This window comes from Chelonia mydas, chromosome 4, assembly GCF_015237465.2.
Source record: "Chelonia mydas isolate rCheMyd1 chromosome 4, rCheMyd1.pri.v2, whole genome shotgun sequence".
NCBI lineage: Eukaryota > Metazoa > Chordata > Testudines > Cheloniidae > Chelonia > Chelonia mydas.
Genome location: NC_057852.1, coordinates 89,104,229 through 89,226,394, shown reverse-complemented (window position 1 = coordinate 89,226,394; position 122,166 = coordinate 89,104,229). Strand labels below are relative to the sequence as shown.

Sequence of the window (122,166 nt, the reverse complement as noted above, 5' to 3'; positions counted from 1 at the left end):
GAGTGAGGGCTGTGGGGTGGGGCCGGGAATGAGGGGTTCAGGGTATAGGAGGGGACTCTGGGCTGGGGCAGGGGATTGAGGTGCAGGAGGGGGTCAGGGTTCTGGGCTGGGGTGGGATGAGGGATTTGGGGTGCAGGAAGGGGTTCCGGGTTGGGGGGGGCTCAAGGCTGGGGCAGTTGATTGCGGTGCAGGGTTGCAGCGCAGTCAGCAGTGCAGCTGGGGTGCAGAGGCAGGCTTCCCGCCTGTCCTGGCACTGCGGACTGCGTTGCGCCCTGGAAGTGGCCAGCAGCAGGTCTGGCTCCTAGGCAGAGGCGCAGAAGAAGTTCCACGCAACTCTTGCCTGCAGACACCTCCCCCACAGTTCCCATTGGCTGGGAACAGGCCAATGGGAGTGTGGAGCTGGGGCTCGAGGCGGGGGCAGCACACGAAGCCCCATGGCCCCCCTGCCTAGAAGCTGGGATGCAACGTGGTGTCAGAACAGGTAGGCACTCACCTGCCTTAGCTGGGCAGCACCGCCGACAGGACTTTTAATGTCCCGGTCGGCGGTGCTGACCAGACCCGCTAGGTTCCCTGGGTGCTGAGAAAGGCAACCCAGTGCCTTACATGCCATGACCCAGTACTGGGTCACGCCCCAAACTCTGAAAAATACTGATCTAGATCACTATAATAAGGAAACCTGGCTTAAAGGAAAGAAATTGTAAGTCTCTGAGACTCATCTTGAATCCCAACAGAAAAATGTCCAACACACCCTGGAGTGCACGAGATAAGGCAGTAATACTCCAGGTGCCAATGGACCATTCTTAGTTGCTTGCATTGAAAGTACTATGAGCTGCAGTGCATGGAATGTATGAGTAGACTCAATATAAAATTGTTTAGATTACTATAAGCAAAAATATTAATGGATTCTTGAATCTATTACTCTATAGGAAATGGCCAGTAGGAAGCTGCACAACCTGTTATGTTTTTGCTCAGTTATATAGCTGTACAATCGTACATGTGCTGAGTGTGAACTGAATGCATATATAGTCCATGAACCATCTTAGGTTTATGCTACAGACCTATATTAGTCCATATCCCTCAGTGACATATTCTCAGGGAGGCAGATTAACTAAGACGACAGGAGAGTGCTCTCCTGTCGGCTTAGAGCATCTTCATTAAAGCTCTTCAGCAACACAGCTGCATTGGTGAAGCTGCGCCAATCCAGCGTTTTAAGTGTAGACATGCCCTGAGTAGACTCTATATAGGGAAGTCTTCATTAGTGCAGTGAGACTTTTTCAGTTGAGGATATGAGGACAGCATGATGGAAGTACATTATTATGTTATATTTGAATAAATAGCCACAATAAATAATAATGCTGAATTAGGAAGTGTTTCAGCTCATTTACATCCATAACTTTAGGCTTTGTTCATCAATGCACTGCACTGCATTTACGTCCATAACTTTAGGCTTTGTTCATCAATGCACTGCACTACTCTGAAGTAAGCATCAGTTTCTCTTCAAGAAAACTTAGACTAATTGTCAGTATTAGAAACAGTTGGAGAATTATCCTTGACATTGGAGAAGATTACAAAATGCAGTTCTCATGTACTAAAAAACTGCTTTATTCAACAGATTAAGGGCTAAATCCTGCTCCTGGATGGGTGTGCTTATAATATCCTTTGGGCCAGATTCTTGATGGGAGAAATGGGGAAGAGGTTTGGCAGAGTGGAGTTCAACTACACTCAATCATTAACCAGTGACATTAGTTAGTATTACCCCTATGAATCCCAATTTGCACTGATGCCAACCAGCCCTGAATCAGAAAGCAACAGTTAGCTCCCTCTGACCCCACCTCTCCATTCCACTTGAGTGGAACTTAGATGAAGTGGAGATTCAAGGCCCTTCCACTTCAATATGAGCCATGTGTATATATTCAAGGATAGAATTTGGCCTTTAGACAGTATATTAATTATTTTCTAGAAGTTTAAACTGCAAGTATAAATATAAAACAAATCTCTGCATTTTTTCAGATTTATGAAACCAGTAATAAACATACATATGTTGACCAAACATAAAAACATCAATGCAGAGTACTAGCATTAAAAATTCCTGTGTGAGTAACATTTGGTCTCATCATTGTCCCTACTAGCACTGTTGATGTCATGAATAGAAGCACTTCTAACTGAAGACATCATCATATCCTTAATGTTTTGTTTGGGGTTTTCTTCTAAGTCAGTTTTTATTGCTCCAACTTGTGCTAACTTCCATTCAAGCTCTGTAACAACAAATAATGACAAAACAAAGAACTGAAAAAAAATCAGATACAGTAATAAAATGCATTTATACATACAATTTGCAAATTGTTAAAAGCTTTTTAACAGGTACCAAGGGACTGGATTGGTAATTGAATTTTCAAATCAGACAATCAAAAAGAGATTAGATGAATTATGACAAGTGAAACATACAGGTAACACCATGTCACAAGTAGCTATTATATGGAGTTGGGTACCTACAGGCCTTTTGAGTCTTTTTGTTTCCTCTTAAAATAGAAGCTCTACTGTGAAAAAGGCATTCTACCACTTAGGTATCCTTTTCAAATACAGTGATTATTATAACAGGATTTGTGGGCTTGATTCTTGTCCCTAAATCTTTTTGCAGATGCCTATCGCAGCCAGGGTCTTTCTCTCAACATTGGGAAAACCAAAGGTACTCTACCAGCCCTCACCTGCACAAACTACTCTTCAAACTCCACAAATCACCGTCAGCAGAGGACCCCTGGAAAACGTGGACTATTTTCCATACCTTGGCAGCCACCGCTCCCAAACAGCCAGCATTGACACAGAAATTGAATACAGGATCCGCTGTGCCAGCACATCTTTTGGAAGATTACTCAAACGAGTCTTCAATGATAGGGATCTACAAACAGGTACCAAGATCTTGGTTTACAAGGCAGTTGTCATCCCCACCCTTCTCTATGGGTGTGAGACCTGGGTAACCTACAGAGACATCTCAAGCGGCTGGAGTGGTTCCAGCAGCGCTGCCTCAGGAGGATTCTGAGGATCATCTGGGAAGACTGACACACTAACATCAGCCTTCTCTCTGCAGCCAACATCAGCAGTATAGAAGCACAGATCATGAAATACCAACTCCCCTGAGCTGGCCACTGTGTACATATGCCTGACACTCACCTCCCGAAGCAAGTACTCTTCTCTCAGTTAAGTCAGGAAAGAAGGGCTTGCAGAGGGCAGCAGAAGAGTTTCAGAGACGTACCGAAAGTACATCTTAAAAAGGGAGGCATCAACCCAACAAACTGGGAGGACTTGGCGCAGAACAGAACACAGTGGCACCACACCATACACCAAGCCACAGCTCACTTTGAGGAGAACTGATGTGCTCATGAGACAGAGAAGTGACAGAGGAGAAAAGAGAGGGCACAACACTTCAGCCAACAACTATGTCTCTTCAAGATGACACCTGTCACTTCTATGGGAAAAAAAGAATTGGTCTCCTCAGCCACTTAAAAACTCACCAATGAACCCCCTTGGCAGACATCATCCTCGCATCGAGGGATAGCCGAAGAAGATCCTTTTCAAACACAGTTACTACTGTATCAGGATTTGTGGGCTTGATTCTTGTCTTCCACCAACTTTACCAACTTTACATTTATAGTTCCATTGAATTACTCCTTGTTTAGAGCACAGAGAGAGTTGGTGTGTGTCTACATCCAACTATTAGAAGCCATGTTAAACTACGATAGAACCTTGCTGGGCTGGCAGTCTATATTAGTACAGTTGTTTAGAAAACAGCCCTTGTCCAAACTGGATTACTCCAGGACATCATTTAACCCTTCCATTCAATGGAAGATCGATCAAGGATTGGCCAAGAAACGAAATAGTTTCCTATTTTGTCATTTCTTACAAACCAACAATTCTACTGAGCGCAAATCTGAAATGTAGAGTCAGGCACAGAACCACAGAACGTCCAGTATTAAAAATGTTATTAGTGCAGCAAACAAATTGCATAGAAGATTTTAGTACTGGCAGTCCAATATAGCTTCTCAATAGCTCTATCCACATTGAGATTTATTTGAATTGTGGATAAACTGTTAATACAGATTTTTAGAAAAACTGAAATATTTCCACCGATAGTTTTTGCACAAGTACAGAGTAAAATCTTGAGAGCTACAGAGAACACACAACACAGCAGAACCACCACAATTATGCTGCACAGTGGGGCTTGGATACATAGGGGGCACATAGCATGATTTCAGAGGCTTCCACAAGCCACAAAGCCAAGCTCTACAATAGCTCATTTTCTGGAAGTGAAGGGTGTTAGCAGAATAGTAGTGGTGGGACAGGGGCATGGCCTATGGGTTCATGAACTGTGCAAAATCTCTACAAATGTGTATAAAGGGAAAACAGTAGCAGACAGCCACTACTCCAGTCTATGTGTTACAGTAGCAGGCATGCAGCAAAGTGAATATAGCTATTGTGAACAAAGAATCAGCTTTTTAGCCCCATTCATGTGTGCTTGAGTACCTGAAGTGTCCACCTTAACATACTTGTTCATACGTGACTCAAACTGACAGTGTCCTTCTAAAGAGCTGCAGTGAACATGATTGCTTGTCGCATATAAACCAAGTTATTTTCTCATAAGCATCCTTGATGGAAATACAGATGTGCATTCTTTAAAACAAGAAACCCAAATGAGCTTTGAACACATAAGGTAGAGATAGAGGCTCCTGTTGCTACCTGGACCATAAATCTTTTGATATATTTTAGTCTTCTCAAGCCCAAGATGGGACACAGACCACCGTTTCTTTTTGGAATAAGAAAATAGTGGGAGTAGAACTCCTTGCCTTGAAACTAACAAAGTACCACTACTGTGGTTCCTCGCCACAAAGAGAATCTCTTCTTTAAGCATCCTGTGAACAGGAGACATGATCTTCTACAGTGACAAATGATTCTGCATGCCTCAATTTAGGTGCCTAACATGACACTTTAAATAGGCTCAATTTTCAGCACTTTTGGAAAATCAGCCCACATAGAATGTCCCAAGTTGTGTACCCAAAAATCAAGGAACACAAAAAACACTTGTCACTTTAGAATATCATCCTAAAATTGGATGGAGAAATGGAAGTTGGTACTCAATACAAAGAGGAAGTGAATCACATTATCCAGGTTGGTTCTCTCTAAAACCCAGCGATCCATGGTAATTCCACTCCATTTTGAAAAGAAATGACTGATGTAGTCTTCCTACTGGGAAGGGAAAGGTTTAGAAAACAAGTCTGGGACTGGAGTATCAGGCATCATATCAAATCTATTGACTAGAAGATAATGAAGTTTACTCCTGGGGGAATTCTGCACCACTGCGCATGTGCAGAATTTACGTCCCCCACAGATTTCTTTGCTTCTCTGCAGAAAAACAACTTTGTGATGGGGAAGCAAAGGGAAGCCACAAGAGTAGTTATGTGACCCTCCCCAGCAACATGTTTCAGGTGCCCAAGGCAGCAGGCAGAGAGGTAAATCACTGTGGGGCAGGAGGCGGGACTGGGGAAAACCCAGCTGGTGGCTCCTATCCTGTGCCAGGCTCAGCCACTAGCCACAGCTGGGCTGAGGAGGACAGGACTTCCTCTTCCCCTGCGGGGCATCCAGGGCTGGGTTAAACCCACCCCCAGATTTCTCCCCCAGCTGCAGGAAGCTCTGAAAACTCCCGCCAACCCTGCTTCCTGCACCCATCACTCGTCAGCTGCAGGGAAAGGTTTCCCTATACACTGAGCTGCTCCCCCATCCGCCATGCATCCAGACCCCCTCATAACCAGATCCCGTGCCAAGGCTCAACTCCCTTCACTCAGAACCCCCCCGATGAGCCCCACTCCCCCTGCACCTGGACCATCCTGACAAGCCACCCACACCTGGATCCCCAACCCACTCCCCCAGCATCTGGACCCCCACTGAGCCCCCCACACCCAGACTCCCCTGCTGAGCTCTATACCCCCCACACCCACCAGACGTCACGCGCTGAGCCCAACCACCTTAACCTGGACCCCCCTGCAGAGTTCCATTAACGTTGCCATTACCATTACCAGAACCCCCCAACAAGCCCCTGTGCATCCAGATCCCGCCCACACCCCGAGCCACCCATACCCAGTTTGCCCCAAACAGAACCCTCTCAAGCCACACCTGGATCCCCCACACTAAGCCCCTCTACACTTGGATCCTGCCTTGCTGAGCCTGCCTGCCCAAATGGAGCATCAGGACCTTGGAGTATTTCTGGGGTAGGCCCAGTCCTTGCGCTGTGTTAGGGTTGGGTGCAGCCTCATGGCTGAGTTTGTGTCCCGGGGGGAGCTGCACAGTGATCTCCCACCTCTGTCGAGCCAGTGGCCTGTGCTTCCCAATGCCATGCTGGAGCCTCCACATTTATTTGACAAATAAAATTTGCAGAATTTTGCAAAATTTTTAATTTTTTGGTGCAGAATGACCTCAGGAATAGAAGTTGTAGGAGCAGAAGATGATGAGGAAGTGTTTTAAACTGCTTCCCTTTGTGCTGCTGATATTAAAGATTGTGGTGTGGAAGTTGCTGGGTGAGGAATAAGGACTTCAAGGCTCCATCCACCCCAAAAGCTTAATGTAATTTCTTCCTCTGCTGAAAAGTGGGAAGTTAGAGATGCATCCCCTCCCGGGTTCCAAAAGCCTCAACTGCTTCTTCAAAACCAAAATTAGTTTCCATGCCTTCTGGGGGGTTAAGAACTGTAACTGTCCCATTCACAGCTGTCAAAACCTCCAGGTTTCACCTGACATGTTCTACAATGGAGATCTTTGTCAGTTCAAAAATGTGCAGCAAATGGGTAGTTTAACAGTTTGGGCAGTATAAATAAAATTCAATTTAACATAAAAAAGTTAAACAAAACACTACACTGATTTAACTGCATGAGAGAGAGAATCCATGCTGCTTAATTCCAGGATCTCTGCTGCATAACTAAGGTCTAGTGTGCTTCATAGGATATGAGCCTGGGTTCAAGTAAACAGTGTTTCTCGTAAGGGTCTGTCACGGAGTCTCCGGGCCATGCTCTGGAACTGCTCCCTACAAAGCCAGTCAGGACTCTGGTGAAGTCTCCTTTCTGTGAGCAGACTGTCTGCAGGGCAAAAGCTCATACAGCTTCCACCTTCCTGGGTCTGACCTCGGAGCATTCAGCATCCTCTGTCCCTCCGTGCACTTCCCACAGCGAGTCTGCCCAGGCGGGGCTCCTGGGGAAGCCAGAGGGGCCTGCACCCCAACTTCACAGTCAGACGTGACTCTCAGCCAGCCAGTAAAACAGAGGTTTATTAGATGACAGGAACATGGTCTAAAACAGAGCTTGTAGGTACAGAGAACAGGACCCCTCAGCCAGGTCCATTTTGGGGGGCAGTGAGCCAGACAACCACGTCTGCACTTCACTCCTCGTCCCCAGCCTGCCCCAACTGAAACTCTCTCCAGCCCCTCCTCTTCTGGGCTTTGTCCCTTTCCCGGGCCAGGAGGTCACCTGATCTCTTTGTCTTCAACCCTTTAGCTTTCACCTTGCAGAGGGGAAGGGCCAGGCCATCAGTTGCCAGGAAACAGGGTGTTGGCCATTCTCTGTGTCCAGACCCCTGCACACACCTGCCCTCTAGGGCTCTGCAACGATCATACACCCTTATCCCACCACCTAGATACTTAAGAACCGCATAGGGGAAACTGAGGCACCCCCACAATATTCAGAGAAAACATTAAGAACAGTCCCACTTCGTCACAGGGTCTCAAAGAGAGGTGCTATTAGAACACCAAGAACTATATTTAAGGACGGGAACAAGAAATCAAAACAATAGGTTCAGTTTTTCCCACTGCTTTTAGGAACGTGGACTTATCCACACAAAAGTGATCCACTGCACACATAACACAACCCTTCTCTCCCACAGACTTCCTTTGTGAACCTGGGCAAGTCATTTAGTCTTTCTGTGCCTCAGTCTCCTCCCTCCAAAATGGAGATGATAGTATTTCCTTACCTCGAATGGGTGTTGTGAGGATAAATACATTAAAAAGATTGTGATTTGCTCAGATATTATGGTAATGGGGACCAAGTAAGCACCTACAATATAGAGACAGATAGAATAGTGTTGCAATAGCTGCAGAATATATATAAATGGAACTGGAACTTGGATAGTTTAGGACAAGACAAAAATGCTTGTCAAGGGATCATCAGATAGTCAATGAGATTTTCTCCCAGTAGGGGTCATGCAGCCAAGTGTGGAATGGTGGGTATATGGGAAAGGCCCCTGCACAGCCTGGTCCCATGGAACTGGGTTGAGGACTCACACTTAAGAGTGAATGTATACCCTTTTTTAGATTAAATCCTCCTCCATAGGAAAGATCAGATGTTACACAGGTGCCATCCCCACCATACCTACCTTATGTATAGCATTGCAAGCTATCAACACATACTAATATTTGTGCTACAGTAGAAATACAGAAGCTTCTATTAACAGTTAATTCCTAATTTTTCCTGTTTAAGGTACAAAAACACTATCAAAGACTGTTCTATCCCAAGAAGTGATTTTAAGAATTGATGATTATTAACTACATTAGATTACTATAAAATTATTTTGAACATATTTGTTATATTACCTTCTAGTTTAAGATTTGTCCCTCCACATTCAGTAATTCCAATGAACCTGCCTTTTATCTGACCATTTCTGTATACAAAAATTGTGGGTAAACATCTGTCATGGTAGTTTTGAATACAGCTATTCACAATGGCTTTGATAAACTTGATTTCTGGAAACTTTCTGGCTAGCAGGCTGAGATGCTGGTTAACTAGTAAGCACATTGGGATGCTAGAAAAGAATGGATAGGTTTGATGAAAGTTCTGACACAACAGTCTGAAACATGCAAGAAAATACTAGAATCCATACAAATAACCTTTCAATAATAGAGTTTTTACATGTAGTCAGTATGCTTCTACTTTGCCCTATAATGGGACTTCCACTATAGATTTCCTGTCTGGTTTCTCCTACAAGGAGTCTTATGGAAAAAGGCTGTTGAAATAAAAACTGAAAATATTTACATGAATGTCAAGATACATATACTGTTGGTTATTACTGCTATATAAGCTCCATGTGTTCTGAGTTTTGTTTTTTTTCCACCACCAACAAACCTTGGTCTGTGTCTACTTAATGCAGTTTTTGTATTTGAGGTTTTAATACACTTACGTTTACTCTTATTTGGATATTCAGTTTCATAGTTTTACATTTGATATTTTAAGTTTTTTTCCCCCCAAAGAACTCTAAATAAAGTAAAATTTTAAAAGAAAATCTCAGTATGGTGGTATGGCCACATCATGTTGGTCCATGGCCTTCATGCCTGGATTTTTGTAACACAAGAGAGGGTTACTCACCTTGTGCAGTAACTGAGGTTCTTCAAGATGTGTCCCCCCTTGGCTGCTCCACTGTAGGTTCGGCAGCACCTTTGTGTGTGGAGTCAGAGATCTTCAATAGCAGTGCCCATTGGACCACACACGCGCACATCCTCTCCCCCGTGCTGTGCACGGGTAGTATAAATAGCGTTGTGCAGTCCAACTGCCCTCAGCTCCTTCTCTGACATAGAGCCCAAACGTTAAGCTTGGAAGCAGAGGGGAGGAGGGCAGGTAGTGGAGCACCTGTGGGGACACACATCTCGAAGAACTGCATAAGATGAGTAACACAAGTTACTGCACAAGATGAGTATCCCTTTCTTCTTCGAGTGATGTCCCCATGGGTGCTCCACTGTAGGTGACTATAAAGCAGTGCCCCTAGCTGGAAAGTTGGGGCTTCAGAGTGGCTGGTATCGCCGAGGACAGGACCTTACATCTGAGAATGGTGTCCATCAAGGAATCTTGCAAGATGGCATAATGTTGGGCAAACATATCAGAGGACGCCCATGTGGCAACCCTGCATATATCTATTATGGGAACATTATTGGGGAATGCAATGGAGGTTGAGAGCGCTTGTGTGGAGTGTGTCCGGATAGAGGCAGGTGGTTGCTTATTGTGAAGTTCGTAAGACAGGCGTATGCATTGGGAAATCCATTTAGAGAACTGTTGTTTAGACATGGCGGAGCCTTAAAAGCGTTTGGCAATGGATATGAACAAGCATGGCAAGTTCCTGAACAGTTTGGTTCTATCCAAGTAGAACAACAATGCGCGTCTCACATCTAAAGTGTGGAGAGCTGCTTCTTGGTAATTGTTGTGTTGTTGGGAATGAAGGAGGAGAGGTGTACAGGCTCATTTAGATAGAAGGACATTATAACCTTTGGCAGGAATTTTGGGTGGGGACGGAGGGTCACTTTGTCCTACAAAACACTGTATATAGTGGGTATGCCATAAGGGCCGATATTTCTCCCACGCGTCATGCTGATGTAATCGCTATGAGGAAAGCTGTTTTCACTGCTAGATGAAGCAGGTTGCCATTGGCTCTAATGGACGTCTAGTCTGAGAGCGTAGGACAAGGCTGGGGTCCCAGGATTGGGTGGAGGGATGTACGTCAGAGTATAGGTTTAGAACACGCTTAAGAAAACTTTTGACAAGGGGGTGTGCAAATACTGAATATCCCTCAACAGGGCAGTGGAATGCAGTAATTGCAGCCAGGTGCACTCTAAGAGAACTAAAAGCCAATCCGTGCTGTTTGAGTTGAAGGAGGTAGTCCATTATGGGAGGTAATGGAGCGCAGGCTGCATCGACCTGTCTGTCACCACACCAAAGTTGGAAAGGTCCACTTGTGGGGAATAGGGTATGTCTGGTAGAATCGCACCTGCTATTTATCAAGATATGTTTTACTGAGTCTGAACTGGTTATTTCCGAATCCTGGAGTTACGAAGGAGCCAAGCTTTCAGGTGGAACATCTGAGGATTGGGATGGTGAATGCATCCCCAGTCCTGAGAGAGGAGCCACAATGCTGGGGGAAGGTTTATAGGCTGAAAGAGTGTCATGCGAAGCAGGTACGTGTACCAGACTTGTCGTGGCCATGTCGGTACTATTAGTATAACCAGAGCTTAATCTTCCTGTATCTTGCGTAAGACTCGGAACAGGAGGGGAAAGGGAGGGAAGGCGTAAAGAAGTGGCACATTCCAGTTCATAAGGAATGCATACCCAAGTGAATCGCGTCCCAGGCCTGGTCTGGAACAAAACTGAGGACAGCAGGTGTTCTCGTGAGTGGCAAAAAGGTCTATGGTGGGATGACCCCATCGGCAGAAGATGGGTCGGAGTGCTCTCATGTTAAGCTGCTTTTCATGCTCGTGCAAGAAGGTTCTGCTCAGTGTATCCACGGTCGTGTTCTGATGTCCAGGGAGATACGCAGCAGAGATGGAGATGTCATTGTGGATACACCAGTTCCATAGCTTGATCGCTTCTGAGCATAGGGAATGGGATCTGGCACTTCCTTACCTGTTGATGTAATACATGCAAGCGAGGTTGTCCATCATTACTCGAACAGTCTGGTTTCTGAGGAGTGGTAGGAAATGTTGGCATTGTGGACCGCCCTCAGTTCCAGAAGGCTGATGTGTAAGGTGGTTTCGGTGGGCGTCCATCTGCCCTGTATAATGTGCTTGCATAGATGCGCTCCCCAGTCAAAGCGGGAGACATCGGTGGTAAGTATGATAGTAGATGGAGATTGAAGAAAAGGGCCCCTGGCACAGACACTGTCAGCGCACGTCCATCACAGTAGTGAGTCCTTGACCTGGGCTGGCATGGACAGGAGTTTCTGAATGCTGTGTTTGTGAGGAAGATATACTGTATGGAGCCAGTCCCGAAGACACCACATGTGCAGTCTTGCGTGTCTGACCACAAACATAGCTGCAGCCATATGTCCCAGAAGTTAGAGGCATGTACGTGCTGAGATTTGGGGGCATGCTCGGGTGATTCTGTTGTCGCTGTGAACCTGTGAGGTGGCAAAAATGATCTCGCCTGCTTGGCATCGAGTACAGCACCAATGAATTCCAGTGTTTACCTTGGGGTTAGTGTGGACTTTTCAAAATTGATAAGGAGGTCCAGTTTTGTAAAGAGGGTCATTGTAGCATGGACTGCTCGGAGCGCTTTGGTCTCAGGTGGCACTTTGAGAAGGCAGTCATCTAGATATGGGAAAATGGTGGTGCCTTGTTTGCAGAGGAAGGCCACTACCACTGCGAGTACTTTGGAAAAACTTATGGGACCTGTGGATAGTCCAAAGGGTAGTACCCTGTACTGGTAGTGACCATGGCCAACGATCAATCGTAGGAAAAGTCTGTGAGCAGGGTGTGCAATATGAAAGTATGCATTCTGTAGGTCAAGGGCCAAGAACCAATCCCCCTGTTCCAGTGCTGGGATGATGGTGGATAGGTTGACCATCTTGAAACATTGTAGTTTGACAAACTTGTTGAGATTGCAAAGGTCCAGTATGGGGCGCCAACCACCAGACTTCTTTTGTACCAGGAAGTAGTGAGAGTAGAAACCGCATCCTCTGTATTGTGGAGGGACTGACTCTATGGCTCCCAGTTGAAGAAGATGTCTCACCTCCCGCCACAGGATGGGCTTGTGCGCGAGGTCCCTGAAGAGGGACAGGGATGGGGGTTGGGTGTATGGTATAGCTAGGAAGGGGATGGAGTAACCTTCCATTACTATTTCCAGGACCCACCTGTCCAAGGTAATGAGCATCCAAGATGGTAAAAATGGAGCTAGGTGGTTGCCAAACTGTCAGTGTGTAGATGGCGTTACAGATGGTAGGGGCAACTAGAGCAGGCAGGAGGTTCTCTGGATCTTGACCACACCTTCAAATTTGCTGCTTATTAGAGGGTGTTTTGGACAGTGTCCCTAGTGCAGGCGATTGTCTGTGCCTGTTGGGAGGTCGGTGACAACGGCGTTGGTTGTCAAACTGCCGCTGCGGGTAGTATGGCTGAGGTAAAATCATGGAGGGAGCTAATATTTCCCTGATCTTCATTTTGGCTGTGGTGCGTATATACCAAGAAATTGTAGAGTGGCTTGGGAGTATTTCAGTGACTGTAAGGAGTTGTCTGTGTGCTCAGAAAAGCGATTTTGTCCCTCAAAAGGGAGATCCTCAACCGTATTTTGCACCTCCTTAGGGAATCCTGAAAGGTGCAACGATGATGCACGTCCCGTTACTACCGCAGTAGCAATGGATCAGGCAGCTGTGTCAGCTGAGTCCAGGGAGGCCTGCAGGGCCGTGTGGGCTATTAAGTCACCTTCCAAAATGAGGGGCAGGAATTGTTCCCTTTTTTCCTCTGGCAGATTCTGGCAAAAGTTCCTCCAGCTTAGAATAATTTTTATAATCATATTTGGCCATAAGAGGCCTCATAGTTGGAAATTCGAAATTGGAGGGTAGCAGATTTATAGGATTTTCTGCCCAAGAGATCTAAACATTTCCAGTCTCGGTCAGGATGACCGGATCAGGATAACCAGATGGCCCTTCTCTTGCACCACATTCACCACAAGGGAATTCAGGGCAGGATGTAAAAATAAAAACTTAGCATTTTTTGCAGGTACATAATATTTCGTATCCGCCCGTGTCAAGGTTCCTTCCCCACTCTGAACTCTAGGGTACAGATGTGGGGACCTGCATGAAAGACCCCCTAAGCTTATTTTTACCAGCTTAGGTTAAAACTTCCCCAAGGTACTAACTGTTTTACCATTTGTCCCTGGAACTTATGCTGCCACCACCAAAGTGTCTAACAAAAATAACAGGGGAAATGCCCACTTGGAAACGTCTCCCCCGCAAAATATCCCCCCAAGCACTACACCCCCTTTCCTGGGGAAGGCTTGATAAAAATCCTCACCAATTTGCATAGGTGAACACAGACCCAAACCCTTGGATCTTAAGAACAATGAAAAAGCAATCAGGTTCTTAAAAGAGAATTTTAATTAAAGAAAAAGTAAAAGAAAAACCTCTGTAAAATCAGGAAGGGAAATACCTTACAGAGTAGTCAGATTCAAAACACAGAGAATCCCTCTAGGCAAAACCTTAAGTTACAAAAAGACACAAAAACAGGAATATACATCCCATTCAGCACAACTTATTTTATCAGCCATTTAAACAAAACAGAATCTAACACGTATCTAACTAGATTGCTTACTAACTCTTTGCAGGAGTTCTGACCTGCATTCCTGCTCTGGTCCCGGCAAAAGCATCACACAGACAGAGATGATCCTTTGTTTCCCCCCCTCCAGCTTTGAAAGTATCTTGTCTCCTCATTGGTCATCTTGGTCAGGTGCCAGCGAGGTTATCTTCGCTTCTTAACCCTTTACAGGTGAAAGGGTTTTTCCTCTGGCCAGGAGGGATTTAAAGGTGGTTAGCCTTCCCTTTATATTTATGGCAGCCCATCTGCATCTAGAGGGGATAGAGGCTGGAGTCTGCCAAAGAAGGTTTGCAGTTTCAAGTAGTGCACCGTTAATAGGTAGGGCAATTTTTGTTGTTGAGGAGGTAAGGAGAGTGTCAATCAGTTCATGTTGTTATTCCTTGACCTCCTCAAATGGGATGTTTAGGGTGTCAGACATTCTACGAAACAACTCCTGAAAGTGACAAAAATCATCAGCCACTGTGGGAGGTGCTGGCATGATGGCTTCATCAAGTGAGGATGAAGAAAACAGTGAGGACCAGAGGTACCTTCTCATCCTGCTCTCCTTCCAGTTACTCTTCCAGTGGTGGTATTTGTGGAGGCTGTGGTTCTGGAGGTCGAGAGATTGTTGAGGAGGGGATTGATGGAGGCTGGCATGTTCGTAACGGTGGGGGATTACCAAACTGTGCCCTATACATGGCCCAGAAGCCCCAATGTGGCCAGTTAGAGGGGAAGGAAATATATGGTTGCATCCATGGGGGCCCCAGAAAAGGCTGGGTGCCCTGAATTGTGGAAGGGTAAGGCTGGTAAGTTGGTGTCAACTGCCCTGATGTTGATGGGGCAATCACCCTCATCTTCCTCAACATCACTAAGGAAAGAAGGTGCTGTCTCTGCTGAAGAACGCGAAGAGTGTATTGATTGAGAAGTGTGTGAGACTTGGGACATCTCCTGTCTGAGGAGTGGAGAATCCAGAGTGTCAGATATAGTGAGGTCTGACAGCTGTGTGAATTCCTGTGGGTGATCTCTCCTCAGTGCCTGTGTTGAGCATGGTGCCCAGGTGTGATATGGAAAAGAGTCAACAGATGGTGCCAGAGAGCTTTTCGGAGTCAGCTTTAGTAGGAGTTTGCAACTGTGCTGGAGTCTTTCTCCGAGCCGAGAGCTTCAGGGCAGTGCGTAGTGTTGGGGCCGAGGGCTTCACTGGAGCCAGCTGTTTTGCAGGTGCCAGTGTCAACGGCATCCTCGGCACCAGAAAGGAACCAAGGGGGTAAAGGGCTCACTTTGGTTACCCACAACAGGCGATGGCGCCAATAGCTGCTGTTTCACCTTAGCACGGTCCTTAGACTTACTATCAGGGGCTGAGATAGTCAGTCTAGGAGCAGCCTTGTAGCTCTTGTCAGAAGCAGTTAGCACCACGGCTCTACCTGGGGACGGCATTCCTGCAGTTTGCACCTCAGGAGCTGTGGGAGGGACCGCTCTCTTCTTAGTGACATCCCGGTCAGAGCATGATCTTCTCTTACTCGGGCGAGGGGGGTGAGGCTATGTCTACACTACTGCGGTAAGGTGACCTATGCTACGCAACTCCAGCTACGTCGACGTACCTTAGTCCTTCAGGAAAGAACCTCACCCTACCACACTGCTGATCTGCTGGAGTGAGAGAATGAAAGAAAAAAAAAAAGCAGCAAAATCCTTAGAGTGGAACCCTGAAGAAGGGCTGCAGAGGAACGTTTGCCCTCCAGCACAATTCATGTCTGCCAAGTGCCAACAGTAGCTACCAAGAAAGATCTTTTGCATTACCTCTATGTGAGTCAAAGGTGAAGAAATCCTATGTAGTGCACTGATGGAGCAAGGAGGACCAACACAGGAGAAATCCTATTTTCTAAGATTTCTTTTCCCCGAAGTGAGGATATGGTAAACAATGACATTATAATCTATTTTGCCTATATCGTCTTTCTTATCATCTCATCATCTTGAATCTTTTTTTGCTAAGTATTTTAGAATCTTAAATACTTTTGAAAAAATATAATCATAGCATTACCTTGATCTATATAGATGAATTACAACCCACACATCCTTCTGAGCATTTGTGACTTCTTTCACATATTGCTCACCAGAAATTTCTCTCAGCTCCCCATATTTTTGTCTTTTCTGAAGAATTTTCCATTCTTGCAACCGTTGTTGCCTATTTCAGAAATAAAAATTATTTGGTACAATTTTTTTTAATATTTAATTTACTGTAATATCAATTTTGTATCTCTTAGTTCCTTTGAATAAACCCATCATCATTTATGTTTGAAATATTACAACCATGATTTCCAACTTTTAGTACTTCATCCTGCTTTTAGATAGATACTGCTGTACATTTTGGAAAAGCGGCAACTGTTTTTGAAATGTGGTGCCAATTTTTTTAATAATCTATATCTGAATGCCTTCAAGTTTTAATGGAATAATTTTGTGCTAGAAGGCTTCAGTGCTGGCATTTAGTTAGTGAGACAACACTTGAAGATAGGAAAGAAATTATATGTACTTACATCACTCTAAGGAACATTAAGGATATAAAATATTAAGGAAAAGAAAGTTTTCACAACAGATTACATGTCTGTATTGATACTGCAGTGAAGACAAGGCAAACAACACAAATTCAAAAAAGGCCAAAAATGTTTTTATGAATTTGAAAACAAAATTATGTATTGTGTAAAGTAACCCAGAGTTTAATACCTTACTGGTGCACAATTTTGTAATGAAAATTTGAATGCAAAAGCACCAGGTGGCAGTCTTCATTTATAAAAATAATGACAATGTAGAAAGTGAGAAAAATTCACAGCCTAGGGCCAATTTTTATTAAAATTTATTGAAATAAACCATGTCATTGTTTTAAGTCAGCAGCTGACTTTCTTTTAAAAAGTATTAAACAAAATATGTTTAATATATTCTTACCATGATGTGTGAGGATTTAGGTGCACAACTCTGTGATTTCATGAGAACATTCTTTTAAAATTCTTTCTTTCTCTCATAAAATAGCGGTAGAAAGTTGGAATCAACACCAGTCTAGTATTTCTAAATTGCTACTATTTTAGCAGTCTAACGATACAGGAGTATACTATAATGGGCATGGTTCAAATCCAGTTCTGTTTTTTAGTTCAAGTGGATAACTTTATCACACTGGTACATTTATTTTGTATACATCTGTTGCAAGGCATGCCTCCTACTGAACTAATGTCATGTTGCAGGTAATCCCTGCCTCAATTTCTCTTCTCTCAGGCCCCTTTAAGAATTCCACACAGTTCAAATGAATGTAAGACAAAATTCCCCTGCTTTGGTTCTACTTTGTTAAACCCAAAATAAATGTGAATTGTGTCTCTTACTTTGGGCTCAGGGGTTACACAGTCCTCCCCCTTGTGGCTGGTGGTCTCTGGGAGATTTTTTCTCATGGTCTTGAGAGAGCTTCTCTCTCTGTAAGCACCTCCCTGTAACGGAGCTGAGTACTCGTTATACAATACCATCCAGAAGGCAAAGTAATATTTTTCTAACTAATAGTATTAATTTTTAGCTGAATATTTAATTTTCAAATATATAACTATGTAGGTAGATTTTCTTCCTTTCAGTTTGTGGATGGGATTTTTCTTTATCCCATATGTGTGAAACATCCTAAATAACAATATGTATTGTGAATATGGCAAGAAACATCTTACTGTACCTATACATTTCAAGAGCTTTCATATCATCCTCATCAAAGTCATCTTCAGCTTCATTTAGTTCTTTAAGAGTCATTCTTTCATATGGTTTCACTAAAAAGAACAAACCAAATAGTCAGCTTTTGTCCACTAAAAACTATGCATATTTCAATATTGTTATGTGCAGAATCTTTAGATTCAGGCAGGAGAGCAATATCAGTGTGAAAAACATCTCATGTCTCACCTATGAATTTGGCCAACACTGGAGCAACCTTGTGCAAGAAAGAGAAAAATAACTGAAGTTTGAGTAACTATAAGTTACTTTATATGCTTTGTCATTTTCATATTATGTTGCTCTCAGACAGCATGACATGTCTGTATTGGGTTAAATTTTCATAGGAGCCTCAGATTTCCCATTTTGTTCCAGCCATTTTGCATCTTTCCGGTAACGCAAAGTCTTTGGATTTTGGCCAGAAGCGGCCAACAGAGAATTCCCCCTACAACAGGGGAAACTCCCAGTGTCATAAAGCAACTTGAGCTAGCTCCTACACTAGCTGCATCCCCACCATCAATATAAAGGGCATGTTGGGAGTCAGAGGAGGCAGAGTGGGAACGAGGCAGGGGCATGACATAATTCTGCTCCTCTCCACGAATCCTCCACTGAGATAAGATCCCTAGACTGCTCTAACTCATGCTAGGATGGCTGGCACAGAATCAGGGAACTGTAAATAGCTTCCTGACAACCTCCCAAAACCTACATCAAACAGAGCTGAGGAAGAGGGCAGAATTGAGCCTGCAGTCTCTACATTGGCACTAGCAGTTGTGCACATGGATGTTTTGAGGAACTGTAAATCTTTGCTTTGGGTTCACATATTGACTAGATAAGCATAACTACCTAGGCCCCAATCCTGCAAACACTAAAATGTGTTTAACTCTGCACAATGAGTAGTTTTATTGAACCTCCTGGCACAGAGTTAAACACACGTGTAAGCATATGTAAGATAGATGTGGGCATGCAAACTAAGCCCCTGAGGTAATAGGGAATGAAAATATTTGATGTGCCAAGCAGTGGACACAAATTCAGAGGTCTCTTGAAAATTTTGCCCTTATTATTTTGGGTCACATACACTGTGTAAAAATTTGTTTTGCAGTGCTAGATACACAAAACACCTGGGGAGTTTGCAGTACTGGAAATCAGTGACAAGAAGCTGATTTTCTGAGACATATTTTCCTCCTGAAGACTGATTTTCTGATTCGATCTCCTTTGTTCTTACCAGCCTGTGTGGGTGGATAACTGATCAGTAGTTTGTCTGAACGTCAATATTACTTATGTTAACCACCCTGTGTGGTAAAATCCGAAAGTAGGTTTTCCTTTCCAAAGGTGAATTATTGATTTGTTATTTTACATACCATGTACGGTAATATTTGTTATTAGCATATCTATATATTTTATTATGCTATTATTCTGTTATTTTACAAGCATATTGCACTGAATAAAATAACCATCTCAAACACAAATAAATGAAAATTAAAAATAAAAAAACACTACCAAATAAAATAATCAAAGTATTCTATTTTTCAGAGTGGAATTATGTTAGAATTTTTGTGTCATGATAAATGTTTCTGAAGAATCCTCAGATCTTCATTTTGCTATATTAAGAGCATACATTTTAAACTTTACTTGCCCTCTGCTTCTTTCTGTAAACGTAAAACCATTTCTTCAGTTTCATCTTTTGGCTCATCTTTTGGAGGTAGAATTCCAAAATCTCTTAATATGTCATTCCATTCCGTATCTTCATTTGGATCCTATTTTGAAATTATGGAACAAAACAAAAATCAACAGGTTAATCTACTCCCATATTTTTGTTTAAACAAGAACGTTCCCTTTTGCACTTTGACATATAATAAAGGGCATGACATTACAATAAAATAGGTCAAAATTATAACCAAGCCTGGGCAAAGAAAAGACAGCAGTACATTCATGGACTATTCTGTTCAGGAGAGAACTTGATATCACAACTTCTGTATTGATTGCTAAGGAGGAAATATTTAATTTATGAATATGAAATGTAAAATCGAGCATAAAAAATTGAAAACAAAAATAAACTTTCTCTTAAATCAGTATTAACATTTAGAAGCCACCATAAATACTATGACAAATGGTTCCTTTTTATAATATAGAACACATGAATGTGGAATTCTAAAATATATGGCAACATCAACGGGACACTCAACAGAAAGAAACCAATTTGACAAAATTATGTTTTTATTTCATTGAGATTATCTATGCTATCAGAAGCATCTGTTTATTATAACGATTTATTTTGGAATGATGGAACATCAGAGTAGGACAACTGATGTATATCTTCAGATATGGACAACAAGAAAATATTCACTTATTGTCATAACAGATTTCTAAATTAGGTAGTTAATCAAAACATGTACAGTTGACTCTGATATACTACCTTATTTGTAAATGCCACAAAGTTTTATGGTGGAAATAAATAGCACTGTTTTAACATATAAGACAAAAGGTTATACAAAAAAAGTGCTTTATAAACACTTGAACCAACATGCAATCCCTGGGAAGGAATATGATACCTATGAACAAGAACACTACACAACAGCTTTCACATAATGAATGCTATTTACTTTTTTTGCTTGTTGGGTAAATGCTCATAAACCATTCCACAAACGTGTCACAGTCTAAAATCCCACCGCTCAAATACTAAAATATATGGAGGACTTGTGACACCTTAGAGACTAACAAATTTATTTGAGCATAAGCTTTCGTGAGCTACAGCTCACTTCATCGGATGCATTCACTGGAAAATACAGTGGGGAGATTTATATACACAGAGAACATGAAACAATGGGTGTTACCATACATACTATAAAGAGAGTGATCAGGTAAGGTGAGCTATTACCAGCAGGAGAGCGGGGGGGCATGTTCTCTATGTATATAAATCTCCCCACTGTATTTTCCACTGAATGCATCCGATGAAGTGAGTTGTAGCTCACTAAAGCTTATGCTCAAATAAATTTGTTAGTCTTTAAGGTGCCACAAGTCCTCCTTTTCTTTTTGCAGATACAGACTAACACCGCTGCTAGTCTGAAACCTGCTAAAAATATATATATCTCAAAGTTTGCTAAGGGTGAAATCATTCCTTTAGCGCTTAGGGGAATATATACCTAAGAAAGCCCCAAAAGACAGAAAATGCAACAGTACCACCAGGCAAGAAGAAGAAAGTGGAGAGGCTGTACAGGGAGACTTCACAGAACCTTGAGTACCATTTCATGTCATCTCTACATGAACACAGAAGAGGAGTGTTGAAGATTTAGGAGTGGCAAGTGTGTTGTAGTGGTCCATGCAATTCTCATAGAATCTTCATTGATAAATTGGAGAGAGTCCATAGAAGAGCCATGAGAATGATTGCAGGATAAGAAAACATGCCTTATAGTGAGCAATTCAAAGACCTCAATCTGTTTAGTTGAATGAACAGTAGGTTGTGATAACTTGATTTCAGTCTGTAAGTATCTACATGGGGAACAAACATTTAATAATGGGCTCTTCAGTCTAGCAGAGAAAGGTATAATATGATCCAATGGGTAGAAGTTGAAGCTAGACAAATTCAGACCGGAAATAAGGTGTACATTTTAATGGTGAAAGTACATAATCATTGGAACAATGACAATTTTTAAATTAAGATTTGATGTTTTTCTAAAAGATATGTTATAAGAATTATTTTGGGGAAGTTCTATGGCCTGGTGTTATAGAGGAGGTCAAACTAGATGATCACAATGGTCCCTTATGGCCTTGGAATCTATGAAGTGTGACATCTCAGGGGGCTGCAGTCACTACTATAATCTAGCTTTTGCAAGTACCCAGTGCCCAGCCACTAAGATGAGGGAAACAATCCATCCCTAAAAAACCCCTGCACTGGTTCCCATTACAAAGTCCTTGTATTCAGATTTCGTACTAAAAACTACAATTTCACTCTAATGATTAGCTGTACCACCTGAAAGATCAATTTTTGTATTTTTCTTCCCTTCGTTGAATTTAGTCATTTTGTCATGAAGTCTTCCAGCTATGCTAGCAACTTCTATTAGCTTTTCATATGCTGCTGAACTGTAAGTGTGGATTTAAGAATAAATGACATTTAATCTTTCTGCTGTGCATAAAAATTAGTCCGATTCATGATTTTTCAAGTGGGGTCTAAAAGCTCACAACTAAAATTGAAGTAAATGGGAAAGTAAATGACAATTTTGACTGTTGTTGGTATATATTCTAAACAAATTTAAGTCCACTTTCTACCTTTAAATACTGACCAACAATGAAGCAATGAAAATATCTTTAGTGTTTCACTTCTATAATCACATTTTCTCCACAAAATTTTTCGTATTGTAGGAAAATTACACTAATATTTCAGAACAGAACAAACTGTTTTGGCTTATTTAAGTTATAACCTACATAGACATAATAAAAAGCTGCTCAGATTTCAGCAACTGATAAGGAGCCAAATAATGCAGCTTTACCTGTAGAGGGCAGGAAAACAACAAGCCTAAAAGAATGAGCCAAAATTTGTAAGCAAGCAACGGCTAAGCTTGAGTGGCATCATCCCCTTCTCTCCTTCCAACTCCACAGAGGCACATATGTAAACTTGGAAAAATTAGATTTTTATCAGTAAACATAGATTTTACTGCACACACACAAATCAATAAAAAAATGTTTCCATCAATAACAGAAATGTACAGATAAACAAAGTAAAAGAAGTGCTGCTTGAGAACTTATTAGAGTTTGCCTTAAGGATATTTACTTTGTATATTCTGACATGATGTTGATAATTGGTATTTTAATGGTTATCAAGCTTTAACTTTTTGAATCTCAATGTCTACAGTCAATAAATATTTATTGTCTGACCGCGACCCATAATGTCCCACAACTGTGAAAATTTAAATTGCTAAAAATAGAAAAGAGTGCTTAAAATTAAAAATGTATATTATCCTTCAAAATTATATTAAAAAAAACCCTACAAAATCAAAATGTCACATCGACACATGTATAATCTATTCACATCCGGATGGCCACAGATGGGTTCAGTGTGGGGCCTGAGGAGAGTTGTTCTCTGTACCTTCACTCCACACCAAACCCATGGAGATTTCTTCATATAGGATAATGCTGACCCTATCAATATGATCTTAGACTCAGAGATTTTAAGGACAGAAGGGACCATCATGATCATCTAGTCTGACCTGCACATTGCAGGCCCGAGAATCCCATCCACCCACTCCTGCAATAGGCCCATATAAATTGTGACTTGAGTTACTGAAGTCCTCAAATCTTGATTTAAAGTAGTGGTGGGCAATCTGCAGCCCATTTAAAGTAGTGGTGGGCAGTCTGCACGTGGCCCATCAGGGTAATCCTCTGGCAGGCCACCAGACAGTTTCTTTATATTTGCAAGGCTGCCCACAGCTCTTAGTGCCACGGTTTGCTGTTCCCGGCCAATGGGAGCTGTGGAAAGCAGCATGGGCTGCAGGGACGTGCTGGCCGCTACTTCCTGCAGCTCCCATTGGCCAGGAACAGCAAACCGCGGCCACTGGGAGCTGCGGGCGGCCGTGCAAATGTAAACAAACTGTCTGAAGAGGAGGAAGTGTTAGTTGCAGGAGTGGCCTCCTGGTCTAGAGCCTCCTCTGTTTCCTCAAAAGTCCCTTAGGGGGTTCACAGAGTCCTGTCTCTGACGCCAATGGGGAGCTTTTCTGTCTTTCCCTGGAGATACTGGGACGCTTGAAATAATGTTGCCTATATACTGCCCACAAGTCCCAATATGGCCACTGTGGTGGGAATGGCATTGGTGGTGGCATCCATGGATGCCCATACTATCCCTGAGTGCCAGCTCTGGAACAGTGTCCTGGCTGTTCCTTTAGATCTGGTCTGATGATTCCCTGGATGAGTGAAGAGCGGTGTGAAGAATAAACATCTCCTTCCTCATCGTCGCCCTCCTCCCTAGAAAAAGGAGGGGCAAATCTGTTTGTTGGTGTGTGTAAAAGTGCTGAATGTACCGACGCTATATTGGTACTGCGAAGAGGTGATACTGGTGCCTGAGCAACTACTAGATCCTTACGTCAAAGAAACTGCTGCATTCCAAGAGATCTCAGTACTGAAGATGGCATTGGCAGTGATTGTTGTGGAACCATGAGTTGTTGCGGTACTGGGAAGATCAGTGCCATGGATGTCTGTACCAAAGGAGGTAAAATAGACTTTGGCACCACTGTCTCTGCGCTCTGTGCCAGAGAGCCAGAAGATGGTGCCATGAGCTGAGGCACTGCCAGAGGTGCTCAGTACTGAGTGTTTAGCTGCTGCAGTCAGTGCTGTAGTAGAAGGGGCAGTCTTGTCTCTGCTGTCTTTCTGAGAGCCTGCCCACTTAGGGTCTTTGGCTTTAGGGGTTATCTGCTGTACCAGAAGATCTTGCCGACCCGTAGGTACTTAGTTGCAGCGCGGTCAATACTGAGGATACGGAGAAAGTTGAAGAACGCTTCTTTTCCGAGGCTCCCTTTGTAGGAGAAGTGGAAGCTCTCTTCTTTGCCCTTTTTCTGGGAGACAGGTCCCTCCCATGCAGAGTCAGTGGGGGAGGTCTGTCAGAAACTGAAATAGGCAACTGATGACCAGGAGAAGTTTGTGGTCCCGGATCAGAGGCTAAGCAGAGAGATTTCTCCATAAGAATTCATTTAAGTTTAAGGTCCCTCACTTTCCTGGCATGGGCCTTAAGATTGTGGCAATGGGAACAATTCTGATGTATGTGCATTACCCCCCAAGCAGTTGACACACTGGGAATGTCTGTCTGAGACTGAAATTGCCTCTCAGCAGGAGAGGCAACATTTAATGCCAGGAGACCTGGGCATTCTCAGGTAAAATTGTCCCCAAGAGGGGTGAATGAAATGTAAAAATAAAAATAAGATATATGTATTTTTAATGGGGAGAAAAAAGGAAAAAAGGGAACAAATGCTAACTAATTATTCTATCTACTGCACTATAGCGCTTATCCTATATCTAAAGGTAAGTTATGCAGAGGCACTGCCGAAGCTCCAGCTCAGGTTAAAGAAGGAACTGAGGGGGCGTTGGCCGCACAATGCTAGTTAACCACCGCTACAGGTGTGTCGAGCCAAAGGGTGTGGGCTCGGATACACTCAATGAAGCCACATCAGGTGCATAAGTATAACTGGTTTTATTGCCAAATTATAATAAGCTTCCCAGCCTTCACGTGTTACTAAATACGTGCTTTCCAGCAACCAAGCAAGCAAGCAACAATGCTTATGCCCCTTCTGCTATGGACAGTCCCAGACCCTCCAGCCTTGTCCTTGAGGGCTCATAGCAGGCGCTGCTTCAGCGTGGGGAATTCCTGGGCACCCACAAGGCCAAGGTCTGCAGGTGAGACTGTTCATCTAAAGCAATTTGCATAGCCGTTTTTAATCATCATCTCCTTCTAAGGGGGGGGGCTGTACATCCACAAGCAGGCTCTGGCAGGAAACACTACTGTTTTCTATTCCCACACATAAACCTCCTTATCTTTTTTCTTGTTTATTCAGTCGAGTGGCTGCAAACCAGCCCAGCCAGTCAAAGCCAGTTCACTACCAGCTCCCCCAGAACCATGCTGTAACAACAGCCCAAGGTAACTTGCGGTCAGCACCAACAAGGTGCAAGATGGGGCGAGCGCATGTGTGGCCCAACCAGGTACTGCTGTCGAAATTCTCTGACTAGAGGCGCAGGGGCGCACAATCACTTGAAGTGGAGTACTCACCGGGACATCACTCAAAGAAGAAACTTTATTTCTCTATAGCATTTGAAAAGGAGATTTGAAAAAGCTGTCCTGAAGTACTACAAATGGAAACCAAAGGTCAGTGCACTACAATATGACATTTCCTCATGCTCATGGAAAACATTTTTTTTAATACCTCAAGTAATCTCCAGATATACATGCAGATTTCTCTACATGCTGCACCTGTAGAAGCTGCTGGAAGTGGAAAGCAAAATCTATAATGAAGACAACCACTATGTGGTACAGAAGAGGCAAACTTTGACTAATCCTTATTTTGGCATATTTCCACTGAGTTCACTGGGAATTTTGCTTGAGAAAAGACTGCAGGATCAAGCCTCACATTTGTTTTGTCACTCACTCATTGACCAACAGTACATAGAGCTTCTGACGGGTCCTGTCATTTTTTTCCCCCTTAGACCCTGTATATACACAAACTTGCACTCTTTTAACTTGATTGGTTGAAAAACCACACTGTTACAGACCTAGCTGAGTCCCCCTCATGAACTGTCAATTGGTCTGTCGTACCAAACATACTTCCAAGCCAGACGCATCTGGGCACCATTCAGTCACCATTTCTAACTCTGGGCCTTTGAGGCACTCTCCCGGGTGAAGACCTCCTGTCTAGCCCCTCTTCTTGGGATACAGGACTCAACCGTGCAAATGCCTTAGGCCCTGAGACCAGTTCTCTGACTCCTGGCCATTCATGAATGCTCCCCCGAAGCCCACCTCCATATGGCCTCTGGATTATATTTTAAAGCCTTGAGGGACACTGTGATGATTCGGATAATCTGTCCGTACAATTTATAAATTCTGGATGAGATTATGAACTCTTGGTATGTATCTTTACCAAGCTGTGGGGACGGTGGGGCGGGGGTAACTGTCATCTCTGTTTTGCCTCCACTCTGGACTGACATTCCAAAGGTGACTGGCAAAGGGCTAATAAAGATGGTGGTTGACTTAAGGGCCCTACCATTGAAATACAATTGCTTTAGACAAATGGCTGATCCCTGCCAGAGGAACTGGCTTAGCAGGGGAAAGGTCTCTTAGCACTGAAGTCATCTGTTGGGACTGACCAGGAAGTCACCTGACAGAAGGTCTGAAAGGCTATAGAAGGCTAGGAGCTTATCTCCTCACATTCTTTGGCCATTTTCACCTGCTCAAACTGAAGGGAGCCACAGGTAGGACCCTTATTAGGCAGGGGGAACCCTGCCTTTCTGACACAGATGGACCCCCAAAAACTCCCAAGGGAAGAGCATGTAGTGAGGGGCATTGTGTTTAGGATGTTTGTTGTTTCCTAGGAGAGCTGTATTCTCTCTTGTGCTTTATTTCTTAAGCAAAAAGCAATGATGTTAGCATTCTGTGCAAAGTGTCTGGGTGTACTGTGTGTCAAACTTTGTCGCATGTCTCTTGAAGGAATTACACTGTAAACTAGAAAGCTCACACCTTTGGGTGGACTTCTTAGAAATGGTGAGTCTGAGGAGCCAGCACTGGGTCCAGGGACTGGGTTGAGAAGCCACAGGGGGTAAGCTCTCAGGATGGGTGCTAGATACATGGATCTGCACCCCGAGAGACTCCAAGACAGGGATATTGGCCAGGGCTCTTTGCCCAAGGGGGTCCGCAAAACTAAGTTGCTCAGGCTTTGGCTTCATCCCCGGTGGCAGGGTTGGGGCTTGAGCTTTCGTTCTGGGCCCCAGTGAGTCTAATGCTGGCCCTGCTTGGTGGACCCCCTGAAAGCTGCTCACAGCCTCCCAGGGAGCCCCAGACCCCTGGTTGAGAATTGCTGCTTTATTAGATAGGAAAGTTAACTAACTATAAATGTACATCCTAGTTCTTGTTTTATTATTTTGTTTTGTATTGCAACCATTTGTTCCCATCAGACTCATGTTTCCAATGTGACTTCTGTTCTTTCTTAAGTAAACCCTCTTTGATTTTATTGTAAGTGCTCATAAGTGCAGTGTGTTATACAAGAATGATGATTTAACATAAAACTCATAAACTAAGGGTTCAATGCTCCTTTGGGAGCAGAGAATCTGGGATTTCTGAGAGAAGCCAGTACCAGGCGCTGGAAACCATAGGGGAAGGCTTCAAACAGACAAAGGGACCTCTTTGTTAACCTGCAAGGCAAAGACATGGCTGGCAGAGCCTGCAGGAGAGTGACTGAGTGGCTTTAAGGCTGGTGGTGCCAGGGAGCTAACCTCCAGTCACCATAGACAAGAAACCCTACAACTAGAGGCAGTGGGTAACAAGCTGACTCATAGTCCTGGGTATCCTGAAAACCATCACACCAACTCCTCCATCCAGTCAAGGCTTCAACACCTTCTTGCAGCTTCCCCGCTATCCCTGCCATGTCCACATCTTTGTGGCACTCCCTGCCCAGTGCATACTCCCTCCCCAGCTTCCCCCACCTCTGGCTGCAGCGTCCACACCTTCGCACATCTGCTCATACACATCCATCCACACCGCTGTACAGCTTCCCATCTTGCTGAGCAGCCCCCCAGCGTGACCCTTTTCATCCAGCTTCCCCAACAGCATCTTCACAGGACTGCTCGGTGTCTGACACCCCCTTGCCTGAAATTACACACCTTCCCCCCAGCCCTGCCTGTAGGTGCACAAGGCCAGCACTCCCCACAGCTCCCTCACCTTCATGAAGCTCCCACTCTCACTTCCGCATACAGGTGGTTCCCACCCCCACCCCTTAGCTCACCCCTCTCCTCCCCCACTCACTCTTCCCCTTTCCACCCCACTCCTCACCCCCCTCCCCCAGCTCAGCTCTCCCACCCCAACACTTCCCCCTCCAACTGGGCTCATCCCCACCCCCAGTTCTCCTGCAGTGCCGGCGGCTTGCCCTCTCCGAGTCAGGCTCTGCTTTCACCTGCATGGCCCACACGCGGGTGGGATGGGGGAGGGCACTCGCTCTCCCCACCGATGCAGCTGGGTGTACTCGCGGGTGCGGGGAGGGGTGTGTCAGGGCTGGGCCCTGCGGGCGGGCGGGCGGACGGAGAGGCGGGGGTCGCGTGGCACTGTCCTTGCCGCAGGGCAGATCCCGCCTTGGCTGACGCTGTAGCACGTTGGTGTGAAGCAGGCGCGAGGCCAAACAGTTATTTGGCTGCTTAGAACTGCCTCCGCTTAGACACAGAGGAGTGGGCGGGGCCATGGGAACGGTTATTTGCGTATTCAAATCAGTGTCCCCGACGGCCGGTAGAACCTGGCCGGGCTACAGCGCGAACGGGCGCCCTCTCCGTGGTTTAACGGCCGCTGCGCGAGCTCCTGACGCTCTTCTTTCGGTCGGGTTCTGGAGGGGGGCGCTGGGCCGCCTCTCGGCTGTCGCTGTCTCACGGGCAAATCCGTCCGCCGTGAAACGCGCGGGAGCTCAGCTCCCGGTGCATCCAGCGTTCCCCCAAGCTTTCAGGGCTCGAAGGGCCTCGAGCGTGCACCTCAGAAGTGCGTGTTTGCGGTGGATGTGGAAATACATAGCGCGAGTCAATGTGTAAATAATGTGACCCCTTACACCAGATGCACCGAAAACTGGCACGTTCTCTGTGCTGAGTTCCCACCTCAGTGGCTATATTCCCTGGGTTATGTCAGAAGAAGGGGATTAATGGACCAATGCAGCTGGTTCCCCCCGTCCCCAACGCTAAATTGCAACACACAGGGGCGTGGGGAAGGGTGTGCGACAGTGGCGCTCAGTACAAACAGCTGCACGTGGTAGACTGCGTGATCATTAAAATTGATGGTGGCATCAGTCCTTTAGAACCTTTTTTCTGTACCATATTAATGAACCTATCTGGTGTGGTTATTTGGAATCTCCAGTATATTTCATAACAAACCAAAGGGTGGTTAATATTTAGCAACTTTTACTGTAACTTCTGTATGTATTTTATATCACTAGGACTGATTGTAAATGGTGCATTCACAGGACATTCAGACAATATGTCCTTACAGCTTAGGATCTCCAGTCCATACCCTCTGAGTCTCAGCTGACCTGATCCAAGAGATTCACCATTCTCTTCAAGAAGCAATATATGTAACAGGCTAAGTATGGGAGCTACTCAATTTCAAACAGATTTTGGCCTATTTTAGTGGGTTTTCAGCTATTTTTATTCCCTCTGTACCTAAAGATGGAATGAATATGGCCTACAATATTTGTGTCTGAAATATTTATCAAATCTATACAAAGACTGAAACTAGACCACTCCTCTTTTGCTGAATTGCCATTTCAAGAACTCAGAGTGGATTAAAAAATATAACTAAAGACAAAACAAGAGGGTGAAAATAATATGGTATTTTGGTTTATGCTGTTTGATACAAATAGCTTATTGGATCCATTCACAACAACTTGGTCTAGCAATGTATTCCAAATATTTGTTTTATGACTGCTTTGTTTAAAAAAAAAAGTGTATCTTTTCTGATACCATGCTGGCTTTTGATAAATAGTGATTTGAACTGATTAGTTCATCTAAGAAATCTCTAATGAGACCAGCTCATATCAGGAAGTAATTCAAAATTCCAGCTAAGAAGAGCATGGATTTTCCATTTGGGGAGATTGAAGAGAGCACTATGCTCTTCTGGTGGAAATCACTCTGAGGTATCTCTTTGCTAACAAATTAGGTTGTGTTACAGCATGACTTTGAGGAGTCATGGTGACTAGGTCACTACAATGTTAAGCATTCTGGTCTTGGCTACACTGGGAACTTACATCCTATTAGATTATGACTCTGAAGAGTTGTGATAACTCCCTTACTGTCTTGTGCCAGCTATACATACCACTACTCAAAATGCAGGAGGGGAAGAAGGCTCCGCAAACCAGCTACATCTCTGCTACCCCTCATGCAGGCCAGTGGGTAGTGTAGCAGTGCTGGTGTGCTGGCAGATACTGTACCCCACATATAGACACAGGATAGTTTACTTCCTCCTGGAAGCAATGGTGAGGCCATAAGATCATTAGCAAAATCACAATCTCCTTCCTGGGCTGCTCAGCAACATATTGGCCTTTGCTCAGGGTGGATCATTACCTCATGATCTATTGTAGCCCACAGAGTTAACACAAACTAGTACTCAGTGGAGACAGGGACTGTTGTGTTTATTATTGTGTCCGCAGGTAGTGGGTAACTCGAGGAAGAACTCTAACCATGACCAGTAGACACAATGTTAAACACAACAATACCTGTCAACACTGAGTGATGTTATGTTTACTATTATGTTAATTACCATAACCCCTCAAAATCATGCTCTGACACAACTTAATTTGTTAATGAAAACAAACCCTGAGACATGTGAATTCAAGCGATGAAGACTGAGAGGCCAGCTCTGCTCTTGTGGGAAGAATTTGTTATCTCCACATAGGAGAGAGATTCCACATCGATGTGCTTAAGTGTTTTTCTAAATCAGGGCCATAATGCATTTGTGTTATGCCAGCTAATACAATTAATTTATGATTATATTTTAATTTAAATAAATTAGAGCTATTTCTCTTCTAAAATAGTACAAATTGTTTCATTTTGCCAATCAAAATTAAACAAGGTTGACAAAACACTCTTTGAAAAGGGCACCACTTTTTTTATTCATCCTTCCTAAAAAATGATTGAAATGATTACTTGGAATGTTTTCTTAACCAACATATTTGCATTCTTTCCAACTACATACTAGTCTAATGGCTCTTCAGGTACTGTTTTGTAATAATGCAGTTTTATATACAATGGCATTGCAATGAAAATCATATTGGAAGAGTGAGATTTCATGCACTATTTTAGAAAAATCAACATATGGGGAAAGTTTGGCTGGTTTTATGTATATATGTGTGTGTGCGCGTGCATGTATGTATAGAGTCTGATTTTTCTCCTTCACATGTTTTACAAGGATGTAAGTCTCTTGACTTAAATGGAGTTTCTTACTTTATCTAGGCACGAGAACATACTCGGTGCTCTCGTGTACAGAGATAAGCCTATTTGACTCTGAATCTGCATAGAAATATTATATATACATACACACACATGCACACACTGTGCTGTGTTAGTTTAACTTAAAAATGCCTACTTTCAAAATGCATTATGTAAAAATTGAAAATTCCTCAATAAAACATTCCATTTAAAACAACTCTACTGATTGCTTTTATGTACCAAATAAATAAATAAATAAGTGTATAGCAGTACTGGTAGGGACAATATTTTTTGCATGCAAGGATCTTACACTAATTTTTTTGTTTACATTTTTATTACACACAACTGTATACATCATGACACTAGAAATCAACTGAATAATTTTAAGATGCTTTTAATATACTCAAGAAATTAAAGAAACATTGGCAATTTTAACAAAATCTGATTTAGGAACATTTACATTCTAGTGGTTTTTTAAGAATTGTACAAGTGGTAAGGAATAATTTTTGTGAGCAAAACACTATGTCCATGTATTCTGCATTCCCACAGCATTAGTTCTAGGTAAGGAATAAAAATCCTGAAAAAAAATAAAACAGTAGTTGTTTATACAGTTATATGATGTGATTCTACATATCTAAAATACAATAAAAGGAATAAAAAGGATACTCAAATACTGAATCATAGTATTGGTAAAGGAAATCTTTCATGTACCTCTCTGAAGTTTTTCAATTAGCTAACTCATTTGGGGTCCAATCCTGAAGTCCTTACATGGTTTCAATGGGAGTTGTGTCTTTGTAAGGACCTCTGGATTTGGGCAAAGCTCTGTTCTCGTCTCAGTATACACATGCAACTCTCCTTGATGCTAATGGGATTTGTAGTGAAGTTCTACTCAGAAAAATAATTATAAAAATGAGATTGCAGGGTTTCCTGTTCATTCTTTTTTAATGATTTCTGGATGAAATTTTCACAGATTACAAGTTTGTTTTTTCCTCCCAAACAGTCACTGGCACTAGCTCTACAAACTTGACTTTCAGGTTCCAGGTTAAGTTGGATTCTGTCTGGTTCATATATTGTCACGGGTAAGTAGTAACTTTCCAAACTGTCCGTAGATTTTGGGTTCCTCAGATTTTTTTACTGAGACACCTATGACCTGATTCTTAGGCTATGGTACACTCTGAGCAGGGGATATGATTCCCAGGTCAAGTACACATACTCAGCACTAGCTCTCATTAGCTAGTGTACTAAAAATAGTAGTGTAGCTGTGATAGCATGGGCTACTCACCTCAAGTATGTGCCCATCATGTCAAGGTGGGTTTATATTTGGGGCGGCCAGCCTGTGCCAGTCACTGCCCGTGCTACCACAGCTACCCTATTTTTAGGGTGCTAGCCTGATGACAGCTAGCACCAAGTATGTCTGCTTGAGCTAGGAATCATACCTGGAGCACCAAGTGTAGACATACGCTTAGAGATACTAAGCATCTGAAGCTCCCATTGACTTCAATTTGAGATGTGGATGCTCAGCAATTCTGAAAATCAGGCCATAGGGATCTATGGCTACCCTAAAGTCATGGCACGCAAATTAGTGAACATTTTTTGAAGATGTGGACCTTGGTTTAATTGTATAAAGGGAGCAGGACTGGGATGTGCATCTTGATTAAAAATATGAAATAAATACCTTTTCAGCGGAAACCTGCTGATCTCCTTCCATTGCGTGGCTAAAAAACAAATATTTCGTAAGAAATTAACACTGTAAAACCATCCAGGGTTTAAAGAAGAAGGTCCCAGAGTATTGACTGCATTTTGCAAATCTCTTGAGTTATACCATATCTTTTACAGGATAATTTCTCAGTTAAAGAGACTGAAATGAACACTGTTGTCTATGCTTTTCAGCTTCTGAAAACTGTTTATACAGCAAATTTACAACCATTAAAAACGGAGGGCCAGACTGGGCCCAGTTCTGTTTGAGTTTGCAAAGGGGGAGGAGAAGAGGGCAGAAGGAGCTCCTTTACATTCTTTCCTCCCCTTTCCATTTTCACATAGCTCTCATCATGGTTATCCAGACCTTTGTTACCTCATGGCTAGATTATTGCAATGCACTGCAAACTGGACTAAACCTTTGCTATTGTCTAGCGCTGTCAGTGCAGAATACACAAATCCACAACATATAGTACTTCACACCTGTGTTCTCTGATCAGTGATTGATCTGGGTTAACTGTTAGGTATTGTTTTTGACTGTTAAACCTTGAATGGTTTTTTTTTTATCTATTGGAGAGCCTACCAGCTCTTCCTCCTCATATATTACAGGTACAGTTCAGGTCCTATGAGGCACTTGAGTTGAAAGTCCCCTATAAATGGAAAGGGGCTTGCAGCAGGGAATTATCACTGAGGCATCATTGGCTTTGGAATTCGCTTCTCTACTTAGTCCTCTAGAATTTGAATTTGGTGACGAGAGGACACACTGCAAGGACATACTGGTAAATGAGTATGTCCCTCGGCTCGTGCCGCTTCCAGAAGCTCCCATTGGCCTGCAGCAGTGAACCACAGCCACTGGGAGCCGCGATTGGCCGAACCTGCGGATGTGGCAGGTAAACAAACCGGCCTGGCCCGCCAGGGGCTTTCCCCGCACAAGCGGCAGAACAAGTTTGGGAACCACTGCCCTAGACCAAAGCCATGTGTCGTATATCAGAGTTGGCAAGGTCTCATTTACTTTACACCACCCTGTTAATTGCTCCCACCCTCCCACTAGTGTACATTTCACTAATTTTGCACACTTAATGAGGGGCTGATTCAGCTTCCACTAAAGTCAATGGAACAACTACCACTGACTGTAATGGGAGCTGGTTCAGGCCCAGAATGACCACCTTTTATCTGACAGGTAAAATACACCACTGTTTATGTCACCCTTGAATTTTATTTGGCCTTTCAGTTAATCATAATTGTCTAACTCCAAGTTTCATACTAGAGAAATGTAATATACAAAATGTGTACCGTTTGCCAGCCAGCTTTGTATTTAAATAGAAAAAAAATGTTAAGACTTTACCCAACAAAAACCAGGAAAGTCAATATTAAGGATGACTTGTCACCCTTAACTTAATCCATTATGCTAAGAAACAGCAAAAAAGGCTTAACTGCTTAAGTTTAGGATGGACTAAGTATATTTTGATGAGGTATGTTTTATACACACTTTGCTGAAATGCAAATGGCAAGACAAAATACAAGCAAAGTGGAAAATCAGGCCTAGTGTGTATCTTGTTGCAATATAAACTACTGGTGTCTATATATATCATAGCACTATATGTAGCATGTAGAAATACTGTTTTATTTACCAGGTAGACAAGGATGATTTATGTCTGTCTGCATGTGCTCTAAATCCTTATTAGTTCAAGGCTTATAAACGTGATAATTGATCATTTATTAAGAAACAGCACGGGAGCATGTCCATACAGCACACACTAAGACAGCATGCCAAAACTTCTTACAGTATTTTTGGTGGAAAAGCTTTAGAAAATCAGTTTTAGACATGATCTCAGAATATTCATTTAGTAGATTAAAAACATTTTTCAATTGGTATGTAGCAGAAAATGTTCCCATGTCAAGACACTGACACACTTCCGTCAAGGGTAAATATTTACAATCCAATTACTATCTAATCCTGAAAAGTGCCTAGTACTGACAACACCTATTGATTTTTATTTAATATTTCTTTTGCAGTAGCACCCAAAGGCTCTACTCAGGTCCTGTTTTGCTAGTTACTGTACAAACAAACACACATTCCCTGCCCTGTAGAATTTATCTATAGAGCTCAATAGAAGTACCAGGTGCTAAGCACCTCTAAAAATGCTAGGTGTTTATAACGGAAATGCAGATAGATCCTTAACTATAATAAGTGCTACAATGGAAACAAGCTTCCCGGCTCTCATTGATGTTGAATACCGTACTTTTTGAAATTGAACAATCAGTTTGAAAAAGAAAAAATTGACCATACCCTGAACAAAAAGTAGCCTCTGCTTTGAATCCCTCCAGGTCCTTGAAGTTCCTCCTGAAACAATGCATTTCAAAACACACAAACTTGAATAACCCAACTAATAAAGAAAATTGTCCAAATACAATAATACTAGCCAAGGAAAAAATAAAATTTTACGCTATTTGTATTAATTTCATTTCAACATTGAGATGGAGAGAGAAGGTTTCTAGCAGTTTCCCTTTAATACATATATGAGGCTGTCTATATAAATAATACAGCCATTATACAGTACCACTGTATCCTTTGCTTTATGCATAGTTCTCCCCTTAAACAATACAAGAGAACTCCTCTTCAGAAATAATTTTGACAAGGAATAACCATTTAACAGTTGAGGGCAAAATTTTGTTTCCACTTTTGACTCAGTTGAGTCAGAATTGTTCTAGAAATACACCAACATAGCTGAGCAGAATTCAGCTTTGACTTTCCAAGTTGCATCACTCATATTTGTGATGACTGCTTGGGGACAGCTTGAGAATTCTCAGAATTCATGGGCTTAAGGACTCCCCTCCTTCCCACATCTAGCTGCAAAGAAAAGGAGAGTTGTTGTGACCTCTGAACCTGTTCATGACCCACAAGTTTATTAGATCATTGGTTCTTCTCAACTATATAGTAAGAAAGATTGATGAATAAACAAATTTCATTTTGTCATATAAAGCGCAGTCCTGAAAACCCTCCTGCATGGAATTCCCTTTGGCTTCAATGAAAGTTCCATGTATAGAGAACTTGTAGGTGTCATGACTCACTGGTCTGAAAATCGGGTTCGATTTATGCGAGTGACCCTGCTCCAACCCTCTACCTGGTAGCCTACTGACATCTGCTTACCTAGGACCACAAAGCCCAGCCCCATTTTGAGGCTCTGCCTGAGGTCCTATTGGCAGAGACCTAGAACAGCTGATTGCCCCACTGGCTCTTTTTAATCCAGCAGCAGGAACAGGAAGTTGTCTGAACAATAGGGCTCTAGCTCCCCTGGCTTGACTTCCTGGCATTCTGACCTGGCTTGACTCCTGGCATTTGACTTGTGGTTCCTGACCTCCAGTTGTCTCCTGCCTCTGTTTCCTTGGCATCCTGACGTGGCCTGACTGACTCCCAGTTCTGATCTCCAGTTTGTCTCCTGCTTCTGATCTCCTGACCAAGCTGACTCTTGACTTTGTCTTGTGACTGTGGAATCCTACTCTGACCACTAGATCTGGCTAACTACTTCCCGGCTGTGACAGGAGAACTGAGCCCAACATGTGTAGAGTCCATTTTGAAAGCAGATATTTCACGAAGTTGTTTGTTGTGAACATGAATCCAAGCAAAGTTCAAGACAAAATGGGTCAAACCAAATGCTTCCCACAACATCCTTACATCTAGATTCATTCATTTATCATAACTCTCTCAACCACCACTGGTATCTCCTCATTAACAACTGTCCTCTTCATCAGGGTATCACTGAGATTACAATCAAAGTCAGAATTCTCCAATAGAAAACCATGTTTTGTTAGCTCCTAATGTTATTAGAAGTCTATAATAGCACTTAGAGGACCCCTTTGATCAGGATGGCCCCAGGCACCTCCAACCATAGGACTCCCCAAATCCCAGGAACCTCGCCAAGGAAGAAAATTGTACATAATTTTCAAGTCTTGTAAAGCATGGTAGGACCCTGTTTTACTTGTCACAGGGTACACCGTTATCACCATGGACAAGTTATGCTTTGCCTTATAGGGATTGCCTATATGATTTTCTTTACATCATATGCTTTTCTAGAATTACATACATTTATACCAACTATACTAGGTTTTTATTTGAAAAGACTAAAAGAACAGTGTTTTAAGTGGTTTCTTGGGTTTGCTTATATATATTATGTGAGGTGTGCTACAGGAATGCAACTTACACTAGATTTAGAGGAAACAAGAAGGAAAGAAATACGGAAAGATGGAAAGCTGTAAAATAATTAAATACATAGAAATACAATAGATACCAGTATCAAGCCACCTCTTTTTTCCTCCTCCATCTTGTTTGAGAGGTATATTCTTTAAAGGGAGCAGCAGTTTATAAGTTGCTAGCAAATGGGGAGGAAGGAGAAAGGTGCAATGGGGTAAATACAGTAGAGGAAATCCTGGCCCTATTGAAGTAAATGGCAAAACTCCCATTTACTCAACAGGGCTTTGATTTCACCTTGTATTTTCCTTCCACAATGGTAAAAGATTGGGTATTTCACACAAAAATTTCTAGCTCTTTGTTGAGTAATTATTTGCATTGTTTCACAAAAATGTGTGGGCCAATGAATGAAAGTGTTGTCACAGAACTTAACAGTATAAATAAGCTTGCAGTATTTATAGGTCAGGAAGAAGCACTAAGTTCTCAGGAGGACGTGATACTTTTTATTACTTTGTATGTACATACTATCAAACAGAAATAATTAAAATCGTAACTTGCAGAGAACAGATAAAATAACAATGATAAAAGAATTAACAAAAAAGATAAAATAGTTGTTAAAGTGATGCGTACATTACCACATAGTGCAGCCTGCATGAGTCTAGCCCACATGAGTGCATCGGCTCGTAGCTTGAATATACAGAGTAGTTCTCTATAGGATTTTTCAGGAGTTTCTGCTTGACAGCTCCCATTTAAAAATCAATATTCACTGAGTTGCAGATGCATGGACATTCAACAGCATGGCTGTTTTTCTCATCAACTGATTGTAGTTAATCAGATAAATCCATTCAAAATAGGTATCCCAAGGCATCAGTGCACTACAGAGGAATGCAGCAAACAGGCCCATCCTACATGATCTCTAACAACTCTGACTCCTGATCAGAAATACAATAATTCCAAGCAACACTTCATTGTCACTTAACACCTGGATCCTGCTGTAGGATACATCTCTTTGCTATATGGTCCTTATTCAGAAGTTGACTGGGTTGTCCAGTGTTCTTCAAGTGTATTCTGCCGAACAGATCCTTTCACAGAATAGAACAATGTCTGTGTTTCCTGCCAGTCTAAGAGAGGATAACTTCTTAAAACATAGTATCCTCCATGGGAAATTTTTTGTTCTTGAATATTAATGGGTGTCCTTGAATAGAACAGTTGTGCTAAGATAAATATTGAGGGACAAGGCAAAAAGAGGACTCAGTAGTATACCTCAGCTATACTTCCCCAAGATGGTATGCACAATGTCACGATTTTCCTGAGCTTTTCATAAAGCTTCCTGTAGACAATGCTGTTGCTACATCATCTTCCTTAATAGCATAACATTCTACTACACCTCAGGGCTATACTTTATATAATAATTTCATATTATGCCTATTAGAGAAATCCAAAGTAACTGTACCTACAAATATAGACTCATCAGAGGCCTTTCTACAAACAGAAACTGCACTAATTAAACTTCAATAGGTTTTAACCCGATTTCATGTAACTGGTGCAAACTCTTGTGTGGACACTTTTTCAGTTTATGAGTGGCTTATTTCAGTGTAGCTTAAACCTGTTTCAAATTGACTTAAGCTAAAGTAAAATTATGCCCTCTTAAACCAAACTAAGTGTGTGCAAACAGCGTTTTGCACTAGTTTAGCTAAATCAGTTTAAAAAAAAAATCACACTTTAGGGACTTGTCCGTACAGAGCAGCAATACGCACTGTGTGTTATGATTTCAAAAGTGCACTAACATGTTAGTGCATTAATTAGTCCATGTAGACCAAGCTGGTGTTCACTAAAAGTTCTTTATTGCACTTTAAAATAGTACTGTTGCAAAGGTCTCAAAAGACCAGTATAATATAAAATAATATTATCATTATATTATAATTATATTATATTTATATTTAAATGCTACAGTTCATCCCTCAACAGAAAAGCTGTGCTGATATTTAATATAACCCAAGTATTAGACATCCTTTTCTGAAACTATTTTGGTGATGGCACCTTCTGGTTTTTGTTTCCTCTATGACCACATTCTTAGTCTCCTTTCCTAGAAATATCTAGTGTCCATAGTCCTCGGATTTTTTCTTAGAAATGGTGGCAAAATAGATTGTAATAAGTGGAGGTCTGCTCAGAAGCTCCAAGTGAACTGAGAGCTTATGTAGTGTTCCAGACAGCAAAATGAGTTGGATAAAATTTCCCCAACACCTCCTTTCTGCAGCATTTCTGTTTCAGAGGATGGACTGTACTGTAAGTACAACACCTGCGCTACACAAGGTTTCCAGTTCCACTCTTGTTCTGATTTCTGAATTGAACTAGGCAGAACTGGAATTGCTCCATATCCTAAAATGCCCATTGGAGGCAGGACCTTTTCCAGTGAGCACTGAGAAGTTAAAATAATTACTGCAAAGCAGAGCATACATAAAGAAAGACTCTCATAGACATATAGAACTGAAGGCATAAGGAGCAGTTCTGGGCGCAGGTGACTCTGTCCTCCTGAACACTCCAGCTGGAGGAAGGAGCTTAAAAAGGGAGCCAAACAACTGAGATGGGGGAATAAGACAGATCTACCCTGAGAGCTCCTGACCTGTCCTGCCACAGAAGTCTCCACCTGGGAGGAAGAGACTACCAGCTGAGACCCACCAGGTTGAAGGTTCAGTTACCTTATTTTTTTCCTTTGATATTTTAAAATGGACTGTGAGGCTGGGGAGGGTAGGAAGTGGCCCAGGCACTTCCTGGTTTCTGACGTTGTTTGCCTCTCACAGGGCTTTGGGTCAGAGCCTAGTGGAGTGGGAGAGCCCAGCTCCCCTACCAAACATCCTTGCCATAAAGGGACATAGACCTTATTTCCACCCCTCCCAGGAGTAAAAAGATAGAGATACTGAAATCCTTGTGGCAAGGTTGAGCTACCTACAGGTGCCAAGAGATAGACTGAGGGTCCTTCCCTGTCATCAGTAGGGTGACCATACATCCCATTTTGGCTGGGACAGTCCCTTTTTAAAGCTTTTGAAAAAAAGCTTTGGGGGAAAAAAAAGTGAGCATTTGTCACAATTGCTCTTGGTGACTTGATCAGTTGGCAAAAACAAACAGGACAAATGCCCACTAGGCAATGCCACTGGTAATCCTGGCCCTATCTCATTACCAATAAATAATTAAATCAAAAGTCATTAAATGTGGTGTCACTTTTCATTTTTTGCCTTACAAATAATGTCTGTTTCAGAAGAATGCATGGCAAGTGATAACATTCAATGTCCCCCTTTCTAAGAGACAACAACACAATGGAGACCAAGTTAGAAAAGGACATCTGAACTGAAGGAGCAATGGCCTGTTAATGATCACACTTAAGCCAATGTTAAGTAGTGTAAGTAAGAGGAGAATCAAGCCCCAAGATTGACACACCATCCTTTCCCAAGGATATGCCCTTCAAAAAGCTCCTTCTCTCAGTGTCTGAACATGATATTTAGACAATAACTATTGTGACAAAGCTCTGTCCATGTCTCCATGCATCCCACATTTCCTGGCGGATTTCCCTAGCCTCAGAGGCTCACTGTGACCCTCTACATAGCCCTTCTCTCTCTAGAGGCAAGGGTCACAGCTTTTCATCATAAGCCAGCAAGGGAGGTGAGGAGAAGCAACCCTCCCTCACACAGTCTCTTTCTCCCAGTCTCAGTGATTAATTGGGGAGGGGAGGGAGGAGCCCGGGCCTGCCCTCTACTCCGGGCTCCACCCCAGGGACCCTAATAGTAGCAGCTATGGTAGCTGACTTTTTGGAAATAGGATGTGTACAATTCCCTAGGCCACTTCGCCACAGCAGCCTTCACTCAATATCTCCTTCACTGTTACCTCAGGGCCTCCTTCCTTGCGCCTGATATGGATTTGTACTGCTTAGTTCCTCCAACAGCATGGCTTCCTCCTACAGCTCTGGACACACACACCTCACTGACTAACTGGGAGGCTTTTAACTAGTTCCAGCCAACCCTTGATTGGCTTCAGGTGTCCCAATCAACCTAGCCATCTCCACTGCTTTCTAGAAGGATCTTAATTGGCCCCAGATGTCTTGATTAACCTGGAGCAACTGCCATTTGGTTACCATTGTACTAGGGATTTGGTTAGCCTGGGGCTAACATACATGTTCCTCACTGCTTTACTATTGCCATTTAGCCTTGCCCTGTCACACTACAGATAGAGCCTTAAAATGTAAAAGTCCTCTGCTACAGGAAACCTAGAGTAGACAACCTGAGATTTACAGAGCTGTATCTGTAATTCCCAGGAAATAGTTACTGTAGAAGATCAAGTACAGAACTCTTGAAAGAGATATATACACAACATAGTTCACTGGTTTAAAATGTTAATATTGTAGTCCTGTCAAGAAGAGAAATGCAATGATCTTTTTCCAATTTACGAAGATCTATTAGGAAAGGTATGGGGTTTGTATAGCAGAGTTAGCATTTTAAGACACTTTTATAGCATTTTGAAGAAGTTAGGGAATTTTACAAAACATGAAATCTGCAGCTTTCTAGGAAGTACAGACTAAGTTATTTCTTGTTACATTTTAAAAAATCTAACTTTATTTCCTAATATTAATTCTTATTTTGGTTCTAGTTGTTAGCCTAGATTCCATTTGAATTCCATTATGCCACCTGAGTCAGACATAGTATGTCTCTTTACTCCATTTTTCTGCTTCCCCAATCAATCTGATGATTTTACAGCATTTTTTCTTTTCTGTTTTGACACATTTCCAAAAATTTTCATTTGTAGTTCATGTTTCCAAACAACTGATGAAAATACATTTAAAATAATCAAAATCATCTCAGATTAGGTGATTTATTACATATTGATAGCTTTCTCTTCCCTGCTTCTTAAAAATTGTTCACTCTGATGAGAGTCTTCCATATACTTTAAAAGGTCACTGCATTAGAATGATATCATACAAATTGTTTTTTATCTTTTTCTTCCTAGAAGGCAACTGACTATTAAAGTAGTTTTTGTACATCTTCAGTGTATCATCTCTAGATCTCCTGGGAGAAAAGCAAATGGAGTCGATGTTCTCAGAACCAAAATATCAAAGGGGCAAGGATATAAATACAAACATTTTATTAAGACAGCAGCTATTTTATAATGGGCAGAGTGTGCGTCCCTATTATCTGAATTCTTTGTCATGACATATTTGTGAGTAGCAAAACTTTGCAAAAACTGAAATGTATGATCCACAAACCAACAGCTTTATAAAGAAGAGAAACAGAAATCTTCATAGACAATTCTGTATAAAGAATGAATATAAATTAATAACATATTTCTCCCCAAATGTAAGGCACTCATGCTTAATTCTGCTATGTTTTGATGCATTAAGATACTTTGAGATGCTTCTTTAAAAATGGGGGAAAAAAATCTGTTTTTAAGCTCACTGTTCCCCAATCACTTCCTCCTCATTTTCAAGCCTCTGATGCAGAATCTATATCAGATGCTGAGAACACAGTTGTCTCTTTAGTAAGTTAGAAAGCTAGCCAGCAACAAGTTAATCAAAGGCATTTTTTAAGTTCCCCCTGGATGAAATATATTGTCTCCCAAAAGACCTAAAAACTCTGAAGAGGAATATGTCCTCCAGGATGCAATTGACTGTTCCCAGTGGAGTCTATACAACTTTGATAAGGCCTCCAATTTTTGAATTTGTACTAAACTTCAAGGGAAAATGACAGCTATGCATAGTTACAGTACAGTGTTCCAATTAGTCCACAGAAGAAGAAAATATGCTGACAAAAGTGGCTGAGATTTTATTTCCTGTCTGAAGTGCATTTTTAAATATGATGGTGTTTTCTAAGGTGTGTATGTCTATGCTTCAAGCTGGGGGTATGATCTGATTGAGCTAGTCTGCTAAATATAGAGTGTAGCCACGGAGGTGTGAATGGCAGGACGGGCTAGCCCTCCTGCCCGTGCATGCCTAGTGCCTTTGATGGATATATACTCAGGCAGCTAGCCCCTCCCAGGGGAAGCACACTCCCATGTATAGACATATCCTAAGATACGCATGGCCTTCTGGGTCTCAGAAACTCTGAAAATGCCACAAATGCTGTCTGTGCATCAGAGATACATCCTGGGAAAAGGCCAGCTTGCTTCATAAGGCCATAAAGAAAAAACTCCATCCAAGACAGTCCTGAAGATGGGGAACTTGTGTGAATATATGCTGTTTATCACCATCAGTATATAGCACCATCCAAATAGAGTCAGCTCCACCTCCAGCACCAATAGCTGGGATAGCATAGTAATCCAAAGGCTGGAGTAAACAGTACTGCCAACCCAAAGGATTCCAAATTCATGAGATTGGCATAAAAATGAGATTTAAAAATTAGTAAATTTGGGGTTCTTTTTATTTTCCTTCTGCTTTTTGAGCCTCTATTGTCCAGGTTTTCAAGTTTTTCTCCATAACCATGAGGGTTAGTTAAGAAAGAAAGAAAGAAAGAATGAAAAAATCTGAGAGTCTAACAGGACTCCAGAAGCTGGGGCTTTAAGAAGATCACATATTCCCTTACATAGCTTCAATATAGGAACAGGGACAGTCCTATCTAGAGATGGGTCTGTATGATGAATCTGCTAAGCAAGAGACTACCATTCTCATCAACACTCTCCCCACTGTACTTCTCTTTCCCCTGGACAGGTAAGAGGAAGGACCCTGACCCAGGAAGTGACCAGAAGAGAAGGCAGATATAGAAAAAAAAATACCACTCAGGAACCACCCTTTCTCCACCTCATCCCCCAAGGCCACACCCCTGTCACTCGCTCCTCTCCCCCTCCTCCCCATGTCTTTGAATTGTCTCAAGGAGCCTGCCTGCACATTGAAGTATGCCCCTGATGAGCAGGGGCTGGTGCGAGTTAGTAACCTGGTGCCTCCCCGTGCCTCATCGTAACCGGTTTTTCGGTTGGGGTGCCATTTAGGATTGCTAGGTCCCCAAAAACTGAGCACCTGGAAACCCTAAATGGCACACAGACACAGAAGCCAAAACCTGGACTGTTCGAGTAAAAAACAGACAGGTAGCAACCCTACTCCTGTCTGCTGCGCAGAGCAGGGGGTGGGGGCAGATGTCCGGGTGTCCCCTGCCCATGTACCCAGTCACCACTGAGCTGGGGTTGGGAAACAGAGGGAATTTGTCTGCTGCTGCTAAGCCAGACGTCGCCAGAGGGCTGTGGGATGGCCGTGAGCCCCTGTGCAACAACATGGAGTCCACCTTGAGCCACAGACTGAGTGCCAGGCACCATGAGCTGCAGCAGCAGTGCAGAAGTAAGTAACACCCAAAAATATTTAAATAAATGGTATTCTATTATTAACAATGCAATTAAAACTACAATTAATAGCTATTAATTTTTTAAAATCATTTGACAGCCATATTTTGAATAGAAGACTGGGCTGGGGAGGGCAACGCAGACACTAGGCAAGAAGATACCTAAACCTTGGTGCCCTCCACCACCACCATGAGGGGCCAAATAAGAACTGCTATTGTCCCACTAAGTTATAACTGCTTAAAACACTGTACCTAATGTATCTGCAACCTTTCTCTTTCTTGCCAGCCCTAGAAAAATATGCCTTCACTTTAGCCATGGGCAGTGTGTGAACCTCCAGCTGGGGGAGGCTAGCTCTCAGCCCTGCCTCTTCTGCCCGAGACCCTGCCCATTCCACGTCCCCGCCAGAACCAATAGCCCCCGTCACCGTAGCCGCTGGCCCCTGCCCCAGGCTAGCTCCCCAGAGTGCCGGGAAGGTGGGCAGCGCAGCCCAAGCCAGGGCCAACCCACACCCAATCAGGGAGACTGGAGCCATGGTGAGCGGGAAGCTGGGGGGAGGGGGGGCAGAACCTGGGGCCGGAGCACAGTTTGGGGAGGTACAGTCTCCCCCAGCCTAGGATATCCGCCACCCATGATTTTAGCCATGTTTTTGAGTGGACATTGGGACCCACCAGGGCTACAGCCTACATGGCCTAGCAGATGACACACCTATAATGTTCGTCTCTGAGTTATGGTTCCACAGGCATGCTACTATTACTTCAGAGGCTCAGTGTACCACCACACTGAGCAACTATACTAATTACACCCTGAATCTGACCTTCATGTACCTGATTCATCTTTCACATCAGTGAAAATAAGGAATAGCTCAACTGAAATAGAAGTAAAACAAGTGTCAGATGGAAGTTAGGCCTTATCTCTCTATAATGGGGAAAATCAAAATCCCAGGTCCAAACACCCCAGAATGCAGGGGTTTGAAATCAAGATCTCAATTTAAACTTCCTTGAGTTTCAGTTTGTTGGGGAATCAGTATTTAACCCATTTATAGAGTTTTTAGCCCATAACAGAGATAAGCTTCAAGTGTGAACTCAAATCTAAACTCACTATATTCAGAGTTCAGATCTGGAATATTGTTATTGAACCATCTCTAGTTCGTATTTACCACAAAAATGTCCAATTTGATTATACTTTATGCCGTAGAAGAAGGGGTGTTATTCCTCTTTTGGCAGATGTTTCTTTCTTTGAACTGAACATATTGTGGAATATGTAAAAGAGATAGCTTCTTATACTTGGGGAAGAGTATAAGAACGGATTCTGGTCAAATTTATGACATTTTTACGCTGTGGAATTACTCCTATTTAACACTAGCCTAAGTAAGATCAGAATCAGGCTCAAAGACTTCAGAACTATGGTCCTGTTGATTTAATCTGATTAGAATCCAAAAGTAGTAAAGGACTTCTGGCACTCACTATCTTGATACATGGTTCCATTATGAATAATGTTAGTGAAATAAAAACGAACAGGACATTTTTTTCTATTTTCACTGTGAAGACAGTTTTTAACCAATTATTAGCTTTATTCAAGAAAGTAGCATAGTGCAATTTTTCCAAGAACAGCATCTGAAAATGCTTCATAAATAATGCATGAAGGAAAGGGACAAGTCCCACTGTAGTCAATGGGGCTACTCAAATCTCTAAAGTTAAGTACATGAGTACGTGTTTACAGATTTGGAATCTAAATTGGTAACAAAAATAATATAACAATATGCCCAACAGAAACATTAATTTTACAACATTCCCAGAGGATGTATACAGAGTTAAGAGATATGCAAGAATTAAAGGACCTGATTCAGCAAGGTGCTGACTGCTGATGTGCTCAAATGGCTTCATTAGGATTTGAGATTTCCCAGTAACTTTCAGGATAGATCCCATCTACATATTTGTGACAGAATGATCTGCCCCTTTAAAGGTGCCCCTTTAAAAGCCACCACCCCTTTAAGATTTTGAGACATCTCATAGGCAAAGACCAAGGAGGCTTTGGGAGAGAGGAAATGGTCCCAGAAATAAGTAGTGTTTAGAAAGAATCCCATTACTGTCTCTTTAAGGTTCCAGGAGCCTTGCAGAGTGGGTAGGGCAAAGTGCCTCACTCTCCCAGCCAACTGCGATGAGCTATAGGAAAGGGACCAGCATATATACTGCCTCCTGCCCCTTAGCAAGGCAAGGACTGGCAGGAGAAGGCTGACCTTTTAAATCTGCCAAAGTGGAGGGCTAATCAGGGAAAAGGATCCAGCTGAAGGAGAAGCTGACTAGGCTTTACAGCTCGCCTAGGCCGCGGCTTGGAGGAAGAGAGTTGCAGGAACTCCTGTCTAAAGGAAGGAGATCTTGACAGCCACAAGGCAAGAGTCAAAGACTGCCTGAAACATAACCCCAGACCCTGAAGGAGGGAGATACCAATTGCCTTAAGGTAAGAGACAGAGGAACTGTTTGAAATACAGTACCATCCCAGCTGCTGGGAGAGAAAGCACCTCTGTAGCTGGCTAAGAAGAAGCCATGAGGAGCCACAAGTCCAAGATGGGGACCTTGTAAAGACCTGGTAAAAGGCAAAGGTAGGAGTGGCAAAGGGACTGAAGTGTATAGCTGTAAAACAAGATCCCTGGGATGGATCCCAGAGGAGAGCGTGGGCCTGGGTTCCCTTACCTCTTCCCTAGACCAAGAGGGGAAGTACAGGCATCAGGAGTGAAAGAGGCTAAGAACTATGAGTCCCAGACAGAGGCCAAGGACTGAGCTTAGAGACCACTAGACTGAGTTTTCTTATATTTGGATGCTTCTGTTAACCCTGGAAGGGGAATGGATTGACACGTGACCTGGCTGGAGGCTAAACTTTGGAAGCAACAGAAAACTGTGGAACCAGGACAGATAAATCCTAGACCAAATGAAAGAAACCCTTCAATAGAGTGCCTTGAGATGGGGCAGGGTGAAAATGTGCACATACATGCTCTGACAGTGAGTATGCCATAATAATATTAATATCAGGAATATTTTTTAAATGATTGTTATTTCTATTAGATTCCTATAAAACTTTTTAGTCTGCAAAACATCTAATGGATTAATTGTACTTCAAGTCTAAAAATAAGATATGGAATTAAGAGTTTTATTTGGGAGAAAAATGTCCATGGCTTGGTTCTCCTCTCACTTGTACCTGTTTTACTCCAGTGTTTACGCCTTTGAACTCAAAGGCATTACTCCCAATTTATACTAATGTAAGCAAGAGGAAATTTGGACTAACTGTGTACTATTTGGCTCTTATCTATTTATCTTGGATCAGTTTACACTAGCTAAATTTTTTTGAACAAGCTTATTAAAAATAGAGGCACAAAGCAAGAGAAGAATCTAGTCTCAAAGGCCATGTTTCTACAGCTTGGAAAAATAAGACTTTTGAGGCTCTGGGCAAAAATTAAAAGAGGGAATTTTCTGACCTGTGCCTTAAATTAAGCCATATTTCAGTCTGTAATTATTAGGACAATTCTTGATGTTACAAGTGTTTAAGTCATAAATACATTTTAATAAGCAGACATTGTTCAGTCTTGTAAAAGAAAAAGAGCCCTTCGGCAAAATTAAGCTATATGATAGCACAACACTTGTCTGAGATTTTAAAAACTGTATAAAATATCTAGATTCATTATACAGGATATGGCATCTGTCATTGTTCCTTTTTTGGGTACTTATTAAACTTATGTTATTTTAGTTCTCTTTTTTAAAAATGTTAAGCACCGAAGGTGCATGAGTATTTTCCAGTAAATAGGACATAGAAAACCTCACTTAAATAGCATACTGATGTGGTGATGCACCTTGGAAAAAATGCTATGATCAGAAACACTTAAATAGGATGTTTTCAGAAAGAAGTAATGAAACCACAAAATGTAGGAGTGCAAGTGTGACACTGAGCAAGAAAGGATTACACAACGAGCAGGCTAAATGACCCAAATGATACCTTTAAAGACATATTAGAAAAGTATTATAAACGGTAATTAGGTCCATTCCTTATAAATAGCTAACGAAGCCATGTTAGATAGACTAGAGCTTTGAAATGCAGTCTTGTATTGTTAGTGATCTTATTTGTCTGTGGTTACCTATATCTTGTTAGAGGTTAACATTGTAACGGATGGTTCCTGTTTGTTACTTTATTCTATTGATTCAGAGATTAAAAGGGAATATTAACATTTAGAAGAAACTTGGGTGTAATAATGGTCTATATTTCTCTTTGAAGTTTATAGTAAACTCCATATGAACTGCTTATGGATGCTTATGCTGATGAATGCACCTAATTATCTGTGTATACATCAGAAATAGGAGATTTTACTTCAAATGCCTGCTGTCAAGAGGCTATCGATAGCCTGCCAGAGATCTATAAAAGAACTCTAAGGCCTCAATCCTGTATCTCAGATCTGCTTAAGCTTGGTCAGGGGAAGTTTGAGTCGCAAGACTGAGGTCTCCAGCTCCAGTCTAGATTACCCTGCCAATTCTCATGAAATAATTTGAACTCTATATATGGACCACCTATTTGGACTATAACCTGATGAATGATTCTGGAAAGAACCTTTTGCAACTCAGCAGCTCACCATCTTTATTATGAAACTGACCTAGTGGGTAATGTGTCCAATCCCTTGGGATTGGTAGAACTTTATATATGATGGACAAGATTTTCAGTAATCCTCATCATATTTGATTTGGCTTTGTGGGTAGGAACCCAAGGCTGGATTGCTTTAAGGGAACTGTATTTCTGGCTTTGGGGTAACCAGAGATGTATTGTAGAAGCTGTTTTGTTGCTGCCTTAATGAATCTAATTATTAGAATAACCATCAGTTTTGGGGATCGTATGCCCCATTCTTTGCAGTTTGACTTGACTGAGCATTCTCAGTGTGGCCCCCCCAGGCACCAACGGTCACAGCAAACATCATAGTTTAAAGTTACATACGTCTGCTTTGTATCTCTTCAATCTTCTCTCATGAAGTTGGGGAACAAGTTGCAGCAAAGGATGCAGAACAGACGACTGAGAGGACATGAACACAGACACATAAGCAACAATGAAATCCTGGTCTTGTGATGCAAAGAATGTCTCTTACTATAGTACTGGATTATGGACAAAACATGCAAAACAAAGGACTGAAGATGTTAACTGATAACTTTTTGGGTATTCTGAATTTATACCTGAAAGATACAGCATGTTTATTTAGACTAGGAATACACCTCCTAGAGCACTGAAGTGAAACTCCTCTACTGTGTTCATTATAGGTTAGTCTGTATATTGTTTTGTCAGGAGCAAGTCCCAATTCTGACTTTGATCAGCCTTTGTGAGTGCACTACTAGCTCTGTGATTTTAATATAGTGAACTGTGAACATTTTTGGGAAGCTTTCATTCTCCATTTCTGATTACTACTGTTTGAGACGATCTGCTATTGTAATAGCTTCAAATTTCCTGGCACTCAAAATTAATTTTGCTTTAAAATAGTTTGAATCACAGGAATAAAAGTGATGTTGTTCTATTAAAAAGTAATTTCTAGTAGTGTTTCTGCCAGGCTAGATATGTATTTGAAGTAAAATCGACAGGTTGTCCTATTAGCTTCGGGAAAGACAAACTAAGGCCCAGACTCTGCAATTCACATGCTCAGGCACACTGATGTGCTTGCACTGAACCCTGTTGAACTCAGTGGGACTCCATGCAGGTTGAGCAATGTGCCCCCATGCAGTGAATCAAAGGATCAAGGCTTGAGGGATCAAGGCCTCAATATGGATTATTTATTACATAAGGAGTAACCTGTTCCAAGAAATAAATCAAACTATAATTACCTGCATTCATTCAACTAATTTTTAAGACCAAATTGATCCCCTTGTTTAAACAAGAGAACATGGTTCACAACATGGAAAACCAGTGCATATCGGACTACTTTTATACAAAGTGCAACAAAAAAGAGGTCATTTGTTACAATAGTAATTTAATCAAAGTTACAGCAGAGTTAATAGGCAAAATGACAGTCATTTTCCTACATTTGTAGGGTACAGAAACAGAGCAGGTGCTTAAAGAAAATAGCATTTCATGCAGTAGAAAAAGTGTCAAACCTAAACAAGAGCAAATAAAGTCCCAAAGCAGCTAGCAAAGTGCTATCACTAAACTAAGCTGCATTGGGTCTATGGATGATAATCAACCAGGAAACATATTGACTATAGCTTTAACACTCTTTCACTGGAGGGTTAGAAAATAACTTGTACTGTGCTCTAGCAATGATGCAGTATATTCCCAGTGGAAACATATAGAGCAAGACAACAGTGAACATAAACATGACAGAATGATTACCAAAAAGTGAAAAGTCTGAATATTACACTCAAAACGCAGTGGTGCACAATGAAAGAGCATGGTTGCACATAGAAAAGAAATATCTATTATGTCTGCACTTTAAAAGCAAGAGCTGATCAAAATGTAGTCTCTGAGTGATGAGAAATTTTTAAATATCAAACATTAGGATATTTGATTTATTCTATTTTTTGTTTACTGTGAAATCCAAAAATCTTAATTAGGCAAAATATAAGATTCTAAAATGCTTCCTTAGATATATTTAATAGTTGTCAACATTTAAGACCACCCCCTCAGTTAGTATAAATCAGCATAGCTCCATTGACTTTGGTGGAACAACACCAGTCAACGCTAGCTGAGGATCAGGCACATGAGATCTTAATTTCAACATGTAATTATATTAGATATGCTGTTTATAAAATACCAGAAATGAACATGGTTTTATTTTTTCTAGGATAAACAAGTGTCTTGTGGCACCCTTCCTAGATTTTTGAAGTTACAATGTTCAGACAGACACCATTCCCTGGATATTCCTTAATTTTGTTTAAATGTACAATATTAAGGATATTGTGTCATAAAAAAACTCCACAAATTATTAACTTGATCTCCAGCTGGAGAGACTACCAAGACTACTGCTAAGAGGAATACTGTCTTGTTTTTAAGTACAAGCACACACGTACTCACAAAGAGGGGTGGCAAAACTTACCATGATGTCTGAATTGCCTGAGTCATGAGTCTTAGAATAATGAAATAAGAACTGTTCAGAAAAAATTAGAAGTGGGATTTTACTACAAGACAGGTTAATGGTTATGGTTTTCTTGACAATATAAGTGTGACCAAAAATATGTATGACAATCTTACCCTTTTGGTGTTGTCTTTTTCCTCTAAATCCTGTGGGAACAATAATTGGTATATATGCTTTAATTTCTAAAACAAGCCAAGGTCAGTTTTAGTAACATTAAATATCTTGGTTCTTTCTTGGAACATTTTACTCTTCTGATAATTTGACAGCCCAAGAAATATAATGTGGTTAACTGCTGCTTTCAAAAACTGTATTGTATACTGATTTCCACCAGAAAACTTGACTAAATCCTTTTTAGTCATTAAATACATTTCTTTACAATCATTAACATGCTACTACTGGACCACTTTCTTCTTTCCACTATTCAGAATAGGAGAACTTTATTGCTTTGACACTAATAGACTTAAAGGAGTTCATGTTTTAATGATTCAGCAAGGTGTGAGGCCCCATTCTCCAGTAAAAGTAAAGTACCAGTGCGGGGAGGACAGGACACTCCCCTCCCAGGTAACTTAAGGAAATTAGTTAATTCCTACACTGGCGGCTGTGTAGTTACTCTAACCAATAAGCTACAAAAACTCCATAGACTGTATATTCCAAGCGGAGAGAGATTGTTTCCCAAACATAGGGCTTGGTCCAAAGCTAATCAAATGGTCCAAAGCTAATCAGTCTTTCAGATGGATTCAGTGGGCTTTGGATGAGGTCCATAAGGCATTGCAGAGTGAAGGAGATATGGATTTATACTATTCCTCCAGGACCTGAGCAGCACCATAACTACACAACATGGAGCTGGAGGCTGTGGCAAGCTAGTATCCACGGTTATCCAAGGATTGCCCAGCTCAGAAAGCTGGGGATAATTACTGTTTGCATAGATCCTCAATTTATTCTAAAGTTTCAAGCAGCTAGTATACTGAAAATCATGCTTCAGAAATGTAAAATAGTTTTAAATTTGCACTACCTGAGGTTTCTGTAGAAATCCCATGACCATAAAGCAAAGTTCTTCCAGTGCACTGGATGCCTATTGAAAAGGAAACGTGAAATCAGACACCAGATTGCTAGTTAATGGCACTTGAAAAACAATGATAAATAGTTAAAATAATAGCGCTTTAACTAGTCTCACCTCAGGGTGAGGATCTATGATGGACAGATAAGCAGAACATGCACCATCGATCTGTAAAAATTGAGAAGTTAATCTTAGAAAGTCAGACAGAACAGTAAACAGACAAAATATATACATTTTCAAATAACGTTCGGTGTAGCAAAAGGTATGACAGGATTATCAAAATAGGTGGTTTGTATATGCTTTGCATGCACTCTGAAGCACAAAGCTGGGTTATTTTCTCTCTCTTTCACCCATGTTCCCTGCATGTTAATATATTTTTATTCAAGTAAAAACCTTGACTGAACAACTGAGATTTGTACATGCCCAATGTCAGTAACCACATGGTCATATTTCTGCACCCCTCATCCTTCCTCACTTTTCCAACTTCCTACTGTCTGTCACCTTCACTGACAGTTATATCTTAAAAGCTAATTGTAAACTCTTTGGGCAGGGGTTGTGATATCTCTTCTGAAGCAGCTGGAACATTTTGGGATTCCAGACTCTAAATAAAATAACGCCATGCAGGAGGTACATAGGCCATGGCTCCCCAAGAGCGCCCTTGAGACTGAATTTCAGCTTTTCTAGGGATTTACAGGGCTGGCCTTACCATGAGGTGAACTGAGGCGGCCACCTCAGGTTCCAGACTGTGAGGGGGCACCACTAGGACCCAGAGTGTAGAAAATTGTGTCTGCTGCTGGTGCATATGTATTCTCTCCCATCTAGATGCACAGAGATGGTGGAGTGCTGTGCTGGAGGAAGGAGGGCACAAGAGACATAACAGACAGGCAGGAGAAAGGGTAAGAGGGAATAACAGAAGCAGCAGGAGCTGCAGGGAGAGAGAGGAGGAGCCTCTTATGTACCTCTCTAGCACCCCCAGGAGCCTGGACTGATTAACCCCAGCTTCTCAGGGAGCTTCCTGTTTCCTGCTGCTTCCCTGAACCCACTTGAGGAGAACAGGCAGTCAACTGAAGTAGTAGGAGCCAGTTAGGCCCTTAAGATGCTGATCTCTTCCCTCACTCAGGCCCTGCTACCAGCCTGCTTATTTGTCCCCTTCAATTGAGTGTTGAGAGCCACTCTAGCTGGCACAGAACAGGAGTCATGAGTGAAAGAAAAAAAAGCCCCTCTGAGGCAGCATTCAGAAAAAGAAAGCAAAGGAAGCTTTTCTATCTAAGCAGGAAGGAACTCTCCTGAGATACACAGACACAAATGTTCACGGTGAACCTTCCGGCCCCAGTGTGGATGTGAGTGGTGAGGAGATGCCTGATCTTCCATTTAGTCAGAGTGCAGGTGACCTGGCAGCTATTGCAACATCCATATCTCCATCTGAAATGGATGTAACCATGCACATTCCTTAAGAAAAAGTGTAGATCAGAGAAGAGTGTGGTGGAGGCGCAAGAAACAGCTGCTGCTGAGGTTAGTTCCTTAAGTCTAGATGATCCAGGACTGTGGACCCACTTGAGCAGTAGCCTGAGGGACTTCTTTGTACTGCCTGGGCCACAGCAAGTGAAAAACTTCATGTTCCCTAAAGACAATGAAAACAGAAGTTTCCATCCAACACATTATTGGCATGAAGTCCCCAATGGTGACAAAGTGGAGAGGCCATGGCTTATGTACTCAAATACAGAATGCTGCATAGTGTTTTTGTTGCAAACTCTGCCAGTCTAATGTTCCAGCCACATTGGGTTCTACAGGAACAAAGGACTGCAAAAATCTGGCTAGAAATCTGGCATGCCATGAGAAAGCAGCAAATCACCGGAGAGCATTCATTAGGTGGAAAGAGCTTGAGATGAGACTAAGGTTAAAGGCCACCATAGATGGTCAGCATCAAGAGAAGATTGCATCAGAGTCTCTTTACTGGCAAAATGTTCTGAAAAGGCTCATTGCCATTGTGAGAATGCTTTCTACCCAAAACCTAGCATTGCGTGGCACTTCAGATCAGCTGTATGTGCCAAACAATGGAAACTTCCTTAAAACTGTGGTGGTGATGGCTGAGTTTGATGCTGTACTCCAGGAGCATCTAAGAAGAGTCACCACCCAAGAAATGTACTCACACGACTACCTTGGAAAAACAATTCAAAATGAGATCATACAGTTACTGGCAACAAAAGTCAAAGAAAAGGAGTACTTGTGGCACCTTAGAGACTAACAAATTTATTTGAGCATAAGCTTTCGTGAGCTACAGCTCACTTCATCAGATGCACAAATAAATTTGTTAGTCTCTAAGGTGCCACAAGTACTCCTTTTCTTTTTGTGAATACAGACTAACACGGCTGCTACTCTGAAAAAAGTCAAAGAGAAGATTGTCACAGATCTGAAGTCAGCAAGATATTACTCTGTTATTCTGGACTGCACACCTGACATCAGCCATACGGAACAAATGACTTTAATGGTGCATTTTGTAACAACCACAGAACCCAGTGAAAATGTCCCTGCAATGGTGACTGTCAGAAAGCATTTTCTACAATTTATTGGCATTGATGATACTACTGCTTCTTAAAAAGCTGGAAGATATGGGAATTGAGATAGCTGACATGAGAGGTCAGGGCTACAATAATGGTGCCAACATGAGAGGAAAGAAGAGAGGAGTGCAGAAACGGATTCGAGTTAAACCCTCGAGCTTTTTTTGTCCCATGCAGTTCTCATTCATTGAACTTGGTGGTCAGTGATGCAGCATCAGCTTCTAGTGAGGCTGCTGAATTTTTTAATGTAATTCAAAGCATCTATGTATTTTTCTCTGCATCAACTCATCGATGGCAAATTTTGAAGCAACATCTGGGAACATCCTCTCTGACACTGAAACCACTGAGTGCCACGCGATGGGAAAGTCGAGTGGAGGTGATAAAGCCTATCAAACACCAAATTGGGAAGATAGGTGATGCCATAGTTGCCATTATGGAGGATAATGCTATGACAGGAACTGTTCGTGGGAGAATAGTGGCAGAGGGAAATGGAATCCCCAGAAACATACATCACTTCAAATTTCTGTGTGGCTTAGTATTGTGGCAGGACATACTGTTTGAAATAAATGTTGTAAGCAAGAGACTCCAAGGTGTTGACCTTGGTATATCTGGAGCAATGGAATAACTTGACAAAGCAAAGTCATACCTACAGTCTTACCGGTCAGATGAGGGATTTCAAAACGTTCTGCAGAGTGCACAGAAGTTGGCAGAGGAACTTCACACTGAAGTTATTTTCCCACCCATTCAAGAATACAAGAGTCACCAAAGAAGAAGACATTTTGATTACGAGGCACGGGATAATCCCATAAGAGACCCCAAACAACAATTCAAAGTTGAATTCTTTAACCAGGTGCTAGATTGTGCAATACAGTCAGTTGAAGAATGTTTCATGCAGCTTAAGGAACACAGCAGTATATTTGGGATGTTGTATGATATTCCAGGTATAGTGAGGAGTTTTGAAGAAGACCTACACCAGCCATGCAGGGCACTAGAGACAGTGTTGACAAATGATGACATGCGCAATATTGATGCGAGTGATTTAGGTGATGAACTGAAAGCCCTTTCAAGATATATTCCAGAACAGCCTTTGGAGTTGATTCTGCTGAAATGTATGTGCACAAATAAGATGACCACCCTCTTTCCAAATGCTTTTATTCCTCTGCGCATACTTCTAACACTTCCTGTAACCGTTGCCAGTGGAGAACGCAGCTTCTCCAAGCTGAAGTTAATAAAAACACATCTACGTTCCACAATGACACAGGAGAGGCTGGTCGGCCTTGCAACCATCTCAATAGAGCATGAGCTGGCCCAGACTGTAGACCTTCAGCAGGAAGCAGTTCAAATCTTTGCAACCAAGAAGGCACGGAAAGCACCACTTTGATTATTCAAACAGATAGAAATGCCAGTGTTTACTATACAGACAAGAAAAGTTACATTTGCTGTTCAGGCGTTTGAAAGTTAGTTGTTACTTAAAATTTTTGCACAAGGCATTTTAAGTTGTTAGTTCTCCTTTATTGGGGTAGGTAGCAGAGCAGTACCATGAGAGGAGTAGAACAGGAAGAAGGCATAATTGAGACCTTTCAAAGTTTTGGCCCAAGCAAGGGGACATGGGGGCGTCATTTGAGCTCCCCAACTCAGATGCCAAAATTTTGTGGGCCAGCCCTGGGGATTTACAATATGTATATCTCACTGGAGCTATGGTGTGTATGCCACCCCTTCTGTGAGACACTAAGGACCCTCAACACCTCACAGGGTTGGTTTAAAGGGGATGCCATATATATATTAAAAATTTCATTGCCAATGTGAGATATATTCCAAGGAAGTTGAACTCAGACCAAAGGGCCCTGCTGGAGGTGTGACTGATTGTGGACTGTGGACCACCTACATAACATACAACACCAGTGACAGGAATAGACACTTATTGATCAGTTCTCTAGTAATCCAGGAGAGAGTGAAGAAAGGGAAATAGGGGACTCAAAGGCATACGAATTCAAGTAATTAATATTTTCAGTGAAGAAAGTTCAAGAGTACAGTACACTCCCATTTATCCAAATGGCCTGGGGCACATCCAAAACTTTCAGATAACCAGTGTGACAAAGTTCCTGCTCTATCTTGGTGGGTCTTGCGCTTATTGGTGGATTTGCTCGCCTTGGAGCTTCACAGCAGCTCTCAGCTTGGCCGTTTTTCTGAATTCACAGTCCAGGTCGACTCCTTCTGTGTCTGACCAGGAGTTGGGAGGATTTGGGGGGAACCCGGGCCCGCCCTCTACTCTGGGTTCCAGCCCAGGGCCCTGTGGAATACAGCTGTCTAGAGTGCCTCCTGGAACAGCTGTGCGACAGCTACAACTCCCTGGGCTACTTCCCCATGGCCTCCTCCCAACACCTTCTTTATCCTCACCATAGGACCTTCCTCCTGGTGTCTGATAATGCTTGTACACCTCAGTCCTCCAACAGTCTGCGTTCTCACTCTCAGCTCCTAGTGCCTCTTGCTCCCAGCACCTCACACGCACACCACAAACTGAAGTGAGCTCCTTTTTAAAACCCAGGTGCCCTGATTAGCCTGCCTTAATTGATTCTAGCAGCTTCTTGATTGGCTGCAGGTGTTCTAATCAGCCTGTCTTAATTGTCTCCAGAAGGTTCCTGATTGTTCTGGAACCTTCCCTGTTACCTTACCCAGGGAAAAGGGACCTACTTAGCCTGGGGCTAATATATCTGCCTTCTATTACTCTCCTATAGCCATCTGGCCTGACCCTGTCACATATCCTCCCCCTCTGCTCAACACTACGGGGTTGGGCAACTTGGGATGTCAGGCAGTGTACTCGTGACAAGCCATCTGCATTGCCCTGGTGACTTCCAGCCTGGTGTTGTATGGTGAATTGGAAAAGTTGTAGGGACAGGAACCATCTGGTCACCCTTGCGTTCTTCTCTTTATTTCGCTCCATCCACTGGAGGGGTGCATGGTCGGTCACAAGGGTAAACCGTCATCCCAGAAGGTAATAACATAGTGTTTCCATGGCCCATTTCACAGCTAGGCACTCTCTTTCAACCATGGCATACTTCTGCTCTCTCAGGAGGAGTTTCCTGCTGAGGTAGAGGATTGGGTGTTCTTCATCTCCGACCATCTGCGATAGGACAGCTCCCAATCCTACTTAAGATGCATCTGTTTGTAAAATGAATTCTTTGTTGAAGTCTGGGGCCATAAGCACAGGATTACTGCAGAGGGCTGTCTGTAGATCCATGAATGCTTTCTCTGTGGCATCTGTCCACTTCACCATGTCTGGACCCCGGGCTCTTATCAGGTCTGTCAGGGGACTCGCTCTGGTAGCAAAATGGGGAATAAATCATCGGTAGTACCCCACCACACCCAGGAATGCCCGGACTTGCTTTTTCCGATTCAGCCAGGGCCAATTTTGGATAGCCTCCAGTTTCTTTAGTTGGGACTTGACCATGCCCCTTCCTACAATGTAGCCAAGATATTTAGCCTCGGCTAGCCCTATAGAACACTTGGGTGGGTTGGCTGTGAGGCCAGCCTGTCTTAGCGTGTCCAGAACCGCTTCCACCTTTCCTAAGTGGGTTTCCCAGTCGGGGGTGTGAATAATCACATCATCCAGGTATGCTGCTGCATAACTTGTATGGGGCCGTAGGAGCTTGTCCATAAGATGCTGGAAGGTGGCAGGTGCCCCAGGCAGTCCAAAAGGAAGAACAGTATATTGAAACAGACACTCTGGTGTAAAGAATGACGTCTTTTGTTTTGTATCTTTGGCAAGGGGAATCTGCCAGTATCCCTTTGTTAAATCAAGGGTGGTCAAAAATCAGGCATTGCCCAGGCGGTCAACTAACTCATTGATATGGGGTATGCATCGAATCTGGATATCTCATTCAGCCGGAAAAAGTCATTACAAAACCTAGTGGTGCAATCGGGTTTGGGCACCAACACAATCAGGCTTGGCCACTCACTGTGGGACTCTTCGAGGACTCCCAGCTCCAACATCCTTTTTACCTCTGCCTTGATCTCCTCCCTTTTCACTGCTGGGACCCAATAGGGCCTTAAAGTTACCTTTGCCCCAGGGTCTGTGATAATGTGGTGATATGCTTCGGTGGTCCGGCCCGGTTTGGTTGAAAACACGTCCTGGTATCGGTTGATCATCTCAGTTACCTCCTTCTGGTTTGGTGTCAGCTCAGTGGATATCCTGATCTGCTCCTGCATGTTATTTCCCTGGATCGTGGTCTCTTGGGCCACTACACATGCCTCTCATTGGTGCCAAGGCTTTAAGAGGTTAATGTGATAAATTTTGTTCTTGTTTCCAGCGTCCTGGCTGCCGCACCTTGTAGGTTACCTCCCCCACGAGTTCAGCCACCTCATAAGGCCCCTGCCATTGGGCCAAAAGCTTGCTTTCTGCCATGAGTACTAACACCATCACCCAATCCCCTGGTTGGAACTGTCGGACTTTTGCCTGGCGATTGTAATGGGTTCGCTGGGCCTCCTGCACCTTTTCCAAATGTTCCCGTACAATAGGGGTGACCCGGGCTATCCGTTCTCACATCTGCAACACAGGATCAATTATATTTCTCCCCTCATTGGGTTCCTCTTCCCAGATTTCTTTTGCAATATCTAGTATGCCACGGGGGTGGTGTCCATATAATAATTCAAAGGGGGAAGACCCAGTTGAGGCCTGAGGTACCTCCCGGATTGCAAACATAAGGTAGGGTAGTAGGGTGTCCCAATCCTTCCCGTCTCTACTTACCACTTTCCTTATCATTGGCTTGAGGGTTCGGTTAAACCTTTCTACCAGCGCATCGGTCTGCGGATGATAGACTGAAGTTCTCAGGGTATGTATATGGAGCAGCGTACAGAGGTCCTTCATTAGCTTCGACATAAATGGGGTACCTTGGTCTGTTAATATCTTCTTTGATAGCCCCACTCAGGCAAAGATCCCCACCAACTCTTTAGCTATCGTTTTAGAAGCTGTGTTCCGCAGGGGGACAGCTTCTGGGTAGCGAGTAGCATAATCCAGAACGACAAGTATATATGGGTGGCCCCGGGCTGTCTTCTCCAGGGGTCCCACTAGATCCATGGCTATTCGCTCGAAGGGGACCTCTGTGATGGGAAGGGGTACTAAAGGTGCCCTCAAGTGGGGACGGGGACTGTGCAGCTGACACTCCGAGCAGGACTCACAGTACCTTCGCACTTCATATACTCCGGGCCAGAAGAATCGTCGCAGGATCCGTGCCAGCGTCTTCTCTACCCCCAAATGCCCCCCAAAAAGATGACTATGGGCCAGACTTAATACAGCATTCTGGTGTTTTCGAGGTACTAGGATCTGCTGTACCTTCTGCCCCTGTACTGGAGCAACCTGGTATAAGAGATTCTTCTTCATTATGAAATAGGGTCCTGGTCCCTGGGTTTTCCCTTCCATGGGGACCCCATCTATTTTGGTCACCTCCTTCCTAATGTTGTCGTACCTTGGGTCTTCAGCCTGGTCCCATCCAAAATTTCCTCTCCCGGGGCTAATCTGCCCGAGATCTAGGGAGCCAGTCTCTGTTGCCTCTACTGGTTCAGAGGCGTTAGGGTGTGGGTCAGACTCGGGTGCTTCTCCCTCCTGAGTGGCCTCCTTTTCAGCTGCTCGGGTCCCACCTACCTACGAGAGAGACCTTCTGGCTTTGGGCTAGTATTCGGGTTTCCAAGGCCTTAGCTTCCCTTCTTTCCCTTTTCGTCTTTCTACACTGTCTGGGAGTGGAGAACAAATCTGGGGATATTTCAGAGAAGGTTGGGGGTTGACCATCTACTGTGGATGCCTCACTACTTTCAGGGCTTCCCCCATTCTCCAATTCCCCTACCGGGAGTAAGTCTCCAAACCCTGGTAAGTCCCTCCCTATGAGCGCTGGGTATGGGAGTTTAGGGACTACACCTGCTGCTACCTCAGTAGTGTTCCCCTGAATCTCGATTTTTACTGGGATGGTGGGGTAATAACCAACTGTCCCATGGACGCATGTTGTCCCGGTACGCTTAGCCCACAGCAGCTGACCACGCTTCACGAGCTTCCCTGAGACAAGCGTGATAGCACTCCCCGAATCAACCAGTGCTGTGGTCTCTATCCCATTTAGCTTCACAGGTCTAGTGTACATATGTGGGGTTAGTGAGACCCCCACAAGGTGGATTAGGGAGCATGGGTCTACCCAGTTCCCCAGGTTACACTGCATAGGCTCCTCGGCATTGGGACACTGTGCAGCTATGTGTCCCCACTCCCTGCAGGCGTAACATCTGTATGGAGCCCTAGGCATTCCCTGGTCTCTTGGTTTGGGTAGTCTAACATCACAATCCTCTTCCAACTCTTTGTGGCTTCTGGTGGGCCTTCAGCACCTCTCTTTTTCCACCTGCATTCTCCTGGTGGCCCAGTAACCCGAGCTCTAGGGCTTGGTGCTGCTAGTTTAACCTGGGGTGCTTCTTCCTTAACTGGTCGGGTCAGCTCCCTCGCCATCCTTCACCTTTCTACCAGCGCTACAACCTCATTGTAGGTGGAGAGTTCGTTCTGGCTTACCCAGGCGCAAAGGTCTAGTGGTAGTACTCTCATGTACCGGTCGATGACCAGAACCTCTAGTATCTCCTCCAGACTGCAGGATTCAGTTCGTAACCACTTTCGTGCGAGATGGATGAGGTCATATAATTGGGACCACGAGGTTTTGTTTTCCTGGTACCCGCACTGCGGTCGTTACCCCAGATCTGGCCAGGATCTCTGCTTTCAGCTGGGGGTAGTCTGCCGCAGCCTCTTCAGCCAAATCACAGTAGGACTTCTGGGCCTCCCCACACAGGAATGAAGCGAGGATGCCAGACCACTGTTCTCAGGGCCAAGCCTCCTGCAGGGCTGTCCTCTCAAAGGCCAGGAGGTATGCCTCTACATCATCCTCCCGCGTCATTTTCTGCAGCCAATTGCTGGCTCACATGATCTGTGTCCCATCATGGCCGCGGTTCAGCTCTGTAAGGGCCTTTACTTGGTTTACCAGTTCCCGCAATATAGCCCGGTCTTGAGCAGCGTGGTCCATCAGCAGGCAATTAGTCTCTTGCTGCAGCCGCACTGCCTCCTGTTGGGCAGTTGCCTGGACACGAGTAGCCTCCTGCTGGGCAGCCCTGGCTTGTATCATGGTGGAAAAAAATAAAAATAGACCCTCTTCCCTTTTTTTTTCTCCCCCCCCTTCCAAACACCCTCCTTCTTCCGCCGCGCTGTGGACACCAGATCCCACCGCTGACACCAGTTGTGACAACGTTCCTGCTCTATCTTGGTGGGTCTTGCACTTATTGGCGGATTTGCTCGCCTTCGAGCTTCACGGCAGCCCTCAGCTTGGCCGTTTTTCTGAATTCACAGTCCAGGTCGACTCCTTCTGTGTCTGACCAGGAGTTGGGAGGATTTAGGGGGAACCCGGGCCTAACCTGTACTCCGGGTTCCAGCCCAGGGCCCTGTGGGTTACCGCTGTCTAGAGTGCCTCATGGAACAGCTGTGCGACAGCTACAACTCCCTGGGCTACTTCCCCATGGCCTCCTCCCAACACCTTCTTTATCCTCACCATAGGACCTTCCTCCTGGTGTCTGATAATGCTTGTACACCTCAGTCCTCCAACAGTCTGCGTTCTCACTCTCAGCTCCTAGTGCCTCTTGCTCCCAGCTCCTCACACGCACACCACAAACTGAAGAGAGCTCCTTTTTAAAACCCAGATGCCCTGATTAGCCTGCCTTAATTGATTCTAGCGGCTTCTTGATTGGCTGCAGGTGTTCTAATCAGCCTGTCTTAATTGTCTCCAGAAGGTTCTTGATTGTTCTGGAATCTTCCCTGTTACCCTACGCAGGGAAAAGGGACCTACTTAGCCTGGGGCTAATATATCTGCCTTCTATTACTCTCCTATAGCCATCTGGCCTGACCCTGTCACACCAGGTACTTGGATAAATTATGGAAGTGCTATTCTGAGCTGCAGTTTTGCTGATACAATCATATGGGGAATGAAGGGAGTTTGCTTAAGCTGCTGTTTGCTTAATACTTCTGTTTTAGATCCAGCACAGATCTTTTTCTTTTTGACATGGTCCTGCCAATATGCTGTTGCTGGTGAAATAGGATTACATTTCAGTAACTGCAGGTAACTGCTCAGAACCACTATAAAAATATAAAGCTGTTGATTAGCACTAAGTGATTAGATAAAGCAGGTGATTAATATAGGGCAACATGGGGGACAGAATGTGGCTTCAGATAACTAGGATTTTCAGATAAAAGGAATTCAGATAACTGGAATTATACCGTATTTTATAATGAAAAAGGAAGGGTTACCAAAGCCCAGAATGCAGGACCACAATATACTACTGTAGGGAAATTTAAAAAAAAAAAAAAGAGGAGGTTTAACTTCCCATGACAGTGTAAAATTTGTGTCACTTGCAATGTACAGTAGCATGTCATACATATTTTCCATAAAATATCCCATATTTTTAGTCCAGATGACAAATACCTTTTGCAATCACTCTCTCAATCATGCATTATGTTCCAGGGAAGTGGTTTTCAAAAAAGACTGGACAATACAATAAGTTCTATAATAAATATCAGAGATAAAGAACTCCAAACGCTACTATTTGGCAAGCACAAGTTACAAAAGAAGATACAAATAATGTTGGTTCAGGTGCCTTAGGAGAAGCTTTTCTGCTCAGAAATTAATCATATGAAAAAAACATTAGCAGAGATTGAGGGGAGGCTAGTAGCTCACCAGGCTCCCTCTCCAAATAGCCTTTAATGTTAAAATGTCTCCCCGACCCCTCTTTTGCTGAATCTCCATGACTCTGGGAATACTAACAGATTATTAAATTTTGCTACTGTGGGCCTAGTGTTGAAAATGTATAGGTGTAAAGCAGAAGTGGATAAAATAGACCAATTCAAAAATCATAATTTGGGATCCCAGGCTTTGAGCCTGATTCCCACCCAGCATAATACCTTCCTGCTGCTGGAGGTCTCTGTTAGAGGGTTATTGTAATTCATGAACACTAAGCAAGATAAGAGGTAGGCCATCTTGGCCTCAGTGGAGAGCAACACTGAGAATCTGTCAGCCAAAATCTACTTTTAAATGGTTGAGTTGAGAAGAATCTCTAGACTCAGAGACTGCTAAAAATCAAGAACTCACATTAAAAAAAACCTATAATTTTTATTTTTACAGATTTATCTCCTCACTACCTTCCTCCTCTTTTCTACATCAGAGGGGTGTTATGATGATTAAAAATTGTGAAGTACTTAGATACTGTAGTAATGTAGGACATACAGGTGTGTGTGTGTGTGAGAGAGAAAAAGAAACAGACAGTACAAGTGCATTAAATTCCCCAGCAACTACAGTGAGATTCTGGCTCATGTAGACATACTAAGATAGCTTTAATCTAGCTATCTTGGGTCCTGGAGTAGCAAAGCTTCAGCAGCACATGCTTCAGCATAGGCTAACCATGCAAGTAATTACCTAGGGTTCAGGGTGGGCGTATATAGACCATACTGAAGTATGTGCTGCCCCAGCTTCGCTGCTTGGTACTAAAGCTATCTAGATTAAAGCTGGTTTGAATACATCTCTATGAGCTGCACTCACACCCCATTATTGCAGTTAAGACCAGGGACGGCTCTAGCAATTTTGCCACCACAAGCAGTCGCTGCTGAATTGCCGCCGTGGGACACGGAGTGCCGCCCCATTCTAATTGCCGCCCCAAGCACCTGCTTGGAAAGCTGGTGCCTGGAGCCGGCACTGGTTAAGACATAGCCTAAGAGTCAGACCTGACAAGTATTCTGTTATTCTGGGGATGCTATCTCTCAAGTGATCTGTTAGTAAGAATTAAAAGGAACCAAATGGAACTGCTCATTCTCATAACCTAGACAACTACCGTGATTTGGAGGATCCTACTACCAGGAGATGGCTGTATCTCTTTTATTAGTTTGCAGTCTTGCCATATATAATCCAATCCCACATTAATTTTGCTGTAAAACACACAGTTTTTGTAATTGATTGTTATATCATTTTATGCAGAGTTAATCATATCATGGACTGATCCTGCATCCACTGAGATCAATGGGAATTTTGCCTTTGTCTTCAATGAGAGCAGAAGCAAGCCTTTTGTTATAACATGTCTAATTGTAGGGATGTATAAAACAATGTCTTCTAAGTTTCTGATTTTTCATCTAAACCCCTAAGTGTTTTGGGGCCCATTTTCCTGAGAGATTGTCCATCAACTCATATGATCAGTATCACAATGGCTGTAATTGGTGCGGGTGTTTGCACTAATACTCCTGAGTTTAAAAGGGAGCAGAGGCTGGCAGCAAGGCATTCCCTGGGAGGGGTCTTTGACTCAGGAACTTCCTCTATCCCTACCCCTTTGGTCCACCAGAGCCCAGATTTGTTAACTTTCTAAGAAAAATTGTGCATTACTCTTTAGGTTTAAGCTTGCAAGAAAGTATATGGCTGCTGTTGTTTTATTAGTACTGTGTGCACATCCTTTTAGAAGAAATGTCTTGAACTTTTAATAAGTTTACTGTGCATATATAAGGATTTTATAAAATATGCATTATATTTATTATAAATAATATAAAATGCATCCTCTTCCTATGATCAGTCTCCTGTTTTCTAACAGCATAAGGATGTGACAGATGCGAGTGTATGCATACCCTGAGGTAAAGCCCTTCTACGTGTTATATGTCAATGCTTTGTCCATATCACAAGGAAGAGAACAATGCTCTCAGGCCACCTATCACACATGTAATATTGTAATCAAAAGACTTGCACATAAATCAAAAAACTCAGAACTGAGAATACAAGATGCTATAACATCAGTCAGCACCCAAAATGTTAAAATATATAATTGAAGCAGTACATAATCCAATATCAAGTGAACCAAAATGTTAGGATGTGATTCAGTAAGTGTTTTAGTACTGTATACTGTACGTCTGAAGTAATAGCTTTTGCTGTAACAATCACTACATTGTATGTATTCTACATTATTATACATATTTTCTCTGTGGCCCATAAATATGCCTAATCATTGCCAGTTAAATGAAAGCTTGCCTCCCACTGCCAAGTCTAGCTCTGCAAGAGCCAACACAATTTCCTCCTTGCTCTAACAACTTCCCAACTCCCAACCTAATGATCATTTGGGTTAAGACAAAATATTTAGTATTCAGCAATCTGAAAAGAGTGGTTGCATCCCATCCCCAAAATCAGTATAGAAGGGTACAATCTTTGTAGGAGAGGTAGAAAGGGACGGAGGAAGGACTCCACCAGTATGTCAGAAATATTTTCAGTGCAAGATTGGTACAAATGAGAGAAGTAGGAAGAACACTTTTCAATGCACTCCAATCTGAAACTACTCTGCTTATGATCAGAGATGACTTGATTAGTTCTTGTACTTCAATGTTTCCTTCTCTGGGGGGAAGCCTGTGCAAAGGATGTGGAATGCCAAAAAATAAGTCTCTATGAATGAGGATGTCAGGAAACGACCGCAGCTCTCAAACTCTAGCCATGTAGCAGGGATCATATGGAGTATATGGCCCCGTGTGAGGATGGGCTCTATGCTAATGCATCAGTGGTGTTCTGATCTTTTATACCTGCCCCTTATACAATAAATTAGCAAGAATCATCCACAACTGTCAAACTGTAGCAGAATATTATTAAAACACCTGGTTGATCCAACACTTGAAGATATTGCTACTTACTTCATTCCACAGCTGCAAATCTTGTTCTGCCTGTAGTTCTTGAGATGGCACTGGTACACCTGGAAACAGAAAGAGTGGATACCATAGAACAAAGACTATAATTATTCTATTTGTAATGATTTTTCTTATATATATAGTTTTATACAGTATCTCATATATATAGTTTTATATAGTATGTCAAGTAGTCTGATGAAGTTGCTTTCTTCATTGGAGCAGAGAGTTTATTTTGCCATTCACAATACAGCTTCAGAATAACTTTCTTGAAGAAAATGGAGTTACACAAAGGTGGAAGGTGGCCCAATACATTTTAGCTATTCTAGGTCAGATTTCACATTATTTACACTGCTTATGTAACTAACAGCAGATTTTGACCCTCCATATGTAAAAGTTGTGGAAGTTATTCTATTTCCATCAACATTCATGCTGATGTAACTCTGTGTTCAGCTGTAAGTAGCAGGCTGGAAACAATGTCTAGCAGTCCCAGACAACTAAAATCCCAGTCTAAAAAAAAACATTCCAGTTCCTCCAAATCTATTGAGTCCCATAGCTCTCCAAGAGCTCATCTCACTCTCACTATTTTCATTCTTTGATGAATGTACTAACTACAGCTCTGACTTGTTAATGTAATATTTTATATGTTCACATGTGAAATATTTTATGTGTATTTTGTTGAGTGGTACAGATAGCATTTGATTTTTTTGACTTTTTGAAGGTGGCATTTTTGACAAGATAAAAAATGTTGTGTATCAGCTTTGCATTCTCTCTCTTTTGGGTCTATGCTATGTGGAAATGCTAAGATTGTTGTAAGATAATAAATGTCTGTTAATTATTAATTTATGTGACACTGGAAAGCTGGAGCCAAGCTGGAGCCTTACAATTTACAGTTTGTTGGTGTATGCATTGAGGGTAATATTGTTGAATTGAAAAGGAGTTTCTCAGGGACCATATTAGTGTGTTGGGATGAGGGAGTATTGTGATGGTGATGGGCAAATGCCTGGAGTTTAGTTTTGAGTTGGGTGTGAATGTTGCCTTATGACTAGAGCTGGTTGGAAATTTCCATCAAAATGGTTTTTCATTGGAAAATGGAAATTTGTCAAAAGAAAAACATGACGCGGGAAAGGGTCAGTTCAGCTGAAACTTTTGTTGGGAAGGTTTCTCAGGTCCAGGATGGAATTTTTGATCTTAACTGCAAGAGGAGGGGAGAATGATCAACAGCCTAGTGGTTGCGGCACTGACCTGGGATATGGGACTCCTAAGTTCAACTCCCTGCACCAAATCAGACAGAACTTAATTGAACCTTTTCTTCCCAGGCAAGTGCCTCAACTACCTGGCTAGTCTGGGGGGGGGGGGTCTCTCTCAGTTTCTCCTGTTGAAGCTGTTCCATTTTGTACAACTAGTTAAATATTAATTCAGCACGACAGATGCATTCCCCTCCAAATCAAGCAGCGCAGAGATCTGAATGTGCGTACCCCACATCCCAGGTGAGTGCTCTCATCACTCAGCTTTGGTTACTCGTCTCTCACACATGTCCTTTTCATAAAAACTTCAAAAGGGTCTCAGTTTCATCCCAATATGGAACAGGAAAATTTTTGAAATCTCAACCATTTTGGCAGGATAGGAAGCTATGTCCCGCCAGCCCTATTTACATCTTCCTTGCCTCTCAGTGTTTATGTTAGTGGCAGGAAATACACTGTAGCAACCTTAACTACAAATTAATGAATATTTTTGTGTTAAAATTCCCTAGTTTTCTTTTATGTTTTTAATTAATGTATCCAAACTTGGGTGATAGCTGGGGCTGGAAAGTAAAGCTGGGGAGCAGATAATAATCTTTGCCGATGAGCAAGAGAAAACTTTCACTGATGCTCCAGTTGCTTCTGTATAATTCTCAAAGCTTTTTACATTAAGCAACAGGAGCCTGGTAGCATGAAAAGCTTTGAGCACCAGGCAGGAAAGCTTGAGTATTGGTTAGAGTTTTCTCTGCCAGCAGTATAAACTTTTGAACAGAGCAAGTACAATTGTTTCACCAGCTCTGCAGTTTCCTTCTCCCTCCCTCTGGCCAGCTCTATTCCCAAGACTTTAGGATATATCTACACTATAAATGCTACAGTGACACAGCTGCAGTTATGCCACTGTAGCATAGACACTTACCAGGGTGACAGAAGGATTTTTTCCAATTGCTATAGTAAATCCATCCCCTCGAGAGGCAGTAGCTATGTTGACAGAAGAATTCTTCCATTAACCTAGCAATTTCTACAACCAGGGCTCAGGTTGACTTAATGAGGTATCTCAGGGTGTGCATTTTTCCACTCCCCTGAGTGACATAGTTAAGCTGACCTTCCTCCGTCTCTATCCTCTGCTTTAAGCCCTAGACAGGCACTGTCTGCACTACAGCCACCATCACTGCCCCCTCCACTGCCTCATCCAGTGTTCATCTTGTAACCTAGATGGACTTCATTGATATACATTGTATACAATTTTGCCATATAGGGATAAAATATCCATGTATAGAAACGACATGTCGAAAAATTAAGCACTTAAACCCTGATTCAGGAAGGCATCCCTATTGAATTGCCTCATAAAGGCCACTTATGAGGCAATCCAATGATCAGGCTAACTTCATCCACTACATATTCAGTCTCTCTTCTTTCTGTTCTGCCATTTTCCTTGCTAAACTTTACTTCTCCAACTTAAGTCAATCTCACACCCACAATCTCAGCTACCTTTTTGCCATCTTTGACTCACTCCTCAAACCCTCCCCTTTTCCTGACTCCACTTTTCTCTCCCCACAAGATCTCACTGATTTCTCTCAAGAATAATTTGACAAAATAACACATGACTTCCCCTTCCACTCCTACAGCTTGTCTTCTTCTCCCAGGTCACAGGTACAGAAGTTTCCCATCTGCCCTCTTTCAGTAATCCATCTGTTTGTCCCAATGCTTCCATACTATCCCATCTCCTGATCTCCCTTGTGCCCTCTCTCATATCCTCCCTTATTCTTCTGCTTAACTTTCTCACTCTCCTCTGGCTTGCTCCCCACAAAAATATACACATGCTTTAATCTCTCCCATCCTAAAAAAAACCTCACCCTTGACCCCATTTGCCTCTTCAACTACCATCCCATCATCCTTTCATGTCTAAGCTCATAAGCACTGTATACAACTGCTGTCTGGAGTTCCTCTCCTCCAGTTCCATCCTAGACCCTGAAACCGCTCTTGCAAAAGTCACTAAGGACCTTTTCGTAGCCAAAGCTCAGAATCGATACTCCATCCTCATCCTCCGTGACCTACCAGCTTTCAATATTTCTCTTCTTGAAACCTTGTTCCCCGTTGGCTACTGTGACTCTGCCTTCTGCAAGTTCTCGTTACCTCTCTAATCACTCCTTCAGCATGTCCTACAGAGGATCCTCCTCATCTTCCCTCAGACTTTCTGTGGGAGTTCCACAGGGCTCAATTCTTGCCCCCTTTTCTTCTTCTTCTACACCTTATCTCTGGGTAATCTCATCTGCAAACACAAATTCAAGTTCCATCTATATGCTGATGACTTACATATCTACTTCTGTACTCCAGACCTGTCTTCTTCTGCCCAGCGGAGGAACTGGAACAATTTGTATAGTGGGGGTGCTGAGAGCCACTGAACCAAAGTGTTATCCCTGTATATGATGGAAACCACTTCAAACCACGCAGTGCGGTTGCCCCCCTAGTTCCAGCACTTATGCTATCCAAACCAAAATCTTGACTGTCTCTCTGACATCTCCTCATGGATGTCAAGTTGTTAGGTCAAGCTCCAACATGGATAAAATATAACCCTTAGTCTTCCCCCAAGCCACACCTGCTACCTCCTTTCTTGATCACTGTGGACAACACCAGCATCCTGCATGTCATTCTGATCCATAACCCAAGCATCATGTTTGATTTGGACTTCTTTCTAAGTCCTCATATCCAGGCTATGTCTAAGTTTTGCAAACTTTCTGCATAACATCTCTTTCCTAACCATCCACACAGCTAAAACTCTCATCTAGGTTTTCAATCTCTAGTTTCAATTACTTCTGTCTGGCGTTGTCAGTCTTGCCCTGCTCATATCTGTTGAGAAATCTGCTGCAAAGATCATTTTCCTAGCCTGTGTCACTTTGACCATCTCACCCCTTTCTTTGCATTCCTTCTTTATCACATCAAACGTAAGCTACTCAGCTTCACTTTAAAGGCCCTTCATGGCCTATCCCCACTCTACCTATCATCTCTCATTCACTACTGAGCTGTTATTTCCAACTGAAATTGGCCCATGATACCAGCCTCCATCAACCACTTGTTACATTTTCAAACAAGTACCTTTGAACTTTCTCTGATGCTGCCCCTCATGCTTGGAAGGTGCTCCACATAAATATCACACAACTATTATTCTCCTTCATAACCCTTTTTAAAACTCTCCTTTGCCATGATGCCTACAAAAACTTAACAGGTCACTGATCTGCTGAGACACCTGCCTGTCATGCTGAGCAATATGGTCTCATTGTTTCCTTGTATTCCCCTGTTAGTCTGCATCCATCTGTTGTCCCTTATCCTATACTTAGATTGTAAACCCTTTTGGGCAGAAACAGCCTTTTTGTTCTCTGTTTGTACAGTGCCTAGAATATGGGCTCCTGGTCCATGACTGAGCTGCTGGGCGCTATGGTAATACAAACAAATAATAAACAATAACAACATAATTTTAACCATGAGTTTAAAGTAACAGCATTGCCAGCTCCCATAATTTTATTGTGGGTCTCCTGATATTTGGAGTTTTTCATAAAGGCACAGCTTCTGCAGGCATGTAATTAGGCAGGACTTTCATTTTTTTGTTAAATGAAAGCTAAAATTAAATTTCTAGCCCTCATACTTGCTGAGAAAAGCTTGAAAAAATGACCCACGTGCACGCTAAAGACTTAAAAACCAGAAAACCCCAATTCTATGTTTTTTTAAAAATCACATTTTTTTAAACTAATCTACTGATTTTGGGAGTCCTGATTCAAATCCCAAGCTTTTAAAAATTGTGTAATACTGAGTTAAGCACATGCTTAAATGCTTTCCTGAACTAGGGCCTTAGTTTACAACCATAAATATGTAGGAATGTAGGTACAGTGGAGGATACTGAAGGGGTGGGAGTGTTTGGGATTAGAGAGCACTGGATGAGGGAGCAGCTGGCAAGAGGGTTTCCCAAAGCGTGCAGAAAGTCCAGGAGAGAACCTGGTGGTGCACAGATGGTGGGATGGCGGAATATTTTCTGCAGTCATTAAGAAGTTGGTAGAAGAGCAACATCATCCTGCAGACTCTCTAAAGTACAGGAGATCGAGAAGACAAGCTTAGCCAGTGAAACAGTGAATTATCTAACTGGCTGAACTGTGAGAAAGCCCTTATCTTCTAAGGAATGCTTTCTCCATTAGCTACATCTCTATTTCTCTACATCTCTACCTCAACTCCATTACTGCAGAGTAATGTCAAACAATATAGTTAACAGGTTTCAGAGTAGCAGCCATGTTAGTCTGTATTCGCAAAAAGAAAAGGAGTACTTGTGGCACCTTAGAGACTAACCAATTTATTTGAGCATAAGCTTTCGTGAGCTACAGCTCACTTCATCGGATGCATCCTTCATTTGATGCTTATGCTCAAATAAATTGGTTAGTCTCTAGGGTGCCACAAATACTCCTTTTCTTTTTGCGAATATAGTTAACACTTTTGGTTTTTAGAGGACTGATTTTTAAAATAAGTCTATTTGGGAGATCTAATGACAAATGATGAATATGAAGTATGAAATCCGAGTGTTATAAGCATCTTGTTATTATAAAGCTTAGAACTATGCTAAATTTTAAAAAGGAGAGATTTGTAAAGGTTCAGAATAACTAATTTGATAATATAATTGTATAGTAAATGTAATTAGGATCTGCTGAGCAGATACTGCAAGCCTGGGGATGATTAATTTTTACAAAAAAAACACCTAAGGATTTAAATCTTGCTTTAACTGAAAAATACAACATAGCCTTAGCAATGGGAGGGGTCAGTGATACCTCCATAATACCACAAGTCAGATTTTACATCCATAAGTGTAAAATAAGTAGTTAAAAGCAGTCAGCTCTAAATACTTTTCCTCTCCTTCGTATGTAGTGTATTTACCAGTCTCTTGAGACTTTTATTTGATTCTTGTCTACAGTTATCCCGACCCTGGATCTAGTAATTCTGGTTAGCCTGAACCTGAACACCACAGATAAACAGCCCCTTTGCCCGAGCCCCATGAGCCCAAGTTAGCTGGGACGGGCCAGCCATAGGTGTCTAATTGCTGTGTAGACATATCCTGGGACTATTTACATGAACAAGGCTGGCAGGATTACAACATTGGCCCCTACAGTTACCAATCCTCGATTCAGGAATTATGTCTGTGGTTGTTTGTTTGGTTTTTTAAGTAAATAATTTGTTGCTTACTAATATAAAGTCCAAACATAAGGTTCTAAGCCTCTCCAGTGAGGAGTGCAGAAACACCCAAAAAACCTAACTCTGTTCCACTCCAATCTGAAATCATTGGGTTTTTAGGGTACTCGGCACTTTTCAGCGTGGGCCTGTCATTTCCAAAATAAAAATAAATATATTTTAAATATGTTATTAAGAACCTCAGTTTATGAACTCAAAGGATTCACATTTCAGTGTGTTAAGTTCTTCAAGTTGACATATACTGACTTTACAGTGTAAAAAAGATTAAGTCTTTCAGCTATTTCACTAGTTTAGTAATATCAGATCAAGTCTATCAATATGACTAGAAGTTGATTAACTTTATGGTTTAAATTTACTCAAACTCCAGAATTAAAATGTTATAGAACCTTTAGTTAAGAGAAAATGAAATGTTGCCTTCTTGAGTGTCTTGTGAAAATAACTACTGTAGTGACAACATTGTATTGTATTGAATAATTAAAGGAATTTGATTTGGGGTGCACAAAAAATATCCGTGGCATTCTACGATTTTACTCATGATGTTTGTTGAGAATGTCTTTGTATAATTATCACATGTATAACACTTGCCTTCTTAAATTAGAGTAATATGGAGACAAAGAAGATGAAACACTAACAATATTGACAAGAAAAGGTATTTAAAGCCTTGCTTATTTTTGTATTGGTACATTTAAAATGACTCCACATGCTGTACACTACTAACTATTTAAGACTACTGTAGAATTTCATTTTACACACAGGATTCACAGAAATTTAAACACCTCTCCACTCCATCTTAACAAGTTTATGCCTAATCAATGTCTAATGGCCACTGCATTATATACTTTGGTAATATGATTTATATTCATTTACGGTCAAGGGGAATTTTGGCTGCACAAAGAACATAAGACTCTACCCTTTTTAGATTTAGAACATGATCCAACTGCCACTAAAATCTGTGGTGGTTTCCATTGATTTTAATAGGAGCCGAATCTGATCTTTATTTATTGCTACACATCATCAGATATCGGATTAATCAGTATGAATATATTTATTTTCACAAGTATGTTCTCTTAAATTAAAAGTAGGTACTATAGTTTTAAACCTGCACACAGTCTTCTTTAAGCAAAGGTTATTGGTTACCTCACTCTGTAATCATTATGGGCCTGATCCTGCGAGGTGTTGAATGCATGCAACTCCCATGAGCTGAAATCATTGGGCACACACCAAGACGGGTCCCATAATCCTTTAGAGGGCAAGTAAATATCACTTTATTTCAAGTGGATCCTTTGAAAGGAAACAGTAGCATCAAAAACTTCAAAAGGAGTTTGGACACTCAAAAAATTCAGAGTTATGCCCAATATCTGTGTAGCTATGCAATTTCAAAAAGAATTTACTTTTTCAAAAAAAGGGCCACACCAGAGTACTTAGTGTGATTTAAACCTCCCTCCTTCCTGGTGCATTTAAATATCATAGACTCACAAATGAAAAGCAACGTTCAGATAAGCAGCACAAGCAAAGCAAAAATACTCATTGTGTGATGACTTATTGTGTGACATTCCTCCTCAATGAATACATAACTAACTACTTTGTAAAGCATCTGGAGATATGTAGAATAGAATAATACTATAAAATACAAATTATATTATATTACAACACCTTTATAAATGCATAATTTTCAGATTTAATGTCTTATGCCTTTCAAATGAAATGAGGCTGCAGAATAGTTGATTATTTTTTTCCTTTAAAATAAATTGTTTGAGAACACTGAGCCCTTTTTTACTCAGAATAGCAATAAAGAAATAAATATTTCATGCCTTGTCATTTGCGTTTATGCCAAGTTTTTGGTTTAAAATAATATTAGTTTTAATAAATTAACTTTTCCGTAGTTCTTTCTAAATTTGAACTTCATGCCTTTACAATCAAAATATATAAAATTGCAGACTTGGGTGTGTGAAAATTAACTAAAAATCATGTGCAGTACTTGTTTTTGAAACTTTTCAAAATGATATATACAGGATTATTACACTATTCTTGCTTCACATGAATAAAAATGTATAAGCAGTAATATGAATAAGAAATTCCGTGAGGTTGCCACAGTGGTATCTATAACCTGCCCTGATGCGCTGAGGTACTGCGGTATGTATCTTGGTACACAATATGGTTTGGAGTACTGTTCTGAAAGTAATGAGAGAGACTCAAACAAAACAGTGGCTAGCAATATTTACAGGACTTTGTGCCATTACAGAGCTCTTCTCTGTGATTGCCACATTATTTTCAAAGGCAAATGAAATGTCTGTGATGTCCCATAGAATGTAACAATCTGTTCTCCTTTCTAGAGTTGTTTTAAACCATCCTATAGAATTTAAAAGTGAAGTACAGTATATAGAATTCTGAGGCATGATTCAATTAATCTAGAGAAAAGACATCATTCTCTATTAACTTCTATCACAGTTTAGAATTTTATAGGATCCGATTGCTTTTATCCCTACCAAAATATTTCCTAGGGACTTCTTTGTAAGGGTGTGCATGTCTGGTGGGTACCTCTGTATGTGCTTACGGTAGCTGCCTGGACTCCCAATTTCGTTGCTCTTAAACTCAAGAGAAGGTTTTCTGTATTCAGTATCACTACAGGACAGTATCACTGCACCCTCCATCCGCATGTTCAGAAACGGATGATTACCTCAAACGTCTTATTTCTCTGCTAGGTTCAGTGCAAGGGTCTGTCCCAAGTCTCCCTTCCGCCCCATTACCTCTCCTGTGAGCTACAAACATAGATGAAGCACATACACTCGGTGGCTACACCAGATTAGGAGACTCCCACTCCGGAAGTCTTCCTACTGGACACCTTGCATCTTTTCAGGTAGCTGCATCCCTGAATAAACGGTCTCAGGTACTTGGAGTGAGAGTTGGAGAGTCAGCGCCCCTGAATGCTTACACTAGCTCAAGCCTTGTATGCAGTGCAGTTGTAGCCCGGGAGGGGCTGGAAAGCTTGTCTCTTTCACCAACCAAAGCTGGTCCAATAAAAGGTATCACCTCACCCACCCGTTCTCTCTCGCTCTCTCTCAGCCTACGCCCCCCGAGAAAGAGAGGGACTCGCGGGGAACCCCCTGTAAGCCAGCACACCGCCCAGGGGAGCAGAGGGGGGCGGGGATGGGGCTAGGAAGCGGCAGGACCCAGCAGCAGCTAGAGGCACCCCAGAGGGGCAGGCTCCGGGGGCTGGGCTGCTTCTCACCTTGGCAGGCGCACGTCCAGGAGGCGAGGAGCAGGAAGAGCAATAGCAGGGGGGCTCCTGGCACGTTGCTGTGGCCCCCCGGCTGGTTCCTAAGGCTGGGCTGGCTGCCGCGGGAGGAGGCGGCGCGGTGCTGAACAGGGGGCTGCCGCTGGCAAGCGCCTCTCCTGAGCATGGTGTCTGCCGAAGGGCGGCCCGGCTGGCCCCGAGTCTGCGCCGCGGAGCCCTTCCCGCCTCGCCCGCTGCTGCGTGTCTCGCTTCCCTCCCGCTCTGGAGTCGCCGAGCTGCGGAGCCCGCGGTCCCTTCCCAAACTTTTAAATCCCCCCGACACGTGGACTGCGTCATCCTGACTCCTGGCGAGCGCGTCATCCTCGCTCCCCCGCATCCACGCGGGTCCCAGGCCCGAGGAGCCCCACAGCTCCGCCGGGGCAGCTGGTGACTCAGCCCGGGCGCGGGGTCATCCCCCCCCGCAGCAGGGCGGGAGCGCGGGGCCCCTCGTAGCTCGGCCCGCTGCCGGCCGACTGGGAAGTGGAGAAGAAAAGCCCGTAGGTTCCACGGGCGGGGGCCACAGGCATGGCGGGATCAAGGCATAACCAACCCCCCTCCCGCAAATTTCGACCCTCTCTTTAACGGAATTTTTCCCCATGAAAAACAACCCCAAGCTGTGTTTGTGAAGGGTGGCACACCACGCCCTTCGCGTGCTCTGCTCTGCCTGTTTTGTTGAGAGTCATTTGTATTTGGTTAAAATATTGTATGTCGCATTTGGAACTGGGTATTTTGGTTAAAAACGACTTCCATTTTTAAGAAATAGGACCCTGTTAACCCAAAATAAGTGGATTAGATTTGCACCCAAGTAACTAACCGTGTGAATGAAAATGAATGTAGTTAAGTGGGTTCCAGTTTCTGGGCAACCAAACCTTAAAACAACTCGGTGAGAGGTATGGAAAATAAGGGAAAATTCTGCTGTCAGATGCATCCGTTTATGTTATTTCTAAAGCACTCACCCCTGCAGTATCTAAGCCGACTCTTGCCTTTCATTCTCCCCTATAGCGAATGGGAAAGCAGCACGGTGGAGTTAAGATCTTTAGCCCCCCAGTTCAGGAAGCTACTTAAGCATGTGCCTAACTTTAAGTATTGTCTTCTGACCTGCCAAAATTTGTGGGAAAGGCACCTGTCCAAACATGTTTTTTTCCACACATGTGCACTTCTAAAACGACTAAAAGGGTTTATCTCAAGAATCACCTTTGAAAAGAGATCAGTGGTGGTGAATTTCATCTCTACAGTGTGTGGTGCGGAAATGTTTTTAATTAGAGCAATGAAGAGGATGGAAGTTCTGGTTCATGAAAAAAGTTCAAGATTTTGAAATATGCCTTCATTCCAAACAGGGAATTTTGGAATGAGGGAAAACAGAATTTTGAAATTCTCTGAAGAAAAAGTCCAGGATAGAAAATGTTTCAAGTTGATTAGAATGTTTCATTTAAATTTTGACTTTTTAAAAAAATTATATTGTATGTTATAATACAACATTTTTTTCTTCCAAATAAAAATTCTGGTGAAATTGGACTGATTTTGTGAAGCATTTTGACTTCAGTGGAATGTGGTTCTGTCACAGTTTCTCTGACCAACTCTAGTTCTAAGCAACTAAAAATAGATTTTCATAATGGAAATCATTCTAACAACTTAAATGAAAGCCATCACTCCTAGTGTTGCTAGAAAAATAAATATAATTAAAAATGATAGATTATTAAAAAGAACACTTGCAAATTGCAGTGTATGTGGATTAAAATCACATAGATTCTGGTCAGCAAGGTTTTTCCTGAAACTTCACCTCTTATCCTGTATGCACTCTTATTTATTATCTGTGATGCTCATCCATCTTCTAGACTTCCAGTAGAACTTCAGGGTGAGGTTTTCAGAAGTACTCACTGTTAACCTAACTCTGCTCCCATCAAAGTAAATGGGACTTTTAACCTGTGCACAGGGACATACAAGGAACTTTCCTTCTCCCTAGCTCTTGTATGCTGGGGAGTACAGGGGTTGATCACTCATGCCCCTAAGGGAACATGATGCTGGGAAGGGGAGAAGAGATGGCAAGGCTACAGTGCACAGCAAGGCTGATGCATCCTGGGCCACAATCTAAAGGATGAAACAAATTACTCACCTCACCATCTGCGTGCAAGGAGCAGCAGTGGAAAGATTGTGTTTCAGTGAGTTGCACCTTCTGGGGTGGCACAGCTTCACACTGTCCGCTACTCAGGGCAGTGTCTTCAAATCCACAATCTTGCCCTAAATTTCTGTAATTTTCCATCAGTCCTCAATACTTTATTTGTGAAATCTTGTTTGTTTCTATTGCAACATTGCATAATGCTTAAGCAATGACAGAATTATGGACAATATATATGAGCCAGGTTCCCTCAAAAAGAACGTACTATTATGTTTTATTGAGAAATTCTAACTGCTGATTATTTGACAGGTGAGGAACAGTAGATGATGGAGTGAGGCTGCTTGATAAGAAGAGTTGGTTATTCTGTGAAACAAAGAGCCGATTATACCTGCAACAACAATTACATCCAGTGTCCAATCTTCGCCCTTAGTACCAGTCACTCTGCTCTACCTGTGGCAAATGAGGTATGTCACTAATTGTACTCCACCACCCCGAACAGCCTCACAAGCCATAAAACCTGTATTCTTTGATTCTTTGATTCTACCAACCACTGTACTAAAACAATACAAAATTCTCTGTCATAGCAGTCCTTTTCCTGTTCCCACTGGAGCCAATGAAAACAGTTCCCACTGACTTCATTGGAAGCAGAATTGGGCCCAGTGTCAATAGAACCAGTCATCAGAGCATTAAATTAAGTGAGTCTCTATTTTACATATCATATTACTATGTTTATCTCTGCTTAATGAAAACAGTTTGTTTTAAATCAATATAGATCATGACTGTGTTTCTGTCCTGGTTTCTGTTAAGAAGTCAGACTTGTCATTTTAAAGAGATTAGCCCAAATTAGTAGGCATCATCTCTGCAAAATATCTCCTTAATCTTTAATCTTGGTCCAAATTAATGAATCAGCGTCCTGCGGTTTGGCCAAAGGAAGGATTTAATTTACTGTGTATGTTGTTAATTAATTCACATGTTAAATATTGAAGATACCATACAGCAATATATTAAAATATAAACAAATCTGGTGTTGAAATAGCTATGACTCTTCCAGACATATTAAACAGTGCTACAAAATGTTTTAAGAAACCTTTTTCTTGACCTAAAGCTTGAATTAAACTCAATCTTTTGTTTGAAAAAGATCTTATTATTTGATAACTGAGTTTCATCTGATGTCTGTTTTAACATTATAGTCTAAACGCTTAAGAGCATATTAAATGAGATTTCTACAATGACGACAAAATTCTCCAGTAGGATGATCCACCCACTCATCTCTCCATTTCCTATGGATCTGCTGTAGAACCGATATGACTCTTCCTATGCCTAACACTTGATTTTGTGTGTTGCCTCCCAAATCTTCAATCCCAGCCCCAAGTTTGGTTAACAGTTGAATTCTATGTATGAGAAAGATCAATAATAATTAAACATGAAATCTTGTTTGTACACTGAAGTAATGCTGCTGTCCAAACAATTGTCCTTCCTCCCTCACCCCCTTCTGAATCCTCATGAGGTGAATTCTTCCAGTATTTCTGGGGACAGAAAAATGTCAAAAGTTGATTACTCTCTCAGAAAAAGTTCTATCCACAAATTTTAGCCTATATATTCTTACTAATTGTAAAGAGCATCAATGCATTATTGTTCTTTCCTGATGGCGGAGTAATGTGAACAGATTTGGGGGAAAGGATAGTCATTCTGGTCATGTCACCAGACAGCAAATACAATTAATAATGAAAAGGCATGTTCCCATTAGGCCAAATCTGAAGTCTGTACTGAGACAAAATTCCTACAAAAGTCAATGGGAGTTTTACAGAGTAAGCATAAACAACAAGGAGTCTTTGTGGCACTTTAGAGACTAACAAATTTATTTGGGCATAAGCTTTCGTGGGCTAAAACCCACTTTATCAGATGCATGGATTGGAAAATACAGTAGGCAGGTATAAATACACAGCACATGAAAAGATGGAGGTTGCCTTACCAAGTGGGGGGGTCAGTGCTAATGAGCCAATTTAATTAAGGTGGAAGTGGCCTATTCTTAACAGTTGACAAGAAGAGGTGAATACCAAGGGAGGAAAAATCACTTTTGTAGTGCTTTTGAGGCCAATGCAATCAAGGTGGCACATTTCAAACAGTTGACAAGAAGGTGTGAGTATCAGTAAGCCAAGCTGCACTCTGGGATTTTCAGTGTGCTGTAGCAGAGTTCACAAGGGATATTTACTGCATATCAAGTTTGTGTGCTGTAAATTCACACCTTGGCTTAAGCAGTAACTTGACATATAGAAAAAGCTCCAAGTACTTAGAAATTGGCCCTTAATTTTCATAAAGCGTTCATAGTTTATGACAATTAACTTTGTCCTGAAAAACTGTAATAGTAACTTGCATAATTGCAAGTAATACAACACCTTAATAGAAGGAGGAGAAAATATGGCGTGCTGTATCTGTTCTTGTATGCATTAATTGCTTGATGAAATTGATGTTACCCAGCTTGCAGGAATAAGGCACATCCTTATTAAAAGGAAAGGAGTACTTGTGGCACCTTAGAGACTAACCAATTTATTTGAGCATAAGCTTTCGTGAGCTACAGCTCACTTCATCGGATGCATACTAGTACTAGTACATCGGATGCATCCGATGAAGTGAGCTGTAGCTCACGAAAGCTTATGCTCAAATAAATTGGTTAGTCGCTAAGGTGCCACAAGTACTCCTTTTCTTTTTGCGAATACAGACTAACACGGCTGTTACTCTGAAACCTTATTAAAAGGATATTTCCAGTTTAGGATGTTTTGGAGTTCATTCCTTTCTATACTCTGATGACTGAAATTAGTTTCACTGGAATATTTGCATTCTTCCTATTGTTGATTGACTAAACATTAATTATGGCTAATGGAAAGGAAATCAAACAGCTGAGGATGTAAAGGCACCATCGTTTCTGTCACCAGAAGAATCAAGGTCAAGAGGTGCATCTTTCAATCTATTCAGCTTTTGTGTACATGTAGGGAGCCTGTAAGAATTCAGTCCATGCTAGTGGTTCTGTCACTTTGTACTCATGTAGTAGGGAATTATTACACCCATATTGGAACGTAAACACAAAGAAGCGGTATCTACACGTGGGTTTACTTTACCAAAAAATTCCCATAATTGCTACCACCAGTGCAGGTATAGCAACAGTAACAACAGCAGGAGGCAATGTGGAGACCAGCTTCCAGTGACACTAGCTCCATGCCCTAATCCTTCCAAGAGAAGGTCGACACTATATGATGCTTAAAACACTGACATCCTGTCTACACTAGAATTCCTACACAATTTGGGGGAAATAAGTTTAGGGTAGGCAAGGCCATGATGATCAGTCAATTCCTGCTCAGATGACGCTTGGATCTGATGTACTTTCTTAATATCTTACTGACAGCATATTCATAGTAAGAGTATGAAGGGGCCAGAGGGTTGGATATGAACAATCAGCATCTCTGATTGATCTTTTGTTGCAGGAGTTCTGGTTCAACACAGACTGAAACCAGTTTGACAAAAGCCTTTACTTCCATCTCCTTACAAGCAACACATTCAAAAACAAAGTACAGACAATGGAGGTTACAATACTTCCTAAGCTTCCCTAGAACATCCTACCCTTGATCTGATCAACAGAACTCCTCAACTCTCCCTTCTGAGAGTAGTATCCTTTATTTAATGTGTGGAGCTTGGATAGACACTACAGCTTCTAATTAGCTCCTAACTAGGAGTGCCTCCCTGAGCTGACTTGGAATCCTGGCTGGAAATTAACCCTGTGACAGTTGTTGTCTGACCCAGTGAGGTCTACTTCTGGGAACAGTGGCATGGGGTACACCAGATATTCAGGGAGGTTTCCAGGTACTTTCATAAGTAAGATATGGTTAAACCCACAGATAGGTGAAAGAAAGCTGTGTAACAATATACACAATGGGCCAAATTCAGCCAGCTTATAAGTGGGTACAGCTCTTCTAGAGTCAACGGATTCATAACCACTTAACAGCTGTATTTGACCCATTGTGCATGTCTGAGTCTGAAATCCTCTATCCACAGAACATGTACAGCATGGACATTGGCAGTGCATATTTCTCTAACTGTCCACCTGTGTCCCTCAATCCTATCTTGAGGGGACCCTTTAGACTGAAGAAGGTCATAGAATCATAGGACTGGAAGGGACCTTGAAAGGTCATCTAGGCCAGTCCCCTGCACTCATGGAAGGACTAAGTATTACCTAGACCATTCCTGACAGGTGTTTGTCTAACCTGCTCTTAAAAATCTCCAATGATAGAGATTCCACAACCTCCCTAGACAATTTATTTCAGTGCTTAACCACTCTGACAGTTAGGAAGTTTTTCCTAATGTCCAACCTAAACCTCCCTTGCTGCAATTTAAGCCCATTGCTTCTTGTCCTATCCTCAGAGGTTAAGACATTTTTTTTCTCTTCTCCTTGTAACAGCCATTTACGTATTTGAAAACTGTTATCATGTCCCCTCTCAGTCTTCTCTTTTCCAGACTAAACAAACCCATTTTTTTCAATCTTCCCTCACAGGTCATGTTTTCTAGGCCTTTAATCATTTTTGTTGCTCTTCTCTGGACTTTCTCCAATTTGTCCACATCCTTCCTGAAATGTCACGCCCAGAACTGGACACAATACTCCAGTTGAGGCCTAACTTCTCATGTCTTGCCTTCAATACTCCTGCTAATATATCCCAGAATGATGTTAGCTTTTTTTGCAATATGTTTGCAATATGTTGACTCATATTTAGCTTGTGGTCTATGATCCCCAGATCCCTTTCTGCAGTACTCCTTCCTAGGCAGTCATTTCCCATTGTGTATGTGTGCAACTGATTGTTCCTTTCTAAGTGGAGTACTTTGCATTTGTCCTTATTGAATTTCATCCTATTTACTTCAGACCATTTCTCCAGTTTGTCCAGATCATTTTGAATGATAATCCTATCCTCCAAAGCACTTGCAACCCCTCCCAGCTTGGTATCGTCTGCAAACTTTATAAGTATACTCTCTATGTCATTATCTAAATCATTGATGAGGATATTGAACAGAACCAGAACTGATCCCTGTGGGACCCCACTCATTATGCCCTTCCAGCATGCCTGTGAACCACTGATAACTACTGTCCTGGAATGGTTTTCCAACCAGTTTTGCACCCACCTTATAGTAGCTCCATCTAGGTTGCATTTCCCTAGTTTGTTTATGAGAAGGTCATGCAAGACCATATCAAAAGCTTTACTAAAGTCAAGATATACCTCATTTACCGCTTCCCCCAATCCACAAGCTTGTTACCCTGTCAAAGAAAGCTATCAGGTTGGTTTGACACAATTTGTTCTTGACAAATCCATGCTGACTGTGCTTATCACCTTATTATCTTCTAGAAGTTTGCAAATTGATTGCTTAATTATTTGCTCCATTATCTTTCTGGGTACAGAAGTTAAGCTGACTGGTCTGTAATTTCCCGGGTTGTCCTCATTTCCCTTTTTTATAGATTGGCACTATATTTTGCCCTTTTCCAGTCTTATGGAATCTCTCTGGTCTTCCATGACTTTTCAAAGATAATCGCTAATGCCTCAGATATCTCCTCAGTCATCTCCTTGAGTATTCTTGGATGCATCTCATCAGGCCCTGGTGGCTTGAAGACATCTAATTTGTCTAAGTAATTTTTAAACTTGTTCTTTCCTTATTTTAGCCTCTTCTGATCCTACTTCATTTTCACTGGCTTTAACTATGTTAGACGTCCCATCACCACCAACCTTCTTGGTGAAAACCTAAACAAAGAAGTCATTAAGCACCTCTGCAATTTCCACATTTTCTGCTATTATTTCCCCCCCCCCACCCTTATTGAGTAATGGGCCTGTGCTGTCCTTGGTCTTTGTCTTGCTTCTAATGTATTTATAGAATGTTTTCTTGTTACCCTTTATGTCTCTAGCTAGTTTGATCTCATTTTGTGCCTTAGGAAATTAGTTGCTAACCTCTTTGCTGAGACTACAAAAAGAGTGCCATTTCCTAGAGGCTGATTTTATGAAAAAGATACCTGTGCAATAGGAACTAAGCTGAAACCACTAAAATGACTTTATAGAGGCCACTAAGCAGTTTCAGTCACTATTACCTGGGATAGATTTAAATCAGTCATTTAGCAGTGAAAAGCTTTGCATCCCATTAATAATCCCTTGAACCATCCAGTCCATCAAAAGCAATCACCATCTTTAGAGCAGGCAGACTTCATGAGAAATATACTCAATAAAAATATATAATTTTCATAGCCTGGCATTCAGTTTAAAAGTAGAATTGGTCATGGACCATAAACTTTTCTCACCCCATTTACACCATTCAGTGCTTCAATTTTTCCCCAACATTCCTCATTAATTCCATATAACAAACAGGACATGGAACAGAATGATTTATTTGCTTTATGAAGTTCTAATGATAAAACAAAAAGTTGTAAATATATTCAGTCAGAGAAAGCTAATGAACATCTACAGTCATTGTAATTTATGAATCAGGTGTGGTCCGATGAGATGTACGAAAAATGGCTAACATTCCAAAATACTGAAATCTCTCATAGACACAGTCTGAAGAGGAAAGAACCATACTGTGATCTAAGTTTCAGAGTAACAGCCGTGTTAGTCTGTATTCGCAAAAAGAAAAGGAGGACTTGTGGCACCTTAGAGAGCTGTAGCTCATGAAAGCTCATGCTCAAATAAATTGGTTAGTCTCTAAGGTGCCACAAGTCCTCCTTTTCTTTTTACTGTGATCTAATACAACCCAAGGCACATCAGCAGCAGTGAGCCTTTAAAAAGATTAGTGTCTAGCTTTGCCCTGGAGAAACAAGTGGTTAAGCACACTGTCAGTGACTAATACATAATTAATAAAATAATAACAATTTCACATTGATCTGTAATTTTCAGACCTTATAACTAAGAAGATGTTAAGCAGGAAAAGAAATGAAATTCAGAAGTGTGACCATTCAGTCTATAAAAAACTGTCCTGTCTTCCAGATGATCATGAATTTGGAACTTCAGAGTTGGAACTAAAGAGAACTTTAGAACTACTGTTTCCCTTTGGAAGAGAAATAAATGATACCGAGAATTCTTGTCTATTTTAATCACAATACATGCACAAATCTTTTTCACCATGACCAAACCTGGCACACAAGAAATCCAGCTTTCAGACCTCTAGAACATTTTGGCAAAAGGTCTGCCATTCCCATTGGCTTAATTGAAAGCTACAATTGTAGCTGAATTTGGTGCACTAACAGCAGAGATCTTACTGAAATTGGAAGGTAGTAAGGTAAAATGCAATCCTGTCAAGAGTTTTCCCTTGGTTTTTAACCTCTACTTCAGATAGGGCTCAATCCTGCAAGATGCTGAGCGCTCTGGCCTCCATCCAGCAAAGCACTTAAACACACGCTTAACTTTAAACATGTGAGTATTCCTACTAACTTCAGTGGAACTACTCTCAAGTTTAAATGCTTTTTATAACACTCAGAACCTTGCAGGATTGAATCCATAGAGGGGCTCCACACCCAGCAGGGGGAATGACCCACCTGCAATTCCCAAAACTACAACTGGAGCAAATGACAAGGATAGGACAAACGAAGAGTGTTTGGCTGGAAACAATTAAGATGTCACTGGAGTTGAAGATGACTGATTTTTGGAGTCTCTGAGTTTTGAATGAGCTAACAGTTGATGTTACAAAATTGCTACTGCAGATCTGTAAATCAACATAGGCTGTTCTGGATTTGCTTTTTAATAACCACTTGTGTGCAAAAGTATTTTAATTAGGCCTGATCTACACTAGGAAATTAGGTTGGTATAACTATGTCACTCAGGGGTGTGAAAAATCTACACTCCGAGCGACACAGTTAAACCAACCAAACCCCAGGTTAGGTCAACAGGAGAATTAGGTAGACAGTACAAAATCAACGGGAAAATTCAGTTAACCTAGCTACCACCTCTTGAGGAGGTGGATTATCTACGCTGATGAAAGAACTCCTTCCGTCAGCATAAGTAGCGTCTTCACTGAAGTGCTACAGCAACGCAGTTGCACGGCTGCAGCACTTTAAGTGTAGACAAGCCCTTACTGCTTTGATTGTAGTTTGCAGTGTTGTAGCCGTGTTGATCCCAGGATATTAGATAGACTAAGTGAGTCAGGTAATATATTTTATTGGACTAACTTCTGTTGGTGAGAGACCCAGAGCTCTTCTTCTATCTGGGAAAGGTAGTGACAGTATGACAGCTAAATACCAGGTGGAACAGATTGTTTAGCATAAGTAGTTAACACATCCAGTACACTAAATGTCCTAGTAACAACTATGGGGGTGAAACAAGACAAATCATAAGACAACAAGACAACTCTTGAATGAACTCGTCCAGAAAAAATTATAAAAGAAAAATGCACCATATCACCCATGGGTGAACACCTTTCTCAAAGCGATCACTCCATATCTGACCTCTTCATCCTCAAAGGTAACCTGTACAACACCTTCAGAAGATGAGCCTGGGAGCTTTGTAACTTTGCTGGACACTAAAAATCGTGGACTTAATAAAGACACTGGATTTATAGTTTATTACAACAATCTGTAGCCTACTATCCCACCCTTTTTGTTCTTTGACTACAGAGATGTTAAGCTGCCACTTCACCTTGAACAGTGTCTTACAATATGTGCTAACTACTTATGCTAATCATAGAATCAGAGAATCATAGAATATCAGGGTTGGAAGGGACCTCAGGAGGTCATCTAGTCCAACCCCCTGCTCAAAGCAGGACCAATCCCCAATTAAATCATCCCAGCCAGGGCTTTGTCAAGCCTGACCTTAAAAACTTCTAAGGAAGGAGATTCTACCACCTCCCTAGGTAACGCATTCCAGTGTTTCACCACTCTCCTAGTGAAAAAGTTTTTCCTACTATCCAACCTAAACTTCCCCCACTGCAACTTGAGACCATTACTCCTTGTCCTGTCCTCTTCTACCACTGAGAATAGTCTAGAACCATCCTCTCTGGAACAACCTCTCAGGTAATTGAAAGCAGCTATCAAATCCCCCCTCATTCTTCTCTTCTGCAGACTAAACAATCCCAGTTCCCTCAGCCTCTCCTCATAAGTCATGTGTTCCAGACCCCTAATCATTTTTGTTGCCCTTCGCTGGACTCTCTCCAATTTATCCACATCCTTCTTGTAGTTTGGGGCCCAAAACTGGACACAGTACTCCAGATGAGGCCTCACCAATGTCGAATAGAGGGGAATGATCACGTCCCTCGATCTGCTCACTATGCCCCTACTTATACATCCCAAAATGCCATTGGCCTTCTTGGCAACAAGGGCACACTGCTGACTCATATCCAGCTTCTCGTCCACTGTCACCCCTAGGTCCTTTTCCACAGAGCTGCTGCCTAGCCATTCGGTCCCTAATCTGTAGCTGTGCATTGGGTTCTTCCGTCCTAAGTGCAGGACCCTGCACTTATCCTTATTGAACCTCATCAGATTTCTTTTGGCCCAATCCTCCAATTTGTCTAGGTCACTCTGTATCCTATCCCTGCCCTCCAGCGTATCTACCACTCCTCCCAGTTTAGTATCATCCGCAAATTTGCTGAGAGTGCAATCCACACCATCCTCCAGATCATTTATGAAGATATAGAACAAAACCGGCCCCAGGACCGACCCCTGGGGCACTCCACTTGACACCGGCTGCCAACTAGACATGGAGCCATTGATCACTACCCGTTGAGCCCGACAATCTAGCCAACTTTCTACCCACCTTATAGTGCATTCATCCAGCCCATACTTCTTTAACTTGCTGACAAGAATACTGTGGGAGACCGTGTCAAAAGCTTTGCTAAAGTCAAGAAACAATACATCCACTGCTTTCCCTTCATCCACAGAACCAGTAATCTCATCATGGAAGGCGATTAGATTAGTCAGGCATGACCTACCCTTGGTGAATCCATGCTGACTGTTTCTGATCACTTTCCTCTCATCTAAGTGCTTCAGGATTGATTCTTTGAGAATCTGCTCCATGATCTTTCCGGGGACTGAGGTGAGGCTGACTGGCCTGTAGTTCCCAGGATCCTCCTTCTTCCCTTTTTTAAAGATTGGCACTACATTAGCCTTTTTCCAGTCATCCGGGACTTCCCCCGTTCGCCATGAGTTTTCAAAGATAATGGCCAATGGCTCTGCAGTCACAGCCGCCAATTCCTTTAGCAGTCTCGGATGCAACTCGTCCGGCCCCATGGACTTGTGCACGTCCAGCTTTTCTAAATAGTCCCTAACCACCTCTTTCTCCACAGAGGGCTGGCCATCTACTCCCCATGTTGTGATGCCCAGCGCAGCAGTCTGGGAGCTGTCCTTGTTAGTGAAGACAGAGGCAAAAAAAGCATTGAGCACATTAGCTTTTTCCACATCCTCTGTCACTAGGTTGCCTCCCTCATTCAGTAAGGGGCCCACACTTTCCTTGGCTTTCTTCTTGTTGCCAACATACCTGAAGAAACCCTTCTTGTTACTCTTGACATCTCTTGCTAGCTGCAGCTCCAGGTGCGATTTGGCCCTCCTGATTTCATTCCTACATGCCCGAGCAATATTTTTATACTCTTCCCTGGTCATATGTCCAACTTTCCACTTCTTGTAAGCTTCTTTTTTATGTTTAAGATCCGCTAGGATTTCACTGTTAAGCCAAGCTGGTCGCCTGCCATATTTACTATTCTTTCGACTCATCGGGATGGTTTGTCCCTGTAACCTCAACAGGGATTCCTTGAAATACAGCCAGCTCTCCTGGACTCCTTTCCCCTTCATGTTAGTCCCCCAGGGGATCCTACCCATCCGTTCCCTGAGGGAGTCGAAGTCTGCTTTCCTGAAGTCCAGGGTCCGTATCCTGCTGCTTACCTTTCTTCCCTGTGTCAGGATCCTGAACTCAACCAACTCATGGTCACTGCCTCCCAGATTCCCGTCCACTTTTGCTTCCCCCACTAATTCTTCCCTGTTTGTGAGCAGCAGGTCAAGAAAAGCTCCCCCCAAATCAATCTGTTCCAGTAGTTTCCAACAGAGGTCTACCAGGGGATACATCAACTCATCTAGATATTTGTCTAGCTGTACAATAGGCTACCTAAAAAGCACTAACAAAGTCAGTACAAACTAAAATTTCATACAATGACTTGTTTATACTGCTCAATACACTGTACACTGAAATGTAAGTACAATATTTATATTCCAATTGATTCATTTTATAATTATATGGTAAAAATGAGAAAGTAAGCAATGTGCTGAGACACTTTTGTATTTTTGTGTCTGATTTTGTAAGCAAGTAGATTTTAAGTGAGGTGAAACTTAGGGGTACACAAGACAAATCAGACTCCTGAATGGGTACAGTGATCTGGAAAGGTTGAGAGCCACTGATCTGTTCCACCTTGTATTTAGCTGTGACACTCAGGTTACATCTACACTGCGATTAAAAAAAACCCTATGGCACCAAGTCTCAGAGCCCAGGTCAATTGATTTGGGTTCGTGGGGCTTGGGCGGAGGGGCTAAAAATTGCAGTGCAGACACTGGGGCTCGGCCTGGAGCCTGGGCTTTGAGACCCAGCCCCCCATGGGGTTTCAGACCCTGGGCTCCAGCCAAAACCCAAATGTCTACACTACAGTTTTTAGCACCAAAGCCTGAGCTCCATGAGCCCAAGTCAGCTGACCTGGGCCAGCCATCACCATGCCATGGGACTTTTGTTGTAGTGTAGATGTACCCTCTGTGTACCTTTTCCAGACTTGAAGAAGAGTTCTGTGTAAGCTTCAAAACTTGTCTCTTTCACCAACAGATGTTGGTCCATTAAACTATATTATTTCACCACCTTATCTTGCTTAGAGTATAAGCTTTTGGGGGTACAGACCATCTTTTCATTAGATATGTGCACAGTGTCTAGCACAATGGAATCTGAATCCTTGCGGATTCAAGGTGTGACTCTGACAGACCCCGGTCATCGGTGGACGGGCGGGATTGAACCTGGGTCCTCTGTTGCTTAGTGCATGAGCCTCTACTGCATGAGCTAAAAGCCAACTGGCTGTTAGCTAAGGCTGTAGAGCAGACTTATTTAACTCTCTCTCTCTGTGTTCTCGGTGCCACTAGATAGGACTGACCACCACACCCAGGAGGTGTGTGGGTTACAAAGGCACTACCACAATACAAATAAATAAATAATATTTCATCAGGAAACTATGACAATATTGTACATAAATAATAAATATTCCCATTCTTCTCTATGTGTCTAAATCCATTCCCTTCCTGCTAAAAAAAGGAAACAACCAACTCCAACCATCCAAAGATTCCTCACTGCTCTGAAATCATAACAATATATTGAAGCTACTCAACAGTTTATGAGCTCTACTACTAGCTGAACTAAAAACTACAAGCTTAACTCACTGTGGTAGTGGTACTTACGTTTTTGAAGGCGAAGGTCATAAATTCTACTCCCCATGCCACATATGCAATTAGCTGACACTCTGGTGTCTGTGTATGTAGCCAGTTACAATATATGTTCAATTAAAATGACAGCTCAGAACAAACTGTCAGGATGAATGCTGCATGAACCACTATCTTCTTTCTCCTTAGCAAAAATCTGTGTCTGTCTCATAGTATTTAGTTTGGACATGTGGGTTCCTTTAAAAAAAAAACAGGTAAAGCAGAAGATTGTGATCAAGTAGTATTTTCTTTAAGAAAGAAAAAAAAAGCATTTATAAAGTCCTCATAAGTAGAGCTATCACTACTGTCATTTCAAAAGACAACTTTTCCCACAATAGCCAGCAAAAACAGGTACCCCCTGTCACAGGTCCAGTCCACATCTTAAGTGATGGCACTGGAGCTATGATTATCATTTGTTATTCTTATTGTGGTAGTGCTCCAATAAGGATGAGGATGCAATCAGAATGAGCTCCTCAGGATGTTAGGTGCTGTATAAATACATAGTAGGAAACACTGCCTGCCCTGAAGAGCTTACAGTTTAATTTGAGTTAGGACCAAAATAATTATATTTTTATGGAGATCATCATTTGGGTCTAATAATGTAACTAGTTTTCCTTTAATTGGCTATTCCATTGCTGAGAATGTTATTTTAAAGTGACAGGTTTCAGAGTAGCAGCCGTGTTAGTCTGTATCCGCAAAAAGAAAAGGAGGACTTGTGGCACCTTAGAGACTAACAAATTTATTTGAGCATAAGCTTTCATGAGCTACAGCTCACTTCATCGGATGCATTCAGTGGATGAAGTGAGCTGTAGCTCACGAAAGCTTATGCTCAAATAAATTGGTTAGTCTCTAAGGTGCCACAAGTCCTCCTTTTCATTTTAAAGTGACTGATGCTTTTGTAGAACACACAAAAAACGTGTTATACACATTTAACTGGGATTGCAGTATCTGTTAAAACTGTGTTTGCCACTATTCCTAGAGGTGTGATTACATTGATTATTCTAGTGTGCAAACAATTATATTTTGACATGAGAAATGCAATGAAAGTCAAAGGTGTTGTTAAAGGAAAGCTGCTATTGTTAATGTCAACGCCTGCTGAAACACAGTGAAGCAAAAATCAGTAGTTGCCAAATGGAAAAAAGACAAAATCCGTGGGAAAGAAAATTTTATTTTCAGACTTCTAGGGAAGTTTTACAAAAACAACTGAGAGTAGGGGAAAATGAAAAATATAAAATAATTACTTGATAGCTTATTTTTTAAATAAAGAAAAACCTCCAGGGCAGAAATAGTACTTTTAAATGACTTTTAGTGCTATATTCTTTTCTACCCAGTAAATAGCATAAATGTTGATATTACCTAGGTAGTTTTAATGTATTCTAAATAAAGTGCAAAAGTTTTCATTTTCTTTTCATGAAAGCAAGCATAGATAATGACAACAGTGCATAAATCTCTTATAGAAACTGAGAACTGTCTACACATCAGATACCGCATAGGAGCTGAATTATAAAAGAGAAACAATCTTAATAATACATCACTCAGAGGTTTAGTTTTTTTTAACCTTAAATTTGCTACACACATGAGTTGTAGTAAAATAATTTGCATTAGAATGCACTCTCAGTCAGTCCACAGTATTGTAGTGTCATAGCTCCCAACCTTTTCAGTCAGCTGTACCAGTTTGCCAGGCTATGGGCCTAATTTTCCAAGATGCTGACTGCCATTCAGGGTCCTCAGCACCCCCACAGGATCAGGCCCTACTACCTCTACTATACTGGCTAATGGTTGCCACCTCCCATTCAATTAGACCAGATCCTGCACCATTTAAGTCAACAGGTGTTTTTCTTATTAACGTCAGTGGGAGAAAGATCAGGGTTTTACTGTGTTCCTAACCACAATAGATCATTGGTATCATAACAGACAAGTTTGGAGTGGCTTAAGCTGCACTGCTGGTTAGAATGTGGAAAACTGAATACTAGGTGGGAAGAAGCAGTATTCAGAGACTCAGCATTAAGGGCGCAAAGCTGCAGGCTTTACTCAGGTAGCTACCAACAGACTTTCCATGGAAGCCATGCTTGAGTAAAGATATCAGATTCAAGGTTAGGGAGGAACTGAGAGTAGCAGTCCCAAATGGTACTATGAGCCATATATCAGTGGCTAAAAACCAGTGGTGGTATAATTGGACTTTTATAAATCTTGTCTCTTTCACTAGAGTGAGAGGGTACCAACTGATTATTTGCTGTAAACCCAATGAGCAGCCATTTTCTTGCTGAAGAATAGTAAAGGTGACATCACTGAGTTGCTGCAGTCAGATAAAACTGAAAAATAAATAACCAGTAAAGAGGAAGAGAAATATTTTATATGTGGATAAAAGATTCAAGAACAGGACAGCCATGAAAATCATGACAGATTCTTTTCTCTGTTTCTCAGATGCAATTAAAAATTTAAGACATGTCAACAAAATTTCATTTTTTATGTCAGGTACAGCATAATAATATCACATCTTATGGGGCAAAGAATCACTCTGACCTTCACCAATACGAATATCCTGCCTAAGTTATTTTCTATTTGCAATGTCTTTTTGATTTAACATTGCTTTCGTCTCACACAAGATGACTGTACAGAAAGTTAAATAATCTGTTTAAGAAAACAGATTTACTTATAATTTCAGTTATAATTAAAGTTGCTAGAGTTTGTTTCTCTTAGTGACTAACAACAACTAAGGAGGACTGCAAAAAAAGACAGGATGAATGAATGATATATTCATATTAGCTAGTAGGATAGATGAAATGCAGGATAGTGCATATTCAGAAATATAGTCTAAATTACTTTGTAAATGAGCTCAGAACTGAAAGGATCTCCCAAAGAAAAGAACTATATGGCATTGTTTATCATACAACAATGATGTCTGCACAAAGCATAGCAGCAGTTACAAAGCAAATAGAATTACTGGATGCATTACATAAGGGATAGAATATATTATGGGGTCAAATTGTTTCTCTTATGCTTGAAAAGCCACAGGAGGGTATTTTCCCATGAAATTGTCTACAAAGATTCCCTGGCAGAGGGTACTCTAGCAGCATACTATTAGAGGAGGTCAGATTTTGCCTCCCCATGAGAAAGGCCATCTGGCCTGCGCCACACACTGATACCAAGAACAGGCTTAATTTTAGAATTGCAAACTAGACCTAGGCTTAGTATCTGACTTTTTCAACATATTTTTACAAAGTAGCATGTTGCAGTCTTCACCTCTGTCTGCCCCTTATGCAGTAATTTGCAAAGTGAGCGTAAGATACTACACACTCAGAATGGAAGCATTTTATACCTTCTTTTTACTGAGGTAAATGTCCATACAAAATGCAGAGCAACTTTGAATCAGACCCATATACTTTAAATTATCATGCAACACATTTTTCTTTCTACAGATGATGTGCATGAATGACGTGTACATGAAGTTGATTAAAATGGGGGAGTCATTGCATTGGGACAATCCCATTCTCTCGGCTGCTGAAGCTTGGCCCAGTGGCACAAAGACTTTTACAGCTGGAGGCTTCTTTAGCTGCAGTGGATAGCCATGACTTCTGGAGTGCCTGTCATGCCTTTTGCCTTCCACAATACGTTGCTGCACTGCTTTTCAAGCCATTGGACCAATATATGGTCTCTTCCACCTTGTCTACCAGAACAGTCTTCGTATGCTTGGGAAGGCAATCCCTAAATCACCGTCAGTTTCCACACTTCCGGTTACCCTCACCTGCTTTAGCCCACCTGCTGAGGCAGTTTACTGGGATGTGGCTGCTGTCACATACTTACAGCTACTTGGAGCCACTGGGTGCACAGTGAGGACCAGAGAGGAAAAGAACCACTCAAGGAGTGCAGGAGTTCAAATCACTCAAAGGTACTACCTCTCCCATACACCCCCTTTCTACAGATACCACCAGTGGAATCTAGCCACCTCTCGGGTGAAAGTCATTGTTCTTTCTCTGAGCCATATACATCCAAAAGAATGACCTGAAAATTTCAATCAGGAAAAGTTCCAACTAATACATACAACAAGAATCTATTTCCAATCACTAAAGGGCTGAAAAATAACACCGCACTTTCTAGGGCTATTAGGAAGCAAAGTTTCCTTAAGTTTGAATCACCATGTAACATTAACACAAAGGTTGAAAACACTATAGAGGTTAAAAGAATAACACTAGGTGACACATAGTCATGTTTTTTTGTCCCCTTGGGCGATTTTGCAATAATGTTCAGAAAGTGAATAGCCATTACACTGTCATAAGCTACTGATGGTAGGTGCTTTTTTGCTTTGCTTTTGTTGTATTTCTTTTCCACTCCTTGCATATTGTCACTGACAGATCAGCTGCATCTCATTACCTCAAGGATTCAGGCTTCATAACAGTACTAAAGAAAGTGAACACCCTGAAATGTTATGACCTTTTCCAAGCAAGAAAAAATGCCACAGAAAAAAAGAAAGGAAAAAGAATTGAAGAAAACAAAAAGAAAGCAAAACACAGGATTACAATGATTTAAAATAAGTTTTCTTTTACAATATATGCTAACATAACATTTATATAGACGTTAATAAGCCTACATAAAATTCAATGCATAAATGGCTACCTGAATATGTACAGATGTATACCAGAAAAGTTTACAAGTCAGTTCACGGAAAAATATAAAACACAACCTAATTGTTAACAAAACACATACTTGAGAACTTGAATATACCAAGGAAAAGAAATGTGCATCCCATTCCAAGTACTAAAATCCTACAGACTATATACAATGTAGCCAGATAGAAGGAAAAACAGAAACACAGGGGTTTTTTCAATACCTTTAGCACAAAGACCTTTCTAAAGCATATTTTAAAACATTTAGTTAGATCAGCATCAGCCCCTTAAGACATTTTTACAAATACATATTAGTTGCAGTACCACAAGCCTCATTTTCTGCTCTGTTACCTCTGTTACTGCTGAAATCCACGAAATTAATGAATCTACACTGGCATAAAACTGGTATAACAGAGTGGAAGATCAGTCTTCATTATGTACTGTCTCTGTTTTAAAAGCTTTTAATAATATGTAAAAATATAAAGATTAGAAAGTTTTTCTATTTTCATAGCTCATGTACAGTATGACAACTCCTAAAAGGTAAGGGTTAGGCAGGAAAGGGTTCAGAGCATTGTGGGAACAGGGCTGGTGGACTGTTGAACTTGTGACATTGTACAAGTCCCTTACCCCTGTCCACACTACAAACTAGCATAGGTACAGGGCCATGCCACAGCCCAAGGCATTTTCATCCCCACACCTCTCAGGCATGCAAGCATTCTTGACCCATATACATTTTGAAACCCGTGTTTCTGGGGTTTAGAAGTGGACAATAGCGGGGAGTCTGGCACACCCACGAGAATGGACCTGTATCCAATCGCCAGTGTAGACATAGCTTGTGACACTCACGTACAATATTACCTAGTCATAGTCAAAAAATCTCCCTCACATTCATCTAATTGGTCACCCAGTGACATTCTTGTCATCTGTGGCAGACGAAACATAAACAAACAAAGCTAGTTCCATTTTCTGGGACAAGTCATTTTCACCTCTCACTAAATAGAGCAAGCTTGCATAGTAAAGAAGAACCAAGTAAATTCTACTTTAAAACTTGATGTCTTTTTGCCATATCTGAGTGGTCTGACTACCAGCACTTGAGGAAGGCCTGTGTGATGGGGCAAGGCCAGATGGCTATAGAAAAGTAGTGGGAGATAGATATATTAGCTCCAGGCTAAACAAATCCCTGGTACCAGGTTAAATGAAATGGAAGCTGCTCCAGGTCAATTAAGACACCTGGGGCCAATTAAGAACTTTCCAGAAGGCAGGGAGAATGCTATGTTGATTGGGACACCTGAAGCCAATCAGGGGCTGGCTGAAACTAGTAAAAGCCTCCCAGTTAGTCAGGTGGGTGTGCATGTCAGGAGCTGTGGGAGGAAGTTGTGCTGTTGGAGAGGCTGAGTAGTACACACCATATCAGGCACAAGGAAGGAGGCCCTGAGGTAAGGGTGAAGTGGAGCTTGAGGAAGTGAGGGCTGCTGTGGGGGAAGTAGCCCAGGGAATTGTACATGTCATGTTTCTAAAAGGTCAGCTACCATAGCTGATACTATTAGGGTCCCTGGGCTGGAGCCCGGTGTAGAGGGTGGGCCCAGGCTCCCTCCCACCCCGACCTTTGCCCCCTGATTAATCACTGAGACTGGGAGACAACAGAGACTGTGCAAGGAAGGATAACTTCTCCTCACCTCCCTCACTGGCTTATGATGAAAATGGCTCAGTAGACTGTGACCCTTGTCTCTAGAGAGAGAAGGGTTACATGGAGAGTCACAGTGAGCCTCTGAGACTAGCGAAATCTGCCAGGAAACGTGGGACCCACGGAGGAAAGGACAGAGCTTTGTCACAACTGGTGTCAGGAGTGGGACTTTGTTCACAGCATGGTGGAAGAAAGAGGTTTTAAAAAAAAAAGTGCACTGGGGTTTTGGATTCTTTTTGTTTTGGTTTGTTTGTTTGCTTTGTACCACAATGGAGGAGGTGATAAAAGCTTTGGTACAAGCCACGGCAGCCCAGCAGGAGGCCACCCGGGTTCAGGCAATGGCACAACAGGAGTCTATGTGGCTACAGCAGGAAACCAATCAATTATTGATGAACCAGGCGACCCAAGATCGTGCCCTCTTGAGAGAGGTGGTGGACCAGCTGAAGATCCTCACCATCCAGGCCCGGGAGTCTGACGGGATGTGAACCCTGAGGGCCACGGGTTGTCTGCCAAAGATGACGTCAGCAGATGACGTAGAGGCATATCTCCTCTCATTCGAAAGGACTGCTTAGCATGAGGCATGGCCCCAGGAGCAGTGGGCCAGCATTCTCCCCCCTTTTTTGTGTGGAGAGGCCCAGAAGGCCTACTTTGACTTGCCTGCCACGGATGCTACTGACTATACCCGTCTGAAGGCAGAGATCCTAGCACGATCAGGGGTAATGGCAGCGGTAAGCACCCAGAGGTTCCATGAGTGGAAATACCAGGAGAACAAACCCCCGAGGTCCCAGCTATTTGACCTCATACACCTCGCACGGAAGTGATTACAGCCCGAGGTGTGCAGGCCGGAGGAGATTTTGGAGACCCTGGTCATAGCCCATTACATGAGGGGACCTCCACCAGATCTCCGCAAATGGGTAGGCCAGAACGATCTGTCCACGTACGACGAGCTGATCACGCTGGTAGAAAGACAGATGACAGCCAGGGAACTGATCCGACTACTCAAGGAAGGCCCCTTTCGAAGCAAGCACCCGACCCCAACCCTGGAAGGTTGGGCAGCCAAACCCCCTGGGAGTCCCAGGTGGAAGGGGGGGGCCGAAAACCAGCGGGGACCCCAGAAGGAAGGGATTGGCCTGAGTGGGGGGAACCCCGGGACTAAACCCCCTACCCCCAGGATAGGGGAGTGATGAAAAGCAATCATAGATGTTATGCATGTGGGGAGTGGGGACACATAGCAGCACAGTGTCCCAGCACCGAGGAGCCTATGGAATGTAACTTGGGGGATTGGGAGGTCCCATGCTCCCTTATCCACCTCGTGGGGGTCACATTAGCCCTGCATAATTACACCAGGCCAGTGAGGATAAATGGAGCAGAGACTACAGCGCTTGTGGACTCTGGGAGTGCTATCCCCCTCATATCGGGTAAGCTGGTAAAAAGTAGTCAGCTGCTACAAGCCAAACGCGTAGCAGTGACGTGCGTGCATGGGGCTGTGAGCCATTACCCCACCATACCAGTGGAGATAGAGGTTCAGGGAAACCCCATTGAGGTGACCGTGGGCGTAGTTCCTAAACTCCCATATCCTATAGTCATTGGGAGGGACTATCCAGGGTTTGATAATTTACTCCCCCCGGAGAGGCTGGAGGGAGGTGGGGACCCTGAGGACAGCGACTCATCACCAGGGGAATGTCAACCCCCGATGTTCGCTGAGATTTCTCAGGATCTGTTCTCAGCCCCCGGAAAGACCTGGAAGACAAAAAAAGAGAGGAAGGCCGCAAAGGCCTTGTGAACCTGGATCCTGACCCAGGGCCAGAAGACCTCCCTAGTAGGCAGATGGATGCGAGCAGCCAACAAAGAAACTTCCACCACAGAAGGTGAGCCAGAGGCTGCCCCCAGCCATGACGGTGGCGAGCCGTTGGAAGAAGCAGAAGCCGGCCCCTGGGAGCTTGGGCAGGTTAGTCCTGGGAGAGAGGCTTTTGTGCAGGACCAGGCAGCAGACCCCAGATATGATAATGCCAGGAAAGAGGTGGCTGAGATCGATAGGATATCCATGGATGGGAAGATCCAGGGTCCCACGCCTTACTTTAGAGTAAAGAAAGTTCTCCTGTATCGTGTGGTACGAATGCAGGAGCAAGAGATACAACAACTTCTGGTGCTACGAAAACATCAAAAAAACATCATACATTTGAGATGTAGGAGCGTGCTCCAGGCTGGGACCAAGGGGTTTGGAGGGCAGGAGGGGAATCAGTGCTGGGGCACAGGTGGGGAGGTGAGGGCTCTGGTATGGGGCTGGGGATGAGGGATTTGGGGTCAGGAGGGAGCACCAGGCTGGGGCAGGGAGTTAGGGTGCAGGGGGTTAGGGTGCAGGTTGGTGTGAGGGCTCCAGCTGGGGATGCAGACTCTGGGGTAGGGCTAAGGGGTTTGGGGTGTAGGAGGGTGCTCCGGGCTGGGATCAAGGGGTTTGGAGGGTTGGAAGGGGTTCAGGGCTGGGGCAGGGGTGCAGGAGGGGGTCAGGGTGCAGGCTCTGGGTGCTGCTTACCTCAGCCAGCTCCCAGAAGCAGTGGCATGTCCCCCCTCTGGCTCCTACACGGAGGTGCAGCCAGGCAGCTCTACACCCTCCTCCATCCTCAGGCACCGCCCTCGCAGCTCCCACTGGCTGTGGTTCCTGGCCAATGGGAGCTGTGAAGCCAGCGCTTGGGGCAGGGGTAGCATGTGGAGTCCTCTGGCTGCCCCTAAACCTCGGAGCCAGAGAGGGGACATGCCGCTACTTCAAGGAGCTGCATGGAGCCAGGGCAGGCAGGGAGCCTGCCATAGCCCCGCTGCGCCACCGACCAGACTTTTGACAGCCCAGTCAGCGGTGCTGACCAGAGCCGCCAGGGTCCCTATTTGGCCAGAAGGTTTGGTCGAAAACCGGACACCTGCCAGCCCTATGACTGAAGCATCATAGCATGAACTACCAAGTCTTCAGTGAGCCAGTGACCTCAATGGCAGTAGAACTGGCTCCTAAATGAAACATAATCATGGAATAATTGTAAATGGACGAGTGTAGAGGTTGTGTTGCTTGTTCAGTGTTTTTATTTCTTTATGGTTGCTATGCAATAGTTACTTTTAAGGGAACTGAAAGGGTTTGTTTTCATTTTAAATGTTATTCTTAATAATGTGCTACTTAGATAGTGAAACCATATTAGTCTAAAGACCCCATAACTGAAAATCTCTCTCTCACCACACACATCTGCTCACCCCTCTGAAGGTTTTGGATGTCCTCCAAACCTTCAGGTAAATGGAGTTGTACAATGCTATTTTCATAGTAATAATAATTGCAATATGTTACAATATTAACTAATTATCCCTTACATCATCCTGTGAGGAAGGTAGGCAAGTATATATTATCCCCATTTTATAAATGGGGAAAACAGGCCAAAAGGTTAAGTGACTTGCCAAAGGCCACAGAAGGAGCCAATGTCACAACTAGGTTTAGAACTCAGGAAGTCCTGTCTCCTAGTCCTCTGTTGAGAGCCCGTCCTTCCCCACGTTCAGATATCGCTGTTTATGTTCTCAGAGATGGTATGTTAAACAAATGTAAGGGTAGCTGTTAAAAAAAATAAAAACACCATATTCTTGAAAGGAAGAAAATCACCAGGATTGTCAGAGTACAGCTGTAGTTCGGTGGCAAACAAAAAGGGACATGAAGAGATAAAAGTGTTTTGTTTTCATTGTGGACAGGGTACAATAGCAAATTCAGGAGGCAACATACTAGGTAGGTGGAGCCAGCCACCCTCTCTATTGCTTCCAAATAGATTTCAGTGGCACACAGCAATTGTAGCAAACGTCTCAGAACATCAAAAGTGGATAATGCCCTCATCTTGTTCTCCCAGGTTGATTGATCACTGTAGTTTGCAATTTCCCCTTTCGGAGGGCATAATTTCATGACAGTGAATCTTACTTTTTATGCCTGTTTTAGGGTTGAAGTGCTACTTTTTTAAGGTTAATTTTTAAATTAGATCATATCCTGAGTGTCACTTCTGAAACTTCCACAAAATTGACACACTCCAGTCATTTTGAATTGATTTGCATTCCACTGGGCATGCCCAGAGTCACAAACACTCCCAGATTGAAGTACTGCTAAAACTTAAGTACTTCTGTAAATGGAAATTGCTCAGGAAAGTCCCACAATCCTGATCTCTGCCCAGTTGAAGGGCCCTTAGACATTATAAATGCTTGAACAAGTTTAATTATGCCTGTTATGGATGACTAGAAGTCGTATTCATTGTTATTTCTAATTACATATACTAATGTCAGTGCAAAATGACCATTACAAAGTTACTGTATGTTTATTTGATAACTAATTTTAATTCCCAGCTGTAGGGATATCATTTCCACAGTATAATTTTGATGACTGTTGTATTTTTTCTTCAAATTTATTTAGTTTCTTAGTTGATAGAAAATTCTGCTTTAGGACAAATTCTCCTTTAGACATACATCTGAGTGTAGGGGACTTACAAACAGCTGCTCAAGAAACATTCACATGTATCTGCATGCTTGCAAACTTCTCACAAAGTGATATTAAACTGGGAAAAATAAACAGAGAAGAATCCATTTGGCTCAGTGATGCAGTTACTTGCCCGTGCATGGCACAATGAAAGCATCAAACAAGCGATCTGAATGAGCTCTCCCCTGACATCTCTGATGAGCTGTGGAAAAGGACTTCAGAAGCTGATCTTGTTTTCATGGGCACACCAACCCTGCCTAGGTGCTCAGCATGATGGGATTGCTTGCCCAAATGATCACTTGTGGCTGGTGTTGGATCCCCAGTCTCCTTGTTAATGGATCAGGAGTAATAAGGGGTTGTTATCCTTGTTGTGTGAATCAAGAGCAGCAGAACTGTACCTGGCATACCCTGGTGGAGGGACTCACCCTCAACTGAATGGCATGCACTAGGCAGGTGGCATGGGTTGCAAAGCCCAATGAGTGGAGAGAGGGTTTGAGCAAGTATATGTACCTGGTGGTGTAGGCCCTGTTTAAGGGTTCTGGACACCATGTCATCCTTCTTCTCTCCATTAGAAGTGCTAATTTAGACTCAATTGAAAGTCTTGTTACACACTGAAGAGCTGAAATCACTGATACTTTTGGAACAGTGTGTCTGGTACCAGAGACTGCCCAGTGTACAGTAGCAATGAGGCTCTTCCACTAACAGCTGAAATCACTGACAGCTGTGTTAAGTGATGGGCCCTGCAGACATCCTGGTGAGGCAGGGCAGCGAGCGAGTGCCCAAGTAGTAGAGCATGTAAGGTGCCTCCTTATCTCTCCCCCTTTTCACCCAGGGTGGGAGGTGAACTCTTCAGGTGACTCTCTGAACTCTGGGGTTGTACTGACCAAGGACAGCAACTGGAGTGGGGTGCAGAGAAGGGATGGACACATTAAAGGGACTTTTAGGGTTGCTGGACTTAAGAATCTGAGGGGAAAAGGACACTGCTCAACTTGCTCGGGGGGGGGGCGCGGGGGGCATGTCTTGTGCTCATGGTTTATGTCTATGAACCCTATTTGCAGTGTTTTACCCAATTAATGCTGGGTTACTCCCCTCCTTTTATTAAAAGTTTTTGCTACACTCAGACTCTGTGCTTGTGAGAGGGGAAGTATTGCCTTTTAGAGGCACCCAGGGGGTGGTGTGTAATTGGCCCAGGTCACGAAGTGGGGGCTTGAGCTGGTTCTGTGTTGTATTGTTGAAAAGGAACCCCTAGATATTGAACCCGTCCCTTGTTGTTGTCAGCTCTGACTGCTAGAAGGGTTACACAAGGAAGAAAAGTAGTTCCTTCCCCCTCCGCCTCCACAGGTAGATAAGCAAACTATATCCCTGCTAGCTGGTGGCTGCTGAGGTAGTTGTTTGCCACCTTTCTTAAGGAGGCTGCCCAGAGGCAGTGAACTGTGGGCTGAATAGAAAAACAAATAATTACATTATGTCTAGTTATTTCAGTGCCTTCACAGATAGGGTTTGTTACTGTGAGCTTGATGTACCATGTGTGTTGTTGCATTGTTCATCCACAGTAATGTATTTTTGTAGATTGCATCAGTCCATGGAGAAAGTGTTGTGGAATCTCTCTCAGCATTTTCTGGCAGTTTCTCAAAGAAACAATATTAAAGGTGTGACTGCAAATTATCATGATGTGAAGGAACAATAGGAAGAGGCCAATATGACTCCCTCAGGAACTCTTTAATGACCTGAAAATCAAAAAGGAATCTTACAAAAAGTGGAAACAAAGCTATGCATGAGTACAAAAAGAGTAGCACAAGGATGAAGGGACAAAATCAGAAAGGCTAAAGCACACAATATCTCCCCCCAGCAAGAAACATTAAAGGCAATAAAAAGGGGTTCTTTAAATACATTAGGAGCAAGGGAAACAAAGTAAAGTGTAGATCCTCTACACTGAGGGAAAGGAGAGCTAATAACAGATGACATCAAGAAGGCGGTGGTGTTTAATGCCTATTTTGCTTCAGTTTTCACTAAAAAGGCTAATGGTAACCAGATATTCAACACAATTGTTATTTATCCTTCTCATAAATTTTATCGTGTTAATTTAATTTATATTGAGTCCAGTTAGTTTAAAGTGGACAATTAAATAATTCAGTCTTGTCTGCAAATTGAGACACATTATCCAGCATATAACTTGGAGATACATGGAAAGCAGAAATGTATAGAGTAGGGCAAGAGCTAGAAGAGACATCCCATTTTAAAGGGTGAAAGTGGACAAGATATTGGCAATGAACGTACAGCTAGGAATGGGTGAGCCTGAGTAGTTTGAATTTGTGTACAGATGTTGACTACGAAGTTCAGTATCTAGATACCTTCACTCCACATCATGAAGCTGCAGACTTGAAGTAAAAGGTTCTTCTGAGTCAGCCATGAAACAAAATAAATCTCTTCTCTGCCTTCCATATATGGGCTTCTAAGATCAGAGGGTGGAACACTTTTTGTATCCTCCCTCATAACTACAGGGGAGGATTCACTAAGTGGAGGAGCAGTGTAATCTTTCCTTACCCTGGGATTTGAGGCAACATAGGTGGATGTGACTCATGTCACCACAAACCACAGGAAACAAAAAACAAAAATCCCTCGAGCATAGGAAAAGTGATAATGTAAAGGATTTAACAGATTCACAACCAGGAGTGCACCCAAACTCCCTCCCAGAGCCTGCACCCTGTCCCACACCCCAGCCTCCTACCCGGGGAAGTGAGTGATGGTGGGGGAGAGCAAGCAAGCAGAGGGAGGGGGGAAATGGAGTTAGCAGGGGCGGGGCCTCAGAGAGGGGGCAGGGCAAGAGTCTTTGGGTTTGCACAATTAGACAGTCGGAAACCCTACTGGGCAGGCATGTAAAAGCTCTGACTGTCCCAGAAGAGCTCACCCAATAGCGCAGCTGGCAGCTCGCAGGGCACCAGCCAGCACAGGTGCAGCACCACCCAAATGTCAGGCAGACTGCATTCACATGGGCACAGCTTGTGTGCGCATGAGGGCTCATTGACTGTTCTGCTCTGGGGCCTGGAATTGCTGTCAGTGGGCCTGTTCACAACCTTCTCCCATTAAAAATATATATATTTCAGTAAGCAATCAAATGAAAAATTTAGAGACTCAGTGAGATTTTTCCTAATGATGATGGGAGAAGTGAGTGTTCAGCACCTCACAGGAGGAGGCCCAAGAATGGTATTTTAAAAAAATCATTTACTCAAAACAATTGGGACAAAACCTAGTCTTCACTGAGCTTATTATTCACTTAGAACTTCCACTTAAATGTATTATTAGGCTAAATCCTGACGGGCGCCAAGCATCTGAACTTCCCAAATAAGTCACTGGGTCAAATCATGAAGTCTTAACAGCTTTATAAAAGCAGTGGGATTTTGCTTAACTAAGGACTACGTAAAAGCTAAATGTCAGAGGCTCTGGCTCTAGTACAAACACTCTTTTCAACCCTCCAGATACAACTGAGCATTCACACCATACAAAAAGTCTTGTAGGTTTCTAAGTTTAGAAAAACATTGAGCAGGGCTCTGTGCCAGTCCAGCAAATACTGCACTATGATGGGTGTGCTGTAGTGCTCACATCCCAGTCTCTAACTTTCTTCTAGGCTTCTAACAGCCTGGCTTTTATTTGCAATAAGGGCCTTTTGCACTCCTCTGGCACTGCAAAGTGGCCTCAAAGTGAGCATAAAGTGAATATGAATGTAATTTAAGGGCCTTTTGCTCTGGTAGCATAAAGTGGCCTCAATCAATGCAAACAAGAATCAAGCCCAAAGTCATACTTGCTTATTTTAGTAACAGCTCTCATTTACACAAGTGTAAATCCAGGTTAAATCTGTTGAATTCAAAATGGAGAACAGAATCTAGCCTTAGATTACTAATTGTGCATGATTCTTCCACTGTTAGCCCAGGTTTTCAGAACCCAAAGCAGTGGTAACTTAACTGTTTCACTCCAGGTGGTGTCAGGAATAAATCAGTGGGAACACAGTGCCTCTGGCTGATGACAGACTGATACAAGTAAGCATGCTCTCAGAGCCAGATTAAGACCTTTAGAGGCCCTAAGCACTGAAAAGATTATGGTGCCCCTCCCATATGTAATTCCAAATAAAAACAATACTATACCGTAAAATAAAATTTTATTTTTCAAAATGACACAAAACTTACATGTATGCTGAAATTAAAATAGCTTCTTACTAGATTTTCTGATTGCAAAATTCTGGATAAGTTCTTTGAAGCTGACTCGACGAAGCATGTGTGCTTTTATACACAATAGGGAGAGTGAATCAAGTCTGTCCTGACACGTTGTTCCAAGGGTTTTTTATTCTTTTCAGCTGAGAAAAAGAGCATTCTGCGGAGCAGTTAGTAATCAATGTTAGAAAAATACGTAGCGCAATCTCTACATTTGGAAATACAATACTGAAAGACGGAATACAATGTGTGTCATGAAGATCAATGTGACTGAATTTCATTTTTCCTGTTTCATTAAATTTTACGTGCATATAACTGTGGAACTGCCATACTTCTCCACAGAGATTCATGTTCAAGTCAACAGGGTATGAGTCAACTAGCTTTTGGGAACCTTGTGAATATTATTCATCAGATAAGTCCATGTTGTTTAGAAAAGAAAATCTACTTGATATTTCTTTGTACACTTCACCTCTCCTCTTCATATGAGCTTCAAGTGTATCAGTTATAGCATAGTAAGTAGATACGTGAAATGTGTCTCTAGGATTCAATGCTGTTTTGGTTGCACTGCTATCATTTGCTTGTTTTTTCCTGATTTGCTTGTGGGACTGGGCTTCTTTGTAGTTAGTATCAAGCAAGATATCTTTTGATATGTCTTCAAATCTTTGAAATCATTCCTCAAAGTGTGTAAGAGGTCTGCTAATCATTGACAGAGGTCTGCACATGTTTTCAAATCCAATTTTTTCTTAGAGAGCTTGACTTGTGTGGTAAAAGTGTTGTAAAATTTCATTTCACATGGTCAACATGAATACAAACTCTAGTTCTTGTGTCTTGTTTGCAATGTTTTCTGCCTCTCGTATAGTTTCTCCCTTTTGTGATTGGTCTTCAGCTATACTTTCTAATGCATCTTTGCATCCGATGAAGTGAACTGTAGCTCACGAAAGCTTATGCTCAAATAAATTTGTTAGTCTAAGGTGCCACAAGTACTCCTTTTCTTTTTGCAAATACAGACTAACACGGCTGCTACTCTGAAACCAATCTTTGAGTAGGACTCCAGAATTGCACTTGTTGCCACTGCATGTGCCTCCCAGCAAGTATTAGAAAGAGATTTCAACACACGATCATTGCCCAAATATGTTTTAAGAACTGCCCATCGGTGTGTTGAGGCAGAGAAAAATGTATAAAGTAACTGGACTGTTGAGAAAAAAAAAAAACTTACTGCCACCGGACATCAATCAACAGCACTGCAGATAACAAGACAGAGAGTGTGCAGCACATGGTATGAATATGGCATATTCTATTCTAAAAGCTTCTTCTGCGTTCCTTGATAAGGCCCTGACATGTTGGCAGCGTTGTCATAAGACTGACCTCTGCACTTTGAGACATCTATTTTGCAAACTTGGCACAGATAATGCAGTACTTGATTTGCCATTTCTTAACCAGTGTGGCTTTTCAAATTGAGGAATGTTATAAATCATTCAACTGGTTTTCCATCTGTGGGAGGCACATATCTTAGTACAATACTCAATTGATCAATATGTGAAAGATCAGGTGTAGAGTCGACAGATAAACTGAAGTACTCAGCAGTACTTATTTCATCCACAATAGCCGAATGAACTTTGTCACTCATTAGACCAATGAGTTCATCATATATTGTCTTGGATAAGTGTGATGGGTTGCCTTTGCCAGCATTCCCATATTTTGAGATATGGCCTGCTAAAAATGGGTCAAACTGAGCCACAAACTCCAACCATCTCAAGAAATTTCCATTCTGCAAGGATCCAAATGTGTCATTTGATCCCCGGAAAGGCAGACCACGTTCAGCTAATGTTTGAACAACAGCTATAACACGCTGCAAGACATGTTGCCAGTATTCATGCTCCCCTTTAATTTGTTTTTCCAATTTTTGTGTCAATCCAAAGCCCTGTCTTCAATTTAAATATGTCAACACTGAATCTCTGAGTTGTGCTATTTTCATGTTGTTCAATTAAAACAGTATTCTGCCAGTCCCTAAATCCATCTGCAGCAAACCGGGATGTTGAAGGTTTATATGCAAAAAATTTGCAAACAAAACAGTACACAGACCCTGTTGATGGTGAACACAGTAGCTATTCTCGAGTGTATTTCTCACCATTCGCTTTCATGCAGAAAAATATTTTTTGTGGACAATATCTTATTTCTTTGCCATTGGTAAAAGTCCGACGTGATTTCTCAAATGGCCCAGTGTGGTGTTGACAGTCATTTGGTCCACGATCTAGCCAGTAAGCGACATCATCGGTACTGAAATCAACCCACATACCAGGATCTTTTCTCCTATTATTTACAGCAGGAGCAGGTTCAGTCTCTGACACATCCACACCTTCTAGAACAATGTCTGTTTTACCACCAGGAGTAGGATGTTCAGTTACAGTCTCTGACACATCCACATGTTCTTCTATTGGTGAAACATACACAATTCCAGAAGGGTCAGTCTCTGAAACACCTGCAGGTTTTGGAACAATGTCTGTGCTACTGAGAGAAGATGTTCTTTCTGATGGATTCGCTTTGAAAAAATGATGTCAGCTTTGGAAGATTTTGGAAAATTTCACTAGTTTTTTGTTTCTTTTCTTCCGCCAATTTACATTTCTGTGCTCCACTCAGTTGGTTACGTTTCATCCTGCCTCTTATCTCAGTTATCTGAACTTAAAAAAAAACAAATAACACAATGTACACTATTTTTATGTATATATATATGAAAGAAAAAATGAATCAAGTACGTATAACTCAGAAGAATATATCAATAATAAATGTATTGAAATACATGACAGGATCTGATTTCCTCGCATTATTTCAATCTACATTAGTAGGATGCCCCCCTGGTTTAGGTGGGGATAAGTAATAAAAAGAACAGAAAAACAGGGGTAGACTGTGTAGTGGAGTGTAAGGAAGTCTAACAAAGTTCCAGTTTTTCCCATGATGACTACTTTGGTGCTTTTCTTGAAATATCAAATATCAATTAAAAAAAAACACCTCTTTTTGGTGCCCCCTGCTTTGCTGGTGCCCTAAGTCTGCCTATTGGGTAATCCAGCCCTGCATGATGCTCTTATCTAAAACTACCATTTTTTAGATTTAAGCACACAGAGACATAAGCAATAGGTTTAGAACATCCCAAATAATTACCAAGAATCTGAGATATTGAATAATGAGCAGCAGGTTGGTGATGGCTAGTCACTTCCCCTCTGGGGATGAGGGGTCAGGAAAAAGTCTCTCATGACAGCTTCAGAGAACTGCTCCAAAATACACTCCATTATCTAGTCTTTTTATAATTAACTTTTACAAAACACATAGCTCATAGGGACACCCCATTGGATTATCACTTCTCTTAACTTCAATAAGCTACTTAAAACATTCCTAGCAATCTTAGTCATAATAAACTTCTATATCAAAATGTGCCTAAACTCAAGGTCTCCATCCACTTATTTTCTTCCAGTCTCAATTTATTGACTTTCCTCCCTCCTCCCATGCTGATTAGCAGAAACTGCAAGCCTGCAGCTAGCATTTGACTTTGCCTCCAGAAGCCCTACTTGTTCAAATTAACCCTTAACTAGGTGGTATTCTATGAATTCATGGTAGCCGAATGCACACAATATGGTTGCAATTTGCTTAATCAAATTCTGGGGTAACACCAGTTACTATCATTGTTCCCTGGGAAGGAAAAAGCTGGAATTACACTGATAATTGAAAGTTCTCTAACCTATTAGAAGCTGGCCTCCAGAATTCTTGGACAGGTGCCAGGTCTTGTACTGTTGCACATGCAACCCTTTACTCTGTCATTTTAATTACACAGCTCTCAGTCAGTGATTGCTGTTGTTATCCAGTGTAGCTGTCTCACACTACAGAGTTTCAAGTATTAGTTACACTGATGACAGCCGTACACTTCTTGCCTAGTCTTTTACCAATAAGACAATTAAAAATACTTGTTTTTGCAAGATCTTTATCTACCGGTAATGACTAAGTAAAGGTGTAGCAGGTAAAATGAATCAGTCACAAAAAGCTTAGGTTTTATGTAACTCAGGTAACACATCTTTCTACCCACATTAATTATGTCTACCAGTGTTCTCCCCTCCCCCCAATACCCTGATAAGTTCTCTGTCTCAGAGAAAACAAGTCACATACATCCAAACTGTCAGGGCTAGGCCATGGGTGGACTGTGTGCAATGGTCAGTTACCAAGTTGCAGTCAAGAGACAAGTAGCAGGATTAGGGAGAAGACGGGTAAGGACACCAGGAAATTAGAGTCAGGCACAGAGCAGCAGGTGGGAGGCAAGTTGCAGAGTTGGTGTCAAGCCAGGTTAGGATACCAGGAAGTCAGGGTCAGGTACCAGGTTACAGACAACAGGAAAGTAGTGGAGTCAGGAATGAACTGGGGTCAGAAGTGGAGTCTAGAGTTCACAGCAAGGCAAGGTCTTGGGCAGAAGTAAACAAACGGTCTACATCATTGGAAAGACAGCTAACCATGCTAACTTCTTGGTTTATATACTTACATGAGCCAACCAATCGGGGGGGGGGGGCTGCCACTCAGGCTTCACTGGGTGGTACTTCCTGTAATGTCTAGCATCACAGGCTTCTTCAGGAGAAAGCTGACTTGAGCCTTCAGTAGTGATATAGAAGTGTGGGTAGCCCCACACCCTCATACTCCCCGGTGCTAGTCCTGCAGTTTCCTACAACTCACACCACAACAGCTTTCTGTTGTTGCAAACTATTTTCAAATAAGTAACTTTGAATGGATTTGTGATGGGTTCCTGCCATCAAGACTACTAATTCTTCTATATCAGTTTAAACACATTGGTCCAAATTCATCCCTGGTGTATTGCCACTCACTGCAAAGGTATTATATAAGAGATTAATTTTGCCTACTGAAAACAAGCTTTCTAAAAGAACAGATAACCTTAGAAATAAGTGTGCCCAGTAATCTGAAATACAAGGCTCAGGTTTTCCATCAACTTTATCACTCACTCAGTATCTTAGATTTCTCATGGGCATTTCTTGATCAAGGGTAGACAAGACAAGGTTTAAGTTTCTTGTTCTACCTCTGAAGGCACATATAGTGATCTAATTATTTGTGCACCACTTAAGTCAGACAAACAAAGAAGCTTTTTAAAAAAAAAAAAAAAAAAAAAAGAGGCCACAACAACATAATGCCCCTGGACTCAGCTGATCCCAAAAGTCAAATGTTAGATTGACATCTCTTCTCCTGGCAGGTCTGAGCTTTTGAACTGCTTTATATAAGAAAACAACTTGAAGCTTTGATGCTTAGCCTGCAGCTGTTACTTTAGTGCAACACTCAAACATTTCTTAAATCTCTTAGCCTGACTTGAATAGAAAGGTGTGGCATTAAAAGTCTATATACAAGGAGAGGGAACATTACAAAATGTTGTGTTCGCTATTTAAAAGATTAGATCCCGAGGCTTGTGATGTGAAGTAGGGCTCTAAATTGACCTTTACTATCTCAGCATTAAGAGCAAATTTCAGATTAGTGACTAGGAAACAGATACTTGCATCTGGATACAGGAGTGATGCTGTTATGAGCCAATATCTTAAATATGTGTGATCTCTCTTTGATTTCTATCCCAAAGAACTGCTTTTCTTTTGAGGGTGAGCAAAATCCACATGTAAAATCCTACACTCAACCAAAGAAGGAAGGGGTTAAGGGTCTGGTTTGCAGACAGGACCTACCCTCAGCACCTCCCTCTGGCATTCAGAAATCACCCTGGGCCCAAGAGATCCTCTTTATTCACTACCAACTGCCCTTGCATAACAAAACATGGACTTCTGCAAGCCCCTCCCTCACACTTGCTGTCTGGGAAGCTATACCCTGTAAAGATTCAGTTCCCAATACCACATCTTCCTTTCCCAGCCAAAGCTTAATAACACTTACACAATTCTAAATACTTATAACCAGCCTGTTAACTAAACTTACTAACAGTGTTTGTTTAATCTCTGAAGAGTCTTGCATTGTTACTTGGACTTGTGGGTCTCCTTTGAAATATCAGTATGAATGTCAGGGGCCAGTGAGTCCATTTGCTCTGGCAGTGTTATGTCCTGGGGCTCAGTTGTCTTGACCTGCTGTGATTGTTCCCCGAGCTCTCCACAGGCAAAATGGCAAACACAGTGCTGCATATCTCCCATCCGTCTTGACACTCAAGAAGGTGCTGCATATTCCTCCTCAGTATATATCTATTGCAGTGACAACTTCATGAAATTGTGGTGCACCCCCATGTGACACCACTGCTTTTTGCAACCACCAATTTCCACCATAGATGTGCACTGCATACCGTTAATGAAACAGGGGCAGCTCCCAGGATCCCAAATCACATTGCTACTTTTGTTTAGCTGTATCTGTTTCTTTACACTTCTGCAGATCCTCATTTCCTCTGACATCAGCTTCTACCATTATAGGCATTCTAGTTTTCAGTTTAAGTAAGACATCTGCAGGGGGCAAACTATGTTTCATAAATGACAGGATGGCATCAAACAGAGTATGGGTCAGAGTCTGACTCCACAATCTTTTTCAGTTGCTGCTTTATCATTTTCCACCAACTCATTTGATTGGGAATAATATGGACTAATGGTTACAAGTCTAAACCCACATTTCAATGCAGTTTCTTAGTTAACATCCTCTGCCTGAGTTAACTAAAAACTGTCAAACATGTCAAATGTGTCAGAATCAGCTTGTCACAGGGTTCACTCACCACTAGCGGTGCCACCTGCTGGCTGTCCTGAGAATTAGCTCCACCAGGCTTGCTCTCTCCCTCCGCTTATGTCTTTCCCACTCCAGTCTTGCTCTGCAGCCCCGTTCGCTCTCAGATCTGCAGTCTCCTCTTCATGGCTTGGCCCTCCACCCAGGTCACTAAGATCATCCCCGTCCAGAGAATTCAAAGTCCTTCCAGACCCACTGTCTGGCCAGCATCTTCAACACCCTTGCTACTTCCCTAAGGTTTCAGCCCAGGGACCCTATAACAAGCCAACAAGGTCTCTGCATGGTCCTATCCCTTGCTGCTGTTTCACTAGGCTTCCTCCTTCTCATCTGACTTCCCCGCTCTCTGGGGTTGCTAACCACCCACATCCCTCCACTCAGAGATAACTACAACCTAATTCCCTGCCTTCTTACAGCCCTCTTATAGCTCACTGCTCCTGGGCTTTATATAGGCCCCGCCTGTTCCTGCCCAGCTGAGCCTACTTCTAATTAGTGGCATGCTCCCTGGCTCCCCCTCCAGGTGCACTCCAGGTGAAGCTAACTGGCCTGCCTGGCCACCTTAACGCACTTCAACAGCCCATTACACAGCTATTGTCAGAGATAAGACTGCCTTCTGATTATCTTTCTTGTCACTGGCACCCATTGCTTGCAGACACAGTTGTCTTCCCCATCTCCAGAGTGTTTCAGCTGTGGTGTAGCTTACAGCTGCACTGTTCTTCCACTCAGGTTATTTTCTTTAATTTCTACTTATTCCAGGCAATACACGGTGTTCAGGAATCACTTTGGTATTATAAGAGATCCTCTTTATTCAGTAACACAATTCTAACTGCTTTTACAGCATCTCTTCCCCACACTTCCTGTCTGGGAAGCTAAAACTCTTAAGGGTACAGGTCTTAATCCCACATACCCAACAACTCCTGCCCAGGTGTCAAGACTGGAAGGAGGGTCTTCCAGCTGGAGGAAATAAGAAAGAAATAAAAGGAAGGAAGAAGGATACTGGGGCGGGATGCTTTCGAAGAAGGAGTAGTTCTCTTGTAGGTCTGGAAGGAACTGGGTCCCAGAGGCCTGAGAACTACAGCTTGCCCAGAAGAGCAGCCAATAGAGACACCAAGTTTCCTCTTAGTTCCTCCATACAGCCTTGAATTCCTTTGATTGTCCTGTTCTAGTCCATCTTTTTACAAGTTGGGGATAGAGAAAGCTCTCTCCAGATTATTGGCCTACTAAAAGTGTTTCTCTGGGTATGGAAGACACATGAGCTCTTGACCGATCACGTAAATAATTTTGTGCCCAGATTTATGAAGGAAGTGTCTGAGCTCCCCAAGATAAATACTGAAAAAATCTTAAAGTACATTCCAGACAAAATGGCCTAACATAATGGTAGGGGCTGTGCTCCTCTTGACCTGCTGCTCACAAACAGGGAAGAATTGGTAAGGGAAGTAGTGGGAGGCAACTTGGGCAGCAGTGATCATGAGATGGTCGAGTTCAGGATCCTGACACAGGGAAGAAAGGAGAGTAGCAGAATAGGGACCCTGGACTTCAGAAAAGCAGACTTTGACTCCTTCAGGTAACTGATGGGCAGGATCCCCTTGGAGGCTAATATGAGGGGGAAGGGAATCCAGGAGAGCTGGTTGTATTTTAAAGAAGTCTTATTGAGGGCGCAGGAACAAACCATCTCCATATGCAGAAAGAATAGCAAATATGGCAGGCGACCAGCTTGGCTTAACAGAGAAATCTTCGGTGAGCTTAAACACAAAAAGGAAGCTTACAAGAAGTGGAAACTTGGACAGATGACCAGGGAGGAGTATAAAAATATTGCTCAAGCATGCCAGGGTGTAATCAGGAAGGCCAAAGCACAATTGGAGTTGCAGCTAACAACTGATGTGAAGGGTAACAAGAAGGGTTTCTAGAGGTATGTTAGCAACAAGAAGGTGGTCAGGGAAAGTGTGAGACCCTTCCTGAATGGGGGAGGCAACCGAGTGACAGATGATGTGGAAAAAGCTGAAATACCCAATGCTTTTTTTGCCTCCATCTTCACAGACAAGGTCAGCTCCCAGACTGCCGCACTGGGCAGAACAGCATGGGGAGGAGGTGAGCAGCCCTCAGTGGTGAAAGAATAGGTTAAGGACTACATAGAAAAGCTGGACGTGCACAAGTCCATGGGTCCGGATGCAATGCATCCAAGGGTGCTGAGGGAGTTGGCTGATGTGATTGCAGGGCCATTGGCCATTATTTTTGAAAACTCGTGGTGATCGGGGAGGTCCCAGGCAATTGGAAAAAAGGCAAATATAGTGCCCATCTTTAAAAAAGGGAAGAAGGAGAATCCGGGGAACTACAGCTTCACCTCGGTCCCTGGAAAAATCATAGAGCAGGTCCTCAAGGAATCCATTTTGAATCACTTGGAGGAGAGGAAGGTGATCAGGAACAGTCAATATGAGTTCACCAAGGACAAGTCATGCCTGACCAACCTGATTGCCTTCTATGATGAGATAACTGGCTCTGTGGATATGGGGAAAGCAGTGGACATGATATACCTTGACTTTAGCAAAGCTTTTGATACAGTCTCCCACAGTATTGCCAGCAAGTTAAAAAAGTATGGATTGGATGAATGGACTATAAGGTGGATAGAAAGCTGGCTAGATGGTCAGGCTCAACAGGTAGTGATCAATGGCTCGATGTCTAGTTGGCAGCCGGTATCAAGTGGAGTGTCCCAGGGGTCGGTCCTGAGGCCAGTTTTGTTCAACGTCTTCATTAATGATTTGGATGATGGGATGGATTGCATCCTCAGCAAGTTCGTGTATGACACTAAGCTGAGAGGAGAGGTAGATACGCTGGAGGGTAGGGATAGGGTCCAGAGTGACCTAGACAAATTGGAGGATTGGGCCAAAAGAAATCTGATGAGGTTCAACAAGGTCACGTGCAGAGTCCTGCACTTAGGCTGAGAGAACTGGGTTTATTTAGTCTGCAGAAGGGAAGAGTGAGGGGGGATTTGATAGCAGCCTGAAGGGGGGTTCCAAAGAGGCTGGAGCTCGGCTGTTCTTAGCGGTGGCAGTGACAGAACAAGGAGCAACGGTCTCAAGTTGCAGTGTGGGAGGCTTAGATTGGATATTAGGAAAAACTATTTCACTAGGAGGGTGGTGAAGCACTTGAATGGGTTACCTAGGGAGGTGGTGGAATCTCCATCCTGAGAGGTTTTTAAGGCCCGGCTTGACAAAGCCCTGTCTGGGATGATTTAGTTGGGGTTGCTCCTGCTCTGAGCAGGGGTTGGACTAGATTACCTGCTGAAGTCTCTTCCAACCCTAGTCTTCTATGATTCTATGGTTCAATAAGACCCTGGAAAATATGCTCTAACTCTTCAGTACCATTGCCCCACCACAGGAACCAGCTTGTTCAGCCCTCCTTTTTGATGTCCAGAATGTTCCTCAGCCATCGACTAGCTTCTTTCCTTTAGCTCCCAAATAATGCCATGGCATGTACCCTAACTATACTCTTCCCAAGTGAAGCTCAACATAGATGTGCAATAGATGTGGCTCACCACAATGTGGAATTCCTCTTCTAGGAAGGAAGTCATATAACATTTACCAGATGGGCCCATGGCTTGCTGGGATGGGGTGAAATCTCCTCTACCTCCAGTAATGATCAAGAAAGGGTTAAAAAGGCCCAGTTAGTCACATTCACTTCACCTGGAAGCAGACAGGAAGGCTGGCTCCTGTGAAGGGCTGAAGTGCTAGAGATTGTTGGAGCGTAGAGGCCTCAGCAGGACTTATGTTGGGCAGGACAGTGCTCAGAACCAGAGCTGGGGAAATGTAGTGAAACCCCAGGAAAGGGTTGAACGGATAACCCAGAAGATTAAATTGATTCTTTAGGACTACACCTAGACATTTGGTTACCCCTGAAGGTGTTTGAACTAAACACTTCTCAGCCAGAGGGCTGAGTGGTATGCAAAGACAGCCACCCTGCAGGGTGCACCAGAGATGAAAACCTCTGTAATATTGCACTGTGAGACAGGTGGGTGGACTTGCAGTGAGCAGAGGTCATTACACTTGCTCATGAGGATGACTGTGTGTGATGGGATATTCAAATCACACACTGGACCAGGGTCAGAAAGGGTTACTAGTCTTCTCTGCAGAGTGTTGCTGCAGTTGGCGCTGCTGTGCAACATCTGTCATAAGTGTCCGGTCTGAAGGAATGAAATAAGCAGAAGTGGAAGAAGGGAGAAAGCGGATTTCATGGGGCTATTTTCCATGGTAGAAGTAGGAGGTCTCTTGTAGTCCTAGGAAGGATTGGATCCTAGAGCCCTGAGAACGACAGTAGAACTAGAAGAGAGTGAAGGAGCAATAGAGCTTCCTGAGGGGAAGAAGAATAGTCTGTAGCCTGAGTTTATTTCTACTGTAGATGGAATAACTGGCCAAGTTTCCTGCAACAGCTGGGAAAGTCTGAGGACCAGATGTACATGCTGTTTTTCCGGAGATACGTTCACACATTTGAAAGCCCAGTGAATGGGAGAGACTTTCCCATTCCCCAAGGAAAGCCTGGGAATGGATGAGAGGGATCATACTGATTCTTGTGTGTCTGCAGCTAGCCCCAGTCTATACCCAGCCCCAGGAGCTGACCTTCTGTTGAATACTCAGATTATCATTTTGATAAAATAGGTTTCTCCTTTAAACCTCCCCTGTGGCAAAAACTTTCCTTTTGACTTCTGCTGTGGCTTTTCTCGTCCTAAATTTCAAACACCACATTTACCATTGGGCTGGAAGGATCAGTGTGTAGCTGCTAACAAAAGGTCCATCAAAGTATTATATGGAATCACTGAGGCTGAGGCTATTTGTGGGGTAGTGGAAGAGGATATAACCTAATATCCATATCTAATTTTGGGAGGTGGACTGAGACAGTAAAAAGTAGAAGTTATCTGAACTGGATTCAAACTTTTCTTGCCATTCTCTTCCATGTATCCTACTGCCTCAATAATGAATACAAGGACTTTATAGGGAACACATTGCTTCATCTTCCCCAAAAATGTAAAAGGAGCTCTGGTCACTCACATTCACTCTCTTTTTCTCTTTCTTTCTCTCTTCCTTCCTGAAGATACAAAACCCATTCAGGTGAGGGAGACATTCTACAACTTGACACAGAGATAACCAGCTTTTAGTTTCAGAGCCAGGTTTGGTCTTCCCATGTGCGATTGCTCAGGTATCTATACTATACTGTGAAAGAGAAGTTGAGAACCTGCTTAGCAAGGCTGTCTATGCTGTCAAGGCAAGTGAATATTTTGCTTATCTTTTATTTCAGGATTTCTTCTCTCCTACTGTAATTTGCCAAGAAGTAGGATCTGAATTATGACAATGTGACCAAGGGCTTGGCCACTGTTAGTGAGGGACAGTGAGTAACTGACACACTCTGGGCCTGATCAACTCTCGATGAATTGCAATTTCGATCCAATAGTAACGTAGCAAGCAAGAGGGTATGCACCACCCGGGACATTGAGAACTGACTGGCCAAAAGGGAAGAAGCCTGGTACTGTTGTTATTTGTGCCCTTTATAGTTAATAGTCAGCAATATAGCTAAAACATGTGAGTTTTCCCTGTACATTCTCAGTGTAGTCTTGAGGAAACAGTTCCATAAAGTTCCCCAAGATCATGTGGCTGATGAGGTGTTTTATTGAGAATACTTAGCTCAAGCTTTTGTTTAGCTAGAAAAACTCATTAATTTATATGGTAGGGGAAGAGGAGGAAGGAACACTGCTGTGAACTATATTTTGCAAAGATTTGTGAACTCAGATTTATTCCGCAAACCCAACAGAACAGACAGAGGGTTGGAAAATCTTCAGGTGTTGCCCATCTTTAGCCTACTTATATTAATTACTGAAGGCAATCTCAACTCACGAACAAGCTGAGTTAACTGCTAAGTGATTTAGGACACTGGGATAATTGTACCTTCATATCTAAGAGTTTAAGTAACAATATTGGAGTTCTTATTGGGCTGTGAAAGCCCACTGACTTCAGTGAAGTTGCACTGTCCTTACTAAGAGAATTCAACCATTGGTTTAAATTCACATATGGTTTAAGAGGGTGCATCCTCAATTACTTCTGCTAAGTCACACCTACTTACATCAGATCTGAATTGAGCTCATTGTCTTTAAGAACAGATAAGCCTGTGAACAAGGAGTTGAGAGCTTTGGCATCCTATTAAATGATATCTGTTCATATTGTATTGTCATGTCAGATAGAACCTATCCTGACTGAAGTCCTAGGAACCTAAACCACATGATCAGACACATGCCAAGGATAGGGAAAACAGCACTTGCTCTGTTTGAAGAGACAGTTAAAATAAACTGGAGTTGAACAACACTGATTCTTGCAATTTTATTTTTGTGTTGGCTGAGAACACTGGCAGTTTGTACTAAGAGTTGCAGTATCTTTGTGAATAAATTAGGGTATTTACTATTTATGATCCATCTATGGTCAATGTTATATATACACAGGCACAACTGTAGGTATATATTTGTACATAAAATAGAGTAGTATAATTTTGTGGACTCACACATCTCTGCTAACAGATATATTGCTTAGAGATTACTAATAAAAGATCACTATCAGCTCTGCTATTCTGTGGTATCTTAGGTATCTCAGTGATTTCCTGATACTTCAGTGTGGTAGCAGTTGCCAGTTGTTCACTTGTTTTAAATTGGTGGTTCCTGAGTTGTGTGAAGTCATGACAGTAACATCTGTGCTGACAAAATAAGCAGACCTGAACAGAGAAAGCAATTCTGCATTACTAGAATGAGCTTTCCACTACGTCTACAAACCCGTTTCTTTCTCTGTTTTCCACTCAAAGTCTCTAAAGAGATTATTAGTGATAAACAGATATGAATTTCCACAGGCTTTCATGTTATTTCCAATAAGCTTTAGTGAAAGCAAAGGTACAGGGGGAAAATGCCTCTCTTTTTTGTCAGGTTTCAGAGTAGCAGCCGTGTTAGTCTGTATTCGCAAAAAGAAAAGGAGTACTTCTGGCACCTTAGAGACTAACCAATTTATTTGAGCATAAGCTTTCGTGAGCTACAGCATCCGATAAAGTGAGCTGTAGCTCACGAAAGCTTATGCTCAAATAAATTGGTTAGTCTCTAAGGTGCCACAAGTACTCCTTTTCTCTTTTTTGTGTTGAAGAGATTTCCAAAATAGCCATAGAAGTACAAACATTTGTATCACTGTCACACTTTGGCTTTTTGTGGAATTTAGTTAGTAATACCCATTGTGGACCTAAATGGAATAATCATTTTAAGCATGGTTTGAATGCCTTTCCTTTATAATATTAATAACCCATTTACATTTTTAACAATTTCAGTTGTTCTGTTTGGCATGGTAGGACACTAAAGAATATCTCAGATTTATAGTCTTGACTCCACAGACTAATATTCATCCCTTTTTTCATACTTTGCTTTCTTGGCACAACTGGTAAATATTTAATATACTGGCTACGGGACTATATTGTATGATGCAAATTAATTTCTCTTCACACTGCTTATATGGCTTTTTTGTTGTACTCTGTGGAGATACTACATACACAAATGTACAGTATTAATTTGTCAAAGTTCCTGATGTCTGGCAAGAGCTGGTGGAGCAGATGTGCATAAATAACTTGGGAACATCCAAATTGGACAGCTATAACAAAGCAGACCTCATTAGTCTTTAAATAATATTTACTGACCCTCAGTGAAAGGCCTGGAAAACCTACAACAAGTTTTCTCAGTGCCAGAAGCATTACAAGGAAAACACAGCAATGATTTGTCCGTATTACACCCAGTCCTACCCAGAGTGGCCTTTTCTGACAGCAAGCGCAGAGATATATTTAAGACAGCATTAAAAAACCCCAAACCCCTCTCTTTAATTGATACCGTTTGTTTTTAACCCTATTGCTCTTCTGAAATGTGGACTATCAAAATCCACCAGGCTTGTGTTGCATCCAGGACTGTCCAGCCCCATCACTTTCTCTCCATACTACATGCCCTTTTAAGAGATAAAGTTAAAAACCCCAAGTCTGTCCTGTTTGAAGTCTTTACCCTCTCTTAACAAGCAAAATAAGTTGAGGTGTCTCTTACACTTCCTTTCCTGGTCTCCCCTGCCTTATTTCCCCTCACGTCAATCCCTTTTATGGCCCCTTTCCCTTTCCTTATCTTTCTGTTTAGTGAATCCCCCTCCTAACTAAACCCCACTCAAAGAATTAAAAATAATTGTGGAACTAACATAATATTTCCAAACCATCCGCCTATTTGTAAGTTCCCTTTCCCCTACCCTTTGTCTGTCTTGTCTATTTTAATTGTAAAGTATTAGGGGCAGAGACGGTCTATTACTCGATATTAGTAAATGCATACCGCAATGGAGTCTCATTCTCAATATGCCCTTTGGCACTAGCTATAAATAAGGCCCTACCAATTTCACAGCCCTAAAAAACATGTCATGGACCATGAAATTAGCCCTTCCTCATTAAATCTAATCTCCCCCTTGCTGCTGGGAGTATCCCAGCTGGGGGACTCCAAGCTGCAAGTTGCTGCCGGGCTGGGGAGGGGCACAACTTGTTTTTCCCCTGAAAGGCTAGGGGGAAGGGAGATCAGACCCACCTCTGAGTACCTTTTAAGTTGGAACCATCTGAGTTACACCACCATGAAATTTCAGATATAAACATCTGAAAATGTGAAATTGACCAATTCTAAAACCCTCTGGCTGCGAAATTGATCAAAATGGACCATGAGTTTGGTAGGACCCTACCTATAAATAGATAATAATACAATTGAGAGTAGCAGATTCAATAAAATCTCAAGGAAAATAGTGATTTTTTTCAATCTTCATCCTCCTTATATTGCTAGAACACATGTAAGCCCTGTGACCTAAAGCTCTCTGGGTAAGGAGCTCTCTGCTCCCACCTGTCCGTGAACAGGGAGAATGACCACAGAACCGCTTCATCTGCATAAGTTATTTTACCCAGAATGCTAGATGAGCAGGACTTCCACGGGGGAAGGAGCTCTCTTCACCCCATCTATAAGTGAACAGCAGATGAGGAAGAGGGAAGTGATGCTGTAAAGGGATATTTGCCTATTGGACATTCACACTGGCAGGTGGGGAACAAAATTAACTAACTGCC

The 122,166-nt window shown here is 42.5% G+C and overlaps 1 protein-coding gene and 1 long non-coding RNA gene across 3 annotated transcripts; one reads left to right on the top strand and one right to left on the bottom strand.

The window, feature by feature from the left end:
- Positions 1 to 1,945: 1,945 nt before the first annotated feature.
- PDCL2 (phosducin like 2) lies at positions 1,946 to 77,222 on the bottom strand. 2 transcript variants are annotated; one of them, XM_043546200.1, is made up of 10 exons: positions 76,721 to 77,222; positions 67,037 to 67,095; positions 52,889 to 52,939; positions 52,727 to 52,786; positions 51,831 to 51,860; positions 19,428 to 19,548; positions 17,766 to 17,856; positions 16,107 to 16,250; positions 8,621 to 8,829; positions 1,953 to 2,255 (listed from the first exon to the last, which is right to left on the bottom strand). In XM_043546200.1, exons 1-10 carry the CDS (start codon positions 77,100 to 77,102, stop codon positions 2,080 to 2,082), a joined length of 1,323 nt encoding a protein of 440 aa, XP_043402135.1. In that variant the 5' UTR covers positions 77,103 to 77,222; the 3' UTR covers positions 1,953 to 2,079. The 2 variants fall into 2 exon arrangements, with proteins under 2 accessions (XP_043402136.1, XP_043402135.1); XM_043546201.1 differs by lacking the exons at positions 51,831 to 51,860; positions 52,727 to 52,786; positions 52,889 to 52,939; positions 67,037 to 67,095; positions 76,721 to 77,222 and adding an exon at positions 28,429 to 28,652 and having other exon boundaries at positions 1,946 to 2,255.
- Positions 53,962 to 65,077, top strand: LOC122465751. The gene is made up of 3 exons (XR_006290786.1): positions 53,962 to 53,972; positions 57,802 to 57,807; positions 64,946 to 65,077. It is a non-coding gene; the product is annotated as an uncharacterized LOC122465751 (long non-coding RNA).
- Positions 77,223 to 122,166: the final 44,944 nt, after the last annotated feature.

Coding starts and splice junctions, on each gene's coding strand:
- PDCL2 (XM_043546200.1), bottom strand. CDS start 77,102: ATGCGGGGGAGCGAGGATGACGCGCTCGCCAGGAGTCAGGATGACGCA. Junction 52,787..52,888: donor TCATAGATCCTCACCCTGAG/GTGAGACTAGTT, acceptor CCTTTTCAATAG/GCATCCAGTGCACTGGAAGA. Junction 16,251..17,765: donor AAAGCTCTTGAAATGTATAG/GTACAGTAAGAT, acceptor TTTCTGAAATAG/GCAACAACGGTTGCAAGAAT.